This window comes from Psammomys obesus, unplaced genomic scaffold, assembly GCF_907164565.1.
Source record: "Psammomys obesus unplaced genomic scaffold, mPsaObe1.curated_primary_1811, whole genome shotgun sequence".
Classification (NCBI taxonomy): Eukaryota; Metazoa; Chordata; class Mammalia; order Rodentia; family Muridae; genus Psammomys; species Psammomys obesus.
In genome coordinates this window covers 1135110-1243124 of record NW_026585698.1, presented here as the reverse complement: position 1 = coordinate 1243124, position 108015 = coordinate 1135110, and the positions used below count along the sequence as shown (strand labels likewise).

General features: G+C 48.0%; 2 protein-coding genes and 1 pseudogene across 3 annotated transcripts; all 3 read right to left on the bottom strand.

The window, feature by feature from the left end:
• Window positions 1-3701: 3701 nt before the first annotated feature.
• Lrrc20 (leucine rich repeat containing 20) lies at window positions 3702-91980 on the bottom strand. 2 transcript variants are annotated; one of them, XM_055598875.1, is made up of 5 exons: window positions 91905-91980; window positions 86292-86436; window positions 51873-52022; window positions 31697-31864; window positions 3702-6414 (listed from the first exon to the last, which is right to left on the bottom strand). In XM_055598875.1, exons 2-5 carry the CDS (start codon window positions 86371-86373, stop codon window positions 6257-6259), a joined length of 558 nt encoding a protein of 185 aa, XP_055454850.1. In that variant the 5' UTR covers window positions 86374-86436; window positions 91905-91980; the 3' UTR covers window positions 3702-6256. The 2 variants fall into 2 exon arrangements, with proteins under 2 accessions (XP_055454850.1, XP_055454851.1); XM_055598876.1 differs by having other exon boundaries at window positions 3702-6411.
• LOC129670396 (peptidyl-prolyl cis-trans isomerase A-like) lies at window positions 59897-60393 on the bottom strand (annotated as a pseudogene).
• An 8708-nt stretch (window positions 91981-100688) lies between the features above and the next one.
• LOC129670364 (sorcin-like) lies at window positions 100689-101541 on the bottom strand. Its single transcript, XM_055598840.1, has one exon. The coding sequence runs from the start codon at window positions 101539-101541 to the stop codon at window positions 100936-100938; it is 606 nt and encodes a 201-aa protein (XP_055454815.1). The 3' UTR covers window positions 100689-100935.
• Window positions 101542-108015: the final 6474 nt, after the last annotated feature.

Below are 108015 nucleotides of genomic sequence, written 5' to 3'. Positions count from 1 at the left end.
TGGACCTGGGGAGCCCAGCTATAGTGTGAAAGCATGGTCTTGCTGTTTGAGAACTTCCTCTCTCAAACCTACCTCTTATACAGGCCCACCCTGTCTGGCCTTGGGCCCTCTCCCAGGACTCTATTGAGATGCCAACCCCCTGGATCCCTAGACTGGCTTTTGGGAAGCAACAAGCACATCTGCTGGGGGTTGGTCTGGTGCTATTTTCCAAATGCTGATTTCAGTGTCTTGAGATCTGGTTACTGCTGTGCCATGGATATTGTTACAATGTTGTACTACCTTCTGTAACCATCTGCTGAGAAGGAATGTTCCCCAATTATCTCTGATTGCCCAGGCCTACACCTGGGCAGGACAGGAGATAGGTGTGGCTAAGGTTCCCCGGCTTTGGGGCACAGGAGAATCGCCGGAAGAGACAGACAGGAAGAGAGCAGGAAGCCATCATGGGTTAGGTGGAGAGAGAACCACGTGGGCCAAGAGAAAGACTCCGAGCATGGCATGGAAAGGATTGATCCACATGAAGGATACAGGCAAGTATTTGGTATCATGGATGGTAGGTAGCCCAGGTAGGAATGATTAAAGCAGATGGAATGGGATGTGGGCTGGGAGATAGGAGATATTGTAGTGTTGTGCCCGATTCGCGAGACCCCAAACGACCACCACCAGGAGTCGAGTCCACTGCAAAACACAAGGATCTTTTTATTACAAGCTACAGCTTGGGCTCACACACCCTCACCGCCAAAATGCTGAGAGCTGAGAGCCTCATGCTCAAGTTAGTTGGGTGATTTAAAGATTCAGTTCCCTCCCAGCATGCCTAAAGCAGGGGGATTCCTGCCTGGCAAGCATCTATTGGTCAAAACACAAAAGGGGATGTTACATTTTGAATTGATTGGCTATAGGAGGGCCCCCAAACCATTAATGGTCTGGCTTCCCTTCCTAGGGGAGAGGGGCCAGTTTCCTAGCAATTTTATCTCTAGTGGGTAGAGAAAGAATGCGGTAAGGCTAACTCTTCCCCTCAGGGCATTGCAGGTGGCTGGACATGTCACCCAGCTGGCCTTAGTTCAGGCTTGTCCTTTAAACTTTAAAATAACAGCCACTGATATTTAACCCTTTGGTCTCTCAGTAGCTGGAATTATGTGCCCAGACCAAGGTAACATAAGGCAATTATAAATCTAACAGGTGTCTGTGTCTTTTGTTGACTGTGATAATACCACCCTAATAATTATAGGACTAATAATAAACATACTTAGCCCAACACCATTTATTTTCAACAGCACACATCTCAGGCAAAGAGTAGCTTCAAAGCAGGATTTCTAGGGATCCAACATTCTATTTTGTGGGAAACCAGCAATGCAACCCCTCTGGTCCTACACTGTGCTACCTCTGTGAACTCTGTTATTCTATCACCTGCAATACACCTGTTTCATCCCAATAACCTCTTGCCCAGAAAATAAAATGAACAAATATCTTATTCGACTCAGGGACTTTCAGTCACCAAGAAGCATCTGCCGAGTCCTCACCCCTGTGCAGGCCCTGGGTAACATTCAACAACCACGTCCCGGTTCCTTCGTGTGTCAGAAATAGGCCAGGCAAATGGCGAATTTGTCTTATAGCTGAAGAATGAGGATGGGGCTGGGGGCTGAGGAGGAGACAGTTCAAAACGAACAAGCGGCAACAGCACAATGAGTTCATTTCCGCTGTGGAAGCGCCCTGGAGGCCGTGAGGGCAGCACTAGTGCACAGGAGGTTCCTCAGCTGGAGCAAATGAGTGAAGGCCTCCCTGGGATGGTGTGGGATCACGCCAGCACCTGCCTGGGTCCACAACTCAGGAGGACGTAGGGCTCACCCAGCATTGCCACTGGTAGGCACTCTGCCCCAGGTGAGCTGCTGACCTCCTGAGACTCGGGTTCTCCGTCTGCAATCGGAAGCCAGCATCCATCACTTCCTGGCACTTTCAGAGGGTCCACAGTTAGCATGCTCCTAGTTCACCCAACCAGAGCAAGATCCATACAGTCTAGGTGACAGTCGCTGTGGGGGACAGTGAGTAGTGGCATGGCCACCCAAACCCTCCTGAGTCTGCATTTCCTCATTCCAGGTCTTTCTCAAATCCAATATGCACCAGAGTTTACAAGTCATTTGGCTTTTTGTTATTGTTTTTTTGTTTTGTTTTTCAGACAGGGTTTCTCTGTGTAGCCCTGGCTATCCTAAACTTGCTTTGTAGACCAGGCTGGCCTTGAACTCAGAGATCTGCTTACCTCTGCCTCCTGAGTACTCGGATTAAAGGCGTGTATTACCACTGGCCAGTGAGCGTACAGTCCACCCATCTTAAGCTGTACTGTTAACCACGGCTCCCCACCTGCATGGAAAACCCTCCCTAAAAACCAGGCTCCAACTCTCAGCCTCCTCACAGGAAACTCCCTACAGAAAGGACAAGCAAGGCTTTTCTGTGAAAGCTGGCATTTGACAGGAGAGGCCTGATTTGTGTGGGACATTTAATAGCAGAACCCTTGGAGTCCAAGAAACATGGATTATGAGTTCCAGGAAGCTCCTCAGGAATCTCTCGGCACAGCCCCTTCATATTGAAGCAAGGCTTGGAGAGGGGCAGGGATTTCTGCAAATCACACAGCTGCTAAGACTGCAAGGGATAAACACCTTAACAGCCATAATGTGCCTGTACCTGCTGAGCACTCTCTGTGCCTATTCAATAAAAAAAACCTTGTGCATCTGGTTTTACAATTCAAAGTAAATTCAAGCTGTCCAATTCAACTTAAAAAAAAAAAAAAATCAAAGCTGAACCCAGAACAGCAGTTCTAGTTGGAACATCAAAGCCACCAGGAGGAGGGTTTGTTTGGACAGCACTAGCGAAACCTGAGCTTCTGACGAACATCTGGGGTGAGTGAGCTTTTAACGAGCATCCTGCTCCTGGGTGATGAGTAACAAAGGGTGCAATGTCTGCCACTAGCAGGGGAGTGTGGGGTGTGAACCGCTCATCCTTCCCAGGATACAGCCTTCTCCAGGCCCACAGCCACCCCATTGCTCAGCAGGGGCCACATTTTGTGTGGCTTCCCCAGGGCAGCTTTCTTTACCTTGGTTTTGAGAAATCCTCCTCTGGGGAAGATGTAAACATCGACCTCCCTACCAAGAGCAAACCAAAGTATGACTCTGCCAAGGTTGAGTCTGGGGAACCAATGAGTTTATTGGGTTTCTTTACAGAGCATGGGTGAGGAGCTGCTTATAGGTCTGTGGGTGACTCCCCCCCCCCCAAAAAAAAAGCCTCACAGGAAAGCCCTCACCCAGCACGGATAACAGGGTCTTTGTAATCACATGGATGGAGCCTCTCAGTTAACATTCTCTAGCCTAATACTTGCATACAAGTGGCTGGAGGAGGGCTGGCATCTCACATGTGGGTCTGGTGATCGCCACCGTCCTTCGCTGAGGGAACACCCACAATCCACAGCTAGGTCCTGAAGGGCTCATGCAGGCAGGCCAACTGATCTAATGACCATAGCAGCTGTTCATCTGAGAACCAAGCTCTCCACGCTCTCCACCACAGAGGTAGTGCCTCTTCAAAGGTGGGCAGGTGATACTCCGCCCTCATCTCCAGGAGTCTGTGCTGGGAGAATGAATCAAATACCCCGCCCCCTTCTCTCTCAGGGAAAAAAAAAAAAAAAAAGCAAAGGAAAAAAATAGCCAAGCACAGGCAAATGAGACTGACACAACATCCTTTATTGCAGACTGAAGCAAAGTGCTTTTTCACACTGTAAGCCTGGATCCGGAGGTTTCTGACTGCCCAAGCTTGCCCTGACCGGCCAGAAAGTAATGGCTAGGCAGCGTAGAGAACAACTTCCAGGCGCAACCCCGCTTGGCATGCAGGGATAACGGGGGGGGGGGGGGGGGAACAGAGCACACCTGACCGTCATCCGGTGACCGAAATCATGACCATTCCAGCGACAAGAAGACTGAGAAACTATTTAAGATGCGAAGGGGCCCCCAGTGCTGAGTTAGCAGGTACCAGTCACATTATGGCTGTTCCTCAGAGCCATGGAAGTAGGGGGACACCCTTCACTCCGCACTGTGAGGACACACCCAGTCCACCTCGGCTGATTCTTAAAACTGACATTCCCGAAGGAGTCCGCTATGGTTCTTGTTAAGACACAGCTCCAAGCTTGGCACGCTGGTGCACACCTGTAATCCCAGCTCTCAGGGAGGCAGAGGCAGGTGGATCTCTGTGAGTTTGAGGCCAGCCTGGTCTACAGAGTGAGTCCGGGACAACCAAGGCTACACAGAAAAACTCTGTCTTATTAAAAAAAAAAAAAAAAAAAAAGAAAGAAAGAAAAGAAAAACCTAAACACTACTGTAAGGTCTGAGAGTCTACACTTTAGTTTCCCTTTTACTTTACTGAAGAGGGTCTCACACAGCCCATGGATTCTTTACTCTAGGCAGAGGCTGGCCTAGAATTCCTGACCCTTCTGCTTCTGTTCTCTGAGGGCTGGGATTATCAGTGGGCACCACCGTGTATAACACTATCTTCTCTTTGTCACTATTTTTGTTCGCCTGCTGCTGCTGTTGCGTTGACACAGGCTTGCGGTATGCAGCACTGGCTGGCCTCACGCCCACACACCTACAGTCTTAGCCTCCCAAGGGCTGGGATCACAGGTGTGCACCACAGGAGGTTGCATTTCCAGCAAGCTGGTGTTAGCCTGTCCACACATGCCAGCCTCCAACCATAGGGTACCCCTGACATCCCAGAGAAGACCCCCTCTTCTTCAACAAGATCAAACCCCCAAGTCAGAGACCCAGGGTGGAAGGAGCCAGTCCGGTCTTCGCTGCACCTGGCCCTTGCTTGACCCATGTCTACCTCCTTGTCTGGCTGACTAGCCTCTGGATGAGAGCAGAATGGACAGTTTTTCTTAGGATACACAGCCTTCAGTGGTGTGTGCCAGCAATGCTCCTGTGGCAACCTTACTAAGTGTGAGGGGACAGGGACCCAGACAAACTCTTTGATGGATTTCTTCTCTGAGCAAGTGTTAAATTCTAAACTGTGAAACCTTAGCGACAAAGTGGCCCAGCACTGCCTGTGTCCTGGCGCCTCCATGGCCTTCACAGATCTACACAAAGGTGTCGACTAGGCAGGCCTGGGGGGAGGGCAGCTGATAAACCTGCTGCTCAGGTGAGGAGGTAGACACATACAGATTGAGGGGTCAGAGATATCCCCAAGTACAGGCCTTACCAGGGGGCAAGGACCCAACCACCTCCTGGGAAATGCCACAGTTCTAGGCACAATGGGACAGCTACCCCCCAGGTCACGGGCAAAGGTCCTCAAGATGGCAAGTCACTGGTGATTATGGTGATGGCCTTGAGGTTGATGTTACTGAGCCAGGGCCAGGCAACCAGGTTGCTGCCAGAGGGAGGCCACAAGAGAAAGGCCACGGTGAAGGAGGTCACCCAAGATCTCAGGTCAGAGTCACAGGTGCAGATGGCTTTGTCTTCTCTAGGCCACCTCACCTGTGGCCCTGTGGGTGATGCCAGGTTACCTCAGACAGTTCTCAGGGAGGGATAGAGCAGCGTCCATAGAATGTCCTCCCCACAATGTCTTGTGACAAGAATGAGTTGCCAGGAGCTGCCCCTCTGTACCCTGGCCAGATGTCCATGGGGTCCTTCATACAAACTCCTGCCACAGGGCCCAACCACAGGGTCTAGGCAGGGTCGGCCTCTGACCAGTGCAAGGACCCCGATGGCCAGGACATGGCACCAAGAAGGGTGTCACTGTGTTCAGTCCTCAGAAGGCAATAAATAGATAGAGGTGGTCTGCTCTCAGGATGGCAACAGGCTCTTACACTAGGAAGAAGCTTCAAATCATAAGGTCCATGAAATGCCCAGCGAGGCACATCCATGAGCTCAGAGGGTGTCTGATGATGTGAGACAGAACCTCTGAGGGGGTCCCAAGCAGGAAAGGCTCTCCATGACCCTTCCTCCTCCCAAGTAATCAAGTCCAGAGAGAACAAGAGACCTGCCCAAGTCAGCACAGCAGCATGAGTGCCCGAGCCCAGGCTCTAGCTCCACCTACTTCCTCTCTCTGGAGCACCAGGGCTCACTACAGTACTAAGCTACCCACCCTGGCTTAGCTGTGCCCCTCCTGCTGTATGCTGTCTTGCCCACCCACCCCGCACCCCAAGCTTGGCCTCCCATGGGCCTCCCTCCTCTCAGGGTGGCAGGCCAGTAGCCTTTGTCCCTTGCTGGGTGAGCACTGAGAGTGTGTCCTAAGGTGGAGGGGCCTGTGCATCCTCTGGAGACATGAGCATATCAAACTTGATGAGTGGCGGGGCAATGACGCGCACCTCAGCACTCAGTGGGTTGAGACGCAGGTTGATGACTCGAAGAGATGGCATGGTGGCCAGCTTCTCCACCGGAACATCTGCTGGGGAAAGAAGGAACAGGTTAGAGGAGTGGGAACAAGCAGGCTGGGAAGGCTGACAATGTGGGAAGACTTGGAGCATACAAAGCTTGACCCTCATGGACCACTGTATATGGGCTCAGCTCAGGGTCCCACCCCTGAGGGAGGGGTCTTTAGGGTCTTACCAGGGCCCCAGACGCACAAGTGGGAGAGCAGCTTTATACATGAGGACCCAGGTTGTACATGGACCTACAAGCCTGTAATCCCAGCCCTTGGGAAGTAGTGCCTGGAGGATCAGGAGTTTAAGGTCAGCCTCTATTACATAGAGAGTCTGAAGGTAGGGGTTGGGGGTTTAGCTCAGTGGTAGAGCGCTTGCCTAACAAGTGCAAGGCCATGGGTTCAGTCCTTAGCTCTGGAGAAGGAAGGAAAAAAAAACAAAACAAAACAGCCAAGAGAGTCTGAGGGTAGCCTGGGCTACATAAGACCTTGTTTCAAAAACAGTGAGCAGTTATGGGAAGGGGGAACTGAATCAGCATCTGAAAAACAGAATCACCACATGAGCCACAATATTTCTTATGCACACCCAAAAGAATTAAAGACAAGTACTTAAAGCCTGCTACATGAAACGAACAGGAGAGCTAGTCGCAACAGCCTAATATGCGCCAAACAATAAATGATGGAGTATATGAAGGTAATGGAAGAGCATTCACATGTAAAGAGGGAAAATTCAGATACATGCTCCCACGGGAATCCAGCTATGAAAACACTGCTGATGAAGGAAGGTGACTCAGAGGTTCCATTTGGCATGCAGAACATGGGGACAGTTCAGAGAGACAGCAGAGCACAGGCAGAAGAGGTCAGGGTGAGACATCCAAACTGGAAGTGGATGGTGGTGATGGTCTGTTAAAGTAGCTTTTATTTGCCTGATTTAATTGTTGTCTGGAGGCTTACTGTCTCCGTTTGCTAACCTAGGTCTAGTCTGGAAGCTTCTAGTCTCCATGCAATCTAATCTAGGCCTAGAATGTTCTCAGCCTCTGAGACTTGCTGCTGAATAAGCTCATCCTTTCTAGCTCCTTCTGAACTCTGGCTGGTTCAACTCAGCTGTTCTGGCTCAAACTCCTCTCTGAGATGACTGATTCAAACTGGCCTCTCTCAGTTTCATGCTGACTTGCTCTGCTTGGCCTCAAACTTAACTCTAGTAATCTGTTCTAATCTTCTGGCTCATTCCCATTCTCCGGCTCATTTTGTCTTCACCTGTGTCTAGCTTGTTCTCTCTATAATCTGTCTTTGATCCCTTCCTCACTCCCTCCCGGCCACCTGCACTGCTCTGTCTTCCACTGCTTCTGCTGACCTGCACTGAACTCATGAACAAACTCCAACCCAGCTGCTTCTTTCTACCAATTAACTTTATGTTCAATGTTTGGGATTAAAGGTGTGTACTGGGGGCATGTACCAGAGGGGCCATGCTGCTTCGTTAAAATCCCTCTACAATGGTTGCACACTATTACAGAAGCAGTTAATGCCACCAAGAGGTACGCTGAAAATGGTTGAAACGATACATTTTTCTGTCATTTACAGTACATTTTTTACGTTTATTTGTATGTTTATTTATATGTATGTGTATATTTATATGTTTGTATGTATGTGCGACTGAGCATGCGTGGAGGTCAGAGGACAACCATCCTAAACCGCTCTCTCCTTTCACTATGTGGGTCTCTGAGGTTGTCCTCAGGTGATCAGGATTGGCAGTAAGTGCCTTTACCTATGGAGCCATCTTGCTGGTTCTGTATCGCAAGGTCTTAAACCAGTAATAAACCACCCGAACCCCACTGCACTGCGCCTCCAGTGAAGGAAATAAATGTGTGGCATGTGATGTATGGCCCAGCTTAGAGGCTGGGAAGGTGGCACAGCTGACAGAGTGCTTGCTTAGCTTGCATGATGCTATGGCTTCAATCCCCCAGAAATGAGCAAACCGGGTGTGGTGACACACATCTGTAATCTTGGCACTTGGGAGGTAGCTGCAGGAGAATCAGAAAATTCAAGACCATCTTCAGTTACATAGGGAGTTTGAGGCTAGCCTGGGCTACATGAGATTTTGTTTCAAAAAAGGCAAAATGGGTGTGTGTGTGTCATTTCGATAACTCATAACTATCTTGGCTCAAAATCTGACACTATCAGGACTCCCCACACCATGTCCCCTTTTGTCACATGCCTATAGGACTGCCCTGGATGGTCAGGAAGAGGCTGGGTGTTAGAGAAAACCTCTCCTGTTATAGCTCTTGGTCCCAAATGCTAATATGTTGAATGTGGACACCAACTTTCAAATTATCAGCCATTCAATTTATTCAGACAACAGGACTCAAAACACACCCAAGGCATTTTGTCAAGATAGTAATGACCTGATTTAAGTTCCAGTACACAGTCAAAAATGAAGTGGCAGGTGACAATGGTTTATCTGGTAAAGGCACTTGCAACCTGAGGATCTGAGTTCAATTCCTGGAGCCCACACAGTGGAAGGAGAGAGCTGATGTTCACAAGTTCTGATCTCAACAATCACACTGTAGGGTATGCGCCCACAATAAATAAGCACAAAAAATAAGGCTGGGCTGTGGTGGCACACGCCTTTAATCCCAGCACTTGGGAGGCAAAGGCAGGTGGATCTCTGTGAGTCTGAGACCAGCCTGGTCTACAGAGTGAGTTCCAGGACAGCCAGAAGTACATAGAGGGATCCTGTCTCAAAAAAACAAAAACAAATGACAACAACAACAACAACAACAACAACAAAAACCCACCAAACAAAATGAAAAGAAACATGGCACCAGCAAGCGCCAGACAGCCTGGCTTTCCTCCGAGGGACTCTCCAGCCCTGCCCCTGCCTTACTTTCCTCATCCCCACGGTTCTGAGGGGACACGGATGCTCAGCTGCAAGCCTGCACTGGTGCTGCACTCGGGAAAGGCACAGTCACACAGTTCCCTGAAGGCTGCTGTGATTGCTCTGTCAGTGTGCTGCTAGACTCCTCCACCATATAATTATTGCTGTTTTGGTTTTTTTTTCTCATTTTCAAATAACAAGAACTCTGTGAAGACATGATTTAAAAGCCCGCAAACAGAGGCTTTCTCACCCACTGCCATGACCTTGACGTCCATGGTCCTTGCTGTATCCATCTTCGTGATAGCTGCAGATCAATGACTTTCCAATACCTGAAGTTGCTCGGCATTGCACTGCGAAACACAGGCTCCCCTTTGTAGCTGCCCATTTGTTAGTAACAGGGACTACTATGCTTCTATTGATTGATGACTATTGTGTTTAATTAATTTGTTGCTCAGTTTGTTCCAGTTTTGGCCTGCAGGAGCCCCATCAGTCTGGCTCCTGAAGGCTTTTGTTTTTGTATTTTGTAGTGCTGGGGCTGAGTAGCCATGGCTGTGTAGGTTGGCAAGCTCCCAACATTTTGGGATGAATTAAGGCATGTTGTGGGATCCATTTCCGAGGCCTTGAACATATCTAATCACCTGTTTGAACTGCAGCCAAGTGTGCCATGCTCTGATCCTTGTTGACTCTTTCTATAACTCTGCCAGTGATGGACATACAGGGCCACACCATCCGTCCTTAAAGGCTAGTGTGAGAATGCCTTTGGCTGCCTGCCAGGAGGAGCAGAGGCAATGACTCCATCAAAGGATGTGTGTGTGGCTCATTTTGCTGGTTCCTGGACCCCAGCTTTTGTCAGCCTGTCTCCCCCAAGGCTTTCAACTGATGCTGTCCGGGGTCCGGCCTGGCTGCCCCCATACCCATGGCGGAGATGCAGACTTTCAGCAAGGTGCCCTGTTCTCCCTCCTAACACACACCTTGAGTCCTTTGAGGATGGCGGATAGTGCCCAGGGCTCTACGGCCAGGAAGTGAGGTGGCAGACTCTGAAGGCTCCCAAAGCACAGGCACTGCCCTCCCCTCTAGGCTTGGTTGCTAGGACAAAAACAAAGAGAGGCCATCAGCTCTGGCCAGTCTTTCCCTGTGCGTGTACCAGAGCTTACAAAACTTCTGAGAAAGCCAGGGCAGCTCAGGAGCTCCTCTGCCCTCTTCACAGATGAGGAGCCTGATACAGAGAGGCCCAGCTCAGGGACATTTGGTCACTGAGAAGCCGAGGAGGGGTCAGGAATGGTGCTACCTGCTCTAAAGCATTTTCTATAAGGAGCAGGGTACTGTAGGCATGAGGTGGGAGAAAGTGACCTAAGGGCCTGTGCCAAGGCCAGCAGAGTGGGACTAACAAAGTGGGACTTTGCAGCACCTCGGACCTGCGAGACCTCTGCACTGGTGGAGTTTTGTTGCTGACAGCATTTTTGGTTGTTGTTACTTGTTTTTATTTTTATAAAGGGACTTGTGTATGGAAAGCTGGCCTTGAATGTGCTCTGTAGCCAAGGATGACTTTATCTCTACCTCCCACCACATTCAGTTTATGTGGTACTAGGGACTGACCCCAGGGCGTGATGCATGCCGGGTAAACACCCTAGGGTTTTAGGTAGTGTGTACTAAGGGCTTGTTAATTTATGATCTACACGAACTAGTAACAGTTTTAACTTAACATTTTTAATAACTGAATGGTCTAAGTGAATACCATTAAAAGGTTGATTTTATTTGTGTGTGTGTGTGTGTGTGTGTGTGTGTGTGTACATGCACATGTACCTGGAGAGATTAGAAGAAGGCCTTGGATTCCCTGGAGCTAGAGTTATAGGCAATGTGAATCATCCGATATTAACAGCTGGGAACCCAGACTCCAGTTTTCTGCATGCAAATACATGATATCTGCTGCTGAACTATCTCCCCAGGTCCTGCGTGCCATAACTTTATAGATATATATCATTTTTATAAATAAATATTTACTTATTTATTTTGGTTCTTCGAGATAGGGTTTCTCTGTGTAGATTTGGCTGTCCTGGACTCGCTTTGTAGACCAGGCTGTCCTTAAACTCACAGAGATCTGCCTGCCTGTGTCTCCCAGAGTGCTGGAATTCAAAGGTGTACGCCACCATGCCTGGCTGCCATGATTATTTCTATCCTCCATGCGGGACAAAGTCCAGCGAGGTTAAATGACTTGTGGAGGGGGCTCTCAGCTAGATGATAAAGCAGGGTTGTATGATGGCTACCGGCCCTATGTCTTTTGTGTCATTTCCCAAGCAGCCTTCCAATCTGGCTTGTGCCACCTTCCTCAGCTGGGTGAGCTTAATTAGAAGGGAGCAACACACTGGCAGCTGGTTGAAGGGGCCTAGAAAAAGGAGGTTCATCCACTTAAGACTTCAGGGTGATGGGCCACTCAGCTCCCTGAGGGATGGCTGTGTATTATTAGGCCAGGGCCCCATGCAGAGCTTGCACAGTGGAATCCAGCCAGAAGACAAGACAGATGTTGGAGTGTTTCCACCTGCCTGACAAGCAGAAGTATTGCCGGTAGGACAGGGCAATCCCAAGCAGACCCGGGAGAGGCCGGAGTCCGAGGTAAACAACACAGAACGCAGGTCAAACATTTTCCTCCCTTGGAGTGGAAGGAAAAGCAAAGTGATTGACATCTGCCAGTGCCCACCCACTTCCTCGTGCATCCCCTGAGCACCTGCAGCAGCCTGGCAAGCTCCTTGCTGCCCTTATTGGCTAGGGGGATAATAGCAAGAAGACAAAGGCTCACTCCTTGGGCTCATCTTCATAGATAACTGTTGACAGGAGGCAGCTAGGCAATACGAGCCCCTATGTCCCACCACCAAGAATCAGAAAACCCCTTGTGTTTGGCTTGATGAGGTCAGGGCATTTCCAATATAGCAACTTCCATGGGGCACAGAGGGAAATGAAGTCCCAGATGTAACTGGAGTGTCAGGGTAAAGTCCCAGGTTCCCAAAGTCCCAACAGGCTACGCTGGGCATCCTAGCTGATATGCTGATTACAGAGATAAAGTGAAGACAGAGAGTGGAGATTTAATCAGCACCAGGAAGAGCTGATGAAGGATGAAGGGGATGCTAGGCATGGGGAAAGGGAACAAAAGGGCCTTCTGCAACCATCCACTTGCAGAGACAGGTAAGTGTCAGCATGATCACTAACACTGAGCCAATAGGGAATGAGAGATTTTAACATGGAGACAGATCTCAAACGCTATGATGAAAAGTCTCAAAGCCACATGGAACACATTCCCAAAGTGCTGGCCTTTAGATGTAGAGCCAAGAGTAACTGAGCACAAGATTAAAGATGGACCAGCTGCACCTGGCGGGGTGGTGCATGCCCTTAATCTCAGCACTCAGGAGGCAGACGAAGGTGAGTTCGAGGCCAGCCTGGTCTACAGAGTGAGTTCCAGGACAGCCAGGACTACACAGAGAAACCCTGTCTCAAAAACCAAAACCAACCAACCAACCAAAAAGATTAGCTATAGCCATCACCAGAGCTGCCCTCATCTGAATTCATGACAAGAAATTACACGCATAATGGCTCACTTAAATGGCTGCCTATGTTGCCCTCATTTGCATGGTGGGAGTCAATGGCCAGGGAGCTTGCACATGAGGAGGCCCACCCTAACCATCTACAAACACACACTGATTGGTCTGAGCTGTCCTCATTTACAGAGGTTCACTTTAACAGAATGAGGACTCCAGGGAAGTGGGCTCCCCATCTGCTTCAGGAGTTTTTCTCCTGTAGTTCAGTAGCTTCCTCTGACTTTCCTAGGGGACAGTTGTAAGCAGAAACGCCCTCCTGGCAGCTGAGGTTCTTAGGCCATGGCAATTTACAGCGTACCCCACAAAAGAGAAAGGGTTATTTTGTTTCCTGCTCAGACCCAGTTCTAAATAGCATGCACCAAGAGTACCAGCACTGCTGAGTGGGTCCACACACATCTTTCCCTCCCTTCTCTTGTGGCCTGACTATGTTCTCAGTCATCTAGGATTTCCCTGAGACATTAGCATGTTAAATCTTTCCCTTTCCAAGCTGTCCCAGCATTTCTGCCCTTTAACTGGCTCAGACACCACGTAGACTGTGAAAAAAATATCACATTGAAAGAGAAAGAGTTTATTTGCCAACTATGGCACAGCTACGGGGGTCAGAGGACAATTTGCCAGAGTAAGTTCTAAACTTTCATCACATGGGTTCCAACAATCAAACTCTAGCCATCAGGATTGGTGGCGGGTGTCTTTGCACACTGAATCATCTCTCCCACCACAGTTAGTCCCTTTGAAGGGAGGAACAACCTTTTAAAAGTTGTACCTCAAGTCCCTTTGGGAATCTCTTTTCCTCCAAATGGATGCCTTGTTAGGAAGGAGGGTCACTGATCCTATTTCAGGTGCCTCGGGCCATTTTCTCTCTTCACCTTCTCCACTGGGATATCCTAATGAACTGAAACAGAAGTTAGGTTCCCAGCACCTATGCCAGGGGGCTCATAACCACCTGTCATTCCAGCTCCAGGGGAGCCAAGCTCCTCTTCTGACCTCTGCAGGTATACCTCCCCATAAACACACAACTAAAAATAATATAAATCTTGGAGCTGGAGATGGCTCAGCAGTTAAGAGCCCTGGCTGCTCTTTCAGTAGCCCTGGGTTGGACCCTCAGCACTTACACCGCAGCTCACTACCATCTATAACTCCAGTCCCAGGAGATCAGGCACATCCTCTTCTGATGTCTGTGGGCACCCAGCACACATGTGGAACACAGACATACATGCAGACAAAACACCATATATGGAAAACAGTAAAAATAACATTTTAAAAAATCTTTAAAAAAGAACAGAAGCAAAGTTGATTCTCAGACCACGAGAAAGAACAACAGTTTGTACTCTTTAAAATGCCATCAAGTCTCTCTGTATAGTATGGGCCTGATCTAGCTCTCAGCCTGATGACTTAAATAAACAAACACAAAAACAATGACAACCAAAAATTATACTAGCGACAGCAAAAGGTTTCAGAGTTGGGTCAGATTAATAGGCCTTAATTTATAGGATTCTGCTATAAATTTCCACTCATATTCCTTATAAATGGGTAAGTATATTTTACTGCATTATTTTGTCTCTTAGTGGAATATTTTATTTTTTGTGTTTATGTGTGTGTGCACGCGTGCACTCAAATGCCCATGGAGACCAAAAGAGGTTGTCAAATCCCCTAGAGCTGCAATTACAGATGGTTGTGAGCCATACAATGAAGGTACTAGGAACTAAACCTAGGTCCTCTGCAAGAACAGCATATGTTTCTCCCCACACCCTTTTCTTTCTCTCTCTCGTTCTTTCTTTCTTTCTTTCTTTCTTTCTTTCTTTCTTTCTTTCTTTCTTTCTTTCTCTCTTTCTCTCTTTCTCTCTTTCTCTCTCTCTCTCTCTCTCTCTCTCTCTCTCTCTCTCTCTCTGAGATAAGGTTTCTGTGTGTAGACCAGGCTGGCCTCATACTCACAGAGTATGTGTTTGCCTTCTGAGTGCATGATGTGCACCACCATGCCCGGCGTTCCTTTTTTTTCTTTTTTTTTTTTTAATTTAATATGTATGGATGTAAAAGCTGGGTGCAGTGGTGCATGCCTGTAATCCCAGCACTTCAGGAGGCAGAGGCTGGTAGATCTCTGTGAGTTTAAGCCTGGTCTACAAAGCAAGTCCAAGAAAGCCAAGGCTACACAGTGAAACCCTGTCTCAAAAAAACAAAACAAAATAAAATAAAATGTATGGATGTTTTACCTGTATACAAAGGAGGCCAGAGGGAGGTTCCTCACAATTAAGTTGTAACATAATAGTGAATAACCTTGGTTTGTCAGTATATACCTGTGTCATAATTAAATGCATGATAAAGGTCCCTTAAAAGGGGCAACTTGCCAGAGTTTCTTTGATTCACCAAATAACATTAATCCTAGCACTTGGGAGGCAGAGGCAGGCAAATCTCTGTGAGTTCCAGGACAGCCAGGACTACACAGAGAAACCCTGTTTTGGAAGAAAAAAAGAGAGAGAGAAAAAAAAAAGGACTTTTATTCAAGCCAACCTCTAAGAAAGTTATCTCATGAACTTAGTACAAATTCCTCTGAATTCACAAAACTTAAACAAATCTAACAAATTAGTTAAGAGAATTGTTAAAGCATTTTATTTATGTTATGGCCACATTTTCTATAGAGTTTCTTGGATTTTTCATTAACATAGAGATTACTGGGGCTGGAAAGATGATTCAGTGGCTGAAAGCACTGGCTGCTCCTCCAGAGGACCCAGGTTCAATCTCCAGCACCCACACAACTGCTCAAAGATCCTTGCAACTCCAGTTCCAGGGGAATTCAGTTCTCTTTTCCAGTCTCCAGCAGCACTGCATGCACACAGAGCACAGTTCAGGTAAAATACTCTCACACACGAAATAATAAAATATCTTTTTTAAAATGGTCTATTCTTAGTAATATTTATAAAAATCAAAGATTTTATGTTTGACTGAGATAATTACTTTTGCCAGAGTTTGCCAAGCTTTAGCTAAATGTTCTGTAACAGTTCAATTTTAGAACACCAATTGGTTCTTCAAGACAGATGTAACTAGGTGCTATGAAGGAAAGTTCCAGAAAAGAACCACACTTTGCAATGAACCTTCTGCAAGGCTGACTGACTGGTTAGAACTTCAATGATTGTTCAGAGTTTATTGACTGGCTAATGGTTGATTGATTGATTGTGCCGAATTTAGAATGTGAGTCCAAAGTCAGTTTTTCCTAGGCTAACTTTAGTCCTCTTAACAGCCATTTACTGGCCTTTTCCATATGTGACCTAACATATGGAGACAATTAGGTAAATCCTTTGACATGTACAAACAGACCCGGCTCCTATCAAGCCAAGAGCTGAGAATGCAACAGACAGCGCCTGAGACTGCGTGTTTCCACCAATGCCTTTGAAAAATAATTTCCTTACAACTTTTTCTGCTCTGTTTTGACAAAGACCTCCCACTGTCACAATGTTGGGAATTTGGGGTAACCTGAATTAGTACTCTCGGGCGCGGCCATCCACATTTGGTTCCAGAATAAACTCTCTCTTCTCACCTTTAAGCTCGACAGCCATGCTTGGAGGGCAAAACCATGCTGGAGAAAGGGATAAGGTCTCTGAAGAGGGTCTCCCTGTAACACACTGCAACAGATTGCTCCAGAGACCTGCTGTAACCCAGCCTCAGAGGATAGCTGGGGACTCCAGGCCCAGCGAGAGGCTGCCCACCTTGGTCCCTGCTGCTTCTTCCACACCTACCTACAAGCCCTTCTCTCGTTGCCTGAGCCTTTCTCTGATTCCCCCTGATGAAGCACAGAGCAGCCGACTCTTTTCCAGTGATTAACTGCTTAAGTGACAGAAGCAGCTCAGAGACAGGAGCTGTGGAGCCGCAGACCCTGTCAGCGCTGGCAGTCTAAGCAGCAGATGACAAGGCCAGAGGCCAGCCCGGAGCTTTCAGGACAAGCTTAAGAAAGATCATTTACACTCTCTGAATCTGGACAAGAAGCCAAGATGGCAAGAGTCTGGAAAGGAGATGAAGCGGTTTGTGTTTTAGGATGAGGACACCAAGTGTGTCCATGTCAAATGCGCTTCCCTGGGCCACAGACCATCACTGTACCACTAATCATGGAAAAGGTCTTGTCACTTTGGCCTCTACTGCTCCTCAGAGCTGTGGACCTCCTTCCACCCTGATGCTCCTCTAATCCTAGCTCAAAAGCCACTTCCTGCTACATCCCTTGGTCCCCCCCTATCACTTATAACATTTTTGTTGCTGTTTTAGAGACTTTTTAAAAAAGTGTATGCATGTATGTGTGTGCACACGTGTGCGTGTGTGCGTGTGTAGGCCAGAAAATAGAATCAGATTACCTGGAGTTAAAACTACGGCAGTTATGAGCAGTATCAAGTTGAGTGCTGGGGACCAAACTTAAATCTTCTGGAAAAGCAGGAGGGCTCTTAACCACTGACCCGTCTTTCCAGGTTCCTGTTTTTGTTTTGCAGCAAGGTCTCAGGTAGCACAGGCTGACCCCAACTCCTTAGGTAGACAAGGTTGACCTGATTCCTAATCCCTTTGCTGTTGCCTTCCAAGTGCTGGGATTACAGGCATGTACCACTGTACTCTGCTGCCTTTTACTTTAAAAAAATTATGTTAATTTTGTGTGTCGATGTTTTGCATGCACACATATATGTTTACCATGTATGTACCTGGTGCCTGCAGAAGCCAGATACAGTACCAGATACCTGGGAACTGGAATTATAGATGGTTGTTAGCTACTATGTGGGTGCTGGGAATTGAACCTGGATCCTCTGCAAGAACAGCCAGTGCTCTTAACCGTTGAGCCATCTTTTACTTTCTGAGAAGGCTCCAGCAGTGGGATGCACAACCCCTCTCGCTCTTGCTGGCTACTCTGCTTCTATTCCACATTGTGGTTCAGACGACGCTATGGGATTAACAAGGCATTCTGGGGCAGCTTCGGTCTCCTTCAGCTAACCCTGGGGGATATATGATACGAGGCTCTAGAAGCCCTCAGGAAGCCAAAGCAAAATTCCTTCAAGTATCCAGATGGGGTGGTGTACACGTTTACGCCAGTGCTCTCGAGGCTCCGGCAGGGGCTGGGGATGTAGTTCGGCTGGCAGAGCGCTTGCCAGGCATGCCAGAAACCCTAAGATCTGTGCCCAGCACTGCACAGCTCACCCAGGTGTGGCGGTATACATTTGTAACTTTAGCATATGGGAGGTGGAGGCAAGAGGTCATCCTTGGCAAGGCCACTCTAGGCTCCCTGTTGGGACCCTATCTGTCACAAAAGAAGGGAAGGTCTGAGGTAGGAGGATTGAGACTTTGAGGCCAGCCTGGGATACATACTGAGCAAAAACCTGAGTGATTCACTTAAAATTTCTCATGGTCCACTAGTGTATGGAGGGGTTGCCATGAGCCTCTTTGGGTCCTAGCTGGGGACTGCAGCCAGAGACTTGAGAAAGGCCCCAACCAGACAAATGCCCTGCCCTCCCTGACTCTCCTCAAAATGCAGAGGGCCTTCCTAGGCTCTGTCTATCGACAGGAGCCTTAAATAATCAATCATGGCAGCACCCAGGTGGGCAGAATTTACAGACATCACTGCCTTTGAAGTCAGTCTGGCTTCGTCTTGTTCGTCATTACCACTATTGACTGAGAGCTGTGTGATGCCAGGGGGACTAGCTGAGAGGCAACATGATAAATACCATCTCTCTGAGTAATGTTCTTCATCTGTGTGGTCCCCATGGCTCAAAGGATGCCGGGAGGAAGGGGTGGGGATGAGCCCAGGGAAGTGTCAAGGTGGGGAGCTCCCAGCACAATTAACTAGCAGAGGCTAGTGTACCCATAATGACTTTAGATTCTTGGGAATCCAGGGTGGCCAGAAGCACGGCCTGGCTTCACACCTAAGCCTCATAGCAGCTCTTGGTGCCTAGAGACCAAACCCAGTAAGATGAAGGATGTCATGTAGAGCCCAGCTTCACATCCCACTCAAAATGCCACAGTCAAGCAGATAAACCCAGTGGCCCAGCAGGGACAGGGAACGGTGCCTAAAACAGGGCTGCATCGGGCCACACTCATATTCCTCAGATGGTGATAGCAGCTGGATGCAAGCCAGAGCGGGGAGAGACTAAGCCTCTTCTATATCCCCAACGCTCTGGGAAGGAAGCCAACAGAATATAGTCTCCTGCCTTTGGGGAGAAAAACAAAGCCAGTCTCCGACAATCTCTCATATTAAGCTCCGGTCTCTCAATATGAGGTTATTTATGACAGGGATTTCTAAACCTACTACTGAAGAGATGGGGGCTGGAGACCTAGGGCCCAGCTTCTCAGTCGGCCTCACACAAGGCTACATAGTTAATGTGGCCAGTATGGGCTACACATGCTGGCCTTGAGAACAAGATCCTCTTGCTTTGGCCTCGCTCAGGAAGATATGTAGCACCAGGCCTGTGGTATGCATGTGTTTGTATGCGTGTGCCTGCACATGCATGGAGAGACTACAGGTGGACATCATATATCTTGCTCTATGGCTCCCACCTTATGCTGAGAGACAGGGTTTCTCACTGAACCTGAAGTCACCCATCTGGCTAGGCAGGCTGGCCAGTGAGCCTCAGGGTACCTCTCTCTGCTTCCTCAGAGCTGGAGTTATAGGTGTGTAAAACCACGTGACAGCTAATTTTGGATTGTCAAATTAACATGCATGGAAAAAGGGAATGTCACTTGAGGAATCGCCCCCATTATACTGGTCTATGGGCATGTCTGTGGAGCATCTTCTTGATTGCTAATTAATGACTGACTGAGGGCCCTGCCCGTTGTGGGTGGCGCCATCCCTTATGTAGGGGAGCCTGGGATATTTTCTCCTTGGTTTCTGCTTCAGACACCTCCCTTAAGGCCTGCCCTGGCTTCCCTTTATAATGAAATATAACCTGTAAGCTGAAACTAGCCCTTCCCTCCCCTACCCCATCTCCCAACTGGTTTTAGTCATGTTTACCACAGCAACAGAAAGCAATTAGGACATCCTTTCTTGGCTTTTTATACTGATGCTGGGGATCTGAACTCAGGGTCTCGTGCTTTCAAGGAAAGCAAGTTCCTGAGTGAGCCATTTCCCCAGCCCCCCAAAAGTACTTCAGGAGGGTCTCCTCAGGCTTACTATATAATTGAGAATGGCCTTAACCTCCCTAAGGTTTTCGTCTCTCAAAGCCTAGGATTATAGAATACACCATGTGCCACGAGGCCTGGTTTTTCAAGCTCCTTGTGCTTCACAGCCTGTTGGGTATGGACACAGGCACATTAAGAGTACGTGAACTGCTTCCAAGGAGGAGAGAGTTACTGAGGGACATGTGGTGGGCAGCCTTCTGGAGAGAATGGAAAGGAAGTCTGCAGTTTCTTAAGCATGAAGAACAAACCTAGAACAATCTCCTACCTACATTCACAAGCAACCCGTCAGAGAAAAGCTGGCTTCCAGCTCACCCTCCTCCTTGGGAAAGTTGGGCAAGTGGACAGTAGGGAGAGCTGCCAGTCACACAGCCTTTCTTTTGAGACTCTTTGTACCCAGCTCTGATGTGTGATTAAGTCTGCTCACAACAGTTCTCTTTAGAAATAACAGTGTGCCTCTGGAGACACTGTTATGAAATGATGAACTCAAATCACTGGCCCATGCCTAGCACTATCTCCACTCCTGCCCTGGCCTGCTTGCCTTTCTCTGGTCAGCCCCAACCGTGTGACAATGTGTGACAATTTCTCCGTCTCTCAAGTGTCTGCCACTCCCTCCCTCGGAGCTGCTGGACTCTAATTGGAGGGCTGGAACTGCCCTCCAATAATGGCCGTCAGAAGCACAAAGCCTAGGATGGTGAGGTGACAGGCTGGAGGTGGGGAGTAACCAAGGCAGGGAGTTTGGGGGTGGGGTGGGCAGCACAGCACCCCAGCACAAGCCTAGGGTCCAGGAGACGGCCCAGGAAGATACAGAGCTCAACTCTGCTACCTCCAGAAGAATGTCAGCTCCCACAAGCAGGGGACACAAGCATGTCCAGAACTACATGCTTCCCCAAAAGTCTTGGGGCAGGGAGGGGGTAGTTATAGCTTTTCTAGGGTCTGAAATGAGGTTTTGTCTGAGTTTAACATGTGTTTCCAAGTAGAAAAGACCCTATGCCTGGGGCAGACCCCTGCTTATCGATGGAACGTTCTGGTTAGCTCAGCTCCAGTCTTGCCTGTGCACTGGAATAATCTGAAGCATTTATTTGTTTTCTGCTGTGTATGGTGTGTGTATAATGAGCCTCTGTGGATCTCCTGTTTCCGCCTCCCATCTCTCTGTAGATGTGCTAGGATTACAGATGTGCCGCAGAGCTGCATCTGGCTTTCAGTGGGTTCTAGTACTTGGGATTCAGGTCGCCACACTTGCTCAGCGAATGCTTTATCCACTGAGGAACCTCCTCAGCCTCATCTGGAGAGTTTTAATAAGTCACAAATCACGATTCCACCACGAGAGATTCTAGTTTAACTGGTGTGGGATATATCCGGACTTGATGTGCTTAAAGGTGCACCGGATGTACAGCTACTGCGACACCACCTCTTCTCTCCATGGGGACTCATGAGAAGCTGGTGGAGACACTCACGTTCTGCTGCCTCCCTGTGTGCGACCAGGCAAACAGAAGGCAGGAGCTGGCAAGATGTGCCTCCAAAGACTGCCTTCTCCTCCTCACTGGAATTCCCTTTCAACCACAATTTTAAGCTGGTACCATAGCTTTCCTTGGGGGCTCTCTGTTGTAGAGGTCCATGGAAAAATGCCCAATTCCTGAACAAAGTGCTGGCAGGGGTGACATGAGGGAGCAGACCCTTGCTCTGTCCAGATGTCCTGACCATCTCTTTGTTCCGCAGGTTTCAGTGGGGATTAAATGAGAGCATCCTTGAAAAGCTCTCAGAAAACATTTAAGCACAAAGGGGACAATGGGTATGTACTTAGGAACCCATGATGGCCAGGAGCCGCCCAGGAGCGGAGAGAATCGTTTTTCTTTGTGTCAGTGCCTGGCGAAAAGTTAATGTACCCTGCCTAGATCCCCATGCCTGTGACTCCAACAAGCTACTTCTGCCCTGGGTAGACATCCTCGAAGGGCTGGCCTTGCAGATCTACACCATCGCCCAGCTCTCCACACTCTAGGCAGAGCCAAGAGTGGGAGGTGTTGGAGACTGGTAGGTGCACTCAGTACATAACCAAAAATAACCTTGAGTTCCTGATCCTCCTGCCTCTACTTCCCAATTACTGGGACTACAGGTATATGTCACAACACCGAGTTTGTGTGGCACTGGGGATTGAACCCAGGGCTTTGTACATGCCAAGCAAGCACTCTACCAAATGAGCTACATTCCTAGCCCTATTCAAACCTTCGATTAAATTTTAAACAAGTATCAAAGAACTCCTTGCTATGTGCCTGTGTGCTGCCAGCAAAGTGCCTTTACTATCCTGGTTAACTGGAGGTTCCTGTTCACACAGTGGCCAGAAGAGAGAATGCCATTTGGGCAGAGACTAAGGGTAGGAAAGGTACTTTGCCTAGACATGGCCTTACTAGTCTCTTGTGGTTGCCCCTGTGCAGGGTCAGGGCTGCAAACAGAATCTTCTCTCTTCTTGGGCTTGAGAGCCAGGATTTCTTTGTGCTAACTGATGAGTCCTACTAGTTGGCCTCACAACTGTGGCCAGCAGGTGTGCCCTGTACTGTCTTTCCAGTGACTGCTTGCTGGCAGAACTGATATGGGTACCCACCACGGACATAATACATAGATTCCAGGCAAGTGAATGAAATGTGCCTGCTGTGCATACAGGGAACATGCCTGGGTGGCCATGCTGCCCTTCCTGGGTCCTAGGATGTTCCTGCATGGCCATCAGGCCTGGCTAAGTCTGGAAAATTGGGGAAATTTCCAAACTTCATGCCAAGGAAGATAGCTCCATTCCCTCTGAGGCAGGCTTGGAGATGCAGGGGACAGGTTTGGCTTTAACCTTTCAGACGTTCCAGACCAAGGGTCCCTGCCTGGTTAAATTCTTGCCAGGACTGAAAGCTGGGTACCATGACCCCTCCCTCTTTCAAATGTTAAGAGGCCATCTTCTGTCCCCACTTTTTCAGTCGTATGTGTGTTTGGGTTCACATGTGTGCAGGTACGTATGTGCATATATGGAAGCCAGAGGCACAGTCTGTTGTGTCATTCTTTGGGTGATGTCCATCTTGGTTTTTGAAACAGGGTTTCTTACTGGCCTGAAGCTCACTGAACATGCCAGGCTGGCTACTGCCATGGATCTGTTTGTCTCCACTTCCCCAATGCTGGGATTACAAGCATATCAACATGCCCAACTTTGGTGTGTGTGTGTGCTGCAGGTCAGGGGAACTTGTAGGAGTTTGTTCTCTCCTTCCACCTTGCTGACGGAAGTGATCTGGTGAACAACTCAGGTCATCAGACCCAGCATCAAGTGCCTTTACCCATGAGCCATCTCACCTGCCCATGCTTTCTTCTGTGGGCTCTGGGGATTGAACTCAGGTCCTCGTTCTTGCAAGGGAAGCACTTCATTGACTGAGCCATGTCCCCAGCTTTCAGTTCCTTCTGTATGTGTGGTGAGGAAATGGAATGAAGGAAGGAGAAGGAACCCTGATTCTAACAGACTATTGGTTACCTACAGCTGGCTGCCATTCTGTACTGCCCTGTACTGACTCTAATCCTCACATACTAGAGCAGTCACTGTGTGACCTGGGACAACTCACCTGAGGTGTGGCCCCACTCTAACAGTACATGTGTGGTCATCTGAATGAGAATGACCACAGCAGGCCCATAGATCAGATGCTGGGTGCTCAGTTGGTAGAACCCTTTGGGAAGGGTTAGGTGTGGAGTTTTTGGAGGAGGTATGTCAGTGGGGTGGGCTTTGAGGTTTCAGTTAGCTCCTCCTCCCTGCCTCATGCTTGTGGGTCAGGAGGTAAAGCCTCAGCTACTGCTACTTCACCGTGTCTGTCTGTCTGCTGCCATGCTTCCCAGCACAATGATCATGAATTTTAACCCTCTGGAACTGTAAGCCCTACAAACGTTTTCTTTCATAAATTGCCTTAGTCATGGTGCCTCCTCACAGCAATAGAAAAGTAACTAAAACAACATGGTTACATTCTACAAGCCCTTGTTGCACCTTGTATTACATTACAGGCCACTCTTGAAGAGAAAGAGCTTCCTGCCTGTCATTTAGACAATGAGCTCATTTAGTCTATTGTTCTGTTCACCAGAGGAAATGGTGACACCTACAGAGTGAACAAACCTGGGGAGAAAAACCTACATTTCCTTGCACCCTGGCAGTTAGGCTTGGCAATCAATGCCACAGTAATAGCAGGCTGTGGGGTTCTGTCTGGGAATCCCAGGGCCCTGCCCAGTCCAATAGTCACCCACTACCTTGCAGAAGGGCCTGTGGCCTCCAGTTCTCCACCTTCCCACTTGTCTCTTCCTTTGCCTAGTATGAGGGATTGAGTCCTAGGGGCTCACAGGTGCTAGGAAAGGGTCCTACCATTGGGCAGAGATGACTTGGCACCCAACATTTCTCCCCTTCCTGATGAAGAGAGGCACAAAGTTATCGGGAGCACCTCCTTCTCCTCATGCACCCAGAGCTCGTGAAAATGACTGCCTCAGAGCCACCACTACAGCCTATGAGACTTCTGGAACATCCAAGTTCCCACACACCCCATCAGATCTGAACGGCCTTGATAGTTTCTGCTTCATGTACTTCCCAAGCAGGTGTCAGAGGCTCCAGGTGGGATACGTGGTGGGAAGGAGGTTTCTAACCAGGAGCTATCAGGAGTGGGAAGGTAAGCTGTAATCATTTACCAGCTAACACACATAGGACCCTTTAAATATACAATTAAATGGGCGACACTCCGCTACGTGCTCACAGAGGAGCTTTACGCTTTATGAAATGCATGGCTACATGTGATGGTACCTGTCTGTAATCCCAGTGTGGGGCTGGGGAAGCTTCGGAAGGCATAAAAACTTAAGAATTTGTCTCCAAAAGGGGAAGTAAATAAAAGCCCATATCTACACAAATATCCTTAATTTTCTTTAAAAAAATAAAAAAACAAAGATTTCTGTGTTTCAGTGCTGCGCTTGTATGTATGCGCACCATGAGCATGTCTGTTGCCTATGGAGGTCAGACATCGGCTCTGAATCTCCCGGAACTGGAGTTGCAGATGGTTACAAGCCACCGTGTGGGTGCTGGGAACTGAACTTGGTGGTCAAGCGACAAGTGCTCTTAATGGCTGAGCCAGTTCTCCAGCTCCTTCTCTCTCTCTCTCTCTCTCTCTCTCTCTCTCTCTCTCTGTTTTCAGGTTTCTCAAGACAGGGTTTCCTTTGTAGCTCTGGTTCTCCTGGAACTCTGAAGACTCAGAGACCTGCCTACCTCTGCCTCCTGAGTGTCGGGATTAAAGAAAGGTGAACAGCGCCGCCTGGCTTCTTAAACATTTTAAATTCTCTCTCCTACGTGCATATACATACCTCCATGTGCATCAGAGCATGCATGTGCGGGTAGGCACAGCTTGTGAGAGTTGCTCCTCTCCTTCTACTATATGGGCCCCAGGGGATCAAATTTGGTCCTCAGGCCTGTGGGACAAGAGCTTAGATCTCTTGAGCCATCTTACTGTCCCAAATGTACATAATTTCCTTAAGAGGGCTATGAAGATATGGACAAGGACTCCTCTCCCTGTCTTCAGATGAGAAAATGGGAGTCTCTGTCTTTAGTCAAATAATGGTAAAACTGGAACCCAAACACAGACCTTCAGGTACCCATTCAGCATCCTTTCTACCAGCAACAGGCAGGGAGCTGGGAGATTGGTTGGTCATTCAGCACTTGCCTTTCAAGCATGAAGACCTGAGTTCAGTCCCAGAGCTGGGCATGGTGAGACATGCCTGCCTTTGTTAGTTATTTTTTAATATTTACTTTTATTTCATGTGTCTGGGTATTCTGCCTGAATACATGTCTGTGCAACACTTGCATACAGTACCTGTGGAGGCCAGAAGAAGCCGGTTCCCCTGGAACTGGACTTAACAATTTGAGAGCTCTCATGTGGATGCTGAGAATCAAACCTGGGTCCTCTGGGAGAACAGATAGTGCTCTTGACCACTTTGTCATCTCCCTAGGACAACCCCTGCACAGGCTTGCAATCCCAGTGCTCAGGAGGCAGTGACAGCCAGTCTAGCCTATTTCCAGAGTACTGAGAGTACTCAGTACTCAATACTTCAGAGTACTGAGAGACCTTGCTTCAAAAACTGGGTGATGTGCGGGTCGAATATGGTGGGATAACAGAACAGGTATCTCAGTTAGGGTTATTACTGCTGTGATAAAAATACATGATCAAATCAACTTAGGGAGGAAAGAGCTTATTTGGCTCACACTTCCACATCATTGTTCATCACTGAAGAAAGTGAGGACCAGAACTCAAAATAAGGCAGGATTCTAGAGGCAGGAGCTGATAACAGAGGCCATGGAGGAGTGCTGCTTGCTGGCTTGCTCAGTCTGCTTTCTTACTGAACCCACGACCACTAGCTGAAGGATGGCACCACACATAATGGGTGGGGCCCTGACTCATTAATCACTAGTTAAGAAAATGTCTAACAAGCTTGACCACGGCCTGATCTTTTGAGGGCAACTTTTTAGATGACTCTAGCTCATGTCAGGGTGACATAAAAGACAGGCAGCACAGCAAGTAAAGGTGATGAATCCTGAATCCAGGTCTCACACACTAGGCAAGAACTCTGCCATTAAGCTGTAGCCCCAACACTTGTTTGTTAAATTCTTTTTTGTGTGTGTGTGAGGGAACAGGGACTGGGTCTCCTGTAGTTCAGGCTGGTCTGGAATTCACCATATAGCCTAGGCTGTCCTTTAATGCCTAATCTTATATTTACCTACCAAGTGCTGGAATTACAGGCACACTATCATGCCTGGTTATTTATCAAGTCTTCAACAAGAATGGATTTCCTATGATCCTTTGCTCTCTGGAACAGTGTGCGCACAAAACAACAACAGAATTAAGGGTCATGGAAAGCCAAATTCTAGCTTAACTAGGAGTCGCCTGCTTAGCAAAATGAAGTCATTGAAACATGTGATTTTTCTCCTCAGCCCCACATGGTCCAGCACTGAAATGTCAGGCAGAAGCAAATGTTTGCAAGTGAGAATGCAACGCTGCTATGCTCCCTCGGATCCATGTGCTGCCTCGGATTCATGTGCTTCCTGTGATCCATGATTCATATGTAGATTCCTTAGGTGGGAAGAGCTGATTCATTCTCATGGGCCTAGAACCCTGTCATCCCACATGAACCGCTCACAGTCAGATTAAATACTTCACCCCCTCAGAAGCCCTCTCTGAAGCATTCAGAGTCCCCTCCGTGCCAGGGCCCCAACATGGGACCTCCCCCGGAGGATATGTCCTTTCTAGCACTGGTTGGTATTTGTCCACAATGACACCTACAAGCTCTGAGGTCAGGACCTGAAGTCCCTGCCTCTCCAGGGGTGCTATTTCCCCCAGGCAGTTTTAGTCATAAATCTTACAAACCTCCACAGAGTCAGTCCGCCCTTCCCATACATTCTTTACTCAACAATTCAACTGGCCATAGGCCAAAACTAGTCAGAAAAAACCCACATCTGTATCGACTGGTGCAGAGGCATCATTGTTCCCTACACACTGTGATGTAGCAGCCATGAGATTAGCATTCATACTCACTGGTGTTACAGAGCATTCTGAGAGCACTGGAGGCTGTGTGAAGGTTGCACTAAGACTTTGTGTAAGTGTCACTTACACTTTGTGTAAGAGACATGATCATCTCTGCAGGTTTGGTAATCTCCTGTGTTCTGGCACCAATTCCCTATGGATTCTGAGAAGTGACTGTACCACATTCTGGTTTGGAAAATAAATGGACCATCTCATACCTCAGGAACTTTTTGATGACTGTTGTTTGAACAAATATTCTTTGTTTTGTTTTTATAAGACAAGGTTTCCCTGTGAAACCCCTGGTTGTCCTGGACCTCACTTTGTAGACCAGGCTGGTCTTGAACTCATAGAGATCCACCTACCTCTGCCTCCTGAGGGCTGGGATTAAAGGTGTGTACCACCACATGTGGCATTGAACAAATACTCTTAAGCCACAAACATCGATACCAGCCCCCAGAAAAAGCAACCATGTTCCTCCAAATCCAGAAAACTTCCGTCTTCATGGGAAGCACAGGGGGATTCTGGGGAGAGAAGGAGGCAAACCCTCCACCTGCTCTGCTTCTGACCCATCTGAACTAGCGTTCAGACCCTGAGGAATCTGGCCACTGGCCGGGAGGGTACAAAGACATGAGAACTGTCTTCTAGACTAAGAACACAGACCAGATCTCTTACAGGACAAGAGGGCAACAGTGTACGACACAGCTGGTGCAGGAATGGGAGGGTAGGGACTGGAGGCCAGGGCAGCTGAACAGAAGTCCAGTTCTCTGGAGGACAGCTTACCGAAGTGCCTTTGGGTAGTTTTTATTATGTTTTTAAGATTTGATTTATTAGTTTTATGTGTATGTGTGCTAAGAGGCCAAATGACAACTGTCTGTTGTTTTTTATTTCTTTGTTTGTTTGTTTGTTGGTTTGTTTGTTTGTTTTTTTAGACAAAGCCCTGGCTGTCCTGGAACTCACGATGTACACCAGGCTGGCTTTGAACCCACCTGCCTCTGTCTCCCAAATGCTGAGATTAAAGGTATACATAATTGTATTAAACTCAGGTGCCCAGGTTCTCACCACCTTGTGTAGCAAACACACCGCATCTTGACAGCCCTACCAGTTTTCATTACGACCATGGTAAGAAACAATTTTTCACCACGACCCCAAATACCACCTGAGTGTACACACAGTAAAACTGAAATTAAAACACATAAAATAACAACTTACCATGCTTCAATGCTTCAGGTGACATACCCTGATATTTTCTACTCTATTACAAAACTGATGGCCTCAACCCGCTAATTTACCATTACAGCTCCCCAGTGGATCACAGCCTGCAACTGAAATTATCAGCCTGACTCAGTCTTAGGGACTTTCAGAGTCACTCTGAGATGTGACTTTCAAAGCCCTGTTCTGTGCTGCTGCTGTGCATTCCAGCCAGTGAGCTGCAGATACTGTGTGCAGCACTCTTGGGGTGGCAGGCATGGCTACAGAGGGCAAAGCACACAGAAGTCAGACCACATACAGACCAGAGGCTGTCTGCAGCCACATGCCTCATGGCCACGGCACCTGACACAGGTGCCACCCCATGCCGAGCCTCAGAAAGCAAACAGAAGCCTCCCGAGTCTCTTCCTCTCACCGGAACAGTCCCATGTGTGGAGCAGAATCAGATGGCAGCACTAACTGGAAGAACAGGATGGCTGAGGTGACCATGGATGCTACTGGCGTCAGTCTTTCAGGGTCCAGGGAGAAGGCCTGGCTGGGGGATGTCCTTCGGAATGGCGGTGGGGCATCCCTCCAAACATATACAGCTGGTTTAGAACTCACTCTGTTTGCTGAGTAAAAGCTTTACAGTAACCCAGGAATCTCAAAAGATATTTCTGGGGCAGATGAGAAGGGCTCCTGGGAGGGGGGTAGAACTGGAGGGACTCAGCAGGGACTCAGGCCGCCTCAGTCCATTCCCTCTCTTTGGATGAGTACAGTCAAGTCTCTTGCCATCTGATGGCATCTCTGTATCCCCCAGCATGGGCCTCTGACAAGGGCTTAAGCTGACTGAGAAACAGCCTAAACCTTGAGGTCTCTTTAACCTGGCCACGCATGCAACAGGAACTTGGCCACAAAGGCTGGGTGGACCTTTCAGAGCCTCAACTTCTCCATTTGTCAAACGAGTGTATGCATCATGGACTTGCTAAGCTGTAAGCACACATGACGTTATGACCATTACTCCACAGAGAGGCAGGTATGTGAGTATGTGACAGTAGCCAAAGTGGCCTGTGCTTGCAGTGGGACTGCTCTGCTGAGAGAGAGGAAGCAGAAAGAATCTGGACCCTGGCACTGCCTGGCTTAGTGGCGCTGCAGCTTATGGGCTACAGCCAGCAGTTATTTGGTCTGCTCCCTAGAGGAGAGACCCTTTCTCTCTCATCTCTGACCACCTTCTTCTGGGGTAGCCAGTGATGACCAGAGAACCAGGTGACTGCTGAGCACTCAGAGGCACTTGTCCTGACCTACCTGCTCAGCTCTGGGCTTGGCACTGACCACAGGAGCCCTTGCCTGATGGCTAGGCCACTTGGATCAGTTGCAGGAGAAGCAGAGGCATCAGCGTGAGTGAGCAAGTAAACGGCAGAGGAGGAGGCACAGCTGGGAATGAGAGAGAGCTCAGTGCAGCTTGGGGGACTGGGGTGGTGCAGAAGGGAGAACCCCACAGTGAAAGGGCACCCTAGGGATGCTCTTTTGCTTAGAGACTGTACAGAGGACTGAGTGACTATTAAGCCAACTCAGACCAGTCTGCTCAGGGACCCCATTGCCAAAGGCTTCGGTAGGCCAGTGTTGGGATCCTCACCACAGACACGGCTGAAGTTCATAATCATGTATTTTTCTTCTACAGTCTCTCCATGCAATCTGATGCTCTCTTGTAATACTCTGAAGCTCACTTTACTCACTGCTCAGAGAACAAATTCAGGGGCCAGTGAGATGGTTCAGGTAGTAAAGGCACCTGCTGCCAACCCTGGTGACCTGAGTTCAATCTCTAATATGTATGTGATAGGAGGTGAGAACTAGAGAACTGATTCCCACAAGCTGTGCTCTGACCTCCACATACATGCTATAGCCAGCATATGTGTTCGCACAACCCACACACAATAAATCAATTAATAAATAACAAATAAATAAATAACAACAATAAAACAATAGACCTAAAACTGAAAAGGTCAGCTGGTCTCACCTCTTCCCAACCCCGCCCAGGTCTGAAGTCTTGCCCGCAGTGTCCTGGACATTCAGGCACTCACTATCACATGAGGCAAGTATTGAGCACAGGGCATTTCCCCTGCTGCAGCCCAAACCCCTCGAAAGGCCACTGCCTTTAATCAAGTGGCAGAAAGGACCATAAAAACACTTAGGAAAAAATAAGGGCAGAATTGAAGTGGCCTGGAGGTACATGGCTGACTCGAGAAAAGCCGAAATGACAGAGGCACAGTGAGAGGGCGAGGCACGAGGCAATAAAGCTAAGAGACAAAGCGATGAGGACGCAGAGCGCAGTGAGCACCTGCTTTCTCTGGGGACATCAGGCTGCGAGCTGGAGAGGATCCTTGGTTCTGGGAGGCCCTGGTGTGACAGAGACGCACTGGGTTGAGAAGGAGGAAGGTAGACTCCAGATCTTGGCAGAACCCCACCCTGGGGGCTGCTGTTTATGGAGGTACTGCCTGATGCTTCATCATGGTGGGGGCCCTGAGCAACTGTTCTGAGCATGCCTGTCTTGTACTCCTGCCTCCTCCCCCCCCCCCCCCCCCCAACCCCCCCCCCCCCCCCCCCCCCCCGGTCAGCACTGGAAGTTACTTAGTGGAAAGACAGAAGACTCAAGCCCAGACTCAAGGCTTATGGCTGAAGGGGATTGGAGACAGCCTAGGGCAGCGTATGAAGATCTAGAGAGATGGGGCTTGAGGCCCACACTGCTCTGAGAAGTTCTGGATTGTGCTGCAGGGAAAGCCCAGGCTGCTGATGGGAGTGAGCTAGCTGATAGAGATCTGAGCTAGCATCTGACAGGGGCAGGGTTGTGCAGTGGTTATCTTCTCAGGCGCTGGTGTCTCGGCCCAGCAAACTCTAGCCTCTCCTGTGCCCACAGAAAATACATCCCAGGGCTCTACCCCCTGCAGAGCCTCGCCAGCAGTGGTCACACTCACCCACTATCTCATTCTCCTCCAGGTTGATAGTCTCCAGTGCTGGCAAGGTGGTCAGCTGCTCGGGGAAGTCTTGAAACTGGTTCCGGGACAGGTTGATGGTCTTGAGGTGCTGCAGGCTGCTGACCTCATTGGGGAGCCGACAGAGGTAGTTGCCTTCCAGGTGTAGCTCTACCACAGGAGGGGAGAAGGGAAAGTTGGGAGGGGAAGGGCCCTGTACAGAGGCCACCAGGATTGTTGCTGGTGCCCAGGCCAGGACAGTGAGAAAGACCCCCGCCTCACAGGAAGGCCCCAAGAGGATGGCGCCAGGCCTATTCCCCCAACCCCCTCTGCCCAGGGCCTTCTGTCATTATTTCAGCAGAGGTACCTCACTTTGCCTGTGTAGGAGGTTCTCCTGACAGAAGCTGAGCTCCAAAGATCCAGGTGTGACGGCTCTCCCAGACAGGCCTTGTGGAATGTGTTAGGATATGCCCCCAAAATTTCAAGACTTTTCTTCAAGGCCCTCCTTGTTCCAAGACTGTAGGGGGATCCCAGGTCTATCACGTGTCCTTACTCTGCACCCAGCTACTACCAACCAGACATGAGTAGGTTCCTCCCTGGAGCGCTCACTGTAAAGCTGATCAGTGTGACCTGTGCAAGGGACCCTCATGAGGAGGCCTAGACAGCACTGAGAGATGGATCAGGGCAGAGCTGAAAAGTTTCAAGTAAAAGGCGCCCGGGCCAGGCATGGTGGTGCACTAATCCTAACACTCAGGAGGCAGAAGCAGTAGTTTGGAGCCAGCCTGGTCTACAGAGTGAGCTCCAGGACAGCTAGGGCTACATAGAGACACAACAGTAACAATGTAATAAAAGAGGAAAGAGAAAGAAAGAGAGAGAGAGAGAACAAGAAAGAGAGAGAGAGAAAGAGAGAGAGAGAGAGCGAGAGAGAAAAGAAAGAAGGAAGGAAGAAAGGAAGGAAAAGAAGGGAAGAAAAACCTCGCACAGTGGCACACGCCTATAAACCCAGCATTCAGGGAGGCAGAGGCAGATGGATCTCTTGAGTTCAAGGCCAGTCCGGTCTACAAAGTGAGTCCAGGACAGCCAAGACTACACAGAGAAACCCTGTGTTGAAAAAAAAAAACAAGGAAGGAAGGAAGGGAGGGAGGAAGGGAGGAAGGAAGGAAGGAAGGAGGAAAGAAAGAAAGAAAGAAAGAAAGAAAGAAAGAAAGAAAGAAAGAAAGAAAGAAAGAAAGAAAGAAAGAAAGAAAGGGGGGAGGGAGGGAGGGAGGGAGAACAAAAAGAAAAAGGCTCCTTCTGTCTACCGTGTTCGAGGATTGTCCTGCTGCTGCATCAAGATCCTGAAATGGTGACAGTAACAAGAAAGTAAGGAAATAATGGCCACAGACAAAAGGAAGCAGCTTCATTCAAGGGAGGCAGGGATATCAGTGAACTGGAGGAGACCTGAGGCAGCTTTGAAAAATACTGAGATTGTTCTACAACTGACAGGCTTCTACTTTGTGATGACCTATTTACCTATGTCCATCTCATAATGCCTCTGTCTTTTATTCTATTCAACAACAACAACAACAAAACAAGAAAAGTATAAGGCTGATGTAACTATGTAGCTATAGTATAACTGTAGGAAATACAGCTAAATACAGTATGGTGTAGAACAGCAAGGAAGGAAGGAGAGCCTCCCATAGGGGCCCTTGTGTAAGAAGAGGTGAAAGGACAACCAGAAGAACATGACGGCAAGCATGATCCAGGGCTACAACAGGGGAATCAGGAACGGATGCTCACGTGCAAAACCCAGACCAGGCCACCTCCAGCTGACTTAGCCATTTTGTCCACTTAGATCCAGTGTACTCACTTAAGAAAGGAGCTGGTAGGTGCCTGCCTCGTGGGGATGTGGACAGGGATGTCAGGGCACACAGGAAAAGCACCAGAAGAGGGAGAGAACAGGGTCTCTGTTTCTGCAGTGGGGACAGGCCACTTGGGGAGCAACATCATTCACATGTGACCTTACATGTACCCCCACTCTGCCTGACCCAAAGGAAATGGAGACCCTGAAATCATGTTCCTCAGCGCTTTTACCCAGAGCCAAGTTTGTGGACATGTGACCAACGCAGTTGTATAGGGTCCCATTCCTTTGGAGTGTTATACCAATATGCCATGATTTCTGTCTGTTTTGAGACTCAGTCTCATCATGTGACCTCAAACTCGAGACCTTTCTACCTCAGCCTCCCAGGTCCTGGGATTACAGGTGTGTCCCACCACGGCTGGCTCCCATGTGCCATCTTGAAAGCCATCATCATGGTACTCAACTTCATTTTATAAGCAACACGGAGTTGTGATGTCTCAGTTCACATGTTGGCGTGCCTGGGTCTCTGGGCTATCTGCAGCCTCCCCTCCATCTTCAGGCCCTAGGATCTTCCCGGCCTGAGCCAGGCTTTGCTCTGGGCTCACGTAGCCCTCCACCTCCAGCAGCGAGCAGCAGAGTCAGGTTTGTGTTCCCTGTGCTGTCCCAGGCTGGGACTTGCTGGGCTGTCCTCTCATCGCACCCTGCCCAGGGGACTTGGGCTGCAGTATCACAGTGTACCTGGAATGGGTGGCCAGCTGGAGACTGAATCTTGACAGAAGTGACCCTGGGCCATCCCTGCCCCAGGTACCAGACAGATCTTGACACCCAGAGTTAAGGATGGAGGGCTGGAGTCTGCTCAAAGTTGGGGGAAGGGCACCTCACAGTTAAGGGAGACACCTGGCCAGTGTGAAGCATGGTAGTTTCCCATCTGCTAAAGGCAGAACAGCTGCCAGCAGGCCTGAAAGTGCACATACGGGCACCTGGCACTGTGGGTGGTCCTGGGCAGGAAACAGCCCATTTCTCCTTTTCCTTATAACCTGCCTGAGCTCCACAGGAATCGGTCTCTTTGGCCTACTCACAGCACCTCTGGAAGCCAGTAATGAAACACCAGCTGTTTAATTCCTAGGTTTTGCATGTGAGCTAACTGCTCCTGTAAGTGCACTTGAATGAATGCTCACCCTGTCTTTATTTTCCTGTACTTTGACGATAGATAGCAAATGAAAAGCAGCGTGCCAAGCTACATGAGAGGCGGCTAAAGAGAGCTACCTATTTATTTTACAGCACTTCCCCGGGAACAGAGTCCTGCACTCCATTTCTGTAGCTGGCCCAGGCCTTCTGGGCTAGATGTCTCCCAGGGCTCCTGTTGAGGCTCGGAGAGTCCTACAGTCCACCTTAGGGTTTGCCACAGTGAGGATTCAGAACCCTGTTTCCATTTGCAGGGCCTCTGTACACCCCCACACACACCACTTGTACACACAAGCACATGCCTCACTATAAGTCCTCTGCTCTGCTCAGGCAGGACCTACATGCAATTCTTTGTTTCTATGTCCCTTCAGGGCTTATGTGGTCACTCAGTAAGTATCCAAGGGGTGATAGGAGGGGATGTCATGGGGTGCCTTCCAGTGTCTTATCTTTGGTGACATCCTGTACCCAAGGTCCCATTAGCAGATCCAAGGCCTGCTCCTTGCAACCAAGGATCCTTTCAGTGGCTGGGCTCACGAATAAACCATGCCTGAATCATAAAAGATGCCCTATCTAATGCTTGTCTGTCATCCCAGTACCCAAGAGGCTCATGGGAAGACTGCTGGGTTCGGGACTCCGGATCCCCATGTCTCATGAGCACTCCCACCGCTGCCATCTAGGTAACTTTACAGTGTTGGGGACAATTCCAGACATCTGGCCCAGTGTGCCCCCAAGGAACAGCACTTCCTCATGCAGAGCACGCTGCTGCCTCGGGGCCCTCCCAGCTACAGTTTCATAACTGGTTGATTCTTTCATTCCTTCCCTTTTTGCTCCCCCCTTCTTTCTTTTGAGGTGACAGGCACCCAAGGCTAGTCTCGAATTCATCAGGTAGCAGAGGATGGCCTTGACCTCCCAATTCTGCTTTGACCTCCCAAGTGCTAGACTTACTGGTGTGCATGAGCACATCTCGTGTATATTTGGTGTGAAGGATCAGACTCTGAGCTTTGTGAGTGTTAGGCAAACACCTTACAACCGGGCTACCCACCACCCCACTGCACCTGTGGAGGCTTTGCAGTTCTGCCTGCCTGGAACTTGTATGTAAGCCTGGCTGGTCTCAAGCTACGTGGCATCCTCCAGCCTCTATTTCCAAGGGGCTGGAGTTATGGGGGTTGGGGTTGAAGGATGGCGGGGGGGGGTTCCTTCGGTGCTTTCTGTCCACAGCATTCTCTGCTCTGTTTGTGCAAGGCCTGCTGCCTCACTGGATCTGTGTCCTCACTCAAGCACCTCCCCTTGGTCACTGCTGTTTCAGAACCTGGCCTCTGCGGAACCACCATTTCCTACACGCACTTGCTTGTCAGCATTCTGTCTGCCTCCTGCCGTGAGAATGTCAGCTGCTCCAAGAAAAGTGTCCCAAATGGTCCAGGCCACAGTGAACACTCGCTAATACTGGACAGGTAAAGAAATGAACATCTGAATGGATTTCAGCGTCACCCTCGCAATCCTGCAGAATTCCTGCTTGGAAATATCATCATTCTTCCTTAAATTGATTGTGTTCTTTTCATCAAAAAGAAAAAAATAATAATGCCTATTATTGCTTTGTGTAAAAAGTACTGCCGTTTAAGTCTCACTGAACAGTGCTGCTACATCAAGCCTCCAGGCCCTGGACGACAGCAGAGGAGGGTGCACAGCACATACAGGGCTGGGGGACGGCTGCCCTGGCCTCTCCGGAGCTGGACATTCATTCCCGGGAGGGTGGGCCCACCTTCTCAGGCTGAGTGTGCTTCTCCAAGCTCCCACTTTCCAGAAACATGCTGCCCAGCCGCCTCTTTTCTTGCCAGCGGAGCCTGACAGGCCACTTAGGAGCTGGCTCCATGCAGCAGCACAGCAGGGGAAGGTGACACTGGGCCACTTAAAACGCTTTTATTATTAGTGCGTGTGCTGTACACGTGTGTGAGAGTGGGGGCACACATGTGCAATGGTGCTCCCACAGAGGCCAGAGAACCACTTTTCAGGAGCTGGTTCTCTCCTTCTAGTGATCTCTAATGATCTAGTGACTCAGACTGTCAAACTTGCCTAGCTGAATCATTCTGCTGCCCCAATTTTAAAAATTTAATTTCAAGATTTACTGTTAGTTACTGTGTAGTAGAAAGGTATGGTGTGTGTGTGTGTGTGTGTGTGTGTGTGTGTGTGTGGTGTCTGTGTGTGTGCGTGTGGTATGTGCATGTGTGGGGGGCTTATGTGTTAGCTAAGTGCTTTACTTACTGAGCTGTCTCAGCTGCCTCAATTTTTAATTTTTTTATGTTTTTCTTTTGAGACAGGATCTTATGTAGACCAGGCTAGTTTCAAAAGTCTAGAAAACTGAGGGTAACCTTAAACTTGAGATAGTCCTGCCCCTTTCTTCAGAGTGTTGGCTTCACCATGCCCAGGTTACACAGTGCCCGAGATTCAACCCAGGGCCTCATGCACGCCTGCATGGGAAACTTTTGTCATCTTTCTTTTGTTTTCTTTCTTTCTTTCTCTCTCTCTCTCCCTCCCTCCCTCCCCCTCCTTTCCTTCCTTCCTTCCTCCCTCCCTCCCTCCTTCCTTTCTTTTTGCAGTTTTGGTGGTTTTATTTTACACACAAACAACACACATACACAAGCCATCTACTCATTTTCTTCTCTGCACAGCCTGGCATTGGGATTGGTGACGATAGCCAGCTTGCTGCTCTTTCTACGATGGCTTTTCCGTTCTCGGAGAAAACACTGTGAGCAATCGCAGCACAGTAAAATTTGTTGCCCATCAACAGCCTTTCCAGCTCCTTGACACTGTGGACCAGACACTTCTAGAAGCTTCTTGTTGCTCCCATAACCAACGCTGGGTATCAGGATCTGGCCCTTGAATCTTCTCCGAACCCTGTTGTCGATACCTCTGGGTTTCCGCCAGTTTCGCTTAATTTTGATGTATCAGTCTGACTGGTGTCTGATGAACTTCTTGATCCTCTTTTTGAGGACCTTGGGCTTCCCCAGAGGCTGGAGGGCAGCCATGATGCTGCAAAAGAGATGGCAGCCACTTCATAGGTAGCGCCAAGGAAGCAGTGGCATTTTTTGTTTTCTAAGACAAGGCTCACCATAAAACTGGATAGACTTGAACTAGCTCTATATAAATCTATATAACTCCATATAATTCTCGCTAGACCAAGCTGGCCTTGAACTCAGAGATTTGCCTGCCTCTGCCTCTGAGTGCTGGGATTTATATGTATGAGCAATCACCTCCCAGAAATTTCACAGGGGTCGCAGTCAGACATTCTGCATATCATATATTTATATTACTATTCATAACAGTAGCAAAATTACAGTTATGAAGTAGCAATAAAAATAATTTTATAGGGAGCTGGAGAGATGGCTCAGAAGAACATTGTCTGTTCTTCCAGAGGACCCAGGTTCAATTCCCAGCACCCACATGGCAGCTCATAACTCTGTAATTCCGGTTCCAGATGTGACACCATCACAGACATACATGTAGGCAGGACACCAAAGTGCATATAATAAAAAATAAAGAATTATATAAAAATAATGTTATGGTTGGAGGTCAGCACACATGAGGACCTGTATTAAAGGCTTGCAGCATTAGGAAGGTTGAACACCACTGCTCTAGAGCCTGTGTTTGTGAGTCCCACTCAGGACCATGGGAGGAGTCCAGGGGACCTCTTCCCTGGCATGGGACATAGACATCCCTTCACATAGACATCCATGAAACCTGGCAGAGAAGGTCTGTGAGTTGAGGCAGGGAGGAGCAAATCACGGGGAGGGTAAGGAGTTACACGGCTGTGCAGACAGGCTCATGCTCCCAGTCACAGGATGAAAAACAGTCTTGGAACTGCTGGGGCCATTGGCCCTTTTCTGTACCCTTAATAGCATCTGAGAAGAGAGCCGAATCCTTTCACACCGCAAGCAAAATGGGAGCAGGTGTTTGCAGCAGTTAATAAGAACAGCCATGGCACTACGCACACACGGTATGTCCACGGGAGGGGTCTCAGACCTGCTGTTCCCCCTGTTCTTTAGATGAATGGTTGGACACACACATATGGCTCAGCGGGGTAAGTAGTGTGCATGCTGCAGAGGCTGGGGGAGACTCTCCTCGCTTCACTTTGTTACTTTTAATTTCCTGACACAAAAAAATGATGGACTTTATCACACCATTTCTGGCCTGAGTCTAATTACAGCCCCAGCATGGCTCAGAAATATTAGAAGTGTGTGCCCAGGAAAGCCTTCTGGGAGCCCTGAAACCAGAGCTTGTATCTATACATCTCTCTCTGTATATGTTTATCTGTCTCTATGTAAGTGTGAGTATGTGTGCATGTGTAATTACCTATGCTAGTTTATGTGTCTATTTCTCTTAACCTCTGGGTCATCTCTCCAGCCCAGTGTGGGTCTATTTCTCTATGTACCTACACAGCTATGTTCCTGTATGTCTGTGTCTATATATTTGTATCAATCTGTATGTATATCCCTCTGTGTCTATACATATGTATACATATTTATGTATGTATCTACATATGTACATATGTATCTATGTGTCTGTAATCCATCCATCCATCTGTCCATCTCCTTTTGACTTTGTATCTCGTCTCTGAAAAACACTAAGGGTGTTCTCTGAAGGTCTCTGCAGCCTTTCTGCATCACAATGACCATCAATGCATCACTCCTGATATGTGGGGACCTCACTCTCCTCACAACTCTACAGCTCTGCCAACAATCCATGCAGGGATGGCAGAGGCAGGGTCATCTAACCAGGGAAGTTACAGCTAAGAAGGCATTGCCTTGTGCCTGGGAGATGAAAATAAAGGTTGTGGCACTGGTCCTTGTTATCCCTCACTTGCTCAGTAAAGCATGTCCAGGTCTGGTTCAAAAACAGTGACATTTCTTTAGCAGTGTCCAGGATGACAAGAGACTGTCCTGCCCTTTGCTCTGTTCACATTACAAGATGCTTGTACAGGGAGCAGGTGTGAGGCCCCCTGCCAAGGCACCAAAGACCCATAGACAGAGGCAGAGCCAAAGGGCATCTGCCTGTTCCTGACTCCTAACTGATGCCAGCCATGCCCAGGGCTCAGCTCCTCTTGCTCTCCTACCTCAGTGATGGTTCTTCTGAGCCCCACAGAAAAGGAGTGAGGGTACCAGTGAGGTGTCAGTGTCTGCTGGCTTCCCTAAGGCCAAGCCTGGCCATCACTCCAACCTCCCTGTTATAACTGACCCACTGATCCTTCCACTGTGGGGACTGGTGACCTACTGGCCAGGAAGTGCCCATCCTCTCAGCAAAGCAGCTCACCAGGACAAAGTCCAGGAGCCAAGAGAGCCCCAGACAGCTATGCAAGCAGTGCTGCAGTCTGGCAAAGGGGAGAGTGGTGCCTGGGGACCCTGGAGCTGGTCCAGAACCAGTGTGGTGCATCATGTACGCTGTGTTTCTGGCACACATAGGAAATATTTGCTGAGTAAACGAATAAGGAAATGAAGGGACAATTAAAAAGTTGGGGTCTGGATCCTCATTCAGGAAGGCAAACGGGATGGACATTGGAAGAGGGAGAAAACAGTATACAGGACAGGAGCCTACCACAGAGGGCCTATGAAAGACTCTACCCAGCAAGGTATCAAAGTAGATGCTGAGACTCATAGCCAAACTTTGGGCAGAGTACAAGGAATCTTATGAAAGAAGGGGGAGCTCCACAAGGAGAGCAACGGAACCAAAAAATCTGGGCTGGAGGTCTTTTCTGAGACTGATACTCCAAACAAGGACCATGCATTGCAATAACCTAGAATCCCTGCACAGATGTAGCCCATGGCAGCTCTGTCTCCAAGTAAGTTCCCTAGTAAGGGGAACAGGGGCTGTCTCTGACATGAACTCAGTGGCTGGCTCTTTGATCACCTTCCCCTAAGGGCAGTGGGCAGCCTTACCAGGCCACAAAGGAAGACAATGAAGCCAGTCCTGATGAGACCTGATAGGCTAGGGTCAGATGGAAGGGGCGAAGTGCCTCCCCTATCAGTGGACTTGGAAAGAGCCATAGGAGGAGAAGAGGGGCATGGGAGGAGAAGTGGGAGGGAGGGTTGGGATTGGAAGGGGATGAGTGAGGGGGCTACAGCTGGGATACAAAGTGAATAAATTATAATTAATAAAAATAAATTAATTTTAAAATTAATTAATTAATTGAAAGTTGGGGTCTGACTTGACAATGAACTTCATATTCTCCTGGGCCTGGCACAGGATGAAGCCTGCAGCATGGGCATAGGATGCAACATCCTTCCAGACCAGAGACAGGATCTCCCTATTTGTCTTGGCTCATATCTGCCCCTTGTATGACTGGCAGGGAAGACAAGAGCAGGGTGAGCCAAGCTGTCCATTCCAGCCTTAGGGGCACTGTGATAGAGTTTCAGGATAAAACACAGCACATTTAAGGCCAAGTTTTGGATAAACCAATAAATGATTATTTAAAGTGTGAGTTCACAGCATGTACCTTATAGAAAGCTTACTCACAGCTTATCTGAAATTCATATCTAACTGGGTATCTTATACTGTACTTGTCAAATCTGGGAACTAGTACATAAAACTCAGACCATTTAGAGACACATACACCTTCTATGGCCAATCTGGAATCTTCCATGCTCAAAGCCCTCAACTCTCTAAATGACTAAGGATTACCACCAAGCACCTCTGGAGAGCCTGTATGGTGCTAGCTGCCATCCCTGCATGGCCTCTGCTAACTCCCATGACTATATGGCAAAGTCTATGCTGGCATCATGACCCTATTTTGCAAATAAGACAAGTGAGCCACTTCACTGGCTCAAGACAAATCTTGTCACTAGTATTTGACCAAAACACCTATTTCTGTGGCATAGACCTGGGGTCCAGGGACCCAGAGCTTCCACCTGAGGTGGGTTAGATGGGCCCCCCAAGCCTCAGGCTCCCCATCTCTGAAGGCCTACATCTTTGCAGCTCAGGTCCTACTGAGTGTCTCCTGTAGAAGCATATTTCTGTGGCTTTAGTTTTCCTAAAGTTATAATAAGCCTCCCATTGTAACTGTCATTCTATACCAGAAGTGCAGCTCATCAAAACGTTCCATGTGCCCTCAGTGTACTGGCTACTGTGACAGAACACCCGACCAAAACAACTTAAGGGTATGTCGTGGCTCACAGTTTGAGGGGACAGTACATCCACATGGAAGATGTGGTGGCAGCAGGGGAGGTAAACAGTCACACTGTGTTCGTGGTCAGGAGCCAGAAAGAAATCAAGGCTGGTCTTAGCCAACCTGCTCCTGTTTTAGTCCATCTGGAATCAGGGATGGCTCCACTCGCGTTCACGGTGGGACTTCTTTCCTCAGTTAAGCCTCTCTGAGAACACCTTCAGGGATATGCCCAGAGGTGTTTCCATGGTGATTCTGAATCCAGTCACGTTGATGATGGTTACTAAGCACCGCACAAATAGTCTTCAACCTCTCAGAATCTCCACAGAGTGAATGCTTCCCCATGCCCACGGTTCAGCTTGGGTTTGAGGGTGCCCCCAAAGTGCTTGTGCTAGAGCCTGACGCCTGAGGAAGGAGGGTGCTGGGATGGGGAACTTTAAGATGCAGGGCCAGTGTTCTGGGTGTGCCAGCACATGCCTTAAATCCCAGAACTTGGAGAGGCAAAGACATGAGTCTTGGCCTACACAGTGAGCTGCAGATCCGCCAAGGCTACAGACAGACCCCATCTCAAATGGGGGAAGGGAGGGGACCAAGTGCAAGTGTTTACCATGGGGACACTGCCCATCAAGGGATTTGTGTGTAGCTTGCCGGGTAGAACAGTTCCCAAGAGTCTGAGTCATTTTCAAATGAAGCCACCCAGTGCAGCGACTCCCTTTGCACATGGCTGGCTCCCTTTGTGCCTCTCAGCTACATTGTGAAGCAGCCAGGCACTCTAGCCAGGACACGAGCGTCATACTGTTCAAGCCACGTAGCTGCCTCAGTTGTGATCCAAACCTCTTTGATTTGGAAATTACTTAGCTCTAGGTGTTTGGTAGAGAGGAAAGAGTGAGGTTTAGAGATGCAAGGTTGCCGATAGCTTTGATCTGTCTTCTATACGGGCTTCTCTGTACCCTCGTGTCTTTTCCTTACTGTTTTGTTGTTGCTGTTTTGTGACAGGGTTTCTCTGTATAGCCTTGGCTGTAAACCAGGCTGGCCTCAAACTCACAGAGATCTGCCTGCCTCTATCCCCTCAAGTGCTGGGATCACAGGTGTGCACCTGGCTCCTCACTGTTTCTATGTCAAAGAAAACAGCTCTAGACACTTGATCTGCAATTGTGCTGACATTCCACCTAGACACAGCCACAGCCAGGTCTGGCTTTGCTCTTCAGTCTAGGATCACAACACACAGGTCACTTGCCCAGGGCCTCATGTCTAAGGGGCTCAGGTATAAAAGACTGTCTTAGTGGCTAGGGTTCAGAGCCGGACAACCGAGGAATCCAATGATAGAAGGACTTTTGGGAGAAGAGTCTGGCATGCCATTCTGGAGGTGTCCTAGCTGACACCAGCCCCATCAGCGACAATTTCTTGCTCAATCACCCTCTTGTGCTATGCTTTCCAGTGTTTGCCAAATGAAACCTGCCTCCCGAGTTCTTCGTATGCTTTTCTAAGTCCGCTACACTTTGGACAACTGCCAGGGCTGACTTCAATTGGCCCTGGAGGAGGGTAAAGCCAGCCGATTCTGTTAGAGGACACTCAAGGCTGCCACACGTCTGTCCGCCAAGACCCAGCAGCAAAGAAGCTCTTGAGTCTGCCTGCCTCCTCTGGCAGATGTCAGCGTGACAGTTAAGTGTTCTTCCAAGGGGCCATGTGCGGTGCTGAGCAGAGCCCAGAAAGCTTCACATGGACACCCAGCTTCCCAGGGGTTAGGGTTAGACAGAAAGGAAACAAAAGACAGGCTTCCAGAAAACATACCCTGAATTGTGGAAGTGCTGATCATTCTGCCACCATAAAAGCCAGATAAGGCAATTTTGTAATTGCTGTTCCTATTTCATACAGCCTAGGCTAGCCTCAAAGTCCCTAGGCAGAAGAGGATGACCTTGAAGTCTAGATACTTGTGCCTATATTTCCCAAGTACCACTATTGCAGGCGCATACCACAGAAACACTTTATGAAATGAATGAACTACATTCCTAACTAGACCAACATCAACCCCTGAGGTAAAAATAACTGATGTAAAATGGTCTGTGTATCCTTTTCTAGTGCATGGTCTCAGGCCCACCCTCTTGCTGTGTGACCATGGGCAAGTTCCTTGCACTCTCTGAGAGAAGGATATAAACTCGGTGAGAGGGAGAGAAAGGCAGAAAAGAAAGGAAGGGAAAAGGTGAGAGGGCTGTAAAAAAATTAATAAATGTATACTTGGAGGAGGTTCACAACAATGAATGCTCTTAGTGGGATGCTGTAAATGTTGCTAACACTAGATGAATTTCTATTTCATGGGCCAGCAACATCTCTAGAGTTGGCAGCAATAGCTGCTGCTGGGCAGGGAACTAGATGCCTGGGGGAGGACAGAGACTTATTTTCCCTATTATTCCTTTTGACTGGACCACTGCATTGTGTGTGTCTATTGCCTATTCAAAAATAAACACTCAGACAGGATCCATTCTTTCAAATGATGTGACAGAGCTGTGCAGGTGTGGTGGGGATGTGAACAACCAGCAGGGAAATGGATGGGGGTGGCAGGGAGGATCAGAGAGGCCTGTAGCATAGCAGCAAAGGAAATCTATGCAGAGAACTTGAGGGGAAAGGGGGTGGAGAGAAACGCAAAGTCCCTGTCACTCAGGATTTGGAAAATGTGAGCTTGGGAACTGTGCTGGAAGACACAGATAATCCAGTGCTCTGGGTGTGTGCCACCTTGAGTGCATTGGCACACATGCCCTGGCTAGGAAGAGAGCTAGGGTGCAAAGGTGCAGGATGGAGGAGGTGGCCCCTGTCTGAGTGGCAGGAACACCTCTCCCGGCTGCCACCCAAGGGGAACTGCACTGAGTTCTCCCAGCTCTATCAGGTCTGTTGGCCTCTGGTGGATGGTCCTGCCCCAATGCAGTTGTTACGAACACTTAAACTTCTATTCTGTTGCGTTCAGCCACGTAACCTCAAGGATCAGACATTCCCAAGGACAAAGGATCAGACACCCGTGAAGACAGAAAGCACAAGCTGATGCCCCTGTCACCTCCTCCATTCCTGATAGAATTCTTAGGGACAGCAATGGGGGTTGCCCCACAGACATGGGTCTTCCCGGGCTCTATGACTCTAACTGGGATCTACGCTGAAGAAACAAAATGTGACCGATCCCCAGGAACAACTGAGGTGTTGACACCCCACTTCAGCATTACTTCTGTGTCTGGCCAGCTTGCCTGGTTCCTTTCTTTATCCTTGCCTTTTTCCTTTTGTCTGCTAAGGAACATGAGCTGAGGAAAAATAAATCCAAGGGGCTAAAGAAGAGCATGAAGGGAAGGCCCTGTGTCCTGCAGCTTTAGGGCCACACTTGGTCCTGCCACCTGATGGCCTACGTGAGGATGGCTTTATCATCCTCGGCCTGGGAGATTTATCATGCCCCAGAGAGCCCCTTTCCCAGAACACCAGGAAATAAGCTAACCTGGGATGGCTTTCCACATTGCCCCAGTCCCTCCAAACCCAACCGGCTCCAGGTACAGGACAGTGCAGCCCTCTCACTGGTAGGGGGCTTGCCAGAAGCAAAGGATGAAGCTCTTAGTGCACCTATCTGCTTGGCTGAGACAATGAGGTAAATTGTAATTTTCTCTGCCAACAGTCAGAGTTGCTGCATGGAGGTCCCTGTGGTGAGAACAATGCAGCCTGCTGAGTGGAGAAACCATTAACAGATAGGTCCCAGGGTGCCTGCAGCCTGAGCAGGAGTACACACAGCACAGCTTCCCAGGGTGGGTGGCTACCTGGCATCGTCCTGTCAGCAGGAGAGCTCAGAGAACACATGGTTAGGGAGGGCACAGAAAGAGACAAGAGACAAAGAACAATGTCACTCATTACTGCTGGGTGCAGCGGTGCACGCGTGTCCAATCAGCACAGGGAAAGTGAGCGAAGGTCATCATCCTTGGATACATATCAAGTTTGAGGCCAGCTTGGGTTATATGAGACTACCTTGAGGAAGTAAATGGGACCATCACTGTGGAAATCTTAAGACATCCCAGCACTGTGAGGATAGGTATTATCCTCCCCATCACCCCATTCCCAGAATACTTAATCAAGAGCCCTGGCCCTGAGCCCAGCTCTACCAAGCCCCCCCCCCCCCCCCCCCCCCCCCCCCCCCCCACACACACACACAATAGAGACTTTGGGTTACCTTAGCTTCCACAGAAGCTTCCAGGCTGGTTGACCAGATAGCCCAAGCTTCCCTGCCCAACCCTGTCCACAACCTTGTATTCTCAGCTGGCTCAAGCCTTACGGACCCTGCCTATGGGGAGGAGAGCCATCATTTCAGAAGCTCACTTGGGACCTGGCTGAAGATTAGCTTAGGGTGGTATCTTCAAGGCCAGTCCCACTTCCTGCATCTGCTCGCTTTATACTTTGATTCCTGATGTTTCTCCTGTCCTCAATGCCCAGTACTGGCTTTTCTTACCCAATTCATCCTACCAGGACCTTTCTCAAATGTTGCTGTTTAAGCAGACAGCTCCCTCAAGCCAGTCCCTGACAGCATGCTTCAGCCCTCTGCTCTGCACCATTTGGTCTTGTTTCATTTCTGCAGTCATTTTCCAAACATACCTTTCATCTCCTGAAGGCTGCTACAGAAATTCCCCCTTATTTATCTGGCAAACACCTCCTCATCTATCAATCCCCACTTTAAATTACCTCTCTAGAGTTTCCCAAGTTCCCACCCAGGCCTCTGAGTCTTTCACAGGCAACCTATCAGCAGACAACTCCTTTCATTTCAAGGTTGCTGGCTGGTACATCTACCTCCCTTGCAAAACAGTGAGGACTTTGAGGGCTCTTTCTATCTAACTCTAAAACTTCTCATTTCCACATGATGTTGGTGTTACAATGACAAACCATGGGCAGAGAGGAGTGAGCTGGAGAGATGGATCAGGGGTTAGCACTGGCTGCTCCTCCAGGGGACCCAGGTTCGATTCCTGGCACCCTCAAGGCAGCCCACAACTGTCTGTAACTCTAGTTTCAAAGGATCAAACACCTCTTTGAGTACCAGGCATTCAGCACTGCACAGACACATATGCAGGCTAAACATCTGTACACATAAAATAATAAAGTTTAATTTAAAAACGAAAAAAACAAATTCATAGACTCAGGGCCAGGAGACTTGAGTGCCTAGTGACTCCGGGTTCCTGTCTATTATTCACTTGTACATACCACAAGGTAAGCCGGGACAGAGGCTTGTGAGCGTCCATTGGGTCTGGTAAAAGGCAGGGGTGTGAGAGGTTGAGTTTTGTTCTTTGTTTTTCAAATTAATGTCTCATATAGCCCAGGCTAGCCTCCAGCTTTTTTTTTTCTTTTCTTTTTTTAAAGAATGATCTTGAACTCCTATTCCTCCTGCCTCCTGCCTCCACCTCCTATGTGCTGGGATTACGGGTGTGTACCACCATGCTCATAAAAGACTTAATTTACTGACAACAGTGAAACTCAGTGTCAAATAGAATATTGATCCACAACCTGCAGCCCAGGAAGCTAACCAATTATCTGTTGCTGCTAGCCCAGGACAGTTCACGTGCTGGCTAATTTTGTCAACTCGACATACAAACTAGAGTTATCTGAAAGGAGGAAACCTCAATTGAGAAAATGCCTCTGTATTTTCTTAATTAGTGATTGACGGGGGAGGGCCCAGCCCATTATGGGTGGAGCCATCCCTGGGCTGGTGGACCTGGAAAGCAGGCTGAGCAAAACATAAGGAGCAAGCCAATGAAGCAGCACCCCTCCATAGCCTCTGCATCAGCTCCTGCTTCTAGGTTCCTGCCCTGTCTTCAGTTCCTGTTCTGGCTCCCTTCAGTGATGGACTACAATGTAGAACTATAAGCCAGATAAACCCTTTCCTCCAAAACTTGCTTCTTGGTCATGGTGTTTTGTCACAGTAATAGAAACCCTAGTTAAGAGGACACTTGCTCAGTCAAGTCAAACATAGGAACGATTGTCTGTAACAACCATTCAACACCCAAAACAATAACCTCTGTAACAACTGTCTCTGAAAGGCCAGGACTCAATAACCCGCAGTTTCTCCAATTTGGGGGTAAAGGATAAATACTGAATTAAGACAGAATCTCATTTAGCCCAGGCTGGATTCAAACTCACTATGTATCTGAGGGTGGCTTTGAACTCCTGGGTCCTTCTGCCACAACCTCTAAAGTACTGGGATTACAGGTTTGAGCTATTACACCTGGGTGAGCTTCCCTGGCTTTTGTCCCCAAACCCAACTATGCATCATGAGGAGAAAGCTAAACCTACCTCTACCCAATTCTAGCCCAACACCAAGGATACCTGCTTCTAGAAAGCCACTAGTAGTTGACCAAGCAGCTGCTCAGACAAAACTCTTAGTTTTGTTCCACTATGAAGCATTCCCAGTCCCTTGCCTGCTCTGGAGCCTGTCACGTGCACATCATGGGGTTGGCTCCCTGCAGGTTACAAGGGCGGGGACCTTCAAGTGTCTCATCTTGGTGGTGGCACACACATATGTACCTCTTAGGTGTGTCTCACACTCCTTCTACCTAGCAGGTCCAGGACATAATCAAAAGAGTTGAGAGACCAGAGAGCAAGGAAGGGGACAGGCATACAAAAGAGCCACACCCAGACACTGAGATTTTTTTCCATAGACCAACCTGCCTGTGGAATCACACTGATTCTATCTGCTCTCTTTGCTCACTCAGGTCTTGCTGTTTTGTTTTCTTTCAAGACATGGTATCTTATTTCCGGCTGGCCAGGTCTTGCTGTTTTGTTTTCTTTCAAGACATGGTATCTTATTTCAGGCTGGCCAGCTGGCCAGCTAGCAGAAAATGATTTTGAACTTCTGATGCTCCTGTCTCTATCCCTGGAGTTCTGGGACCTCAGGCGCATGTCACCACATCTGATTAATGCAGTGCTAGGGATTGAACTGAAGACTCTGCACGTTAGACAAGCAACCTACCAGCTGAACCACAGATACTGAGGACCAGGTCTTGACTCTTCATTTCATAATGAAGGAGTGAGGGCCATGGAATAACAACAAGCAAAGATGATACAACCCTGGGAAGCAGCCAGCCTCCCATAGGGCACCCTCGAGAGCCTGGGGGCAGGCAGGGGACAAGTGGCACAGCAGCTGCTCTGTGAAGAGCCCGAAGATGACACAGGAGTCTCTTGTCAATGCTGCTACCTCCTCCTTCTCCACACACATAAAGCACGGTGTGTATGTGTGTGTGTGTGTGTGTGTGTGTGTGTGTGTGTGTGCATGCACATGTGTGATGTTGAAAGAGAAATCACAACAAAGCCTTGGGCTCAGACCTATCTTTCTAAGAGCCAAATGGGCCTTGGCTCCAGCACCCCCATCCCCACCCCACCCCCCACACTAGCTCCAGGCCATCACAGCCTACAATCCACGGTGTGAAATCCAATTAGCAGAGCTGCCCTTCCCTTTGAAACCCCAAGCTGCAGGATAGAGGAGTCAGGAGCTGGTGGGGGCAGAAAGAAGAGTTCAAACGGCATCCTTCAATAGGCATCCGATCCAATGCTGCCGGCATCAGAGTGAGCGCAGTGTTGCAGCAAGCACAGCGATGCAGGGCGGCACAGCCCTGAGCAGCATTTCTCCCAAGCTGCTGGTGAGGGTCTCCCAAAGCTCTTCCTCCCATCCTCAGCGCCCACACCTCTGCCCAACAGTCTACCCTCCCGCACTTTGTCCTCACCAGTGTCCCTGATCTGGGGTGGTGGTAAGGATGAGCATTCTGGGTTGCAGACTCAGGTCTGGAAGAATGCAGGTGCTGAAGAGATGGAGTAAGGATAAGAAAGCACACAGAATCTCTCCTCTCTGCCCAAGGAAGCCTCAACCCAAGTGCTCTGCCTGGGACCCTGACATCCCTACCACCTCTAGAAAGCAACACCCAGGGCTGAGGACGTGGCTGCGTTGGTAGAGTGCTTACCCAGGGTGATGGAGCCCTGGGTTTGATTGCCAGCACCATATAAGATGGACATATAACCCCAACACTTAGATGATGGAGGCAGAAGGATCATAAGGCTAAAGGTCATTCTCAACTAAATAGAGAGTTGGGTCAGCCAGGCTACATGAGACCTGGTGAGGAGGGTGGAGAAGAAAATTGTGGGCTTAACACTACCAGACCTTTGAGCTAATACTGCTGAGGCAGCCCACTTGGGTCCAAGTTCTGGGACCCAAGTGGCCCTTCCCTCCTTGATTCTCATCTCCTTCCATGAATAGGATGCTAGAGGCCATGCCAATATTTTACAAGCTAAATCTACATTTCAAACGCATCTTACTGGCTTTCATGTTACATAAAACTTGGGAAAATTCTCACAAACTGCTTGTTTCCAGATTCTATTAAATAATCCTCAGGAGCCAGCCATGGTAGTACATGGCTATAATCTCATAGCTATAGCTATAATCTTAAGGAAGATCAAAAGTTCAAGGTCACCTCTGGCTCCATAGTGAGTGTGAGGGCAGCCTCAGCTACAAGAGACCTTGTCTCAAGAAAACCAAACTGGGTGAACAATCAGAAGAATGGACACTACCAGCCCATCTTCTCTTGTGACAACCCAGCTGACAGACTAGTGGAAGGTGGGTGAATCCCCATTACTCCCTACTGCCACATGCTCAACCCAAGTCACTCATTACTCACGTCCTAATCTCTTAGGCATTTGTGCTGATAAGCCCTGAACCTGTGGGTCTCAGTTCTGGCTGTCAGCACTTCGAGGCCTGGGCATTTATTAACACCAAGGCCTAGGTTCACATTCAGATGGTCCAATTTATCTGGGATGGTATTCTGAACAGAAAAGTTCCTAGGATGGTTCTGATTCCAGCCAGGGATAGGAAATACCAGCCTGAAGAGAGCTGCTGGCGAGGACCCACTTCACCTGTGTAAAGAAGCAGATGCCAGGAAAAAAGTGGAAGCGAGAAACCAGCCAGGTAAAAGTATATAGAGGTGCCTCTGGGGAACAAGCTCTGCCATCAGCCCCACCCCTTCCCCGGTCACAGGCCCCAGAGCTTCTCAGATAGAGCTCACTGGGCTCCCTGACCTTCCACTCAGAAGGAGCCACCCAGACTAATCCTGCCTCTGTGCTCATCCGTGTGCACAATGAGGCTCCGCTCTGCTTCCCTTGAGCCTCACACCAGTCTTTCCTATTGGCTGAACCAGGCTTTGCCCATCCACACCTATCCCTGCTTTCTGGTCTGTACTCAATACCCATGGCTCCCTGGGGGAAGCCTGCCCAGCTGAAATCAGGGGTCTAAGATATGCTTGCTCGTTCCGCATGCAGAACCAGCATTTTGTGTTTGTTTCTCTAAACAGAATCATGGACACTTTTCATACCCAAAGCAGAAAGAGAACCCTAGGAGGCAAGACCTACCCTACTCAGGCATCCTGTGCCACTGCCCTCTCCTGCCCTGCCATCCTACTACCTACAAGTGTCTGGGCTACAGTTCTGCTCCACGGGGCACAAGGATGGAGGGAGGGAATACCACAGTACCACACTTTCAGCACCTCCTGCTTAGCCATCCAGAGACACCACTGCAGAGGATCTACAATGTCAACCTGCTGTCCTCCCGCCTAATGCCCTCCAAGGACCATTTCCACTCACTCTGTGTGTACCAGAGAAATAAGCCAATATTGTTGGCACCTGTCAAAACTGCACCGAGAAAGGAACTAGAGAGAGAGAGAGAGAGAGCCACACTAGGGATGAGAAGGGACTCATTCATGTCTCGGCCTTGCTGGTCTGTTCAGATCAAAGAGTCTAGCCAGGATTCACCTTCTCCTCCTCAATCTTAGTTTAGCCAGCTGGACACAGAATTTGATCCAGAGACCCCCAGGCACAGGTCTTTCTTCAAAGCCTACCCTTCCTTTGACTTTACAGGTCTGTTATTCCAGGACTAGGTCTAGGGACAATCCTCAGTTGGGGTAAGACACTGAAGGTCAGCGGCTGGTCATTTTCTTTGCCTGAGCTAACCCATGGCCTACCTCGAAGCTGACTGAAGGTGGTCATGAACTTGCTGGTGAGGGACTTGAGTTCATTGTTGGCCAGTGTGATGAGATGGATCTGGTCAGAGACATTCCTCAGGACCTTGTAGATGCAGATGGGGAAAGAAACAAGCTTGCAGTCGGCCAGGTCTGCAGCAAAAGGACAAAGATCAGAGCTATGAATCACAGCTTCCCAAAAACTTGCCCCAGACCCACACAATTGTATACCAGCTCCCTCTCCTCTCCTGTGTTCTTTCCTGTGCTACACGCCCATCAAGCACTATACCTCACTTGTCCCTTTTTCACATTCTGAACCTTGGGTTTTGTCTCCATCTCTATTATCACAGCCTCCCAGCTGGAATTCAAGAGGCAGAAGAAACTTGAAGTCACAATAATGATGTCCTTCGGGCAGCACTGTTCTGAACTTTCCTTTACAGAACCAATTCTTTTGTAATAAAAGACTTGACAGTGAAGCAACCTCTCAATAGCACTCCACGATCATGCGCGCTGACGCACACAACGCTCAGCCTCTGTGGTTTGAGCATCTTGCCAGGCCTAGATCCAACAAGCAGTGGCAGATCCAACAAGAAGCCGCTGAGCACGACCGGCTAACCACAAAGTCAACGTGTGATTGAGGGATGCCACCGGTCCTAGTGACTATTTCTACTACTACAACAAAACGCCATGACCAAAAAGCAAGTTGTGGAGGAAAGGGTTTATTCAGCTCACACTTCCATATCCCTGTTCATCACTGAAGGAAGTCAGAATAGGAACTCAAGCAGGGCAGGAACCTGGAGGCAGAAGCTGATGCAGAAGCCATGGAGAAGTCCTGCTTACTGGCTTGCTCCTCATGGCTTGCTCATGCTGCTTTCTTATAGAACTGAGGACCACCAGCCCAGGGCTGGCACCACCCACAACAGGCAGGGTCCATTCGATGCCCCTTACTCACTGAGAAATGCCTTACAGGATCTCATGGAAGCCTTTCCTCAGCTGAGGCTCCTTCCTCTCTGATGAGCTTATGTCACACTGACACAAAACCAGCCGGTACACCCTTCCTACATATACACCCAGGAGACACAATTGTCTCTATGCAAACAAACAAAAAAAACACAAAAACATGCAGGTGTGTTCAGCAGCTTTGCTCACAAGGCCTAAAAAGAGAATGACACAACTGGCCACAGCTTGAGAAATGGGTGACACACTCATAAAAAGGAACATTACTCAGCAATAAAAAGAAATGGTATCATAAGAGCTGGAGAGGTAGTGAGGTTGCAGAAGTGTTTGCCTTGCAACTGCAAGGGCCTATGTGGGATTCCCTGGGATCCATGGAGGGGGCAGTTATGGTGATGTGTATTTATGAACTCTGTGCTTCGGAGGTAGAGACAGGCTGGGACCTGGGGCTCACTGGCCAGCCTAGTCACTTCCTGAGTTAAAGGCCAGGGAGAAAAAGAAAAGGCCATCTATAAAGAAAAAAGGAAAAGGAAATGGATGGTAACTGAGAAACAACAGTAGGGATTGCACTGACCTCCATACATATGTCATGTGTACATGGGAACAGGTCCTGTGTCCACAGAGAAATACCGTAATATGGAAGAATCATGAAAACATGGTGCTGAGCCACAGGAGTAAGTCACAAACACCACACATCATACATGACTCCGTGAACATGATTTCACATACATGACATGTACATAAGAGGCAAAGCCACGCAGACAGAAAGTAGACTGAGTACATTAGGCTGCAGGAGAGGGAATCCTTCCTTTTTCCCTTCCTTCCTTCCTTTCTTCCCTCCTTCTATTTTCTTCAGTGTCTGTCTCATGCAGCACACGTAGGCCAGCTTCAAATTCACTATGTGGCCAAGGATGACATTTAACTGTGATTCCCCTGCCTCTGCCTCCTAAGGGTTGGGGATACAGGTGTGCCTTACCACGTCCAGTTTTACAATGTATTGGGGCTGAACCCAGTGTTCTACATTGTTATACATGCTGGGTAAGCCCTACCCACTTAGCCACATATCCAGCCTCAGGCGGGTCACTTCACATGGATGAACAAGTATGGTACATGAATTAGGTCTCCATAAAACTGTGTGCACACAGAAAGGAACACAGAAAGCATGGAGGCTATGATATTAGGCACTTAAGCTCCCTGAACCTCAGTTTCCTCATCCACTATATAAAATAGTAGCAGTGGTATTTGACTAGCAGGTGCCAAGAAGACGAACTGTGATAAAAACATAATTCACAAAGGGCCTGGGAGAATCAGACAGCATGTTACAGTGGTATTTCTTCTCCCCACCCCGTTCCCTCTTCTCTCTGTTCAAACCCTTCATATGCTTCAAGGCTGGCTCCCTTCAGACCTCTTAGAATCTTCCTGGAGCTTCCTTATTGCTGGCGATTGCCTTCTGAGCCCTCAGAGCCCTTGCTGACAGTGGCAGCAACACCCCATCCGCCTCTTCTCCACAGAAGCCTGGCTCTCTTAGGTTGCTGTGCATTTGCAGATGGTTCCAGAGTAAATATGCAAGTGCAACAATAACCCCGCCATGCCAGCCATGAAATATGGGTTTCCACTTGTTGTTGTCTGTCTGTGGTAGGAGACTGGAGTTGAACCTAGGGCCTTCGGCTTACTAGGCAAATGCTCTACCACTGTGCTGTATTTCCAGAAAGGGAAAAAAAAAAATGTGTCTCTTAAAGATCCTATTCCTAGAAGTAACAATAATACAAAGCACATGGACATGATCATATAATAATCATGATTATTCACCATATAATCACTGGAGCCTTCTCAAGCTACTGCCCCATGGAATCACTGCTTTTGCTCCAAGACCCAGAGCTTCACGGCAACTGTTCGTTCAGCCAGCCTCATGCAGTGTCATGGAGACAGCTTATTCTTAGGTTTTATTAGCCCCTTTCTTGTGGGCAAGTGAACCATGCAGCAGGGGGAATCAGGCTGGAGCTAGAGCGAGGGCCAGATGTGTCCAAACCCTAAAAATCTCCATCTTGAGACTGGCAGGAATAAGAGGAATAAGGATCGCCCTCTCCCTGTTCAGTGTCTGCATACCCTGGTGCAACCCTCATCTCCACCATCCTTGAGGCAGTCACGTCACCTGATGACCAGGACATGTCCAGCTAGCACCTGAAATTCCTCTCATGCAAATGAAGCATCCTTGGCACCTTAGCCCCAGCCAATGATGTACACTCACTAGAAAACCCCTACCCACTTCCCCAAGGTTTATATAGCCCTTATCTGCCCCCCCCCCCAATAAAGAGCTGTTTTATCACTGGAAGGACCGGAGTCCAGCATTTGTATGCATAGGTGCCTGGATGCCCCGAAGGGAAGAAGCAGACCTTGGACTCCAGAACAACACTTTCTGCATCTGTTTTAAGATACAGTTAGAATAGATTTTATGTGAAGACAATATATTTGTTGATTACAAGGTAAAATGCTTAAATGGTGCTGCTATTTATTTATTTATCTACCTATTTTATTTATCTATCTATTTATTTATTTTAGGTTTTTTAAGGCAGGGTTTCTCTGGGTAACAGCCCTGGTTGTCCTAGACTCACTTTGTAGATCAGATTGGCCTTGAACTCACAGAGATTCGCCTGCCTCTGCCTGGAATTAAAGGTGTGGGCCACTTCACCTAGCCTGGTACTGCTTTTTAAAAAGAGATTTTATTCTAAGTTATGCACTCATTCGTGTCTTTGTGAATATACATGCATGTATGTGCAGGTATCTGAGGAGAACAGAAGAGGGAGTTACAGGCAGTTGTAACCCACCTAACCTGGTATTGGGCCCTCTGGAAGAACAGGAAGGGTGCTTAATCATTCATTTCAGTCCCGTGTTACCTTTGTTTGTTTGTTTTTGAAACAGGCCCTTTCTGTGTTGCCCTGGTTGTCCTGGAACTTACTCTGTAGAACAGGCTGGCCTTGAACTCAGATATTTGCCTTCCTATGCCTCCCAAGTGCTGGGATTAAAGGCATTCACCACCACTGATCAGCTCCCTGTTAACAGTTTTAATAAAATAACTACTATGTTTTCTACACAAATCACATCTCTCAGTGAATAAACAGAATGATCTGAAAACTAAGGCAGCGTCATAGTCACTATCAGAAGTCACATTAATAAGAGCACAAAAGGACAAACATCTGTTAGAAGTTGGTCTGATGCTTGTATATTGTTGCCCGGATATACCTATCTGTGTGTAAACCTGCCTAAGACTTACCTGATTTGTTGATTAAATGGCCAATACGTGGGCAGGGCAGAATGGGGTAGGTGAGGCTGATGTTTTTGAGGACAGGAAAATCACAGCAAACAGATGGACAGGAAGAGAGAAGGAAGGAGGACGCCATGATGGGTTAGCATGGAGAAGAATCATGTGGGCCTGCAGGAAGGACTCCAATAATATCGAGGAGAGGTCCAGATGAAAAATATAAGCAAATATATTGGAATTATGGATGGAAGGTAGAACAGCTGAGGAGGATTAAGGCAGATAGCATGGATGGGGGCTGGGAGATGGATGGTTAGTTTATTGAGACAGTGGAGGTAAAATATCTGCCCAGCCTAAGGTAAATAAGGCAATTATAAAGTCTAACAGGTGTCTATGTCTTATTATTTGTGACAGTGGGTTAGATAATACACCATGATAATCTTGGGCTAATCTAGGGCTGATAATAAACATTATATAGCCCAACACTCATTTTTACTTACTACTACAAACATCATAGAAAGAAAATACTAAGCCCAGAAGGTTTAAGCCAGAAGAACAGATGTCATAATTTGATAATGCCTCACACATGAATCAGGGAAGGGAAGTGTCTTGGGAAAAGCAAAAAAGACTCACCTAAGACTCAAAATTTTTATCTCCAATAGAAAAATCAGAAGTAATCAGTTATTACCTATGTGACCTCTTAGGTGAAGTTATCTTCCCAAACGTAGGGAGCATGTAAGAAAGGAACAGGGACAAGAAACAGGGCAGGAACTGTGTATAAGATAGACCATTGAACATTTTTAAAAAGAAAGAAGGCAGGGGCTGACAAAATGGCTCAGTGGCTAATGGTGCCCTGCTGCCCTTCCAGAGGACCCAAGTTCAATTCCCCTCACCTACATCAGGCACCCACTCAAAACTACTTGTAATGCCAGCTCCAAGACATCTAGTGCCCTCATTGGCCTCCAAGGGCTACTGTACACACATGGCACATACAAACACATGCACACCACACATATACACACACACACAAATCTTTTATGAAAATAAGGCAAACAATGGATTGTATAAAAGAGTCTATAAATAAGATAAATAAAATGAAAATGCTTAAGACAATAGTACAAAGAAAAACTAAGACTAATCCATAAATAGAACAAAAGACAGTTACAAAGGGAAAACATAAGTCATAAATAAATACACAACCCTCACTTGGATTGCAAGCTGCTCTCTAGAACATTATGTTGGTTTATAAATCTACTCAACAACAGGAATGTGGCTTTAAAAACATACCTTGCTAATATGATCAGAGAAAATGGTATCCTTTGGTCTAATTTGCAATGCTTTGGGTAATGAGACTAATTACATTCCATGGTCAATTAAGCGTTTTTAATGGTTCCCCTGTGGAACATTCTGCTCACTTCTTTTGTTATTTTGTTTGTCATTCTTGAGGTCTTTCACTGAAAGCTTGTTCATCGATAACTCTCAGCCCACGTCTTTTGATCACGTTCACATTTCATAGTCCACAGTTTCCCAATTTCATAGTTCACACCATTCTTTCCAAAGTTAATAGTTCAAGTTATTGAGATTAGATATTTGTTCTCTTTCTTTTTCTTTTTTTAGAATGGGGCTGGCTTCACCTCACAGTATAGCTAAGCATGTCCTTGAGTTTCTGATCTTCCTGCCTCTGTCTTCCAACTGCTGGGATTACAGTGGATACCACTATGCCTGGATTTAAACTATGCTAGGGATGGAACCCAGAGTTTCATACCTGCTAGCCTCAAAGTTGGCAATTTTTTGAGACAAAATATTAATATTAAGCTGAGTGAGAAGGTGTGTGACTGTAATCTCAGCTACTTGAATGACTGAATAGGAAGACCAAGGTCAACAGAATAACACAGCCAGATGGTGTCTCAAAAAAAATTTTTTTTCTATGTATGCAGTAGTTCCAAGTAGGTAAAAAGTGTTCAGGCTTTGAAAAGACAATGAGGAAAAAAAATAACCAGAATGTTAACAGTAATTTCAGTGGATTTGATTGTTACCATAAACAGTCACAATGTTTATTTTACACAGAAAAATATTACTATATATTTATATAAAATGGTTTGTCAAATACAGGTATATACAGCAATACTTTCACAACAGAAAAAAAAAGTGTCATTTTTTTTTCCCATGGGGAGGAAAAAAAAAACCTGACAAATCTGAAAATAAGCTAGGCAGTCACTTTCTCGTCAGTAAGACTAGACAAGGTAGAAAGCAAAGCTGACAGTAGGGGAGATGGGCGTGTGCAGTTAATGGGCCAAAATAACAAGTCCTATCTCCAAAGCATCCTGGAACAGTCTGGGTAATCACTCCTCCAGTGTCTGAAATTGCTGCTGTGTTTATCCTCATTCACACCCTTTAGGTGGCATCCTCAATTGGCATAGACTATTCAAGAAAGTCCTATTTGAAGTCCTATTCAAGAAAACTTGAGTGACTGGAATAAAACCATCTAGGAAGATGTCAGTGCTAAGCCAGATAAAATGACTTATAATGAGGTCCTTTCCTGATACACTGTCACAGAGGAGTTATGGGGACTGTCTAGTATCATATTCTAAAGCACACACTGGCATGCACTACCAGAAGGCTCAAGGCCATTTGACATGATTACAAAAAGGCACCATTCACAGAGAAGTTTGTTGATGGTGGAAACCATGAGTGGAATTGATCAACTTTGGATCTACAGTGCAGAAGCCCAGGCTTGGGAACTGGGTGGCAAGCAGAGCTGTAGGGCATCAAAAATAGGGAGCCAGGGCCAGCAAGATGCCTCAATGGGTAAAGGTGATTGCTATACAAGCCTGACTATCTGAGTTTGAACCTGGAACCTATATAAAGGTAGAAAGAAAAAAGTGACTCTACGAAGGGTTCCTCAGATGTCCACCTGTGTTCCAGGGCATAATCTTCTATTTGAGGTATGTTTTCATTAACATGTCCATTGTGGTGGTTTGAAAGAAAACGGCCCCTGCGGTGATTTGAAGAGGAACGGTCCCCATATACTCATGTGTTTAAATGCTTGGTCCGTAGGGAGTTTCACTATTAGGATGTGTGGCTTTGTTGAAGTAGGTGTGGCCTTGTTGAGTACCTGTGGCCTTGCTGGGGGAACCGTGTCACTGTGGAGACAAGCTTTGAGGTCTCCTATGCTCAAGCTAGGCCTAGTGTAAGAGTCTCCTTTTGTTACCTTAGGATCAAGATGTAGAACTGTCAGTTCCTTCTCCAGTACCCTGTCTGCCTGCATGATGCCATGCTTCCAGCCAAAATGATAATACACTAAACCTCTGAACTGTAAGCCAGGACCAATTAAATTTTTTTTCTTTATTAGAGCTGCTGTTGGGGCATGGTGTCTCTTCACAGCAATAAAACCCTAATTAAGAAATCTATAAACTTTAAATTTTTAAAAACTATTTTTTGAAACAGGGTTTCATGTAGTCCAGAATGGCCTTGAACTTGCTATCTGAATGAAACTGTCCTTGAACTCCTTAAGCTCTTGCCTCTATCTCCCAAGTGCCAGGATTCAGACATACATCACAGTGCCCAGTGGAGGTGGGGTGGAGATTCCATTGCTGTAGCATTTGATCTATTTTTTTTCTTCTTTACTTTTTATGCATAATCATAAACTTAACTCTGCAATCCAGCTAGACTTGGGGAGGAATGAGGAAAACATGGAACCCAGATAACTTCAGTGGGAGCAGAGATCATAGGGTGCTTCGAGCAAATGGGGTGGGGGTGCTCTCCTGAGCTATAGAAGGAATGGTCTGGTGGGTAAGATGCCTGCAAGTCAAAAGAATTAGAGTTGTCCACGGTTGGAAATTGCCATCTTCTTGTTGGTCTTGCCATTCCTGGACCCAAAATGCCCCATGGCTTCTACAACGTTCATGCCTTCTTTCACTTTCCCAAAAACCACATGCTTGCCATCCAGCCCCTCAGTCTTGACAGTGTAGATAAAAAACCAGAAACCGTTTGTGTTTGGTCCAGCATTTGCCATGGACAGGATGCCAGGACCTATATGCTTCAGGATGAAGTTCTCATCTTCAAATTTCTCCCCACAGACGAACCTGCTGCTGGTGCCATTATGGCATGTGAAGTCACTACCTGGCACATGAATCCTGGAATAATTCTGTGAAAGGAAGAACCTTTTAATCCAAATCCTTTCTCTCCTGTGCTCAGAGCATGAAAGTTTTCTGCTGTCTTTGGAACTTTGTCTGCAAACAGCTCTAAAGAGCCACAGCCCAAGGGCTGGCCATCAGCCTCAATGTCGAAGAACATGGTGGGGATGACCATGGCTGCAGCAAAAGGCAACAGGGGACAGCGGTGTCTGCAAAAGCCTGACCTAATTTTTTTTAATATAACTTGATAATTTCTTACTGTCTTAGTCATTATTCTGTTGCTGTGAAGAGACACCATGACCAAATCAACTCTTATAAGAGACATCTAATTGGAGCTGGCTTACAGTTTCAGAGGCTTCGTCCATTATCATCATGGCAGGAAGCATGGCATGACAGCATGCAGGCAGGTGCTGGAGTAGCAGCTGAGAGCATTACATCCTGATCCACAGGCAGAGAGAGAGCCTGGGCCTGGCATGGGCTTTTGAGATCTCAAAGGCCACCTCCAGTGACACACTTCCTCCAACAAGACCACACCTCCTAATCCTTCCAATCCTTTCAAACAGTGTCACTCCCTAGTGACAAAGCATTCAAATATATGAGCCTATGGCGGTCATCCTTTACTTAAGCCACCACACTGAGCATATCCTAATCTTGTGTGTGTGTTGCTGTTGTTGTTGTGTGTGTATGTGTAGTATATGCACCTGTGTGTAGGTTTGGTGAATCTGTGCATGTGAGTGGGTGTGCAGGTGTGGAGGCCAGAGGTCAATGTTGGGGTATCTTCTTCAGTCACCCTTCACCTTATTTTTGGAGACAGGGTCTCTCAGTGAACCTTGGTGCTCACTGTTTTGGAGAAACTGTCTAGCAAGTGACCCACAGCAAGCTGCCTATGTCTATCCTCCATGCTAAGATCACAGATTACATACAAGCCAGACGTGGCTTTTATGGGAGTGCTGGGAATTGAACACCTTTCATAGCAAACACCTGACCTATTGATCATCTCCCTACCCCGTAATCTTTCTCTTCTCCCTCTTTCCCTCCCTCCCTTTGGCTCTACCCCCCTCTCTTTTTAGACAGGGTTTCTCTGTGTAGCCCTGGGTATCTTGGAGCTCCCTCTGTAGACCAGGCTGGTCTTGAGCTCAAGATAACTATCTGCCTCTGCTTCCCAAGTGCTGGGATTAAAGGTGTGGGCCATCACATCCAGCTAATATTTTTCTTGTTAATAAAATTAAAAATAAAACAGGCTGAAGAACAGGGAAAAAAAAAAAAAAACAGACCCAGGAAAGAAAGACAGAATAGTGTGTACTCAATCAAGGCAGCAGCTATGGGCTGGGGCTCTCAGGAGCTGGGGTTCTCAGGAGCTGACACTGGTAAAGGACTGTACCAGGGGACCCCAAAGTGAGGGAAGTGATAACAGTCAAAAAAGATACATAAAGCCATAATGCCACTCAAGTTATTTCCAAGGTTCCTCAAAACTGCCTGTCACCCTGAGCAGATCAGCCCAGAAATGGCTACCATCCTGCTCATCGGGCCTGTTCATTCACGCATCATCCATACCTAGGGCAGGCTGGCTGGACTCAGCAAACTCAAAAAATCGGAGACTCAAAGAGCTCAGAAAAGGTTGCTGAGATGGCTTAGCAGGTAAGGGCATTTGCCATGTCTGACAACCTGAATTTTATCCTCATTTTGACCTGGTGGTAGGAGAGAACCAGTTCTTGAAAGAGAACCAATTCCTGATCCCCACACATGCACTCACACAGACACACATAAATTTAACAATGTAATAAAAATATAAATTTTTTAAAAGGAAGCTCAAAGAGTTACAAGAGTCACAAGGACCCTCTCCAAGGTTATATAAGCAGGAAACAGCTGCGTGGGTAGGTGTGATGGCCAGGTTATGTGTGTGACTTAATTGGAGCTGACTACAAGGATGCATGTTCAGGGATCAGGTCTCTTGTGAGACACCACCCATGCTGGGGTGGGATTTTTAGAGATATAGCTCCCTCTGAAACATCCATGCTCCTGTAAGCCATCCTGATAAAACCCGGGTTTCACTAAGATAGACTTGAGTAGAACTGTTGTTTGATCTCCAGTCAGAGTCCTATCTGGGGTGAACAGACAATTCTTCTATGTCTTCCCAGAAGCCATCACATGGTGGACCCCAAATTCCACCACTGTTACAGTCAACCTTGACTGTCAACTTGATTATCTTGCTAGGCGCCTAGGATTAGTAAAGCATGTGTGAGGGTGCTGGCGGTGGATATCCCCGAGAGGATCAGCTAGGAAAGGCATGCTGTGATGTGCACATCTCTAGTCCAGTGCTGGCTGCCTGGGTGGGATCAAAGCAGGGAAAGAGAAAGCCTGCTAGTACTGCTTGCAGTCCTCTCCCTTCCCCCACCCAGAATCAGCTGCTCTGCCGTGCCCTCCCTACCAGGATGGTCAGAAACCATGGCCATAAGTTCTTCCTCCATGTATTTATTTATGTAAGGTATTTCTCTCTCTCTCTCTCTCTCTCTCTCTCTCTCTCTCTCGCACACACACACACACACACACACACACACAAAATGGTAGGAGGATCGCAGTTGTGATCAGAGCTGCAGTTGGGCACAAGTTTGAAAAGGGGTGGGGGGCCTGCATATTCATGCTGGGGCACAGTGGGGGGTGTTTACCCACCTTCTCCAGTTCATTTTCCCCACTTCTGCTACAACATCAAAAGAGGCAGGGGTCTGAGCAGCAGCCGTAAGAGAGGATTTCCCTCGGGTTGGACCAGCTTTCCACTGACCCAACGATAGATCCTTATATTTTTCACCTAATTTGCAGACACTCAGCCAGCCAGAGCCCACCTGAGCCTATGTAAATGCTTGGGCACTGCCTTCTGAGAGTCCTGTTTCTGTTTTCAAACAACTGGCTCACTCTGGCTCTCAGCCAGGAGGCTCGCTGCAGCTCCCTGACGGCAACCCGGCAACCCACTGGTGACTCTTAACTGGCAACCCAAGGCCACTGAGAGCTTTCTGAGCTGTCTCTTTCACTTTTCTTCCTTCAGTCAGCATTGCACAGCCCATGAGAGCTCAAAGCTGTCGCTATTCACTGGCACAGAAGCTTGTTGTCAGCCGCCACAGCACCCCACTCCTCCACCAAGAGCTACCACTTCACCTTCAAGCCATCACTCCCACACAAACGAAACCCTCCTTGTTCCACTCACCGTTTGTTGAAGGTCCATCAATTCTCCACAGTGAGACAATCACCCCATAGGAAGGGAAGAAAATGCTCACCCCACTCTTCCAGGCTTTTTTAAGCAACACACATTCTCTGAAGCTTCCTGTGGCCAATGAATGGAAGTCTCTGGACCACCCATCCTGACCCTACAAGACTGCCAAGGGCTAGGAATATCACCTAGCGCCTGCTTCCCTCCCTCTTCTACCCTAAGTGTCAGCCATCATCTAGTGGCTTTGTACCTTGTCCCCTTCCTGACATTTTGCTGCCATTGTTCCCAGGGACTCCGTATGTTCCCTGCATCCTGTAACCCCAAACTGCCTACCAGAAGAATAGGGTATCTAGTCAAGACACTCTGGCTGCCACTGAAAACACAGTCACGAAGGATTCCTTCAACAGGTTCGAGGATCCGATGCGGACCTGCTTCACTGCAACTGTGTCACCAGACACTTAACAGCACAGCGCATCAACTGCTGAGGGAAGAAGCCATGTTCTCAGGACAAGAACATGAACATCCAGGTACCTAGTCACCCTGGAAGAAACCTAGAATTAACCCCTGTCCAGGCATCTTCCCATCAGTACACGGGAAGGAATATTCTTCGTGTTTACACCCTTAGGACGGTGACCATACGGCCATATATCACTTATTACTTCACACACACTAACCCCTCCCCACCCGCCGCCTCACCCCTCCACACAAGTAAACTGCTACCAATTTTAAAGGGCTGGGAGATACAGCTTGATGGGAGAGTGCTTTCCTAATGTGGTTCAATCCCCAGAACAACTCCCATGCCCACCCCCCATTCCTTGGGGTATAGGGCTGGGAGATGGTGGTAGGGGAGCCTCACCCAGGTTAGATAAATGGAGTCTCTATTCGTTTTTTGTTGTTGTTGTTTTGTTTTGGTTTTTTTGTTTTTCCCTTTCTTTTTTAAGATTTTGCTACATTTATTCTGGGTTTGGTTTGGGTTTTTGTGACAGGGTCTCTCTATGTAACCCTGGCCAGCCTGCTACTCCCTATATAAACAAGGGTGGCCTTAATCTAACCTGCCCCTCCCCAACCTGCCCAAATGCTGGGATTAACTGCAAGTGCCACGTGCCTGGGTTACTACATTTGTATTTGAGGGGAGGTGAGCACCTGTGTGGAAGTCAGAGGACAATTTGTAGTAGTGGGCTCTCTTCTTCCACCATGGGGGTTCTAGACCCATCAGGCAGGATGCCTTTACCAGCTAAGCAATCTTCCTGGTCCAATAAGTCTGCATTCCAAGCCCTCTGCCACACCACCTGCTCGGGTCAAGGCTATGCCCAGATACCTGCCTCTAGGTCACACAGATAAAGGGGAATCAATGTTGAGCTTCAGTGCGAAAATGTGGCTGTCGCTACCAACTCTCCTGGAGGCTTTTCTAGTTCAAAGCCTGTGACCCCAAGGCCTCAGCATGACTCAGGAAAGACCCACAGGCTTCCCCTGCTTTCTGATCTCACCAAGTTTTTCTGAAATCTTAATACAGAGGCTGAACACACTCTATGCCCACCATGACTTTGTATAGAACTAAAGATCCCCATAACCTAAGCCAAATTCAATGTTGAGTCTTTGGTTACACGAACATGTGGCATTGCTTCCAAAACATATGGCCACGGTACGGGTAGGGTCTGGCCCAACTAGGAACAAAGGAAAAGTCCTCAACCAGGAAAGAAACAATCTAGGGTGCTGATAGAATGGTACCCTCCAATGCTGCAGATATAGTTCAGTGGCAGAGTGCTGGCTCAGCATGCACAAGAGACCAGTTTAATCTCCAGTAGCAGAAAGAAAGAACAAACATGAGTTAGGGGTGCACAGTAATACCTTTGGCTGAGGAGTTGGCTCACCTGCTAAAAGCACTTGCCACCAGACCGGATGACACAGGTTCAATCCCCAGCACCCTCGGGTTGGAAGGGGAAAACCAACTACAGAGAGCTGTCCTCTGGCTTTCACACACCTTGCAGCGTGTGCACTTCCGACCCCAACACAAAAGAAACAAACGTGTACTTAAAAATGTTTAGAAGAGAAGAGGATTCCATTCCCTAGGAGGGCTCAAATGAAGCAGATAGGTTAAGCAGTCACCAGGTCATAAAGAAAATGACGAAGGCCAGACATGGTAGCACATGCCTTTAACCCCTGCACTCAGGAGGCAGAAGCAGGTGGATCTCTGTGAGTTCTAGGCCAAGCTGGTCTACAAATGGAGTTCAGGACAGGAAGAGCTACATACAAAGAAATCGTGTCTTGAAAAAACAAAAAGAAAGTGAGGAAGAATATACCACATAATATGAGGCCCAGGACAGGGTGAGCAGAGACACTGTCTATAGCAGATGGGGGCTGAGCTGGTGCCCTGGAAGGTCCCATTCAACCCAGTGACACCCAGGCTGCTGAGAGTACTGAGCCCTGAACTGTGAAATGTGAACTCAGTTCCATAAGCGTCAATGAGTCCCTCAATGGGAGAACTGGGGTATGTTGCCAGGTATATCATCCATAATCACCCATGTAAGACAAAGGGGCTAATAAACCAGCATGAAGATTACAGACCAGAGATTTGAGCTGGGCAACCAACAAAGCCGTTTGCTCAAAACTTCCTCAATTTTAGTATGGGGAGTCCTATATCCTCTCAAACTGGAATGCTTACAGTCACCCTAAATTCAGGCTAATCAATGGAGAGGGCAAGGCAATCAAGGACTCTCTCCACCTTTGGAGTCTGCCTTCTCTGGTTTCCCGGGATTCAACTTGTCTGACAAATGCTCAAAGATTGGAGACTCCTGAGCTACCTGGGAGCAATCCTATACAGATGGCTACCAGGAGGTGGGGAGGCAGGTGGGTCACGAAGCACCAGGGACATCCCTGGGTTCCTGCACTATACCAGAGCACACCTGGCCTCTGGTGTCCTTCCCCAGCCTTCCCAGCTCCACCTACTTGAGCTTCAATAGAGAAGTTCCGTGGAAGACAGTACAGTGAGCAGCTGGCATAATTATCCTTGTAATCACATGTACTGCAAGAAGGCTGAGCTGCACACCCCAAGCTTCTAATTAAAACAAAACTTAAAAAAGGAGTCTTCATTCTAGTGAGCACCTGGTGACACAGAACAGTGGTGAAACAAGTTCCAGTGAACAAAACCCTAGAAGCAGGCAGAGTGGTCATGTAGAAGTCAGGTGCGCTGGGCAGAGCGTGCACTGGGGTACAGAAGGGACAGCGGAGTTGGTAGGCTACTTGCTAAGATGCAGGAAGCCCTGCCTTTAACCCCCCTGCACACGTAAGTTGAGTATGGTGGTACACAATTCCAGCCCTTGTGCAGAGGCAGGAAGATCAGAAGTTCAGGGCCATTCTCAGCTTAACAGTGAGTGTGAATCCTGCCTGTCTCAATTTTTTTTTTTTTTTAGAAAAAAGACAGTGCTTCAACAGGGGGGAAGAGAGACCGGGCTTATAAAAGCTGTCCTCTCTGCCCTCCACACCAGTGTCACGTGTTCCCCCGATCGTGCTGGGGGTGGCTATGCAGGGCACAGAGGGTGCTCAGGGAGGGAACACTGCCTGGTAATGCAACGGTGGATGCACACCAGTATGCATTTGGGCAAACCTGGAGAATGCACGGTGGCTCGAGTGAGCCACTGTGTGGGCCATGAGGATGGTGTGGGCATACGGGGTCTGCAGGTAGCCTGTAACAGATGTGATAGTTCATGCCATCCTCTCCACAGGATTTCTATTCCCCTAGGAGACAAACTTCTGGGCATGTCTGTGGGAGTGTTTGTAGACTGGGTTAAGTGAGGTGGGAAGGCAAATTCCTGGCCCCACCACCACCACCTACCGGGTATGGGGCCCAGGCATCTGTACTTTGAGGGGCCTCCAGGGGCATGTGGTGCCCAGTTTGAGAATCACAAAGAACACGTCTCCCTCTAGCTGTGGTGACTTTACCCCGGTGGTTAGACTGAAAATGGTTTGTTTGTTTTCGAGACAGGTTTGAGGAGGCTGACCTTGAACTCCTGCCTCCGGTGCCAGAATTCAGGAAAATGCCACCACACTCAGTTCAAACCCAGGGCTTTGTACATGCTAAGCACCCACTCTCACACCTGAGCTACATCCACTGGAAATGACTCTGAGTGTCGGCCCCTCCAAGCCTGATTTCAAGGCATAGATACCGGCTCCTCGTTCTTTTCTCTCAAAGAGCCATGCATGACCCTTGGCATGGAAGCAGTAGCACTGGGCTGATACTCAGGAGGTCTAAGCTTTCCTGCTGGCATCTCTACTGTTAGCCACGGAGCCTCGGAGATCTCCTTGAGCCTTGTCATCTCATCTAAAAGATGGTGTCTGCACGTGTGTGCACACCCTCACAAGCACGTACCACGGTGAGTGTGTGGGAGACAGAAGACAACCTTTGGAGCAAGTTCTCTCCTTCCGCTATGTGGGTCTCAGTGACTGAACTTAGGCTGTCAGCTCGGCAGTAAGGGCTTTTAGCCACTGAGCCATCACCAGCCCTAAATGGGGTTTGGATTATATGACTCGGGGTGTCACAAGGCCAAACATTCTGTAACTCCATGATTCTTCTATGCAGAGGCTCCCCAGTCTATGCTTAGTCATGCCAGAACATGCATCCTATTGAAGATGTGACAAGCAGCCTCTCTGTCACATTGCTGGAGAGCAATCTGGGCTCACAGGACCTGAGCCCAGAGTGGCCTAACCCAAGCCTGAGGATTTGCATAAAGCCCATGAGTCTATACAGTACTGCCATGATTAGAAGATAGTCTTGAAAGGGTTTTTTAAAAAGTAACAAAATGATGGCTCATGGCATGAGACCCTTTTTTTTTTTTTTTTTTTCGAGCCACAGTCTCATGAAGCCTAGGCTAGCCTCAAACTCAACAGACAGTCAAGGATAACTTGACTCATGATCCTTGGTTGGTACATATACTCCAGGGCCTGGGGAGGTGGCTCAGCTATTGCTCTTATAGTGGACCCAGATTTGGTTTACAGCATCCACATGGCAGCTCACAACCATCTGTAATTCCAGTTCCAATGGGTCCAACTGTCTTCTGACCTCCTAGGGCATCTGGCACACACATGATACACATACATACCTGCAGGCAAAATACTCATATTCATAAAATAAAAATAATAAATCTAACCCAGATGTAGTGGCACACACCTTTACTCCCAGCACTCAAGGGGCACAGGCAGGCGATTTTCTGTGAGTTCGATGCCAGCCTGGTCTACAGTGTGAGTTACAGGACAGCCAGGGATACACAGAGAAACCGTGTCTCATAAATAGATAGACAAATAGACAGACAGATAGATCCAATTTTATAAAATAAAATTTTAATTAGTTAAGAAAGAAAGAAAGAAAGAAAGAAAGAAAGAAAGAAAGAAAGAAAGAAAGAAACCCTACCAATATCTCCCAGAGGGAAGATGTTTCCTCCAGTGCCAAAAGAACTGGATCCGCAGACAGCTGTCCGTGAAGATGTGGGGAATCCCCATTCCCTTCAGGGCAGAGCACCAGCCAGCAGCCCAGAGTTGCAGCGCTGCTCTCGTGTGACAAGCACTAGGCACATGCTTCCTGAATCTCAGGGGTGCTTTCTCACCAACCAGTGCAAAGCTCCCTCCTTGTTAAAGAGCAAAGTAACTCTGGCGTCTATCTCAAAGGCTGAGGCTTGGCTGTGGATCCAGGCCAAAGCTCTTCATATCCCTCAGGGCATTCCCTGCAGACAGCAGCAGACACAGAGGAAGATCTCCTCAGGTCTAAACCAAAGCTTTTCTGGGGACAACTCTTTCCGGCTGTGGAACCTGGGTCAGATTCTAACTTTAGCTCAGACACCTCTTCAATATAGTGAGGACAAGAGCCATACAAAACCTGTTTTGTGAATGTCTACAGCTGAACCATTTACAGCAGCCTGAGAGTGAAAAGCAGCCAAATGCCCATCCATGGAGGAACACAGAACAAATTACAGTATATCAATGCAATGGAATAATAGTCATCCATAAAAATGAACAGAATTCTGAAACAGGTTACAATGTGGCTGAAGCATGACAACATTTTAAGAGGTGAAGGAAGCCAGTCACAAAAGGATAAAAAAAATATACGATCCCATACATAAGAAATGTCCAGAAAAGACCAGTCTACAGAGACGGAAAGCAGCTTAATCATGACCAGGCCTGCAGCTGAAGGTAAAAGCCTCATATTGAGAGTGATGAAAATGTTTTAGAATCAGACCATGGTAATGGCTTTATAATCTCGTAATTATACTAAAAACCACCAATTTATGAAATGAAATGTGTTTGCCGCACGGTATTGGCACAGTGCGGTACTGGCACCAGGCAGTCTGCATGCAATAAGCAGGGTTCACTGCTTATGAGATGAACAGATATGGGTAGGCGTGTGTGTTTGTGTGTTGAGGTGGTCTTCATTTGCTTATTGTTTGTTTGTTTGTTTGTTTACTTTTCTTGCCTGTGTAGTATGCACGTATGTGTGGATGTATGTTCTCATGTGTGTGGGTGTATATGTACGTGTATAAAAGTGGAAGGACAGAGTAGATACTGGGTGTCTTTCTCCTCCTCTACTGTTCTTCGCTCATCTACTGAGACAGGGTTTCCTGCTGAACCTGGAGTTCACCAACACTGCCTAGTCTAAGACAGCTAGCTTGCCCCAGGGAACACGATTCATTTGGAACCCACAGAGGTCAGGGAATTAGTAGGCAGCCATGCAGGAGGGGGTAGCTCAGGAACAGGAAATAGAATGTGGTGTTCTAAGGACTAAATGAGATGGAGAAGAGGAGGGCGGGATAAAGGAAGAAATATGGGGAGGGATAATGAACACTGAAGACCTTCTGAAAAAGCCATATGGAGAACCAAAGAGATGGCTTGGTGGTTAGAGTGCTTATTGCTCATACAGAAGACACAAGGTCAACTCCAAGCACACATGTTAGCTCCCACCCTCCTAACTCCAGTGCCAGGGGGACCATTGCCTTCTTCTGACTTACTACTAAATACACTTATGGGTTGGACAGATGGCTCAGTGGTTAAGAGTACTATCTGCTCTTCTAGAGGTCCTAAGTTCAATTCCCAGCAACCATATGATAGCTTACAACCATCCATAATGTAATATGATTCCTCTTCTGACCTGCAGGTATACATGCAGATAGAGCACTCATACACATTAAAACAAATAAATATTTTTTAAAAAATACATTATATGTGCATATATATATACATATGTTTAAATGGAATTACCCTATAATGAGGGACAATACTCCAAGTAGACACCATATACTATCAAATAAAAACACATTGTCAGCAACGGGCTTGAGTTGTTGGCCAATAGAATCCCATACAACCTCCCAAACAATATTAGCTATTGTCAATGCTTGATTACCCTCCAGAACTCAACAGTAAGAAGACCCTATTGCTGAAGATATCATATACTTGAGTCATACATAAAACATGGAAAAATCTAGCTGGAACTAACTGGAAGCTTCACTCCTACTGGCCAGCTCTCACAGGGCTGGAACGTGCTATGCACACTACCAGAGGAGAAAAGCAACCACGAATCTCATATGCCAACTAGTGCAACAATGGCACAACTGTTATCTGACATAACCAATGTTAATATTATTTTTATAAACTGTGTTTGTTTCTCACTTTCTCTCTTAACCTGGCTATCACATAAATAATTGAAACTCATATCATTTTAACAAACTCCACAGCACAAGAACTGAGCAGCTATTACTCTATTCTTAACCCTCTAAGCAAATTTGTCTTCCTCCCAGTGTACATTCCCGAGATATTTGCAACTTTGTAGCTTCCTCCTCCAGCTCCTTCTCTTGATGTCTCTTGGACTTCTCCTGTGACTGAATCTCCTACTTCCTCCTCTAACTCCTCCCCTGGCTCGCTAAGTCCAGCCCTATTTTCTCCCTTGCTCAGTGATTGGTTATAATCTGCTTTATTGGTATACCAGGGGACAACTGGGGAGCAGTATTTACACTAAGACAGGAGATTCTCAGAATAAGGATTGCAACAGATATGGGGAATACAGGAATCAGCATTTGAATTATACAATTACTTTATGCCTACAAACCAACCAATTTCTGACCTAGCTCCACGAGCTAGAACTCATACCTGAACCTGTCAACCAGGTCAAGAACCTACAGCTAGATAGATCATGGCTCTAGGGGAGGACCTAATGCTACTATTCTGCTAAATAGACATATTAAAAACTAAAAATGATATATTGGTATAACCATAGGTCAGTGAATGTCTCAGGCCTCATTAGACAAGTTCCTTCTTGCAGTAAATGTCAGTTAACACAGAAACCAACAACTGATCAACATGCAGAGAATAAGAAACTTTGGCGTGGTCAGCCCTAAACAGAACATCTGTATTATACCCCTTCCACAAGGTTCAGGGATCTATTCCAGGAAACTGTTTTTTGGACACAATAGGCAGATGGATGTATGAGCCCACAGCTATCATGACAGCATGCATAAGACTTGAATAAGCCCAAACCAGACAAATCCCAGCTTAAAGGAAACAAGGCAGCATGAAGCTTCACTCCTAGCTGAGGTGCTATTGACATTTGCTTGCTTCTGGGAGAAAAGTCTGTTTTCATCAATGATGTGACACCTGAGTTATTGATCACACGCTTGAGCAGACCCCACACTCAGGAATAGTCAGCCAACACAAACTTGATGGGTTTGAGAGAGAAGTAGGAAGGGAGGATACGAAGCTAGGTGGACAGGAAGGTGTAGAAGGATTTTGGAGGTGCTAGGGGAGGGGAATAAATATGATCAAAATATACTGTATAAAACCCTCAAAGTATTAACAAAAACATCATTTAAAAAAAACAGAAAGAAACCCTTGCTCCTTGCTGACAAGCCTGTCTGCTATTTTAAGAACAATAACAACAACAACAAAAAAAAGCCCCACCAAAATTCAATTAGAAATAAAGATTCCTTTTGCAAACACAGAATACATGAATGACACACTGGTTCTGATTTGAGACATTTATTATTTTAATTTAGTCAGTGACTCATCCCAGTCACAGTTAGGAGTCAGAACAGCAGCCATGAGGCTGCTGACAGCACAGACACCAACAGCTCTGTGGGGGCCTCTCAACCTGTCTAGGTAGAAGCTACAAGATCTTGGAGAACACTGCACAGGGCAGTGGTTCTCAAGCTGTGGGTCACAATCCCTTTGGGGTTCAAACAACCCTTTCTTAGGGGTTGCATATCAGATATTTACATTATGATTCACGACAACAGCAAAATTATAGTTATGGCATAGCAACAAGATAATTTTATGGTTTGGGGGTCACCACAACATGAGGAACTGTATTAGAGGGAGGCAGCATTAGGAATTTAGAGAACTACTGCTCTCGGATCTTCTCTACAGCACAGTAGTGGGAGCATCACAGACTAAACCTGACAACCACATCCCAGACAGGGGTCACTGATGTCCCCTCCTGCAGATGAAGCTAAGGCCAGAGGAGTTGAGAGTTTACTCAAAGTCACACGGTAAATAGGGAATGGGTGGGGCTTGTCTTCTCTTGAGGACATGGCCTTAACAGAATTTACAGACCCTCATCCAGATCTGCTGCTATTCTTCACAAGTAGACATGGTCAGGTCACTGTCTGGATCCCATCTCAAGCTCTCTGTCTATAAATGCTTATGGTCTCAACAAAGATCAATGTCCCTCCCCTTGAGACTCTTACAGTGTGTGTGAGTGTGTGTGTGTGTGTGTGTGTGTGTGTGTGTGTGTGCACATGCTCCCATATAAATGGGCATTCTCCTGAGTGCCCACTGTATCAGCACTGAGTAAGGACCCAAGCTAGACCCAGCTGTGCCTGTGAGGAGCTTACGCTCACAGACCTGACAGGGTGGATGGCTGTCCCTGTACACAAGAAACAGAACATAAGGAACAGCTGTTTCAGGAACAGCAGGCCACAGAGGAAGAGGTGAGGTGGGAGCCTCAGGGCAGACATACAGTGCAAATGCAGCAGCCTAATGGGGCATCTGCAGGGCTCCTTAATAACTCCTCCCTGCAGTACCTTCCAGGTCTATCCTCTGCAGAGATGCCCACAGACACAGCATGGGGTCAGATACTATTTGGAAGCAAGGACTTGACAAAAATAAGAGACCTCCCAGGTAAACCAGAGCATGACAGAAGTATGCATCTTGGCAATCCAGTCAACCAAGGCAGGACAATTGAAAGGGTCTTAATCTCACCCTCATCTTCCAGGATGAGTCTGGATAGACCATCTCCCGAGAGCAAATGCAACATCTCAACTTTATCAAGCAAGAGATCACTTCTGGCGCATGCAGGATTGTATTTAGAGCCCATTCCAATCCACTCCAACCTGCACCCACATCCCCAGCCACCTTAACAGCCAGAGTCGTGTGTCCATTTGTAGAGATATCTGGTTTTAATAAACTCCGCAGCTTCCTCATTAAGCTCCCTGTCCAAGGTTAACATTCTCGTGTCTGAGCAACGTGAGCTTTTGATGCTGTGAAATCATCTATTTGCTGATTTCTGAGGCTGGGCAGTCTCACTCTTCTGTCGCACGCACTATTTGAAGCTGCATCATTAGCCCTGCAATTTCAAAGATTTGCACAGGTCTATCGAATTGAGGTTGGGAGCAACCTGTGGTGGGTCAGGCTCCTGAGGCAGGGGCTCTTCCCCAGAAATGCCAGTGCCAGCTGGCTGAGCCATCTGACCAGTTCCATGGTGTCCCATGAGGTCCCCAAACTCATCAGAACACCCTTTACCACCAAACCCAAATAACCCAGGCTTCCCTCCGTGTTAAACTGTGACCAGCTCCACATAGCACACCTGTCTACTCGTCACCCGCAAAGGTGCCAAGCCACTTCTTCATTGTGTTCCCTAAGGTGGTTTCATGTGTGCCCTATACCCAGCAGTGACCACTCTAGCCCTGAAAGAGTCATGCAGCTCTCTTGCTCAGAGGCCACCAGGGACCTCTATCACCACCCAGATCAGGGACAGCAGAGGCAGCTCACGAACTCATTTAACCAATTTCAGAGACAGTACGTGATTCTGACACTGAAGATACATATTTCTTTACAACATGGACCTACTGGCCACAAACCTGAAACCTCAGATGCTCCCAAACACAGGATGAACAGTCCTCAGAGGTAAGAATGTGTGCTCCACCCTGGAGCATACTCCTAGCTGGGTTTAAATCCCCCTACACACATACACACACACACACACACACACACACACACACACACACACACCCTTGGGAGGTATGGCCTAGGGAAGTTGCACAGTGCCCCTATGCCTTAGTTTCCTCATCTGTAACAGAGAATTAGGGGCTGGACTGTAGCCCAGTTGGCAGAGTTCACCTAGGATACATGAAATCAAACTGAACAGAGTGGTGCAAGCCTGTGATCCAAACACTCTTCTCAGCTCAGAAGGAGTTGGAGGCTTAACCAGAGCCTTTTAAGGTTAATCAGATCACAGAGCTGGTGAGGATAAAATGTGAGGTTTGTCCCTCAGGTACACCAGCTTGGCCACTGAGGACAGTAAGTAGATGTGTGTTCTTATTTACAGGTCATTTTGATTCTAAGTGACTTTTCCATCTTTTGGCCCTTTAGATCCTGGCCCTGTGTAAGATGGGACCTCGCTGCACAAATGATTTACAGTGGCTATACCATCTCACCTCCTAATTGGCTCCTCTACCCTTCTCTGTGGCCCTGCCCTTCCTGTCAGGGCTCTACCACCATTACTCACAAACATCCCTGCCTGGGGGAGAGGAGCTGCCTGCACCTGGCTCTGACTCACCCTTTAAGGTTCAGCAGCTTCCACGCAAAGGCCATAGTGCAGATGCACAGCCACAGTCCTGCGTGTGCACATGCTAACCAAATTCACTTCCTCCTCTGCAAGGACCACCTCTCCATCTGGTGCCCTGTCTCCACTGATTGCACCATTTCCACAATCCACATCTGGGCCTTAGTGTCCTTGCTGTAGAAGGACCACCCTGCTTCCTGTGAGAGAACCCAGGGAGGGACCAACTCTCACAACTGCGCCATCTTCACATGGTAGGACAAGAAGAGGGAGAATGGAGGGGAGGAGAGCAAGTGAATGGGGCATTATTTATTTCTCCAGTGCAGGCACTGTCCTAGGGCAAGTCCTCTGACTGGGCAATGTGGCAGGGAGCCAGAGTCAGCAGGCTAGGCAACAGGTCAACAAGCCTAAGGTCCTTGGAGCACTGACCTCCATTCCTAGAATCTGAAAGTCTGGAAGTCTGAGGTCCTCAGCCCTCAGAATGTAGGAGGATATTTCACTAGTGCTTTCAATGCTCCAAAAGGATCCAGAAGTCCAAAATAGGCAGGGACCTGTGACCCAGCCACAGAGCTTTGAGGTTTCCCTTACCACTGCCATGAACTAGGGCAGCCTAGGCCTCCAGATGACTACTCTCTGTCCCAGCAATTCCATAGCCGGCCTGTCTGACCCCAACAGCCTCATAACTGCTCTTTCAGTGCCACAAAACACTGTGCCAGAGAGGAAGAGATTGGGGCCAGAGGACAGGGTGGGGAATGTCTGGTTTTCCACCATCTACCCTTGGGAATCAGTACCCAAGGCCCACAGATTAGCCAAAGCTGCTTTTTGTGCTCGGATTTTGATTTTGTTTTCTTTCTGGTTGGGGTTTGGGTGAGGTAGGGGGTAGAGGGTTTGTTTTTAAGACAAACCCTAAACTAGCCTGAAATGATCTCCACATCCTTGATGCTGGGAGTACAGGCAAGTACTACCATGCCTGAAACCTGGTTTTTGTTAGTGGGTTTTTGTTAATGTTGGTTTTAGTTTTTAAAATACATTTTATTTTTTTTTTAAAGTTATTTTTAAAATACATTTTTAAAAGATTTTTTTTATGTGTATGAGTGATCTATCTGCATGTATACCTGCTTGCCAGAAGACGACACCAGATCCCAGTACAGATGGTTGTGAGCCACCACGTAGTTTCTGGGAATGTGGTTTCTGGGAAGAGAAGACAGTGCTCTTAACTGCTGAGCCATCTCTCTAGCCCCCCATTTATTTACTTATTTACTTACTTACTTACTTACTTCTTTGTTTGTTTATTTATTTATATTTTGTGTGCATTGGTGTTTTGCCTGCAAGTATGTCTGTGTAAGGGTACCAGAACCTCTGGAATGCAGTTACAGACAGCTGTGAGCTGCCATGAGGGTGCTCATAATTGAACCCTGGTCCTCTGGAAAAGCAGCCAGCACTCTAATCCACTGAGCCATCTCTCCAGCCCCTTGTTGGTATTTGAGAGGATCTCATGTTTTTCATGCTGGCCTTGAGCTTACTTTGTAGCTGAGGATGGCCTTGAACTTTGATCTTCCTGCCTCCAATTCTCAAGTGGTGGGGACTGCAAGAGCACACCACCAGGCATACACTACTAGGCAAACCCTCTCCAAACTGAGTGAAATTCCAGCACGTCTGCTGCTGCTTTATTGACCATCTGCCTGTTTTAAGCATTCCTCCAGGTGTGAAGGTCACAGCTAGACCTTAGACAGCCGTTCTCTACCTGTGAGTCTCAACCCCTTGGGGTTGAATGACACTTTCACAGGGGTTACCTATTAGATATCCTACATATCAGATATTTACATTACAATTCACAACAGTGGCAAATTTACAGTTCTGAAGTAGCAAAAAAATAATGTTATGGTTGGGGTCACCACAACGTGAGGAACTGTATTAAAGGGTCGTCGCAGCATCAGGACGGTTGAGAAGCACTGCCTCAGAACAAGTACATGCTCTCTCCACCCCAGGAGCTGCCTCCTACCAGAGTGGCTTCCTTTTCTGTCTCAGGTCTGTGTGCCTGAGGCTGAGGGGTCTAGGCAGGCCCCATGACCACATAGGCACAAAGAAACAACATACAAAAGACAGAGAACAAGGTCTGCTCGAAGCTACTCAGCCCTCTCCTGCCTCCCACTGCCTGGACACAACACTTTGTGTTCACAGTGTTAAGCCTCAGCTGCTCTTGACACCCGTGCAGTACTCCCCAGGGAGCAATGACGTTAATCACAAGCCTCTGAAATGAGAGCTGCCCTAAGCTTGGGTCCTGTGCTGGCACAGCAGGCCCAGGCACCAGGCCAATTTGCTGGTGGTAAAGCTGAGTTCTGCTTTTCCGAATCTATTGATTTTCCTTTTCAAGCCAGTTATTTGCTTCTAAGTTATACCCTCACATCCTACATGGTTCCACCTACGCTGTTCTCTCTATACTGGCACATCCTGTCAGGCACACAGCCTATGACCCTCGAAGGCTTATTGACAGCAGCTGCAGCCACAGGCAGCCCACATAAGCCTGCTTTTCTCAAACTCCCATGGCCTGAAAATGTCCATGTCCAAAGCATCTTGGAGAATGGGCTGGCGGCTCCTCAGCACCTGTATAACTGATACAAGGTCAGGCCAGGGTTAGGAAGAGACTGCCAAGGTCACCTAGCAAGGTCAGGGTTGAGCTAAGGCCCAAGCCTCAGGATACGTCTTGCTACCAACAGGCCTATCCTAAGAGGGATGAAAAGGGCCACAGGTACCCTGGACATGTCCCACCTGCTGGCTCTACCTGTCTGCCAGTCCTACAACTAGCCAGTACCCAAGCAAGCTTGAATGATTTCTAGCCTAAAGACCCATACTACTTACTGGCAGGTTTCAAACCCTGTAACAAATGGCTGAGGTGCCTATTAACATAACAAATGGATGCTGGCCACCCAGTTCTCTCTGTACCCCTCAGTCCCCACCTGTTACAGGGTCCTTCTGAATGGCAACTTCTCTAGCCCAAAGGCTGGGCTCCCCTCCCACTCCCCCACCAACACTGCACCTCCCTATAGAATCCAACCATTTTGGTTACTTGGTCTTTTCCGTCTATTTTCTTTTGGGTTTCCTGGCTGCTGTACTTTGTTGTCCCTCTCTCCTCTTCCTTCCCCTCCCCACTACTCCCCACATGGCTCAAGGTCAAGTCCACTCTGGACTCTTCCAAATAGATGCCCCTGCCTCTGCCTATACCCTCCTATGTATCTATAATAAACTTTTTTCCTCCACCAGTCATGTCCTCTCCTTTTTATTTCTTTTTCTTTTTTTAAATTGAACTACCTAGAGAGGATGTCTACAGTCTGAATCTCTCTTACAAAAATTATATGCATATGAGGACCGCTGGACAGCCCTGAATCCATGAACAGTGTGGGACACATGTATGCAGTGAAATATAACACAGTGTTGTACAGAACAAGCTGGCTACAAGCAACCATAGGGAAGATTCTGAACAGTGAAGAGACAAATGCAAAGATACACATGTTAAAAATTCATGCACACAGGGCTGGAGAGAGCGCTCGGGTTAAGAGTGCTTGTTGCATAGTGATGAGGAATGCAGCTCGAATCCCAACACCCACACTCAGTATCCTCTTTTGGCCTGCACGTGCATATATTCTAATACATACTTGCATATACATTTACATACACACACAAATTAATAAATAATCAAGAAACCTTAAAAAAAAAATCCATGCACAGGAGTCTGGAGAGATAGCTCAGCAGTTAAGAGTGCACACTGTTCTTGGAAAGGAGCTGAGATTGGTTCCAGACACCCCGGTGAGAAAGCCCTGCCAGTCAGTCCCCGCCTTCCCCCTTGGTTAGCTGGCCTTCGAGCTCCTAGGCATTCTACCTCTACTGCCATCTTCTGCTACAGCATCCAGCTTTGTGTGGGTTTTGGGGATCCAGGTTCATGCTTACACAGCAAGCACTTTGCCCACTGAGCCCTCTCCCCAGTATTTCTCTGCTTTTAGGCCACCTGCACTGTGGTGTTCTATCACTGCAGCCTGGACGGACTAGGGCATTATAATCTCTGGGTCGGGATCAGGGAGGGTACTAAAAACTTCGTGTACAGGGCAGCTGAACTACAGAGAAACGGCTCAGAAGTGACCAGTGTAAAACTGAGGACGCCCGCTCCAGCATACAGAGCTTTCCTTCCAAGACTTCTAAGCTCCAGAGGGAGAAGAGCTCTCTCTAGGGCTAGAAGAAGGGTCATGCTTGATTTCCCAAACCCAGCAATATGGAGAGACTGTCTAGAAATGGCAGTTGAGATAGAAAGCTTCTCACACCCCGTCCGCATCACATCACGTGGGGGCAGAGCCAGGAGGAGGCTCTCATTTCACAGAAACTCAGGGTCCCTGGGAAGAGCAGCATGGGATTCCATAGCAGACAGATGGTCAGTGCACAGCCAACAGTCCCCATCAGAGGCAGGAGCCAGGAGAGCAGGACAAAGGCTTTGGCTTTCTCAGTGAGCAGAGAAGGGAGTCAGAGCAATGCCTTGGGAGCCGACCTTACCCTCATGTCCTCAGAAAGACCAAACCTGGCAGGCCCTGCGGACTCAGCAGGCTAGAAACACTACGGCGATCCACAGAACCCCTAAACTCACAGGTTGCTCCAGGGACTGTAGGAACTCCCTATGCAGACGAGGCTGGCCTCAAACCCACAGAGATTCTCCCGCCTCTGCCTCTAAGTGACCCAGCCCAGCAGAAACCCCTTCTGGAATGTCAGTATTTACTATGCACTTAGTTTGAGTCTCCCTGAATCGGAAACTCATACTGGCTGCCTCTTTTCCCAACAAATATACTGAGCATCGACTGTGTGCTTAGAAGAACTAGCTGTTCCGGGAGTGTCTAGTGTGGAAACCCAGGCAGCCCCGCTCCCCAACTGCCCTTCCCCTCTCCCTCTCAGCACACATGAGGATAAGGAAGAGCACAGCAGGAACGGTTTACCTCTGTCCTGGCTGGGTGGTAGTTCTGGCCTTAGTGTTTGTTAGTCTACAGTTCCTTGAGATAGACAGGTACCATATCTCAAAACAAAACAGAGAGAGGAAGGAAAGGAGGGAAGAAGGGAAGGAGGAAGGAAGAGAGGGAGGGAGGGAGGGAGGGAGGGAGGGAGGGAGGGAGGAAAGGGAGGGAGGATGAAGCAAGCAAGGCATTTCCAGATCATGTGATCCCTACAGAGGTCAGACAAGGAAACATACAGGAAGTGAGCTGGCTGGGAAGATGACTCCTCACTGGGAGTGGGACTGACAGGCAGCAACAGCCAGGCCAGCTGGTGACATGGCGCCATCTGCCGGTAAGTGTAGCAGATCATGACTAAGAAGCTGAGCCTGGGAAAAGGGAAGGGAACAGCCTTATCCCTTCTCTCCACAGCCTTGATCTACTTACTTCACAGCTCCCATGCTAGGGTATGGCCTCTCCCAACTCACGTCCATTTTCTCACTTTGACTGCCCATACATATCCGGAGACCCACCAGGAAGCCAACCTGCCTAGATCTTAGCAAGTCAAGGTAGAAGGGACTCATAAAGCATCCTACTCATGAGAACCTTGCATATTCACAGTCATGAGAACCTAGCACGTTCACAGACAAGGGGCTCATGAGCCCATACACTTGCCCAGCTCCCAGAAAGTTCCAAGAGGAGAATGCGCAGGCTTGGGTATGGCAACATTATCTTATAAGCACCACCAAGAGTGCTGTCTAGAAGAAAAAAAATTGAGAGGCTAGACCTCATCAAAATTAAAAACATCTGTTTCTCAAAAGACACTGTTAGAAGGCTTAAAGGCGGAGCCTAGAAACTGAATCAGCAAACCACATCTGGCTAGGTATGAGACAGGACCCCAGCAAATAGGAGCCTAAAGCAGGAGGGGTTGGAATCCAGCCTGGACTACTTAGCCAGACCCATCTCAAACTTAAAAAAAAAAAAAAATTAAAAAGTGGAACAGAACTTGGATCCAGAATATATAAAAGCCTGGGCATCAGCAAGAGAGCTCAGCAGATAAAGGCATGTACCACTAAGCCTGACAAGCTGAATTCTAACCCAGGATCCCTGGGGGATGGAGAGAACTGACCCTGAAAGTTGTTCTCTGACCGCTACATGAACACCATGACAAAGTATGTGCACCACCCAACAAATAAATAAAGAATAAACATAACTTTTAAAGAATATATATTTATAGATCTGGGCAGGGTGGCGCAGGCCTTTAGTTCTAGCTCTCATAGGCAGGAGCAAACACATCTCTTTGAGTTCCAGAATAGCCAGGGCTACATAGGGAGAGACTATCTCTAAGGGAAAAACAAAACAAAACAAAACAAATATATCTGTATACACACACATAAATGCATTTTCAAAATTTAATGAGAAAACTCATTTATTTAAAATGGGTAACAGTGAAAGTTTAGAACACTAGATTTTATCAAAGATAGACAGGTGGTGAAGAGGCACATAAAAAGATTTCAACATCATTTGTCATCAAAAAAGAACTGTAAATAAAGTAACAAGAGATACAGTCTCACCCCGAAACTGAAAACTGTACTAAGTGCCAGAGAAGAGCTCTGGGCATGAGAAGGGCCATTCCATCATCAAACCACACTTAACACTTGCAGCCCAGCACTAACTCGCACATGACAGTAGGATGTGCTCATTAGTGATGTGGGAAACCTAGAAGTCATCCCATGTCCTCCAGCCCACATGGAGATACAGCCACACCACGTAATCCTACACGGGGGAGAAAGAAACCGGGTACGGATTCTCACGATCTAGGACGCACGTCAGGCAGGCTGCTGAGAAAGGCAGCCAAGCTCAGCTAGGTGTGTGGGTTTGCCTGCTTGGAATCCCAGCCTCGTGGGAGGCTGAAGCGGAAGGGGTGGTTGCAAGTTCAGGACCGGGCTAGACAACCCGATGAGACTCTGTCACAAAACAAAAATTAAAGTGCTAGGGATAGGGGCTGCAAGGATGGCTTGGCGCCTCAGAGTACCTGCTGCTCTTTCAGAGGACAATTGTCTTTAACTCCAGCTCTGGAGGGTCTTTGCTGGCTTTTGAAGAAATGCACATTTGCATGCACACACCCACACATAGGCACACACAAGTAAGGCAGGCTCACGGTGGTGTGTCTGAGATGTGAGAGGAGACAGTCCAGGGTAGGGTAGCCTCCAACTGCTCAGTTCTCAGCCCTCATCATTTCCTGCACCCCCACAGGGGGGCTGGGGTATCTGCCACGTCAGGCTCTTAACCATGAAGGGCTGGATGAGCTGTCATTTCACCTCTGCTCATCTGGGTCACCAGCAGTCACCCGTACACTCTGCCTAGCTCCAGTTGTCTATAAAAACTCCCACAACCTGATATGACATATGCTTGTATTCCTAGCACTTGGGAGGCTGAGGTAGGAAGGTCACCAAAGTTCAAGGCCAGCTTGGGCTATACAATGAGGCCAAAGCTAGCCCCAGCTATATAATGAGTTTGGGGTTGGCGTGCTCAATGTAAAAAATAAGGCTACACAGTGATGCCTTGTCACAAAATTTGGAAAAAAAAAAAAAAAGCAATCTTACAAAGGGTGGGATGGATATCTTCATGCATCAGAATGCTTAGAAACAACACTTTAAAAATACTCATGTCTGTTTCACTGTCTTTACAACAGGATTTTAACATCATTTCTCACAATTAAATGAGTCAGGATTGGCAAAGTGCTCTCACGGGTGCCTGGTGAGTAGAGAGACTGGGAGACAGAATGGTGGGAACTGCTACTTCAGCACCCTGGGGTGGAAGGACAAGCTCAGAGCCTGTCTAGTGACCAAGCTGAGGCCACACCCCTGCAGAACTCGGGGTTTTGAAGTGTGTTACCTTCAGCAAAAGGGTGTGGTAGGAGGAAAGCTACTTTTTTTTTTAAATCTGTCTTTTTTTTCTTTACCTCTACACTGAAAAAAAATTCCTCAAATATTCTGAAATCATAGGCTTCTGTGTGTGTGTGTGTGCGCGCGCACCCAAGTGTCACAGGACCCACACAGAGGTCCGAGGACAACCTGTAGGAGTTGGGTCTTTCCTTCTACCATGTGGGTTCTGAGGACTAAGTGTGGATCCTTGAGACTTGGTGGTGAACATCTTTTCAGACTGAGCCATCTAACCAGGACTTGGTTTGTTTTTTGTTTTTGTTTTTCAGACAGGCGACACACAGATAGTAGATGCTCAATATGTACAGGCTTTTTGTTCTTTTGTTTTGTTTTTTGTTTTTTTGTTTTTGAGATAAGGTTTCTCTGCATTGCCTTGGCTATCCTGGACTCACTTTGTAGACCAGGCTGGCCTTGAACTCACAGAGATCCACCTGCCTCTGCCTCCCTGAGTGCTATGGATTACAGGTATGTGCCTCCACACCCAGCTATGGGCAGACTTCTTAAAGTCCAGGTCCTTTAGTTTTGAGCCTGGTCAGGTCACCTTCCAAAAGGCAGGCTTATGGGGATGTCACAGTGGCCAGGACTCACATTTTGCTTCTATGGTTACTAAAGGGATGAACCCTGACTTAAAAGGCCCAATCCCCACCACGGGGAGGTCTCCAGCTTTAGCAGGACCTCCATGGCCTCTCCCACACTGACTGAAGTTTTGCCGCACTCAGAATCCTGGCAATCACCAGCTGCCACCCTATTCCAAGTCTGTGTGGTACAGTGAGGGACTCAGCTCTGGTGCCCACAGCAGGGGCTCTATTGCCAGGCACTGCAGTGGTCCGGCAGGGTGGCTGCCTTGGCTGGGCTCCTCAGTGGGTATGGATCCTAGCTGATGGAGAAGTTGGCATGCTGTGTTCTACTGTCACCAACCCCCACACATCACCCAGTCCCCACTCCCACTTGCTCCCTGACATCTGGGTCCCACCTGACCACTGGGACACAAGTCTTAGCAACTGCTGATCTTTGGAGTTCCAGATTTGACAAGACAAAGGTCGGAGAGACAACCCCAAATCAGCAGGGGTTTCTCCCAACGCAGCTTCATCCGGTCCCTTCCTCCTGCCCCCTCACAGCGGCCGCATCCACCTAAAAGCTTCTGGGGTCAGAGTTCAGTTCTCCCTTTCTGGCTCTCCCTCCTGAGCACTGTCACTACAGCTCACAGGGTCTGGATCTAGATGAGAAGAAGCTGCCTGGGTCCCTCTACCTCTGCTACCTTACAGAGACATGCCCACTGATACTGAAGTGGACTCTCTCAGAGAGAATGTGAAGTGGGCCACGTGTGCCCTGGATGATTGGCGCCCATGAGTTTCGTTTGTGCCAATGAGGACTTAGCCTCCACCTCCATCTCTGCGAATGAGCAAAAAATTACAAATAATAGCTGCTGATTATTGAGCTTCCTGCATGTCAAGCAGGTTACAGATATAATTGTCCTTAACAACCCTGTGAGAAGGACACAATTACCATGCCCACTTTTTAGATGAAGAAATCAAAGCTTAACAGGGTAGGTGACCTGCTAAGATGCCAAGCTAGTAGGTGGCAGAGCGCGGATTCACATCAGGACCCAACCACCCAAAGCCAAACTGGGATAAGACTACAGAGGGCCACAGGCCACAGGCTACAGTCCCTAAGGCTCCCTCCAAAAACAGCAGGAACATTTCCACTTCCTGACATTCTCTCATCCTTTGGCTCAGCTCAGCAAATTCTTCCCAGACCAGCACACTGCCTAATGCCATACGAGTTTCAGGGAGAGGCAAAGAAGGCCACACGGTCAACTACGTGTGGTACAGACACACATGCCTTTAATACAAGCACTCAGGAGGCAGAGACAGGAACATCACTGTGTTTGAAGACACTCTGGTCCACATAGCATAGCATTCCACTCCAGCCAGAGACACTCAGTAAGAAAAGATTACAGCGTTCCTGCCAAATGGGTGGCTACAAAGGAGGAAGGGTGGATGGGGTAAAACTGAGGGCTTCCTGGAAGAGGCAGTGACCAAGTGTATCTGAAGGCTGACTGTCTCTCTAGTCCCTGGACTGTCACCCTCTGACATAGAGCATGCATTCCAGACACACCTGATAGGGAGCTCATGGCTCGGTCTCTGCTCCAACAATAAATCACCACCAAAAATGCTACCTTGTTACACGGACTCATGCAGACACAGACATGTGCACACAAACCCCCTGTATGCCTGGAAAATTCCTCTCCACAGCCCACCTCCGCCATATGCACTGCCACTCCCGAGGCAGGGCTGTGCGCTAGCCTCTGGGTTTCCAACATGCCCTATGTCTCGTTGATGACACCGATACTCCTATGAATTCATACACATACACACTCACATGTATACAGAACACATGTATACAGATCATGTATACAATACTCATGTACTACAGAGACATGAATCATTCATGTTCACATAGGCACACACAAACTCACACATACACAGAGAAAACTGTTTGGTCTCCCTAGCTCCTCCTGTCATTCACATTGCAGAACTCGACTAAATGGATGGCTTGCTTAAATGCTTGGAGTCTCAGGGTAAGTAAAAGGCTAAAATGCTATGATCAATTCAAATTTTTAAAAATGCATGTCACAACAGTGGAACATGACGGCGCCTTCCAGCTGGGTGAACCCAAAAGCCCACACAGGCTGGCCACTCAAGGGGCGCCTGGTGTGGGGACACTCAAGCATGTCTCAAGCTTGATGTTCTGAGGCAGTTCAAGGGAACACACACACCACTGAAGTCCAAGCAGACAGGATCCACAGCTCAGCAGTCTCCCAATTTCTTTGGCCAGTACCTAGAATAAGAACAAAATCTAGGCTGGGCAGTGGTGGCACACACCAGCTTTAATCCCAACACTTGGGAGAGGCAGGCAGATCTCTGTGAGTTCAAGGCCAGCCTGTCTACAGACCTAGTTCCAAGACAGCCAAGGCTACACAGAGAAACCCTGCCTTGAAGAACAAAAACATAAATCAAAACAAACAAACAAAAAAAGCCCATCTACCACAACTACAGTAAGAGTTCCGTGAGGACTTGTCCTCTCCTGGCTATACCCCGATGCCCCTTTATCTCTTGAAGTGCCATCTCTGAGTTCACAAGCCTCACTTACCCAGGGTGTCGGAGCCACTTTCCACTGTCTCGTTGACCTTCCTCGCAACTCTGGCCACGGCCTCTCCCATCTTCCTCAGCATGCAGACGTGGGTGTTCTGCTCCCAGCCTCCAGGCCGGCCTGCTTCTCACAAAGGGGTCTGTGCCTGTCGAAGACACAGGGCTATGAGGCACCCACCTGCCAGCCAAGAGCCCACGACCAGAACCCTCCTCCTTGGGGACCCAGGCCATTAAGAAGCTACAAGGAATTTCCCAGGCCACTCACCTCCTCCAGAGCCCAGGCTACATCCAGCTTGCCCTTTGCAGGGGCTGCTCTGATCTGCCACCCAGAGGGTAAGGGCAGCTGGGTATCACCACCTTCCTGAGAGGATCAACACGTGTGACCTCACCACACACAGAGCTTGAACCAATGGCCAGGCAGGTGTGAGGACTCGGATGGCCTGTGACTCAACAGGTGGGGCAGGGTGTTGGAGAAGAGTCCGTGTCCAGCTAACTGCTGGGGAAAGCCACCTGCCTGTTCTGCGGCCAGCTGCCTTGCTCACCACCCCCATTCCCCATCAACCAGGTTCCCACTACAAAGTGGGAAGTGCGGTGCCAAAGCAAAGGGACCTTGGAGTCTGCAGGTGGATGGTCTCTAGGAAGGCCCTGCATGCCAGATGGAGGCAAGGTGACTGTGTTGGCCCTCAGGCCTCATTTTCAGCTTGCTGCGGGAGTTTATCTGCAAAGAGGAAACTGGATCACTGGGGAGAAGATGTTTAAGGAAGTGTGAGGGCTATGGAAATGGCTCAGCACTTAGGAACACAGGCTGCTCTTCCAGAGGACCTGGGTCCAATTACCAGCACCAAATAAACTAGATATGGTAGGTCGTGCCTGTTACTCCAGTACTGGGAAGTTTCAGATTAGAATTTCAAGGTATCCTTGGCTACATAATAAAGTCAAGGCCAGCTTGGGCTACATGAGACCTCAGCTAAATAAGTAGATAAATAAGGAAATGGAAAAAGACATAAAAGTATCTCCAAGACCTTGTTATTACAGAGAAAGAAACCAAGGCACAAACAGCGGCTAGGTACCCGGTATAAGCTCCAGGCAAGTGAGCCATAATCAGATCCGTGTAGCTCCACTCTCAGTGATCACCTCCTCACAGAAATCACCTCCATCACCACTAGCAGTACTATGCCAAGGAAGAAATTCAAAGTCAACATCAAAAGCCCTCTTCTTCATCGCTCCTGGCCCTGTCCCTAGGCCTGAATTCAGCAGCCACTAATGGAGCTCCAGCAAACCACCCTAGTCAGGGCCCAGAAGCAGAAGAGTCGGGAGGACAGAAAGACGTGGCAACAGTGTTCAGAGCTGGCCAAACAGGGCAGGTAAGTTCAAGCCCAGGAGGTCAATCAATGGTGCTAGGATGAGTATCCCACCAAGAGCTGACACAGGAAAGCCAGAACACACCCAATGGAAAGGGTCAAAAATCCAGCTCTTCCACTGAACACGCTGGAAAGTGTGGGAGGAGATCTCATCCACACTGAGCCCAGAAACACCTCTCTTGATGAGCGCCTGTGACTGTGCAAAACCCGGGAGCCTGCCTCACTCTGAGCCCAGGACTCATAAACACTCAACAGAAGGCAGCTGAGAGGGCACAGGAGGACCTGTGCAGGTGTGACGCCAGCGCTGAGTCTTCTGTGTGCGACCCACGGGACTCTGAGCAAACACCTCAGCAGAAACTCTTCTTTGAGGAATGAGCACCCCTCCCATCACTGCACTCCCAAAGTGTCCCTCCTCCCTCTGAGATTCAATGGTACTTAATGACTAAGCACAAGTCACTTGGGTTGTCTGTGAGCTTCAAAATGTCTCTCTCTAGCCAGGCATGGTAGCATACACCTATTTCCAGCTCTGGGGAGTTTGAGGCCTGCCTACTCTGGTCCACATGGTGGGTTCCAGGACAATCAGAGCTACATAATAAAGAGACCCTGTCTCAAAAAACCCACAAGAAAACAGACATCTCTCTATCCCCACTGCCCCCCCCCCCCCCCACTGTTCTGTGAGCACATCGACTCTATGCTTCTTCGTATTCTCAGCAATACAGAAGCTTGGCAAGGGACCTCTGCTAAGTGAGGGTCGGAACACACCATCCAAGTTTCAGATCTGAATGCATGTCCAACAACTCTTTCAACATGGCTAAGGCAGAGTCCAACCCGAATACGATCCTAGGTTCACACATGCTTAAACAGCCCGAATAACATGGGCCAATGAGTGACAGTGGGGAAAGGGAGGACTGTGGCAAGTGTGACCCCCCCGCCTTCACTACGAAGCCTTTTAGCTCAAACCCCTAGGCCTGAATTAGTGCTGCCAAAACTGAAGTGACTCCCTTGTCTTAATTTATTTTACTTCGTGCGTGCGTGTGTATGTGTGTGTGTGTGTGTGTGAATGCAGGCGAGAGAGTGCTGTGGTGCACATGTAGAGGTAAGAGGTAATTTTCAAAAGTGTTCTCTCCGCTGTAGGTTCTCAGATCAAACTCAGCTCATCAGGTTTGGCAGCAAATGCTTCTACCCACTGAGCCACCTCACTGGCCCTAAGCGGATTTATATTAATCCCTTCACAAACAGGGAAACTGAGGAGCCAAGAAGGTAGGCCAAAAAGCCAAAAGGAAACACAGCCCCCCCCCCCAACTCTTCTAGTTCTTGAGTTTGGTTACTTGGTTTGCTTTGGTTTTTCCAAGACAGGGTTTCTCTGTGTAGCCCTGGCTGTCCTGGGACTTTCTCTGTAGTTCAGGCTGTCATAAAGATTCACCTGCCTCTGCCTCCCAAGTGTTGGGATTAAAGGCATATACCACCAGCACCAGGCCTCTCCTAATACTTAACCTGGGGTTCTTCCTGCTGTTCTATCTTCTTTCCCCTCTCTAGGAAAACAGGGCACATTCTGCACAAGGGCCAAGATAGGGTAGCAGGGCTCAAAACAAATTTGAGGGGACTGGCTTGGGCTCCAGTTTTCTTGGCCCCACCAAGAAAACTATCCAACTGTATTTAGTGGCCAACAAACCTGAAGGGATTTCTACGAAAAGAAGTTCGAAGAGAAAGGCTGGGGAGAAAAACACAGCTGTTCTTGCTGGGTCTGGTGGCACTGGCCTATAATCCCAGCAACTCAGCAGTCTGAAGCAAGAGAATCATAAGTTCAAGACCTGTCAGGACTACAGAAGTCAGTTCAAGGGCCATTTACTGAGGCCCTTCTCCTGGCCCTGCATTTAATCCCAGTACTGACAGGGAATGGGAGGGATGGGATGGGACACATGGCTGTTCTTTTTTCTTTTCAATGTTTTAAAAAGAGGAACAGACAATTGTCCAAGTCAAACAAAAGACAGGGCTGTGGGCTGCCCCCACATCTACATAAACAATTTGAGTCCATTCATAATAAGCATGCAATCAGCACTATCTGAATAGTCAAGGCATCCCTCTGGAACCAGAACAAACCACAGGCCCCAGGCCAGCCCCACATGTCTAGGTTCTAGGCTCCCAGAGGCAGAAATCTGGTCAACCCTTCATATAAGGATGGTAGCGAAGATTCAGGGAGAAACAGGAGCCATCCACCCATGTGGGTGAGAGCTACTTCAGTACAACCAGTGCCACTCACCCCAGACTCTGGGTGGGGAGACTCAGAAAGGTTCAAGGAAACTGGACATAGTGGCACGTTTCTATAACTGCAGTACAAGGAAAGTTGAAGCATGAAGATCTTGAGTCCAAGGTCAGCCTGGGCAACAGAGCAAGACCCTGTCTCAAAAATACAAAGGAAGAAAGAAAGGAGAAAAATAAGAAAAAAAGAAAAACCTGAGGAAAAAAAGGAGGAAGAAGAAGAAATCACTCCAAACCCAAGGTGCTTAGACAGACAAAATAAGTCCTTCCTAAGTACTCACCCCCCCCCCCCCCCCAAGTTTCTAACACAGCCTCAGGACATGTTTAAATTTGAAATCTTTTGGTCACCAGCTATAAAATCCATATTACACAATAAAGAGGCAGAGTCAGGGTACGGACTACAGGCAACCCTACCTTTTGACATTGCAACATGGCACGTACATGTATATTTAAACTGCATTCACAGCTCTCCCCTGGGCCCTGGGTTAGGCATGCCTGATGGAATAAGCTTCCCACTGGGAGACAGAATGAGGCAGTTATATGCCAGTACAGCCTCAGGGTGGGGGTGAATGGAGGCCTGTGGCATGACCCCAGAGGGAGGAACCACAGGTGCCAGCAACAGGTAGACAAAGTTAAGCCACAGAGAAGGCCTGCAGTCTGTTTATCCCAGACCTCTGGAGGCCTTCCTAGTAGGCTGTCCTCTGAGGGGCACACCTAATCCAAGAATGATTCTGGAAAGTTCTCAATGTTGTGGGATAGCCATCACCTTCCTCAATGGAGCTATTATGAAAACCAACTGACGATAAACCACTTCGGAGGAAGGGCTTTGCAAGCCTTAAGGGCTTCCCACATTAAAGCATGACCAATCAATAAATAGGTGATCAAACAAGAGTAGACCGGAAGTTTGCATATAATAAACTGAAGGCAGGTGTGCTATTCTGCTTTGAGAGCGCTATGATTTTGAGCACTGTGCAATTTCCGTGCCAGATCAGAAACTGGTCCCGTCTAGATTGCAAACTGGGGCCTAGGGTACTTAAACCTTGACCACGGTTCTGACCCAGCCCTTAAGGGCCAGAACTCTACCACGTTATCTGCAGCCCTGAGATCTATGCAAAGGAGCCACTGCGACACTCCGGCCGCACCAGCTGGTCCTATATTTAGTTACTGTTGTGGTCAACTGGGAACTTTAGAGCCTGGCAGGCGCTCCGCGGGGCAACAAGAGCCTCCGGAGCCATGTGCAAGAGCTGCCCCGCCGCCAGCTCCAGTAGGGCTTCGGGACCCTGCCAAGGCCAAGAGCCGTGCGGCGAGAAAAGGGGCAACAGCGCTACTTCGCACTCCAGCAGTCCCAAAGGCCAACTTGAGGCCAGGACAGAGCTGACCCACTTTCCCACCCCGGGGAGAGAGCCCGCTGGGGTGAGAGTGGGACGCGTCGGAGCCTGGTTCTGAGCTTTGGGGTTTGGGGAGCCCGGAGTAAGCATCCTTAGACTGGACCTGCACATAGCTGTTGGAGCTAGCTAAGGACAGGATCCCCCGAACCCCATACCCGCAAGCCAGTGGTTTCTCGTGTCCAGCCCCAAGCTGGCCTGACAGGCAGGGACTGGGGCAAATAAAGCAAGCGGTTGGAAGGGGAGGCTGGTATTCGCTGAGGCCGGGGGCGTCCCACACTAACAAGGGTGGAGAGGCACACTCCCGGAGCGACATGCGCAGCTGCCTTTCCCGGTAGGCACCGGCAACTCCCCGGGGAAACGGAAGCCGGGCTGTCCGGGAGCTCTAACCACTCCCCCGAGCTATCTCTCGGGCCGGCTAGTCCATGACCCCCGGGCACCGCCCGAGCCACGGCTCAGTGCTACCAGGTGTACCGGGGGGAGGGGAAGAGACGCGACCAAGCCCGGGACCTTATTTTTCCCTCTCCCGCAAACTCTGCCACGCTCGGCCTCTGGCCACCGTTATTCTGCACGGCGCGAATTCTGTGGGCCGCCTGAAGTAGCACTTACCGCGACAATGCGTCCTAGAGCCTGGCGCCGAGCAGTCAAGCTCCCTCGGCGGCCGCCAGCACCCGGTGCAAGTTCCGAACCCAAGGGGCGGGGCTGAGGGGCGGAGCCAAAGGGACAGCGAGCTCAGCGCGCACGGCCGCTCGGCCAATTGCAATGCCAGGATGAGGGCCAGGGCGGGGTAAACCCCGAGCTTCGGCATTGTGCAACCAATCAGCGTGCAGCTCCTCCTGCGCGCTCGGGAACCCCAGGGAGGAACCGCTTTGTGTAGAGTCTACCCGACCCGGAGCGCTACGAGTGGGCGCCAGCACCTTCATCTTTAGGATGCTGCTCCTGGCTGGGTTTTCTCCAGATGAGGCCGAGTTCGGCAGATCAGGGAACTATGGCAAACACGAAGGAACGCCAGTTGAGGCTGCACTGTAACTTCATCTCTCCAAAGCTCAGTACACATGGAATTATAGTCCATAAATATCTGCTCACGGGGTCATTGTGAGGACTGATGAAGAGACTGTTGAGTACAGCGCTTCTGCGATGGAAAAACACAACTCTCACCTCAAAGGGGATCAGAGATGGTTTATCCTGGAGCCGAATGGGAGTGACCCTAGCCCTACAACACAGATATAGGTTAATCCAAATGTCATGTTCCAACATGGTAAGAGTTTGATGAAGCTGTGTGTTGCTTAGCTTTTTTTTTTTTTTTTTTTTAGTTTGTTTTATGCGTGTTGGCCTGAATGTGTATCTGTGCACCACTTGTGTGTCTGGTGTCCTCAGAGGCCAGAAGAGGGGCCAAATTCCCTGGAATTGGAGTTACGGACATCTATGAGCCACCGTGTATGTGCTGGGACCTGTACCTCGGTCCTCTGCAAGGGAATGTTGAGCCATCTCTCCTGCCTCTTGATGAAGAACAGAGAAAGACATAAAACAAGGCACTTTTCAAGTATATTAATAAAGATCCCAGGTAAACAGGCTACAGCAAAGGAGGGAAAAGATCTCAGCGATAGGCCTCAGGTGCTAGTCTGAGGGCATTCTTAGCCCTTTGATTGATTGGAAACTAGGGGTCTGTTCACGAATTCTAAATGACTTACTGAAAATGGCTACAAAGATGGTAAGCTAGGAAGAGAGCACAGCAATCAGTAGTTGCTGAAAGTCATAGGATGCCTGGAAATAATCTGGCTTCAAACCTGCAACATTCCAACCTCTTCGCATCACTAAAGTTCTAATCAATAAATCGGACTAGCGGAAGGTGCAGTTCTTTTCAACAATTTTTATTCACAGTACCCAAACTAGCCATCATGACCACAGCTTCTAAGATGTAGCCATCTCACAGGCCTCCTGTTGTGTAATAGTTTCCCAAAACACTCCATTCTGCAGGAAGCTGCTTAAGTAATAAGCAACTCAAAATAGCTTCAGGAAGTCCCTGAAATTGACCAGATTCACTAGGTCCTGCCTACCAGATTTAGCAATAATCTCAGTTTTTTAGGGATATGCTGGTCCTGGACTCTTGGTTTGAAATCGGTCTGTTTCTCATCCTTGAGATCTCTTTTAAAAAGAGACAAGGCATGTTGCTTAATGATGTCTTCATTATCTAATGGAGCAGAGGACACTCTTAAGGCATGAGAGTACGCAATGGCCCCAAGAACCACTTACCTGTCTACATTTTAAGCAGGGCTTGTGCTGTTTCCGAAGCCTATAGACAGGCAGTTTTTTTCTGAGTGAGTTTGTCCTGTTCAGGTGCCTGACAGGCCTGTTCGGATTGACTTAAAAGAAAAAAAAATTTTTTTTTTTTTTTGTGTGTGGGGGGTGAGTATGGTGTGGTGTGGGTGTGAGTGTGGTATTCATCTGTGAGCAAAAGCACATGCATATATAAGTGGAAATCAGAGAACAACTTCTGCTGTGCCTCCTCACCTTGTTTGAGATAAGAAGAACCCCTGGCTCACTGCTATGCCAGGTGCACTGGACTGTCAGAAAGCCTCCTGTTAGACAGGAGCCCTACGAGGCTTAGAATTCCAGGAGCCAAGTCTATTAGTAACCTTCCAGACAGTTCAGGTTGTCACATCTCCCACGGCCAAAGGGCTCGGGTCTCATTCCCCTGAGCAGCCAATAGAGCCCTGAGTTTCAGTCCGTGATTTTCCGAGTTGTTGAATCTGAGGGATGAAGGGACCTGGGCCAGCTCAAATATGGCAAGCACGGCTCTGGCAGACCTTGCCCTTTCTTTCTTCCATCACCTCCGACATTCCGAAAAAAAGAAAAAAAAGTTAAGATTACATCCCCAAAACTAGCCACCAAGGTATATTCCCTTATTTGGCCACTGCTTCCTCCTGAGGCTAACTGCTAAAGTCCAGTTATCAAAGTATTAAAGTCCAGCCATCAAAAGCCCCCTTGGCACGGTAGAGGACAATGCCGCCACTTTTGATGAGAACTGATAGACTAAGATCAGAAAGAAGGAGAGGAAAACCTCCCCTATCAGTGGAGTTGGGGAGGGGCATGCATGCAGAAAGGGGAGAGAGGGTGGGATCGGGAGGGGAGGAGGGAAGGGCTTATGGGGGGATACAAAATGAATAAAGTGTAATTAATAAAAAATTTTAAAAAAAAAGCCCCCTTGGGTCCATCTAATTCACATGCCCAATTAAAATTAAATCCCTCGTCCTAACATGGGGGTTTCTCCTTGTACCTTTATAAACTGTCATTTTCTTATGTGCCATTTTTCTATATGTCTCCTCTATATCCAGAGGCAGTCCTTTGTCCCCTCCCCCCTCTTCCTTATTCCTTTTCACTTCTTCCTCATCCTCTATCTCCTGTCTTGGTCTCATTCCCTGCCATTTGTCCCTCTGGGGCAAATAAATTTGCTCTGCACTGAGAACTTGGTCTTGACGTTCCTGAGCCAATTCTTTTCCTTTCAAGGGGTCCAGTCCCAGTGTCTTCCTGGCCTGCTAATGTTTACATAGCTACCTGACATGTCCATGAACCCTTTACAGGGAAAAGGAAAGACAGACAAGATGAGACCCTCTCACCCTCCAACAAACACTTACACTCATTAACTGGGGAGGTCTGGAGAGCGAATATTGAATTCAGCTTAGGCAGTGCAGCACACTTCTTAGGTAGGGCCTTAGGGTTTGTGTCTCCCTAAAAGATATGTTAATTCTAATTCTTAAAGCTGGGAGTATAGCTCAGTTGATAGAGTCCTTTGCTTGCAGGAAGCCCTGAGTTTGGTCCCTAGCACCTCAAAAAAAACAGACATGCAGTGTATGCCTGGAGTCCCAAGATACAGGGGGAAGACAAAAAGGTCAGAAGTTCAAGATTCACCTGGGCTACATTACAGAAAGAAACTCACAGTTCCTCAGAACGTGTCCTTCTTGAAAATAAGGTCACCCTGGAGAGCGACAGATGGCCTCCAAGACGAGGAGGGGCACATACAGAACACCAAGTGATGATGGATATAGAAAGGAGAGGTGCTCCTGCGGTCAGGGAATGCAGAAATGCATGGTGGACCAGAAGCTAGCAACAGGGGAGAACAGAGTCTCACACCTCGGATCCTGTCAAGCTCATTTCTGACGTCCAGATCCCAGAGCCGTGAGAGAAGAAATCCCTGCTGTTTTGAACTACCCAGCTGGGCACAGTAGTGCATGCCTGTTGTTCCAGCTGTTCAGGGGATCTGATATGTTTGAGTTCAAGAACAGACTGGGCAACATACCTAGATGTTGGGAGCACAGCACAAAGGTCCTAGTGACCACAAATCTCCCTCAAAACCAGGAATGTAAAGCATTAGGGATTGTCCTTCCAATGAGAAAGATAGGAATTAGTAGTAATTAGTAGTCTGGTAACAGGTATAATCTGTTGGATCAGACCACATCAAGCTCCTACAACCAGGATCAGAGGTGGCTAGTCATCTAACTGACCCTTATAGCCTGGAGCTCCCCAGGCTGCTCCCACAACCAGGACCAGAGATACCAAATAGTCTAAATGACCCTTACATTATCTGCACAGCCAGGAGCTCCCCCAAGCTCTCACAACCAGGACCAGAGGTAGCTAATAATCCAAAGGAACGCTATACTATCTGTATGCCTGAGACCAAGCCAGACCTTTTGTTAGGTCTTTAAGCTAGTACAGAACAGGTAGCCTATCTCTGGACCCATGTTCTTGGAAGAAGGGACATGTACCCTGAGTGGGATTTTGATGTATTTATGCTTCCTTGTGCGTCACGGATTATATTACACCAGGAAACTTTTTTTTTTTCCCCAAAGTATACTGTGTTTAAATTTGTTGGGAACGGCTAGAGAAATGGCTTAGTGGTTAAGAGCACTGCCTGTTCTTCCAAAGGTCCTGAGTTCAATTCCCAGCAGCCACATGGTGGCTCACAACCATTTATAATTAGATCTGGTGCCCTCTTCTGTCCTGTAGACATATGTACAAGCAGAACACTGTATAAATAATTAATAAATAAATCTTTAAACTCGTTGGGAATAAACCTCCTGGGATTGAACTCCCTAAAGTTTTGATCCAGGTTCACAAAGTCAATCTGAACTGAGTGTTCACTGTCACTTCCTCCAGGCTGGCTTCCCTGCCTGCCACGACCACCCACAGAGTCCCCTTCAACTAGGCGCCATCTCAAAAATTGAAAGTAAATAACTGTCTGGTTTGTGTGGATTTGTTATAGCGGCTAAATGTAGGAAAGGAACACAAGCAGTGTGTCTCCAACCTGAAAATTCAAAATCTGAAGTGAGACAAATTCCAGAACTTTCTGAGCTCCGACATGACCCCACATGTAGAAAACTCAACACCTGACCTCATGTGAGAGGTCATAATCAAAATGAAGGTACATAAAATAATAATAATGGCAACGACAATGAAGTTGACAGACCTGGTTTGTTTGTTTGTTTGTTTTCAGGAAAATCTGTGTAGACTTGGGTTCGATTCCCAAAATAGTTCACTGTCTATGTGTAAACATTCCAAAGTAAAAATAAGACCTGAAATACAGAACGCTTCTAAGCACAGCATGGTGGCACTCAAATTTAATCCCAGCACTTGGAAAGCAGAGGCAGGAGGATCTCTGTGAGCTCCAAGCTACCCAGGGCTACACGGCGAGACCCTGCCCTCGCCCCAAAAAATAAACAGGTGAGTCACAGAGAGAGATGGATTGCTGGAGCTTGCTCACTAGCCAGTCTAGACACCAACTGGTAAGGTTCATGGAACAGGCTGTTGAAAAAAAAAAGAGAACAATTGAAGAATACACCCAATGTTAGCCTGTGGCCTCCACATCCACACATGTGTACACACACAAGGTCAAGAAGGAACCCTGGGCAACACATTGAAACCTCATCTAAAGAAAAAAAAAAGCCAGACTTAGCGAATAGTACAGGCTTGTAATTCAGCTACTCAGGAGACTAAGACATGATAATCAAAAGTTCAAGACTAGCCTGACCCTTCTCAAAATAATGTTAGGAAGCACAGTGGTAGAGCAATTGCCTAACACGGCTATGCGACACCCTGGGTTCATCCTAGCACCATAAAGGGAGTGACAAGGGAAAGAACATTTTGGGGTCCTAACCCCCCACATCAGACTGTGATCTCATCTGGAGATAGCTTCTTTACAGAGCCAACCAAGTTAAAATTATGGCTTTTAGGGTAGGCTCTAATTTAATATGATTGTGTCTTTGTAAAAAGATGAAAATTGTGTGCACATAGACCTACATAGACAGGAAGACAAATGGGTCACAGACAAAATGCCATTTACACACCAAGGCAAGAGTCTGACACAGATCCTGCCCTGGTGGTCCTTGGGAAATCATATTTGACATCATGATTCTTATTTCTAGCCCCCAGTACCCAAGAACAATAAACTTCTGTTGCTAAGCCACCCCATTTGCTGTCCTGTGTGGAAGAAGCCTTGTGTCCTCCTCCCCCTAGCGGTGTCGCTGCCCCCGGCTGAGTCCCCAATAGTCAGGTTTGATGTCACTGTAGAGAGACGCAGCAGTTTCTTTTATCCACCTTCCAAAAAGTTCTGCCAAGTGAGAGGTGCTTCCTCCTCCGCCCCCGCCCCGCGCGAGCACGCACACACACAATACTGGTACAACAGGGGTGAGCAGAAGCGGTTGATCTCCCACTCAAAGGTCTCGTTCTTTGCCATAGAAATTAAGATTCAGCCAAGAGTGGTGGCACATGCCTTAGTTCCAAATAGGACAGCCAGAACCATGTAGAAAAACCCTGTCCCGATAGATACATAAATAGGTAGATAGACAGATATATATATAGAGAGAGAGAGAGATAGATAGATAGATAGATAGATAGATAGATAGATAGATAGACAGACAGACAGACAGGCAGACAGATCCCCAAAAGTTAAGATTCACTGGTTAAAAAAAGAGAGAGAGAACATTCGTTTCCCACCCACTCCCCCCCCCCCCCCCCCCCCCCCTCCCCCCCACAAGCTACCGTCCTAATTTCTGGTGTATTAGCGCCACCCAGTGGGAAGCCTGAGTCGCACAGGCAGGCTCCGAGGGCCTGATAGAATCAAACCCTCTTGTAGGGACATCAAACTCCAGCAGGTGCTGCAAACCTGGGCTTCCCTGTGCTTCTCAGAGATAGGGTTTAGAAGTGTCTTCTGCTTCCCTCTCTCAGTTCTCTCCATCTGATCCCTCCTGTTCTCATCCCCATCCTGTCCGGTCCCTCCCCCTCATCCCCGTTCTCAGAGGAAGTCATGCGTCCCCCCGCTAGAGCCCTTGACTTCTCTGGGTCTGTGGATTACAGCATGGTTATTCATTACTTTACGGCTAATATCCACATATAAATAAGTACATTCCATGTGTGTCTTTCTGGGCCTGGTTGCCTCACTCGGGATGATCTTTCTAGTTCCATCTATTTGTTCGCAAATTTCATGATGTCATTGTTTTTAAGAGCTGAGAAATAGTCCAGTGTGTAAATGTACACATTTTCTCTATCTGCTCTTCAGTTGAAGGACACCTATGTTGTTTCCAGTTTCTGGTAATTATGAATAAATCTGCTATGAACATAGTTAAGCAAGTGTCTTTGCCTTATGGTATAGTGTCCTTTGGGTGTATGTCCAGGAGTGGTATAGTTGAATCTCAAGGTAGTACTATTCCCAATTTTATGAGAAAGTGCCAGATTGATTTCCAAAGTGGTTGTACAACTTTACACTCTCAACAGCAATGGAGAAGTATTCCCCTTTCTCCACATCTTCTCTAGCATGTGCTGTCCTTTGAGTTTTTGATCTTAGCCATTCTGATGCGTATAAGATGGAATCTCAAGGTCTTTTTGATTTGCATTCCCTGAGGACAAAGGACATTGAACATTTCTTTAAGTGTTTCTCTGCCGTTAGAGATTCCTCTGTTGAGAAGTCTCTGTTTAGCTCTGTACCTCATTTTTAACTGGGTTATTTGGTTTGTTGGTGTTTAATTTCTTGAGTTCTTAATATATTTTGAATATTAGCCCAATGTCAGATATGGAGTTGGTAAAGATCTTTTCCCATTCTGTAGGCTGTCATTTTGTCCTTTTGACAGTGTTCTTTGCCTTACAGAAGCTTTTCAGTTTCATGAGATCCCATTTATTAATTGTTGTTCTTAGTGCCTGCTGGAATCAGGGGGCATCTCTGGGACAAGCTAGAAACCTAGAGCAATGGAAACTCACAGGAATCTATGAATGTGACCTAGCTAAGACTCCTAGCAATGGGGCATATGGAGCCTGAACCAGCCATCTCCTGTAACCAGGTAAGACTTCCAACGGAGGGGTTGGGACACCAACTCAGCCACAAAACCTTTGATCTACAATTTGTCTAGCCTACAGCATGTGCTGGGGTAAAGGTGGCACAGAAATTGTGGTAGTGGTCAACCAACAAATGACCAGTCCAGCTTGAGACCCAAGCTATTAGAGGGAGCCCACCTCTGACACTGCCTGAAGGGCCAGGAGCCAGAGGCTGGATATCCCAGAGACCTAGGATAAAACCAAACACAAATGGGGGAAAAGGTCAATAAAAGATTCCTAATGATATTCTGTTATACTCATAGGTTGGTGTCTAGCCCAATATTCATCAGAGAGGCTTCATGCAACAGCTGATGGAAACAGATTCAGAGACCCAAAGCCAAACATTAGGCAGAGCTTGGGAATAGTGCAGAAGGGGGAAGGATTGTAGGAGCCATAGGAGTCAAGGACACCTCAGAATTGATTAACCTCGGCCCACAGGGGATCACAGAGACTGAACCACCAATCAGGGAGTCTGCATGGGACTGACCTAGGCCCTCTGCACATATGTGTAGCTTGGTCTTCCTATGAGACTACTAACAGTGGGAGCAGGTGTTGTCTCTGACTCGAATGCCAGCCTTTAGGACTCCTTCCTCCTACTAGGTTGCTTTCTCTAGCCTAACAGGAGAGGAGGAGCCTAGTCTTACTGGAACTAAATATAGTTAATATCCATGGGAGGCTTGCTCTTGTCTGAAGAGAAATGCAAGAGGAGTGGATGGGGACAGGGCAGGGAGAAGAGGTGGAAGGAGGGACTTGGAGAAGAAAGGGAAGGAAAATGGTGGTTGTTTAAAAAAAAAACTGCTCTCTACTTATAAATAATGAATAAATAAATAATAAATGCTAGGCGGTGATGGTGCACACCTTTAATCCCAGCATTCTGGACTCAGAGACAGGTAGATCTCTGAACTTGAGGCCAGCTTGGTTCCAAGGCAGCCAGAGAAACCTTGTCTGGAAAAACCAAGATAAATAAATAACACTCACCTTTTTTTTTTCCTTAAACATTTTGCATACTTTATATCAAAGAGTGTTAGCAGGGAAATAAGGCATAATTGATAATGGCTCAGGAGGGTCTGACTGGTGTAACAGACTTGTTCTCATAAACTTCCAAAGAATTTATTATCAAAATTAAAAATGAAGCTTCGGTTCTATATAAAGTCATAATCCTGTTCAGTAGTTGTCATGGAGTGTTGGTGGGGGTCTACACACAGCACTGAAGGCAGGAAGGAAGCGAGCAAGGGCTCCAGTTGGAATGTTGAGTGTATTCAGACAGCTTCCTCGTGGCTTAGACGGTCATGACACACTGAATGAAATCATCATAAGAGAAGTTCACAACTCCTTGTTGACCAGAATCCTGTCTTCGGAAGCTATCTGTGAGCGCCCTCAGTTTGACACAGCAGGCGATGTAGTCATCAAAAGTGATCTTCCCACTGGTGCTGTATCGCTTTGCAACTGAATTCACAGTTTGCGGGCTCAACCTGAATCCCATCATTGTCAAGGCCTTCTGCAGTTCCTGGGGGTCCACGGTTCCACTTCGATCACTGTTGAAACTGATGAAGTGTTGCCTCCAGCCATTCAGCACAGCCCAGAACCCCATCGTGAACCCCATCGTGCCAGACATATCTCTATCCAACATTGAAACCATAAGGCGACAAGTCTCCAGATTAAAAGGTTTGTATGCCCCAGCAATGCCAGACTGGGTTAGACACCTCTGCAGCTCGTCGGCATCAATCTGTCCATCCTGTCCAGCCACAGCAGCAAAGTAGCCATATAGCGGATCCTGAGTTTGTCCGGGAAACGCACTTTTGCTCACAGGGCAAATGGTGACACGATTAAAGCTGGTTACGTCGAAGAGAGTCCCCTGTGCCCTGAGAGCCTGCCCAGAAGACATTGGTCCTTGGGGCTGTCCTTGGAAAGGACTCTGAGTGCGGTGGGAACAATGAAGGAAGGTGGCTGCCTAGAGGGCGAAGTTCACACAGTTGTTTGTGAGGGCAAGGGGACAGCACATGTAACGGCTGAACACAAAGCAGTTGGACTGCGGCTTCTGGTGCACAGAGGGTCCTCTGCGAGGCTGTGGAGGAGGTGGGAGTCAGGGCTGAGTGCTCATACGGAGGCTCCACTGGGGAAGGGTGACTCCCAAGTTCACCCTGGGTGTTGGCAGGCAAAGTTGTGCCACACACCCCTCCATCAAACCCAGAGCCTTGTACTCTACCACTAAACCTGTCTCATGATTTTCCTGAGGAAACATTAAGAACAAAAACATTTGATCAGCTGATCTTGGTGGCTCACACCCAAGATCCCAGTGCTGGGGAAGCTGAGGTAGAACTGTGGGTTTCCAGAACAGCCTGTGCTACAGTAAGACCCTGTCTCAAAACCAGAAACAAACAAACCAGCCAGTGAGGATGTGGGGGCAGAATGATCCAGGGTTGAAGACCAGTCTCAGCTACAGAGTGAATTAGAAGCTAGCAGGACTACATGAGATCAGAGACAGACAGACAGACAGACAGGGACAGAGAAAGACAGAAACAGACAGAAAAAGAGGCAAAAGACAGAGACAGAGAAATCTATTTACTCTTAAATAAGGAAGGCATACACCAAAGAAATATTTTGACAGATCACACTTGGTGACTGAATGAATTCATCCAGGTGAGTTGCAGGATCACGGGTGATTCACAGCAGCTATTTGTCTGAAAACTCCCAATCCCTGCCTATGCTGAAAGCCTACAGTGTAGTTCAGGCACACCTGGTTCAGAGCGCCCCCTAGTGTTAAAATGGCAGAGATGATGTCATACTCAGGCTAGGCGAGGTAGTTGTCTTTGGTTTTGTTTTGTTCCTTTTTTTTTGGCGCGGGGGGGGCGGGGGGAGTCCTACAGTGGGAAAGGCAGCCTGTTTTCTGTCAACTGGCACATGTAACAGTCAAGTGGTACCCTTCTCCAGGCAGAATGTAAGGCCAGCACTGCTGCAGTGTGATAACTCCATTCAACCAGTAGCTACCACCTTCCAAGCCAGTGACCAGGGAGGCAGGGGCTGAACACAGACCTAGGATACAGCATTTTCTCTGCTCCTGGGCGTTGTGTGACTTTTCTAGGGAAGATATAAAGGAAATATCTATGTATCCCAATAAGCAGAGTACAGACTGACTAGAGAAAAAGTGTAATGTAAGTTAAGGACAGGAACAACCTCCTGCCCCTTTGCTGTAGTTAGGAGGAAGCTGAGGTCCCTCCTACTAAGGGTGTGATACCATGAGTCGGGGCCTTGAGGTTCACCTTGATATTTGTTCCCCACAAAGGAACAACCAGGCAAAGAGAGAGGCCCATGCGAAGGCCTGTGACAGGAGGAAGCATGGCGGTCAGAGCAACAGGAAGAACGTGAGAGGGAGCAGAACAGATGAGAAGGACACTCTACTGGGCTTTTGCTTTTGCTTTTTTCACTCTCAAGATTTATGTCATGTGAATGAGTGTTTTGTCTGCATGTCTGCATGTCTGCACTTCACATGCATGCAGCGCCCATGGAGGCCAGAAGGTGTCAGATGCTTTGGGATTGGGGTTCCAGACAGTTGCAAACTGTCGTATGGGTGTTGAGAAGCAAACCTGGATCTTTGGTATGAGCAATAAGTACACCAAACTGCTGAGCTATTTCTCCAGCACCTCCACAGGGCTCCTCAGAGATTCCCAGAGAAACAGAAAGCCGTCGAAAGAGAGGGTGGTAGCACGTGGCTGGTCACTGATACTATAGATGAATGGTCCCATCCATAACCAAACAGTAGACATGGGTACAAGGAGTTGTTGCCAAGGCAAGAGAGCCCCACAGCCGGCTGGGAGCTGCATGGGCTAAGTTGGGTTTAGCATGGGACCTGGAGCCAGGACTGCAATAGACACCAAGTGCATACTTGAGAACAAACTACGTGATGTCAGATAAAAAGCCAGGTGGCCTGTCCACACCCTGCTCCAAGAACCAGACATTTGCTCGTCTGTCTTCTGCTTTGAGCCCCACTATGCTCACCCATACAGAATTCCCCTTGACAACCTTGAGATCCACCCAACAGATGGCAAAAGTTCCTGGGACAATATCCCTTGCTTCAACTTGGCAATCACTGCCCTTGGCTAGAAGGCTGGGTACACAGTGTGCCCTGCCTCTGGGCTGCCGCAGGAGCAGGGTATGGCCCGACACTCACTGTTTGGATGACTGTGCATTTCCTCATTTCCATTCCAACTGCTTTCTCTAGTTGGAGCTGAATCTCTCGCATCCAGCACATTCCACCCGATGCAACGTGGCTGCTGTGGGCTCTAGGCTTGCTTTCACCCTGCAGACCTGGGGCAATACAAGAGCTGGATCCACGGAATCCTCTAGTGAATGTCAGGATGAAGAAAGAAGAAAGACAGGAGAGACAGGTTGACTCGTAGTAAGCCAGCAGATTGAAAACTGGCTTCAAGAAAGCCTTAATCAGGGCTATGTGACATTAAGCAAGCCATACCCTTTTTCTTCCTCTCTGCCTGTCTGCCTTCCTCTCTTCTCTCCATGATCGTACACTGAGCCTATTCATGTGGGTGTGCGCATATGTAGGGAGGTAACTGTATGTAGAGTGTCTGCGTTTAACCTCCCAGAACCCTCATAAAAAGCCTGGTGTCCTGGTGTAGGCTTGGAATCCCAGCATCAGAGAGGAAGAGAGTCCCTGGGTCTCCTTGACCAGCCAGCATTGCTGAATCAAGAGGCTCCAGGTTCAGTCAGAGGCCTGAAGAAGAAGGAAGGGGCTGGTGAGATGGCTCAGCGCATAAAAGCTCTAGCTGAGCAAGCCTGGCATCGAGTTCAGTCCCAGAACTCACAGGAAGGTGGAAAAATTACTCCACAAACTTATCTTCTGACTTCTCTATGCACACGGTAGGGTTTGAATGTGCACACACAGACATGTATAATAAATTATTATTATTATTTATTATAATTTATTCACTCTGTATCCCAGCTGTAGCCCCCTCCCTCATCTCCTCTCAGTGCCGCCCTCTCTCCCATATCCCCCCTATGTCTCTCCCCTAGTCCATTGATAGGGGAGGTCCTCCTCTCCTACTATCAGGTCTCATCAGGATTGTCTGGATCCTCTTTCTCTGTGGCCTAGTAAGGCCATCTTACCAGAAGAGGTGATCAAAGAGCAGGCAACCAAGCTCATGCCAGTAACTGCCCCTGCTGCCTTACTAGGGAAGCCCCATGGAGACAGAGCTGCTACATTTGAGCTACATCTGGGCTACATCTGAGCAGCAGGTCTAGGTCCTCTCCATACATGGTCCTTGGTTGATTTATCAGGCTCTGTAGGTCCCCCTGGGCCCAGATTTTTTGGCTCTGTTAGCCTCCTAGTTGTCAGCCTGTTCCCTCCAGGTCTTTCTATCTCCCCCTTCTTTCATACGATTCCCTGCACTCTGCCCAAAGTTTGGCTGTGAGTCTCAGCATCTTCAACCTGCTTTCTTATATCATTCAGGACCACCCTGTCCAGGAAAGGCACCACACAAGATGGACTGGGTCCTCCCATATCAATCACTACTTAAGAAAATATACTACACAGTTGCCCACAGGCCAATCCGGTGGGGACATTTTTTCAACCTAGTTTCCCTCTTCCAGAATGAATCTAGCCTGTGTCAAGTTGACATAAAAACCAGCCAGCAAGTAGAGTGTCAGATAAGATCTCTCCAAGCCACAGAGCACCGTGCCTGCCTCACCTCGACGCTTGGACGCCGTGACATCACTGGCATCTTCTCAATAGCCTTGAGGTCTGCAGGGGTGGTGGTGAGAGATGGATGGGATGCTAGGGGATACCCTGCCCTCTTGATGAATGCAGTGGGCAGGAGAATATGTAGAGGGAGGGAATACAGAGGTCTACTTGCAGAGCACCAGCCCACCTCCATCAGGTCATGCTTGCGCCACTGTCAGTGACCTTCTGAGAGCCCCGGTTTCTTCATGTGCAGATAAGATAAGAATAGTAAACAGCCTGTCCCCATCACAGGGCGGTGGCTCTGGAGATAATGGCTGCAAGAGTGCTTTGTGAAGTGGAAAACTGTTTTCCAGATATGAGGGACCATTATCCTTCTGTGATGCAGATCTGGTGTGGGTGGCTGAATCGCCTCTGCCCTGGGGAAGCCAGAAGCAGAGAGAGAGCAGGGGCGCAGGTAGGTGTGAAGGGCAAGTTTGGGGAGGTCAAACCACTGAACCACTGGACTAGATGACTACAGGAAGGGCACTGTGCCTTGGGGACAGCTCAGGCACTTTCAGTTTTATATGCATAAAATGTAAAGCTTCCAAGTTACAGTCACCCATATGTGAGAGGTTTTCCATGCTGCATCTCAACAATGCACCAGATGTGCACTCCAGCCTTCTGTGGCTATGGGTCCCTAACCTCAAGCTGTACGGATACCCTCATTCAGGCAAGTTATTCAACCTGCATATTTAGGGCCAGACGAGACCCTCCTACGTGCCCATGGTTGACTCTAGAGAAGGAACAGAAATAGGTTTCAATTTTCTTTTTCCTTCTTGCTATCTCTTTCTTTTTCATTTGTTTGTTTGTTTTAAGACAGGGTTTCTTGTGTTTCCTTGGCTGTCCTGGACTTGCTTTTTGTAGACCAGGCTGACCTCGAACTCACAGAGATCCTCCTGCCTGTGCCTCCCTGAGTGTTGGGATTAAAGGTGTACACCAGCACGCCAGCTTCCTTTCCTTTTGTGTGTGTGATGGGGGGAGTGCACACTTTTGCTCAGACATGGTAGGGCATGCCTGTGACTCTAGTACTTTAGTGTCTAAGGCAGAAGAATTATGAATTCTGAGATACATAGCAAGACCCTATCTTTTTGTAGTAGTTGTTGTTTGTTTTGTTTTGTTTTGAGACAGGGTTTATCCGTGTAGCTTTGGCCGTCCTGGACTTGCTTTGTAGACCTGGCTGGTCTCAAACTCACAGAGATCCACTTGTCTCTGCCTCCCCAATGCTGTGATTACAGGTATGTGCCATGAAGCCAGGCTGTAAGAGCCTATCTTAAAGCTATAAACACACAAACAAACAAAAAGGAGGAAGAGAGAAGAGAAAAAAACAACGACAACATTTCAAGGACTAAGTATCAAGCCTGGGTGTGGGTAGGTGGTAGAGCCCTGAGTGTGTGTGTTTTCGGACAGGTAGGCACAGGGCTCCAGGGCGGCCTAGTGCACACCAGCAAGCGCTGCACTACTGACACCCCCCCAGCCCATACAGAGCAAGGTGGGACTAGGAGAGGAGAGGGGCTTTCCTGTGAGGCTAGTACGGCTAAGAGGAGCAATCACCTTATCATCTTGCACAGAGGCTCCTCTTCATCACTAGAGCCACAGAGGCTGAGGGATGTCCCTTGGCAGAGGCTGAACAACAGGAACAATAAACCCATAAGACATCTGTGTCTTTAGAGACACAGCAGTGGCCTGGGGGAGGTACACTGTAAGACCCCTGTAAGCAAGGGGCCTTTCAAAGTCCCCATTGGAAGGGTCATCCTTGCTGGCCCAACTCCAACATAGCTTCAAAGTTCTGGCACTCAGACCTGCGTACCCAGGCAGGAGATTGGAGGTGCTTTCTCAAGGAAATGACATACCAGAGGAAAAAATATCTGGGGCTGAGAAAATTCTCAGTTAAGTGTTTACTGTGCAAGCCCAAAGACCTGAGTTCAAATCCCCAGCACCCATAAAAAAAAAAAAAAAAGCCAAATACTTCTAAGCCCATTTCTGGGGAGACAAAAATAAAAGGATCCCTAGGATTTACTGGCTACATAGTCTGGTTGAATCAGTAGGCTTCCTGTTCAGTGAGGGACCCTATCTCAAAAAATAAGATGAGGTACTTACATAAGAAAATAAAATGAGGTACTTCTATAAGATGGATGGCAGTTAAGAGCACTGGCTGCTCTTGCACAAAAGACTGGGGTTTGATTCCCAGCACCCATGTGCTGGCTCACAACTGTCTGCAACTTCAATTCCAGTGAGTCCAGTGCCCTCTTCTAACCTCTGAGAGTACGAGGCATGCATGATGTGTACTTACATGCAGGTAAAACCCTCACACACAGATAGATAGATAGATAGATAGATAGATAGATAGATAGATAGATAGATAATTTTTATTGTATTGATATTTTTATTTTTCCAAATCCCAGATTCTCCCTAATAAATCTCTTTTTAAAAAATGGAAAATGATCCAGGTAGTGGTGGTCCCCTGCTTTAATGCCAGCACTTAGGAGGCAGATGCAAGCAATTCTATGAGTAAGTATGGGGCCAGTCTAGTTTATACAGTGAGTTCTAGGACAGCCAGGGATACACAGAGAAATCCTGTCTAAATAATAATAATAATAATAATAATAATAATAATAATAATAATAATAA

Coding starts and splice junctions, on each gene's coding strand:
- Lrrc20 (XM_055598875.1), bottom strand. CDS start 86,373: ATGCTGAGGAAGATGGGAGAGGCCGTGGCCAGAGTTGCGAGGAAGGTC. Junction 52,023..86,291: donor AAGTGGCTCCGACACCCTGG/GTAAGTGAGGCT, acceptor CTTTTGCTGCAG/ACCTGGCCGACTGCAAGCTT. Junction 6,415..31,696: donor GGAGGAGAATGAGATAGTGG/GTGAGTGTGACC, acceptor TTCTTTCCCCAG/CAGATGTTCCGGTGGAGAAG.
- LOC129670364 (XM_055598840.1), bottom strand. CDS start 101,541: ATGTCTTCTGGGCAGGCTCTCAGGGCACAGGGGACTCTCTTCGACGTA.